This window comes from Hemicordylus capensis, chromosome 10 (genome assembly GCF_027244095.1).
Source record: "Hemicordylus capensis ecotype Gifberg chromosome 10, rHemCap1.1.pri, whole genome shotgun sequence".
Lineage (NCBI taxonomy): Eukaryota > Metazoa > Chordata > Lepidosauria > Squamata > Cordylidae > Hemicordylus > Hemicordylus capensis.
In genome coordinates this window covers 17,048,431-17,192,062 of record NC_069666.1, presented here as the reverse complement: position 1 = coordinate 17,192,062, position 143,632 = coordinate 17,048,431, and the positions used below count along the sequence as shown (strand labels likewise).

The 143,632-nt window shown below is 46.0% G+C and overlaps 3 protein-coding genes across 8 annotated transcripts; 1 reads left to right on the top strand and 2 right to left on the bottom strand.

Annotated features, from left to right (window-relative positions):
* Positions 1–67,729: 67,729 nt before the first annotated feature.
* ADPGK (ADP dependent glucokinase) lies at positions 67,730–91,829 on the top strand. Of its 4 annotated transcripts, none has more exons than XM_053272221.1 (8): positions 67,730–67,883; positions 70,684–71,032; positions 75,336–75,561; positions 77,687–77,749; positions 80,424–80,544; positions 84,242–84,438; positions 84,932–85,030; positions 85,917–91,829. In XM_053272221.1, the coding sequence occupies exons 2-8, from the start codon at positions 70,815–70,817 to the stop codon at positions 86,466–86,468; spliced, it is 1,476 nt and encodes a 491-aa protein (XP_053128196.1). In that variant the 5' UTR covers positions 67,730–67,883; positions 70,684–70,814; the 3' UTR covers positions 86,469–91,829. The 4 variants fall into 4 exon arrangements, with proteins under 4 accessions (XP_053128196.1, XP_053128199.1, XP_053128197.1 ...); XM_053272224.1 differs by lacking the exon at positions 67,730–67,883 and adding an exon at positions 67,966–68,163 and having other exon boundaries at positions 84,314–84,438; XM_053272222.1 differs by lacking the exon at positions 67,730–67,883 and adding an exon at positions 67,966–68,163 and having other exon boundaries at positions 85,920–91,829.
* On the bottom strand, positions 90,645–141,258 carry BBS4 (Bardet-Biedl syndrome 4). Of its 3 annotated transcripts, XM_053272217.1 has the most exons (16): positions 141,102–141,258; positions 135,477–135,528; positions 122,156–122,235; positions 117,803–117,866; positions 116,211–116,322; positions 114,422–114,494; positions 112,239–112,292; positions 110,575–110,702; positions 106,795–106,849; positions 104,883–104,951; positions 104,369–104,521; positions 103,080–103,251; positions 94,934–95,003; positions 93,972–94,113; positions 92,509–92,716; positions 90,645–91,369 (listed from the first exon to the last, which is right to left on the bottom strand). In XM_053272217.1, the coding sequence occupies exons 1-16, from the start codon at positions 141,120–141,122 to the stop codon at positions 91,221–91,223; spliced, it is 1,602 nt and encodes a 533-aa protein (XP_053128192.1). In that variant the 5' UTR covers positions 141,123–141,258; the 3' UTR covers positions 90,645–91,220. The 3 variants fall into 3 exon arrangements, with proteins under 3 accessions (XP_053128192.1, XP_053128193.1, XP_053128194.1); XM_053272218.1 differs by lacking the exon at positions 141,102–141,258 and having other exon boundaries at positions 122,161–122,235; positions 135,477–135,529; XM_053272219.1 differs by lacking the exons at positions 117,803–117,866; positions 122,156–122,235; positions 135,477–135,528; positions 141,102–141,258 and having other exon boundaries at positions 116,225–116,316.
* On the bottom strand, positions 99,671–101,863 carry LOC128334833 (uncharacterized). Its single transcript, XM_053272225.1, has 2 exons — positions 101,169–101,863; positions 99,671–100,406 (listed from the first exon to the last, which is right to left on the bottom strand). Exons 1-2 carry the CDS (start codon positions 101,736–101,738, stop codon positions 99,678–99,680), a joined length of 1,299 nt encoding a protein of 432 aa, XP_053128200.1. The 5' UTR covers positions 101,739–101,863; the 3' UTR covers positions 99,671–99,677.
* Positions 141,259–143,632: the final 2,374 nt, after the last annotated feature.

Below are 143,632 nucleotides of genomic sequence, written 5' to 3'. Positions count from 1 at the left end.
CTCCCTGGCTGTTGTTGTTATTCAATTTCTATACCGCCCTTCCAAAAATGGCTCAAGGCGGTTTACACAGAGAAATAATAAATAAATAAATAAATAAATAAATAAATAAGATGGATCCCTGTCCCCAAAGGGCTCACTTTTAAGATTCTTCTTAAGACACACCTGTTTCACCAGGTGCTTGCCCTTTAATAATTTTTTTTAAAAAAATTATTCTTGTTGGTATTTCTGTTGTTCACTGCCTAGAGTCCTTGGAGGAGTGGTATATAAGAAGTTTCAATCAATCAATCAATCAATCAAATAAATAAATAAATAAATAAATAAATAAATAACTTAAACGGGCCAAAGTAAAGGCATGGTGGTACTTAGGGAGAGTAAGTAATTCGTAATTAGCTGGGGATAAGATTTGTCTAGAATTTCCTACAACCACACTGTCCTTCTGAATCGCAATATCCCAAAGGTGCTGGCCAATTGATTATTTGGCCTTTAAAAAGCCCATGCAAGCCAAATCTGAAAACGGAAGGCCATAACACCGAAGTTTCTTCTGGCACCTTGAAGACTAACAGCTTGATAGTGGGTGCAGCTTTTGAGGAGCCCACTTCATCCGATGCATACTAATGCTAACTTCGTGCATCTGATCAAGTGGGCACCAAGCCACAAAAGCTTCTCCCACAGTCAAGCTGTCAGTCTTTAAGGTGCCATAGGACTTGTGTATGTGCCTCAAATGGGTTTCATTTCTGGTTGTGTCTTAGTATCCCAAGGGCTCGAGACACCCAGGACGGGCCTACCTGAGGGTCTCCAACTATTGAACTACAACTCCTGTCATCCCTGGCTATTGGCCACTGTGTCTACAGAACCTATCCAGTACTCAACTACCCTTTCCCATTTCCTTTTCTGCTTCCTCTCCCTCTTCATAATCAGCTGAGCTGCAAAAGAGGGAGGTGGGCACACGTGTGGCAGGCAGCACTGACGGAAGGTGAAAGGGTCAGGAGGAGAGAAGTGGCTCTTTGTCTAGTGCTCTGCAAGGAGCAGCTTGGTGGAGGGAAGGAAGGCAGCAGGGGTCATCTTGCAACCCCACTGGTTCCTCAGTAATTTGCCCCTTGAGGAAACTCATGGAAGGCCCACCCCCTGGGTCTATAGTCCTTTTATGTGCCTTTCTTAATATGTCAGTCAAACCAAATCAGACCTGCTCTAGGGAAATGACTTGACTAGCAAGCCAGAGGCTACCGGTTTGAATCCGCGCTGGTACGTTTCCAAGACTATGGGAAACACCTATAACAGGCAGCAGTGATATAGGAAGATCCTGAAGGGCATCATCTCATACGGCACCAGAAATGGCAATGGTAAACCTCTCATGTGTTCTACCAAAGACCACAGGGCTCTGTGGTCGCCAGGAGTCAACACCAACTCGATGGCACAGCTTTACCTCTTGCCTGGCTCTTTGCAGCTCTTCCTTCACCACGCTCCACCAGGGGCCACATATAAAGCTGCCTTATGCCAAGTCAGAACATTGGCCCATCTAGGCTTGTGAAAGCTGTTCTGAGCAATCTCAGCACTGCTACTGGTACTTCAGCCGGAGATACCAGAGACTCGATCTTGCATGTTGGGCTTGCAAAAAGCACAATTAAGAAACAACAACATGTGCTCGGCCAGTGAGGCGGGGTGACCTGAGGCGAAGTGCAAAATGCTGCCCTGTTGCATGCCCCCAAACCAATCCATACAGCAGGCAGGGAGGAGAAAATGTTGTTCTCAACCTCCTCTTCTTTCCTTGTTCTTCTTGCAAACTCTGTAAGGAGTCTAAGGAGAGATGCTCCTTGCAAAGTTTGCATGGGTCAGATCGGTCCCAAAGAATTACTTCAATGGAGACAGTGGCAGGCGTTTTGCCATCCTGCTGATGCCTCAATAATCTGCCACCTGAGGTGGCCGCCTCACCTTGCCTCATGCAAAAGCAACCCCTGCCCCTGAGATTTCTTTTATCCCAGGGGAGGGAAGCTTTTTGTCCATATTGTGCTGGTCTCTCATCTGCACAACATGCCTGAGAATGCTCACCGCGCAGGAGGCTATTAAGGGAGCACTGAAACGAGCAGCAACAGTGAGCTTCACAAGACCTGACATTTATGTGAGCAGGAGTGGCATCTGCACTGACATTCAATACGATGAGAATCATAACAGCCTATCGATCCTCCTGCTTCAGGGCCTGAGCTGCTTGCCAGCTGGGTTAAGGCAGAAATTTCCCCCTGTAGGATACAAGTCTACAATTAGGTACATTATTGGAGCTTTATGCCTTCCTCTGCCATTTCCGGCACTGGCGGCTTGCCAAGACAGAATTCTGGGCTGGGTGGAATGGGTCTACTCAGTTTTTATGTTCTAATTCAAAATTTATAACTCTGAAAAACTCTGCACACAGCAAATATCTTTGCTGTCCTTCTTGAGAGAACAGAACAATGAGGATTTAAATTTTCTCCCATGTTTTAAAGAATCTCCCACCTTGCATTTAGTAAACTAGCCCATTAGGGAGAAAGTTAGGCAAGAGCAAGCTTTCTACATGCACGAAGATTTTCTACAAGAAGGAAGTCTCCCCTCCAGTGCAGTCTGAAGTGGTACAAAAGAGGAAGAACACCGTGTGATTTTGCTGAAGGCTTGGGCATGAAGTGTTCTGTGCTTTGATGTATGTTGATGTGTCAACAACTACCTGAAAACCCTGACTCCCACACTGCGCATCTCTAACAGAGCTGCACCTAGGTAATTTTGGAGCCTGGACCTAAAGGCCTTTGGAGACCCCTCTGCTGCAAGTTAAGCATCATTCTAAACACGTAAGTCCTTGAGAGCACAAACCACACTACCCAGGACAGACTAAAGAGGATATGGGGGCCCCCAGGGGGTGTGGAGGCCCTGGACTTCGCCCCCAAAGTCCAGGGGTAAGAGCGTCTCTGATCTCTAATACTACATCTGTATTGTTAGATCCTGCAGACTGGGAGGAAACTGCTTTAGGGCAGATTGTTTTTCCTTAGCCATGGACAAAATTACGTGGCAGGTCCCTGTGCTAACACTGCTCCTCCTATGATGGTACAGACACATATGCTAGGACCGTAGCCATCTGCACTACCAGCTGGATGCAATGTCAATGCACAATCGTTGCCATTCGCAGGATCAGATGAGGCTGCATCTGAGATGAAAGGCTTCAGCACGAGGGTTTCCTCTTTCAGAACATTGGGGAGAAAACCTCTGAGGCTGTACTAAAGATGCTGCCTCAGCACACATCTCTGGAGCAAAATACAGGTTCAGTCAGCTTCCCATTATGAGGCCAAGCTGTTGGGAGTATTGCCAATTGGGAGTATTGGGAGTATTGGGAGTATTGCCAATTGGGAGTATTGGGAGTATTGCCTCATCCTCTGCACGGACCCTGCCTCACCCACTGTGTGACGCCTTCACCTCCAGCCCCAGCTCCCCTGCCTGCTCATTCGCCAACTCGCCACATCTACTTTATCCAGTGCTGCCAGGCCAGGTAGAGCCTTTGCTCGGCTTCCAAGTGTGATGATTTATTGATTTATACTGATTGATTTGATTGATTTATACTGATTGATTTGATTGATTTATACTGATTGATTTGATTGATTTGATTGATTTGATTTATACACAGCCCTTCCAAAAATGGCTCGGGGCCGTTGACATCAAAATTTTTAAAAAGAACAATTAAAATCAACACTAAACCAATTAAACAATTAAAATCATTTAAAAATTAAAATCATTAACATTAAAAATCAGTTAAAACCAACATTAAAAATTTAAAACCACAACTCTAATTAAAAGCCTGGGTGAATAAATGTGTCTCCAGTGCCTTTTTGAAAGTTGCCAGAGACAGGGAGGCTCTTATTTTAACAGGGAATGTATTCCAAAGTCCAGGGGCAGCAAGGGAGAAGGGCTGTCCACGGGTAGCCGCCAAATGAGTTGGAGGCAACCGCAAACGAACCTCCCCAGATGATCTTAACAGGCGGTGGGACTCATGGCGAAGAAGACATTTACTTCAAGGCCCAGGCCAGCGCCGATGGCAGACTGCAGCACATGTGCAGGCAAATGGGAGGTGGAGGCTGTGGCAGGCCAGAGAGTCAGCATGCCGCAGGGAGGACAGGCATCTCCATGTCTTCTGCCTCCAGGGTGTGTGTGGGGGGGGGGGACTGCCAAAGCCAGACTTTGCCTGGCACACCAGAAATCCTTGGGCCACTCCTGGGTTAACTGCATGCCTCCCTTCAAGCACAGTGCTCCTACGTGCAGGGAGGGCTCTCCCTCCCCACAACTACCACCACCCTGTCCTCCCTCTCAGCTTTCTGCTCTCTTCCAAGACATTGCTTTTCTTCCGACCACATCACAAAGAAGATATACAGCCGTGGTTTCCACGGACAGGCCAATCAATGTGGCTCATGCAAAACCATGCTTTCTGCTGCTAATAAATATTGATCCATTCCGTGCCGCACAATGCTGCAGTAAACAATGGTTTAAGCCTTGGCTACAGTTAGCATCCTCCATTGCCCTTGGCTCTGTAACTCTAGTCGATTTTGTCCCAGGAACTTGCACTTCCTAGATGGCTGACATTCGGCCATTGCACAGACAATGGCTACAAGTTGACATCCGAGGTTGACATCAGTGTTCTCTCTAACAGAGATTCCCAGATGTTGTTGACTACAACTCCCATAATCCCCAGCCAAAGGCCATTGCAGTGGGGGATGCTGGGAGTTGTAGTCATCAACGTCTGGGAATCCCTGATAGAGGGAACACTGGTTGACATCCAAGGTTTCAGGCAGGAATCTTTCTGTATCCTACCGGGATCTGCGAAACACTGAACCTGTATGTAAAGTAGATTGATAAAGCAGATCCATCAGTTATGGAGGCCAGCCAGTTTATTATTTTATTCATTATCATATTTATTTCATTTGTATGTCACCCAGTCCAAATGGCTCAAGGCAGTTCACAATTTAGGACAAGCCAAGCCTCTATTGGTTCCCTAGATCAGCTGGTCTGGCTGGGCTGGTGTGCAGATGTCTCCTCTTTATTCGTCATGCGGGTGCACAAGGAAGCTGCCTTCTACTGAGTCAGACAACCCATCTAAAGTCAGACTCTACTGTCTGCTCTGACCACCACCAGCAACAGAGCCTCTGTACTAGAGCAATGGAAACTAGTCCATATACTTGCTTCTTGTTCCCTCTCATGAATTGCTTCCTTGTCCATTTCCTACTTAGCGTGAACCATTGGTTGCCACAACATCTGAATTTGCAAATTAGGCCCTACAACCATAATAGGAAAACATAGTTGAAGACGTTCTTCTAGCACTGAGTTATGGCCCCGTTCCCAATCTTATTGGCATGACAGCACAACAAAGATTATGGGAGTTGCCCATAATTCATGACCCTGAGACCCTCTCTTCCAGGGCTGATAGAAGCTTCAGGAGGCAATTTTTGCTAGGACTGTGGCATGGGGGGAAAGGGTTAGCGCACCCACCCACCCACCATGGTCTCACTCTGGACTGCTTTGATTACAAAAGAAAAATGGTGGTGTGTGGCGGGGGAAAGACAGTAGCACAATGAATGACACTTTTGGGGTCACATGCAGTTTTGCATGTGGGACATATCCTGCCATTTCAAAAACAAATATACCAACTGCCAGGCTATCTTGAACCACTGATGAACTTTTGTAGGACAATGATATTTTTCTAGTCTTTGGGGTACCCAAAGGACAAGCACTGTCTTGGCTTTTAAACTAGTGGAAGCCAGAAGGTAGTAGTGTAAATAATTAAATAAATGTACAGAAAGCAGAATAGACCCTTCATCGTGGTGGGGAGTGGACAGAGGATCCCTGGGATGAGAAGAATTGAAAGGTTACAGGTGTGTCCCTATATTTGTCTGAGAAAGTTTAGAGACAGTAGCTGATATCCAGACTATGCTCCTATGGAGTTATTCTAAAGCAGAGGTCCCCAACCTTTTTAAAACAAGTGTAGCCACTTAATAGCGCAGCAGGGAAATGACTTGACTAGCAAGCCAGAGGTTGCCGGTTCGAATTCCCGCTGGTACTATATCGGGCAGCAGCAATATAGGAAGATGCTGAAAGGCATCCTCTCATATTGCGTGGGAGATGGCCATGGTAAACCCCTCCTGTTTTCTACCACAGACAACCACAGGGCTCTGTGGTTGCCAGGAGTTGACACCGACTCGACAGTTGAGGGGACAAGGAAGGGGTAAAGGGAATTTCAGGAGGGCAGGCAGATAAACTTTGCTCACAGCTTAGATGTCTGGAATTAGATTTCTAATTAGGATATTCTTGTCCTAAACCTCAATGGGAGTGAGCCCACTGAGAACTGCTTTGTTATATTTGTATATCATAATGATTTTTTGACTGATGATGAATAAAAGAACTCAGAGTATGTAAAAAGTGCATCTCTTTCAGGTTGCCACAGGGATCCATCTATAGGGTGGGGGTGGGAGCAGTCATCTGAGGCTTTCCCCCCTCCCCCCCAACATACCACCTATGCACTCAGATCCACGGCATGATTATTATTGCACTCTCTGGTATGCCGTATTAGTCTAGCAAGATTTGCATTAAGTAGGAACTTGCAGAAACAGCTGTTATTAATTAAAGGGTGGTTTCTGCGATGCTGAGAACACCATAAGCAATAAAACTACCCGGCTCATTTTCTGCTTTGGCCTGAGCTGGATTTTGTTACGTATGTAAAGAACTGAATGGAACCCAAGAAGATACGCTTACTGTCAATGCATCATAGAGACAGTTCAGATCTCCACTCTTGAGATAAATCTCTATCTTTCCCATCATAAATATTGAGCAATTCCCAAAACACCCAAATCCAGCCTTGCAATTGGTCCCCTGAGGTCCTTTGAGGTCAGTTAAAGACAGAAAGGACTTGCTGATCCACTTGAGCAACACTTTTAGGGCAAGGCAACAGGACTGTGGTATCTGAGTCCTCAGCAAAGGAAGCTGGAATCCCTGTTCAAGACCACACAGAGTGACTGCTTTGCTAAGCATCCATCAGAAATCAAGCAGCCATTAGGAATCTTTACATACTGAGGACTTTGGATCTAGGCCATGCGTCTGCTTCTCCTGGCAGCCCATTCTGGGACAATTTATGCAGGGAGATATTCCTAGGGGACTTTTTCGGTTCAGTTTGCAAGTTGTTTCTTGGGAAGGTTGCTAGCTGCGAGGAAGAAAAGATGCATTTCACACGAAGGTCTGACTGGGACTTGGCAGCTTGTCCTTATCAGTTGCTGAAGGATCTTCAGTCAAAGGCACAGATCTGACAAGGGGTATCTTGGCAATGTATCCATGCTTATATATCTGTATCCGAAAATCATTGTAACCTGTCTCCAGAGGCGACATGATTGATCTGACAATGAGAGGGCTGCTTCTAATTATTTGACCTTTGCCCGACTTTTAAGTTTGAAAGCTTTTTTATCAATATTATTATGACCTACACTTGATTAATTTGCAGAAGGCTTTACCATCTTTATTCACATTGGTACAAGTGAGGTTAAGATATGTTGGGTGAGTTCACATGATTCACTGGCAAGCTGGAGAGAACCTTTGGTTCCTGGGAAGTGTGTGGCCCTGGAGAGCATATCGTCCAAACCTGCCAACCACCAGTTCCCAAATCCTCCACCCAACTTCAAATCTTGGTTTATAGAAGTTGGGTGGAATTTGGTCAGGAACTGGCAGCTGTTGGGTTTCACACTCCCCAGGAACCAGAGCTTCCCTCTAACTTATATGCTGGTGGACTGTGTGAACTCACCCAGAGAAAGGCCAAGGCCACACACAATGGTTCACACAGTAGCTCAAATCAAAGTCAGTTTGATTTACACTAACCATTAGTGTAAATCATTAGCATGAGCCTATGAACCTATGTGAAGGCAGGAATCTAAGATTCGTCTTGAGACACAAACTGACATCAGCAGAGGCGTAACTAGGGAGAACGGCGCCCGGGGCAAGCACTGAAATGGCGCCCCCCCCCCCGCCGCCCCCCCAACATACTACATTATACTTAGGTTTTTCCTCACAAGCGCCCGCCGCCGCCGCCGCCAAGCCAGGCCACTGACTGGCCGCCAGGCGCCAGCAAAGCAATGGGGGGGGCGCAGGCGGCACGGAAGGGACCGCTCGTGGGGAAGGGGTCACTGACGCGCTCCCTTGACTGCTGCAGTGCTGCTGCACTGAGCAGGAAACATTTGTATTAACAAAAAATTAAAAAAAATTAAAAAATTTTTGGTCATGGCGGCGCCCCCCACGTGACCAGAAAAGATGGCGCCCGGGGCACGTGCCCCCCCTGCCCCCCCTATAGTTAAGCCTCTGGACATCAGTAATTTTGACATGGGTTCACGCAAGCATGCTAATGTCCATTACTGACTTTAAACCTTGAACAATTTAGTGAAACAGACCAGTGAATCTACAGCAGAAGTGGGTCTCCTTTAATCATTACGAGAAACACCTATATCGGGCAGCAGAGATATAGGAAGGTGCTGAAAGGCATCCTCTCATACTGCACAGGAGATGGCAATGGTAAACCCCTCCTGTATTCTACCAAAGACAACCACAGGGCTCTGTGGTCACCAGGAGTTGACACCAACTCAATGGCACAACTTTACCTTTAATCATTTATATCATCTTTTTAATGTCAAATGGCACGGCTAACTCCAATAAATGTTGGATGTCCTCCTGGAATGCTAATCCATATATGACAACACTGTCCATCCAAGAGATTTTTGGGATGCAGCATTTTCAGACAAAATATGCTAAAGACTTGGTTGCTTGCAGTCTTGTGTGTCTTTCCCTCTGATATCTCTGATATCTTGCATTCTTTAGCAGCAGCAAGAGCTATGGTGGCAACCAACTGGTTAGACCTAATCAAATTGTAGGATCAGTATGTTTAGATGTCTTTCAGGTCACTTAATAATGGAAAAGCCCACTAATCACAGAGGAAGGAAGGAAAGGGAGAGGTTAAAGCAGAAACATTCTACACTAGCTGGTATCCTTTTTGAGATAACATATATGAATCATCACAAGCTCCACCTGATCATTGTAACTCCCTGTTGACTTGTAAAAATGCCTTTATCTTTAGCTGGATTCATTTGCCTATGCCCTAGCCTAGACAATAGGAACATAGGAAGCTGCTGTAGAATGAGTCAGACCATTGGTCCACCTAGCTCAGCATTATCTATAAAGACTGGCAGCGGCTTCTCCAAGGTTGCAGGCAGGAATCTCTCTCAGCCCTATCTTGGAGATGCCATGGAGGGAACTTGAAAACTTCTGCTCTTCCCAGAGCAGCCCCATCCCCTGAGGGGAATATCTACAGTGCTCACATGTGGTCTCCCATTCAAATGCAACCAGGGCAGATCTTACTTAGCTAGGGGGACAAGTCATGCTGGCTACCACAAGACCTGCTCTCCTCTCAAAAGGTAGTTATGACCATGCCATAGGAACATAGGAAGCTGCCATATACTGAGTCAGACCATAGGTCCATCTAGCTCAGTTCTGTCTTCACAGACTGGCAGTCGCTTCTCCAAGGTTGCAGGCAGGAATCTCTCTCAGCCCTATCTTGGAGATGCTGCCAGGGAGGGAACTTGGAATCTAGATTCTCTTCCAAGAGTGGCTCCATCCCTTAAGGGGACTATCTTACAGTGCTCTGCTCACACATCTAGCCTCCCATTCAAATGCAAACCAGGGTGACCAGCTCTCCTTAATGCTTAATCTAGTAATTTTCCAGTGATTTGGATAGCATCATCATGTCAAGTCTATATTGTCCAAAAAACCCTCTAAAAATAAAGTTGTAAAACCATTCTATAGTCTCAGTGTAGCAGGTGTGTGAAAATGCTCAATTCAGAATGCATTCCTGTCATGTTGGTCCTTGCTCATGTACACGTGTTAAATACTACTGCAAATGTAGCTTTTTTTTTTTAAGGTGGGATATATATTTCAATTTTTTTAAACAACTCTTTCCCTTTCTCTATATTATAGGGATTCCCAACATTGGGACCCCAGATGTTGTTGGGCTACAACACCCATCATCGCCAGCCACAATAGCCAAATGCCATTTAACTGGCACGAGTTTGTAGAATCCACAGTAAAGAGTTGTGGTATGCAAGGACAAAACAGTGGAGTTGAATCAGGAATACTGAATTTAATGAGACAGATTGTTTACAGAGAGGCAAGTGCAGTCTGCCTTCTGTGCTCTTGCTGCTGGCTGGGTTTTTTTTAGCTCCACCTCTATTCCAGGACTGGACTAAAAGTAACTAAAGCCTCATTCAAAAGCTGGCCTGAATCAAGGAATGGATTCCAAAAGCACCACAAAGTTGACTTAGATTAACAATTTTTAAAAACAAGCTTTCCAAAGCCAATCCAGGCTGAATTCAGCATATGACAATGACATATTGTCATATCCAGGCAAGGGGTAAATATCATTTAAGCTTGACTCTGACATAACTGTCGCAGATTAGGTACCCTTGACTGGCACTGTAAACACATTTTCAGATCATTGCTGATCACGTGCAATTCCAAAAATCGTTTCCTCAGATCACACAATATTGTGAGCCAAGATTTCCTTTTGAGGTTTTTCACAAGAGTGACAGTAGCAACCAGCTAGAAAGACGCATCCAATCCTTCTGTTCTTGTCAAACCATTCCAGACCCAGACTTCCAGCTATAACCTGATTTTTTTTGCAATTTAGCCAAGGCTGAGAGTATGACTCCCTGAATAGCAGCAGGACCCCATCTGTGGCTTTCAGCACGTTCAAAAAGTAGTGGTTCGTCCAAATAAGCAAGGGGGGGCCCAAAGGAGATGTCCTTCCAAACAGCTCAGGTTGTTCCTCTCTTTCCTGTCCCACCTAAGACCAGCACTGCCTCCAGGTAGGCCCGGCTGCACCAAGACTGAGAAATCTGAAGTCTGCGTTGGCAGCAGGCCGAAAACGTCCTCTGTTTACATTACAGTGTCTGGTGTTGAGCCACTTGCTAATTCTTCCTTCAATGTAAATGTGCCTGTTTACAGGCTAGCAGAAACCATGGAGGCTTGACAGAAAGGGCTGTTACCCCAAATCTTCTCCAGAAGAGAGTGTGTGTGTTCACACACCAGCCAAACGTACCCCAAAGTCCCTTGGAGATCCTTGGAAGCACTCCGCACACAAATCAGGCTTTGTCTTCCGAATTCTAGCTTATCTCAATGTATTTCCAGGTTTTTAAAATGCTGGTTTTAAGTGGGTTTTTCTATTGGCCAGAGCAAATAGGGAAAGGCACTGACATAGAATCATTAACATGATAAGAGGGAAATCCTCCTTAGGAATGCAGATATATGCTTTCGAAATCTCTCTCACTCACCCCCCCCCAATTGGCTAGAAGGAAAACACAGAGGCATGCGATGTGAACCTGCACCAAAACAAAACCCAAGAGCAGAGGGGAGGGGCTGCTTCCCTCAATGCCACGAGTGTGATTCGAAGTGGCTTCACTCAACATTTACCCTGCAGCATGAAGCCATGTATGAATAACTCCCTGGGCAGCTTGGCTTGGGAGAGGACAATATCAATACCGCAGCTAACCCCAGCTGAGACCCCTCCCCCAGCCTGATAGAGGAGCAGCGGCATGCAGTCAGTGGGCAGAATAATGCAGAAGGTTTATTGAATCCACCCTACTTTGCCCCTGTGGTTGCCTTTTGTAGAATACAGGAGGGGTTTACCATGAGTGGTTAAAGCAGGGATGCACAAATTCGGCCCTCCTGCTGTGTTTTTGACTACAACTGCCCCCATCCCCAGCCACAGTGACTCACAGAGCAAGGGAAGGAATGATGAGCATCATTCTGCTGGAGGGCCAAAGTGGCAGCCTGGTGATGCGCCTGGGGGGACAAACGTTCATCAAATCAATGCCTACCATTCACTGAAGCTATTCCGACGATCGGTAGAAAGCAGGCTAAGGGAGCGCAGCTTGCTTTCTACCAATTGTGGGGACCACCAGGTGAGCCTGGTGCTTCCCAGGCAGCTAGCCCACCTAATTCACCCTCCCCTTAAATGATGTTAATGGATCAAGCGCCCTGTTAACCTCGTTTTATTGCTCGTGTGCCCACACAAGTACACCCCTGACTGGGAAGCTGCAAGCAGCTTCCCGGGCTCGGGGGTCCCCCTAGAATGCCCCATGCACTCATGTGGGGCATCTTGGGACTACTGGGAGCCAGGGGGGCCCCGATCCCCGCAGCTCCCACTGGCTCTGTGATGGAGCCAGTAGTTGTGTGGGCAGCTGATGTGGCCACCCAGGGCTCCGGGACTGATTGTCTGCGGGGATTGCGGGCTAAGCTCATCGAGGTGCTTCACAGTAATCGGGCGACGTGCCTCCCTGGGTGACTCCACCAGAGTTGTTGTGAGAATAAGCACATGGACACCACTCTGGGCTCCTTGAAGAAAAAACAACAACTCCCTTCAGCATTTTAGAAACTGCCTTCAGCCGGCTTCAGTTACTGCAGCCAGCGCTGCAATTCCTAGGATGGCTGGGATTAACCTGCTGAGATATTCCAAACAGATGTTTTCATTCAGACATCTCTTACATCTGTGAGCCTTTAGATGTTTTTGATTCAATTAGAGTGTTGTCTGTTAAATAGCTGTGCTGATACTGAGGGCTTCCTTCTGAAAGTAACAGCTGAGTCTCTTGTTTTAGGCAGCCAGCATTGTGCAATGGCTGTTTTGGGGTTTTTTATCCAGAGAATTTATACAAGGTTGCTTTGTGGTTAGTCAGAATTAGTCAGTTAGTCAGTTATGTGGGCCACCGAGAACTCAGAGCACAGGTAATGCAGGATGGTTTTGTTAGGTATAATTTGAGATCTATCTCATTAGAAGGTTCAGTTCTCATCTATGAGACAGATGACAAAAGATAATTTCTACAAGGATTCGAGTTGTTGCAAGTCTCAATGGAGGGCAGAAGATGTCTTTTATTTTTATTTTTTTAATTTAACTATGTATGCTCACATGAATCTGGAGTTTTTGTTGACCAGAGAACAATTTTTTTAATGGGGCAGCTCACAAATAAGGTTTATTATTAATTAATTAATATAACCCTAACGGTAAAGAGTGCTGTCAAGTTGATTCCGACTCCTGGCGCCCACAGAGCCCTGTGGTTTTCTTTGGTAGAATACAGTAGATACTCCTGCGCAGTGTGAGATGATGCCTTTCAGCATCTTCCAATATTGCTGCTGTATGATATAATACCAGCAGGGATTCGAACCAACAACCTTCTGCTTGTTAGTCCAGCATTTCCCCGCTGCACCACTTAAGGTGACTAATATAACCCTAACCAGCTGAAAATTAAACATCCCCCCCCCACCCCACCAAAAAGACATGATTTTGTGGCCTGATTTTGCACTTGTATCAAAATGGATCATGGGGATTGTTTTAAAATCTGTTTTCCCCCACCCCGATACTTGAATTGCTTGTTTATTATGTTTAACATAATAATATTTTTTTTAAACCTGGGGTAGCTTCCTGTTGCCGATATACTTGTCTAAATTGCTTGGCATGTGTTTCTTGGTTAGACCTTTGGCATGGTAATTTTTGTGTTTTTCTTTATTAGGAATGTGTACTTGCCACTTGTTAAGGATGCTCCTACCTATTTCACACACACACACACACAGACACACACACACACACACCGCCAAGCTCAAGACATGGGCAACTAGAAATTGTATGAGCCATGGGAAGCATGGTCGTTTCTTTATTCTCTCCGCACCTGGAACCGAAAAGGATTGAGAGTTCAGAGTTTCCAGTCTTTAAGGTAAATTAAAAGTCCAGCACCTCCAAAAACATGATTCTAAAAGAGGCATTATTCCTCAGGAGACAGGAAGAAATAGCTGTTAGATCAAATAGCTTTATCAGGTATGCAAACCTACCGAATCCACTCTGAAGGATTTCTCTTACCAAATGTCTCGCAATCCCCGGATGTTCTTGGACATCCCCTATTGAAGTGAGTCCAGGTCTCTGATCTTAACCCTCAGTGGATCCTCCAGGAGTAGTCAGCACCTCCAGAAAATCATTTCACACATTTTGAGTCCCATGCACCATAATGTTAAGATTTTACTATAACCAGGGTTAATTTGGGAGCAAAAGAGGGAGAATAAAGTTGAACTAACACAGATCTCTGTGTAGTAGGAGTGTGCATGGATATCCCATTGTTCGGCTGGTTCGAGTACCGGTTCTATCAAACCGACCACTGGTCTAGTTCAAATTCGAACCAGGGTAGAACCAGTTCCAACCAGTTCTGCCATAGGGATAATGGGGATTCAAACCAGCTCATTATTCCCCATGGGTAGCACCAAGGGACACCAAAATGGGTTGGGTGGTAGGGCACGATGGGTGCTATCTACATGCAAGCAATCAGGTGATTTTTAATGAATTTTTGAATTTTTTCTGGGTCAACAGGTCAACCCTAAGTTAGGGACACCAACCCACTTTAGTGTCCCTAGGAACTACCCATGATGAATAATGGGCTGGCTTGAGTCCCCATTGCCCCAATATATAGATCACTGCCTAGAGATGTATATCTCAGGTGCTATAAAAATATGATAAATAAATTATTCCCTATGGCAGAAACAGCATGCTGCCACACAAGTGAAACACATACACAGTACCAAAAAAAAGAGGGGGAAAAGGGAGTCTCCCAAGTCCCAACACAGATCATGGTGTTTGGCGGTGGGGGTGTGTGCGTGTCGGTGTGTATCTGCAGCATTAACGGGCAGGCTGTGACACGTTTAATTTTTGGTTGGCCAGCGTGAGCTTATAGTACTGTTGCAGCGGGTGGGGGTGACCATGAGTCACTCCCCATCCAGCTCAGGATAGCCCAGCAGGGGGAGGTTGGCCTTGAGGAAGGCCAGCTGCTTCACCAAGCCAACATCCAAGCGCAAGCAGTGGGGTGTCACCATGTCTCTGGTCATGGAGTACACCCTCTCGCTCTGCATGGTGGTTGGTGGGCATGAGAGGAGCCGTTCAGCAAACATCGCCAAGTCTGGCCAGACTTGGCAACGCACAGCCCAAAACTGGACCCGATCCGTCTCAGGGTCCTCCACCACCAGCTCCAGCAGGTACTGCAGAAAACTCTGCACGGCACTGCTGCAGGGCACAGTCGTCACTCCGTACCACTGGCACCAAGGCACCTCTGTTTGAACCGCAGGGTGGAACGCACTGACCTGTGCCCTGCAGTGGGTGCAGACAGCATATGTCGGCTCACCTTGGCAGTACTTAGAGTGGTCCCACATGGTGCTGCTGCTGGTCCTGGACCGTATGGGTGCTGGCGGTACTATTGGGCCTGCTGGTTGGCGGCCGCCACCACCGCCCTCTGCCTGGGGCCGAGAAGGCGCAGACTCAACAGGGAAGACTTCCTCCTGATCCTCCTCACTCTTGGCTTGGGCTGGGTCACACTGAAAGGGGCGATCAGTGGGGAGGAGGATGGAGAGAGGGGTCTGGCTGGGCTGCCCCACAGGCGGCTGTGGTGTGCTCATCTGGAAAGCAGAGCCTGGGCCTCTCTTGCTGCCCTTGCCCACACCCAACACCCCAACCAGCATTCTCACCCCTCCCTCTGCCTGCCACTCTGGACTGAGCTTCGGTTGGCACCCTCATGAAGGCCATCTTCCCCTTGGGGTTTTACATTAAAGCCTTAGCTCTACTCTAGTAGCCTAGCACCTGCCAACAAATCTGAATCCCTTCCCCCAAACAAGGCCCTATTTAAAAGGAAGTGAATGAGCGCAGTCATCAAAGTCATCTTCTCCTTTCAGCATCTTCGGAGGGAGTCCCAGGCAATCAGGCCAAGCATGCACTGGCACACAGAAACACAGCAGGCGTCCAGCAGTAAAATAATCCACAGGATTAAGGGTCCAACAACAGCAAGATAACCCACAAGAGTGGGGTGTGTGTGTGTTTCAGTGGAGAAGGGCTCCAGGCAGGGAAGGGCTCCAGAGATCTAGCAGCAGCAACAGAGCAAGGCAAGGCAACAGCAAGGCAGCAAGGCAAAGCAACCTCCTTCCTCCAGAAGCCAGAGGCAGAGTAAAGTCAGGCAGGCACTGCCTGGCTTTAAATACAGTTTGAAATTCCATCCTTTATGTTCCTCCTCCCTCATCCCTCCCCACTAGCCAATGGGGACAGAGTTGCCCTGACAACACAAAGATCTGAATGACAAGGAGCCAACCAGGATAAAGGAGATCGCCAGCCAATTGGAAGGCAGTGGCAGAAAAACAATAAGCAATGGAAAATGCCTGTAAACAAAGCAGGGAAAATGGTGGTCACCAGACTGTTCGAACCGTCGAACCGGTTTGATTCAAACTGGGTTCAGTTCGTTTCAAACTCAAACAGCCCCCTCTTTTGGGGGGCTGGGCCACTTCAAGTTCGAGCCAGTTGAACCAGCCCAGTAGATGAATGCCTGACAAGTAGCCAGCCTGCCGGCAGCATGGTTCTGAAGTGGGGCAGTGGAGAGAGAAGCAACCTGAGTTGCCTCCTTTGCAAAACCCCCGTCCACACACACCAGTCCATCCAAGTAAAAGCTCCATCTAGAAAAGTTGCATCTTCCGTCTCCTCCCTCCCCAGTTCATTCCATCCGAAGGGTTCCCATCCTGCCTTGTGTGTACGTGTGACCTTGATGTGATCTTCTAATCCCACCAAGCTTCCAGATTAACCATCTTTGTACACAGCGTCTTCCTGTCCCAGCACCCCTTCCACAACAAAGGCAACCCACACATGTAAGCCTTCTCCCATCTCCTGCCACACTCAGAGCACAGAGTGATTCAAATGCCTGTGACAGCCTGCTGGGATTTAGCTGTGTGTCCGTGCAGCCTCTTTCCCCATAGCCAGAGCAGCTGAAGTGGAGAAAGATGTGAGGCCCATCAAAGTTTCCACAGTTTGGGGGAGGCTGGCAGGCATGCCATTGTCTTATAAATTGTTTACCCAGCCTAAAAAGAATGTCAGCAGCACAGCGACTGGGACTCTTTCCTCAGATGCCCTCGTTAAATTTTTGTTTGACAGTCAAATAGGAAGCTCAGAATAAGCACAGATTAAGCATAGGGTTAAGAGATGTCACATACTCTCCAGAAGTTCATAGAAGATAAGGGGCATGCCTAGAACATCCCAGTGCTCATACCAAAGATCACTACACAAGCCATATTCCCTCTAACAGGGATTCCCAGATGCTGTCGACCACAACTCCCATAATACCCAAGCAAAAGCCACTGCAGCTGGGGATTCTGGGAGTTGTAGTCATACTTGGGGATCCCTGTTAGAGGGGACACTGTACACAAGCCCCACATCCTCCACAATCACACATGGTTGAAGGCATCTTCTGCACATTGTATTCCTGTAGATAGCAATTGTCCTATTCTCCACTGAGCTGAAAGCCAAAGAAGTGTTAGTTCTCTTGGGATCTTTCTAGTGTGTGTTATCCAATGCTTTCGTGCAAGTTCCAAGCACAATCTCACTCCCCAAACAAACACTGCTGCAAATTCCCTGGCACCATCTTACCCCCTGCGTAAACATGCCAAGCAGGGACCTCCTACAATTTTCACAGTGCCACCTGCTGGCCAGTTTCTGCATCCACCCTTTTTCATTCCTGCTCTTTTGGCAACTGGAGAAAGAGGGAGAAAGAGGGAGGGTTCCCCCCACAGAGCTGACTGGTAGATCATGTGGAGAGAGAGCATCATGGGAAACCTCAGCCACATCCATCCTCAGCACCTCTCCAGTTTGGAGTCTCCATGAACTCAAGGCAGCCTTAGGCACCAAGGCATGACAGGCAGCTAGTGCTTCAATGTAAAGCCCCAAGGGGAAGATGGCCTCCATGAGGGTCCCAACCAAGACTACAACTCCCAAATCCCCAGCCACAGCAGTCCAAAGCCAGGAATTATGGAGATTGTAGGCCAATATCTGCAGAACGACCAAAGTTCAGCAGCCCTGGTATAGTAGGTAGAGTGGCAGATTACAGCATCATGTGTAAGCGGAATCAGACAGCACTTGGGACTTGCCCAAAAACTTTTAACATTCTACAGTGTATTGCCACCAGGGGAGATCCTTGATTAAAGAGATATTTTTTAAAAAAAATTATGTAAACATTTGAGAAGACTTTTTGGAATTATATGCTAATTAATAGCGTGCGTTCATTGGCGCGTCTGATTCACCAAACCACCAGAGTATGAGCTTAGGTGTACATGATGTGAATATTATTTTAGGTATGATGAGACTGTATGTCCTGCCTGAAGACACGCTTTTAAGCTGGCTGGAGTGAAAATCACTGAGCATCCCAGAAGAGATTGTTGGCTTAAAAACTACTACACACCAAGGAAAAAACTCCAAACCATTAGAATACTAACAGCATCAATCCATTTTAAAAACAAGCAGCAGCAAAAATCAACAAGGCAGAAGATACAAACTTAAGAACCACTAAAACAATAGAAACAGCAGAACATTCATTTTAAAACTTTGCTAAATAGAAAAGTGTTTACCTACTACTCTCTGCATATCATTAATCAGAGGCAGTGTGGTGTAGTGGTTAAAGTGTTGAATTAAAGGTAAAGTTGTGCCGTCAAGTCGATTCCAACTCCTGGCAACCACAGAGCCCTGTGGTTTTCTTTGGTAGAATACAAGAGGGGTTGACCATTGCCATCTCCCACGCAATATGAAATGATGCCTTTCAGCATCTTTTCTATATTGCTGCTGCCTGATATTGGTGTTTTCCATAGTCTGGGAAACATACCAACAGGGATTTGAACCGGCAACCTCCGGCTTGCTAGTCAAGTCATTTCCCCACTGCGCCATTAGTGTTGAATTAGGATTGGTGAAACTCAAGTTCAAATTCCCATTCAGCCTAAAAACTCCAGTGAATTTCTGGGTCAGCCATCTCTCTCTCAGTCTACCAGAGTAGCTGTGAGGATAAACATTACCTTGTACTCTGGGCTCCTCAGAGGAAGAGTGAGATATAAATGTAAAAAATGAATGAATGGACAAAAAGTAATGAAAATGTCTTCCCAAACCATTTTTGGAAGAGTATTCCAAAGATGAGTACCCATGGTGAAAATCCATAATAGTCACCCATAGTGAAAATCCTCATCTCAGGATGCAGGAACAACTGGAGATGGACCCCAGAAGAAAGTCTTAAAGGCAGGGGCAGCTCAAGGTAGTGCTGTGCATGAGGGCAGTGGCGGCTGGTGGTTCCTGAACTGGAGAGCGGGGTGGGGGCACTAGGAAGGACAGAGGTGGAGTCAATTGTGGACAGTTCCAGAGGTGGAGCCAGGACTAGGAAGGTGCCTTAGCAAAAACTGACAAAGTGCAGATTGGGATCAAAATACAAACACACACACAAAAGCACACAAATCTCAATTGCTCATCAGCAGAGATACAGAGAAATACGGAAAACATCAATTGCTTTGTAGTGTAACTTGCTCCTGTAACCTAGAGGACATGATGGGAAGCAGAGATGCACCCTCTCTCTACTCCATGCCTGCTGATCAGCAGACACTCTTTGCCTGCCTTGGGTGCCCACCACATAGCCTGCATCATCCTAGCAAGCAGCAATATTTTTTTTTATATAGAGATCACTTCCTTAATCCTTGCCCAATGAACCATAACCTCCGGTGGACACATTAATGTTACAGATACTGGCTACAGTCTGGAGAAAAAATAGGTTAGCTCTCTGCATAGCAAATGGAGTCTTTAAATTATTTTCCTTCCAACAAAATACATTCCTTTTCTACATACACTACACCCACATGCAAAACCATTTCAGCAATTGTTTGAAATGCAGTTTGGACTCAGAAATCCATACATATGCCCTAAAAGAACTTTCTGGCTTATATACCAGTTTCAATCTAATTTGCTATTCCTTCCCATGCTTTATGGCATGTCATTTTGGGAATGGGTCATACTGCTTTGCATACAGATCAGAGCACAGAGCAAGGGAGAGAAAGCAGAGGTTACATTCCTCCCCTCCAAACGAACACAAAGAAGGAAGCTAGCAAAAGTTCAAACTTACCAACAGCCAGCCAGACAACCTGCTCTCTAACCAAAATGGTGATTGGATTCTTCTGAGTAATGTTTTATAGCTGCTTCCCTCATACACACAAGGAAATCTTAAGCAGATTTAATTAAAGGTTTGTTCAGCAACAACTCCATTTTCTCCTTCTCTTTCCCTCTAGACTCCTCCCCCACACTCTCTACAGGATTCCCCCTTGGAACAAATGTCCAAAGAAACAAAGTGCAAAAGATTACTGAATAGAATACAAGTAACTGAAAGAAAAAGACTTCCCCACCCTTTGGGCACTCTGATTGGCTGCCTGAGGAATTAATGAGCATGATCAGTGGAGAGCTGGTCTTGTGGTAGCAAGCATGACTTGTCCCCTTAGCTAAGCTGGGTCCACCCTGGTTGCATATGAATGGGAGACTAGAGCATTGTAAGATATTCCCCTTAAGGGATGGAGCCACTCTGAGAAGAACATCTGAGGTTCCAAGCTCCCTCCCAGGCAGCATCTCCAAGATGGGGCTGAGAGAGATTCCTGCCTGCAACCTTGGAGAAGCCGATCCCAGTCTGCGTAGACAATACTGAGCTAGATGGACATATGATCTGACTCAGTATATGGCAGCTTCCTATGTCCCTGTGATGTCTTCTGATTGGTGGTCAGGGTGTTTTCTCCACCCACCTTCTGAAAATAAAGGCAAGTTCCTGTCTCATTCATATTCTGATTTGATCAACTCTGTGTGTTCCTATTGGTGTTTACAAAATTCCGATGCCATCACCCTACGTATGCACTGGGGCCAGGCTGCAGGCACAGACAGGGAGGTGGGGAGGCTGACAGAGAAATGGCTACAGAAGACAGACAGGAGGTTAGGTGACTGACAAATATTTTCAGGTGAGCACTGCCCTCAGGTAAGAGCCACACCCGCCTAAGGTCCAAACATGGCCTTGCCCCATGTCCCTGGTGGGGGCACCACCACCCTTCTTGCAAACTTTGAAAGTGGCACAGAGGATGGAGAGGGGTTCACCGGTAGGCTCCTCTTCTTTCCACGTGCTTCTTGCAAGCTTTGTAAGGAATGTCAGGAGAGGCTCTCCTTGCCAAGTTCGTAAGAGTCATATTGCTCCCAAAGAGATGCTCCAATGGTGGTGGGCATCTTTCCGCCCTGCTGGCACCCCATGAAAAGGCCACCCCTGCTTAACCATCAGGCAGGTTTGTAGGGAAGAAGGCAATTCTTTAGGTAATCCTAGTTCCAAGCCATTTAGAGCTCTCAAAAGAAAAGGCATTTTCTGTTATTGAATCCAGACTGTAGATCTCCCACGCAGGGATGGTCTGCTCAATACCTGTATTACTATCCTTTAGGGTCCAGGCAGCATTAGTCCCAGCAGGCATTCTGGTAGTTAAATTTAATTTATTGCCGTGTGTGGTGTGTTTCATTGTGTTTTTCTGCTTCATATGGTCTATAGATAGTTTAAAGTCTCTGAAACGAGTTAATAGCTGTCCCCCTGCTCTGTTTTCTAATACTGTTTATATGCTGTTTGCTGCTTCCTTTAACAATGATTGATTTTATTTTATAAAATGTAAACAGCAGTCATTTGTCGCCCCAGTATGGGCATGGTTGATCCACTGGGTGGTTGATCCACTGGGCTAGGTGAGATGGCTGCCTCAGATGGCAGATGGGCAGACAAACTTCACACCTCCAGCCACCGTGCTAAACCTGACTCAGCAATGGTGCATGAGCCACCACCTTCCTGAGCCTACGCTTTCCTATCTCTGGATTTTGAAAAGTCAAGGGAAGAAGGACAATTTACTTTTCTGCTCCTTTCTCTTGATTTTTCAAAACTCAGAGGTGGGGAAAGGGAGGGAAAAGTTACTTGGACACCACCACTGGGAGGAAGGAAGAGATGGGATGGGGAAATTGGTGCAGAGGATACTTTGTGGGGCTGGGAACCAGCAGATCAGTGGAGAGGGAAATCAAGTTAGTGGCAGAGGGGGAAAGGGAAGTAAGGGTGTGCATGAACTGGTCACCACTGAATCAGTTTCCCTTGAACTGGGCCAGTTTGGCCACTTGATCATGCACCAAACTAGGGACAGTTTGGTCCATGAATGAACCAAACCAAGCTCAGTTCCGGCAGACCGGTTTAGCATCAACCGGGCAGCCGTGTGTGTGACAGTGAGAGAGGTGATTAAAGGGTCTTACCCGCTCAGTGTGGCTGCTGGCACTGCTGCTACTCCCTCGCCCCCAGAACAGCCCAAGTGTGTGCGATGCCTCTTCTAGTAAGCCACCCGCATGGTGGTAGTAGAGTTCAGGCCTCTGTGGATGTGCGGAGGCTGAAACTGTGCCACTCCCTCAGTTGGTGAGCAGCCGCAACACTGGCAGCCACACTGGGTGGGTAAGACCCTTTAACTTTCTCTCTCGCCACCTCCCAGCTGCCCCTTAGAGATTCCAAGGACCTCTATCCCTTTACTTATAAAGGGGAATCCTCACTGGATCCCCCTTTACAATTCTAGCTGCAGAACCGGTTCAGTCAAACAGACTGCAGAACCGGTTCAGTTAAACTGCAGAATTGGTTCGGTCAAACAGACTGGACCAGCCATTTGCCTTGGCCAAACCAATTTGGCAACACATTGTTTGATCCAAATTCAAACCGAATTGCAATTTTTGGTTTGGGCACACCTCTGATGTAAAGCAGCCAGGCCTGAATATGAGAAAATAAGGACATGGCAGAGACACTCATTGGAGTAAGCACTGTTGGCAAAAGACAAAAGGCAGACCTCACTGTAGAGGGATGAGGCAAACTTCAGGGAGGAGATGACCCCGGAGAGAGGAAAGATTAATCATTATTGGCAGCTAAGAATGTGCACAGCTAACAAAAGCCAATAGTACTTTTTATTACAGCCCAATTGTGGCAGAGCCAGCAACTTCAGCAGAGAATCATTAAACATATAGCAAGAATAAATCCCCTTTGAGCTGAATCATAATGGGAGTAGGGCGTGGGGGTGGGATGAGGAGACAATTCTCTTAAGCCAGTGACAGTACCTAATGAAAGAGGTCTCCCCCACCACAACCTCTGCAGCCCAAATGAAACAAAACAAGACTGCTCCAATTATTAAGAGGAGAGATTAGGTTTCCGCATGGAAAATATTTGCTCAGGCACAAGCTGCCCAATTCATTATTCGCTGCAATTAATTCTAAAGTTTTGTATTATAATTGGACAGAATAATGACATTTGCTGCCTAGACAAATATGGATTTTTGGATTCAGTTTGCCTACGATTCCGGTGTTGGGGAAGATGGTACAGGAAGAAAAGTTCATCTCGCAAGCCCTAGGTAGTTTTAGTGCTTCTATTGTCAACCAGTAATAGCTTGTGAGGTTACACATTTCCTGGCCGAGTATAATCGTGAAGGTAAAGCCAAGGACTCCTTATTTAAATGGGTCATTCTATAAACAGGTATGTCCAACTGACCACAGGCCATTTGTGCTGTTTTGAAATATGAGGCTCTTTAATCCAGGAGAGAAATGATTCCAGTATCGTTTGGGAGATATATGTCATATAGGCTATGTATGGATTTAACCTTTTCAGAGTGGCAGGATGATTGGATTGTGTATTGGGGTCCATAATACCTACCTATATCAGGCCACCTAATGGCACAGTGGGGAAATGACTTAACTAGCAAGACAGAGGTTGCTGGTTTTAATACCTGCTGGTATGTTTCCCAGACTATGGGAAACCCCTATATCGGGCAGCAGTGATACAGGAAAGATAATGAAAGTCATCATCTCAGACTGTGTGGGAGATGACAATGGTAAACCCCTCCTGTATTCTGCCAAAGACAACCACAGGGCTCTGTAGTCTCCAGGAGTTGACACCGACTCAAGTCGACAGCACACTTTACCTTTAACACCTATTAACACCTTGTGCACAACACAAACTCTGGTCAAACCAGAATATTTTGGTACACTTCAAGACTTATCTTGGAAAAACCCAGTTCCTTCTCCCACAAGGGAAATGCAAACCAGCTGCAAAATGTGTGCATAAAAAGTCCTATTCAGACATTATGTAACGTGTGTACACGGCCTAGGGATGCCCATGTCCGGTGGTATAGAAATATGACAAACAATGAATGTTCTACCAGTGTGCCACATGTCTGTACAAATGTAGATGTGTTTGTGTGGATGACTGTCCCTTTGTTTGTTTTAAAAGTGAACCTGGGTACATACTAGGACTGTGCAGAAATTCCATCTCACTTGATAGCGGGGATAGTTTTGAGGGACTGCATGCTGGGAATTGAGAGGAGGACCACCAGGGCAGCTCCCCTAAAGGAGTCCTCCTGACTCAGTGGGTCCTCTGTGGGGTGTTGTCCCACTCCCCTCTTCCCATTCCCAGCATCCAGCCCCTGAAAAACCACCATGTCAGAAAGATGTCAAGAATTCAGAACCGACCCAACAGTTTGGAGGGGCCATGTCTGGATCCCTGACAATTTCCCTGTCAGAACCAGTTAGATTGAATCGGAGCCAACATTTTTCACCATGTACCGGTACCCCCAAATATAGGATACAGATACAAAGTGTACTATTGTATGTGCACTGAACATCCAGTGTGAATAACTATATGGCCATGCAGATCTCTATGTGCATGATGGTAGAATGTACATGCATTGAACATATTGGGCCCGGGATACAGTTTGGGCCCGGGATACCTGAGGGACCGCCTGCTCTCAAGGATTGCTGCACGCTTGACGAGGTCATCTGAGGGGGCTCTGCTTCGGGTGCTGACAATGAGGGAGGCTCGGTTGTTGTGTACGCGGGACAGGGCCTTCTCTGTGGCTGCCCCCAGACTCTGGAATGCTTTCCCGGTGGCTATTCACTCCTCCATCACAGCTTTAGAAAGCATGTTAAATCCTGGCTTTTTACCCAGGCTTTTATATGATTATCTCTGCTGCTGCTCTTTGTATTTTGTACTGTTTTTATGCTTGTGTTTTAAATTTTTAATCCGATTTAAATTTTAAATTTTTAATCCGATTTGTTTAATTTTTCCCCACTTAATATTTTAATTATGTCTTTTTTACCATCTTGTGTTTAAATTTGTTGCTGTAAACCGCCTTGGGATTGCTTTAATAAAAGGTGTTACCTTAATATAACAATAAATAAATAAATAAATAAATAAATAAATAAATAAATAAATATTGTGTGAACAGAGCTTCTGTGTTGCAGGTACCTATTGACAGGTGGACTATCTTCAATCTTGCTTGGTCTGTTTTCTTTTTTACTATAATATCTGTGGGTTTCCTGGTGCATTTTAAACCTGCAAGCAAGAGAGCATAATCAGGATCTCTGAACAGTTAAGGCACATCTTCTGTGTTAAGTGGTCCTCATTAAAGAATGGCTTGCAAGATAATTACAAGTTTATCTTGTGAGGAGGAGAGCTGGTCTTGTGGTAAAGGTAAAGTGTGCTGTCGACTCCTGGCGACCACAGAGCTCTGTGGTTTTCTTTGGTAGACTATAGGAGGGGTTTACCATTGCCTCCTCCCACACAGCATGAGATGATGCCTTTCAGCATATCACTGGTGCCCGATATAGGTGTTTCCCATAGTCTGGGAAACATACCAGCGAGGATTCGAACTGGCAACCTCTGGCTTGCTAATCAAGTCATTTCCCCGCTGAGCCATTATGTGGCTTCCATGAATTGTCCCCTTTGCTAAGCAGGGTCTGCCCTGGATTGCATTTGAAAGGGAGACTATGGGGCTATTCTCACGATCGAAGAAAATCAGGCTAACCTCCGCTAGCCTGATTTTCTTCGATTGTGAGAACTACCGGGCTCGGCTGCGAGCCCGGTGGTTCTAGAGTGGGTAACCCACTCAAGAACCACTGCCCTAAAACCAGGTTTGCGTAGTGAGTGCTCCGCAAACCTGGTTTTGAAGATAATGAGTAGCCGTGGTGTGTCTTCACGCCACACCTACTTATGAGGAGACCCCCGGAGGGGAGGCGAAAAGCCGCCTCCCAGCTCCGGGGGTCTCGCCAGCATGCCCTGAGCACTCGCGCAGGACATGCTGGAGCTTGCGGGGGCCAATTGGCCCTCGCTCCCCCCAGCCCCCGCCGGCGCCATCACAGAGCTGGCAATTGTGTGGGTGGCTGATCCGGCTGCCCAGGGCTCCCTCTCCGCTTGTGTGCGGGGAGAGCGGGCTTAGCCTGCTCTCCCTGCTCACTGCCCCAAACCGGGTCTCACTGATTATGAGACCCGATCCTATATGTGTGAGCCCTGTAAGACAGTCCCCATCGGGGATGGGGTCGCTCTGGGAAGAGCATCTGCCTGCTTGCATTCAGAAAGTTCCCAGTTCCCTTCCTGGCAGCATCTCCAAGACAGGGCTGGGAGAGACTCCTGCCTGCAACCTTGGAGAAGTTACTGCCAGTCTGTGTAGACAATACTGAGCTAGATGGACCAATGGTCTGACTCAGCATATGGCAGGTTCCTATATTCCTATGATCCATGCAGTTCAGCATTTCTTGTCAGAATTCTAGCAGTATTCCATCAGCAGCATGCCAGTGGCTTCAAATGTCACCCATCTAGAGTATGTATTTGCCTAGGATATCATGAGAGCCAAATAGCAAGCTGTCTAAACCTATGAAGTCATTTTGCAGATTTTAAGTCATTATCTCTCTATACAAATCTGCTTTGGCCCCACTCACTCTCACTCGCTCACTAACATGAAACTCCCATATCCAACCAGAAAAGATGGAAACATGATGTTTTGCAAGCAGGTTCCAGACCTAACCCACATTACCAGAAAAATACACACACACACACACACACAAACCCCAAATGTCCCAGAAAACACAGGAAAAACTCTCCCATTTGAAAAGCATGGGAAATGATGCCTTCTGACAAACTTTTGCAGTTCTCTCAGGTACTTTTAAGAACAGGAAATCCAGACATTCACAGAATGATGAAGACACTCATTTAATCTTCTAGAATTTGTCTTTTTAGGTGTTCTTGACAGCAACACTAGTACATGCTCAAAACAAAGCAACTCTTCCTGCCATCAACTAGCATGGAGTGAAGGCAGAGTGCAGTGCACGGTCATTTCATGGTTCAGGAGGAATGTCTGCAAACTGCAAGCCCTTTATTGTAAAACTAGTCATAGTTAACGACTGCTAACTGGGAAAAGAGGAACCTATTGTTACTATTTAAAACATTCATACGTGGTTTTTCAAAAAAGGCTCTCAAAGCATTTTACATAGCAAAGGACATGAGGAAATGGTTTCCTGTCACAAAAGAGCTCACTATCTTCACATACGTGTGTGTGTGTGTGTGTGTGCGTGCGTGCACACACACAAGATACCAGCAACAGCCACTGAAAGGACACGTGGACACTTGTTCTCTCCTTGCGACATATGAGCGATCCATCATTTTCAAAGGTGTTCCTTTTGCCCTGGACCTTTCTTTCAGAATGAATGTTGATTGCATCATTGAAGGGAGGTTATTATTTAACTGCAAATAACTATGGGATAATGGAGTATTCTGAATTTCTGTATCCCAATGTCTTGTTTTCAAGATCAGTATTTTGTTTTCTGTCAAAGTTTGCTTTATGTTTATTAGAAAATGCCTGGACCTTTTAAAAAAAAAAGCCTGGACCTAAAAAATCTGGACCTAAGTCATTCAGGTATGTATCACCTCCTGCCCCTTGGAGATCCAGACTCCCTCACTGGCACTGAAACTCAGCCTGCATCTTCCATTGCTGCTGCTGCTCCTGGAATGATGAAAGGGAGGGGTGTCTTAAGGGAGGCCAGAGATCCAGATGGTGGGGGGAGGGAGTGACCTCTCCAATGTGAAGGGCAAACTCTGGTTGTCACTCAAGAGCTGTGTTCGTTACAAGGTCATGCCTGGTGCCACAAGCTTATGCAGAGATCAGCTCCTCTTCTTCCTGGAAGGGGTTTCCTCAATCTCTGGGTGTGGTTGGTTCCCGACAGCTTTCTTCCTGCAGCTGTCTTTCTAGGAATGAAAGTCAAGGAGCAGAGTGAAAAAATGGGACTAAACTAATGACAAGTTTACACGGTACAGCAACCAGTAACCAGTACAGCAACCAGCCTCAGAATTGATAATGAAGACATGGAAGTGATGGATAGCTTCTGCCTTTTAGGATGGACCATCAACAGTCAAGGATCCAGCAGTCAAGAAATACGCTGCAGGCTAGCACTTGGTAGGGTTGCAATGAAGGCCTTGGAAAGGAGATTTAGTTACCGTGACGTGTCTATACCTACAAAGATTAGAATCGTCTGGACAATGGTTTTCCCCGTGATGCTCTATGGATGCAAAAGCTGGACTTTGAAGAAGCAAGATAGGAAAAAAATATTGACACTTTTGAACTTTGGTGCTGGAGAAGACTTATGAGGATGCCATGGACAACTGCCTGAAACCTTGGAGAGCTGCTGCCAGTCAGAGTTTACTGAGCTAGCTGGACCAATGATCTGACTTGGTATAAGGCAGCTTCCTATGTTCCTAAGACAGGAAGAATGGCAATAAACAAACAGTTGGAATAGCAAGAGCAGCACCTTGTTTCCATGAGGAAAGCCAAGGGATTTACATCCCTGGATGGGGGAAAGCACCGGGACTGTGTCACTGCCCATCCCTGCACCTGGGCAACCATTATCCCCTGCCTTGCTTGCTCTCGCTCGCTCTCTCTGTTCCTGCGTTACCCTCATATTTTCTCTTCAAGTATGACAAGCAATTCAGGGAAATGGATTATATAAGCTCCTCCAGGCTGAGCCTCCATTTCCTCTGATTGCTGCACTCATCAGAGGTGAAAGAGGCAGTTCCAGGGTAAATCAATAAACAACCTTTAACGGGGACTTACAGCGAGACAGAAAAAGAAACATCCAGACAAAGGAGACTCTGTTTAGCACTCCTGAGTGAAGGCTGGTCAGAGGCAGCCTTTGCTGGGGCAGTTTCCCTTGGAGAAGAGGGAAAGGCTTGCTAGGGCGTTTTCCAGATTACCCACGGCAGCCATGGTGAAATGCTTCGGCTTGGCAGGATTGGATTGACAATGATCCCTGGAATCCACAACGGAAAATAGATCCACTTTTTTGCAATGGATATACAACGTTTTAGCACTCAATCGCCGTGGTGAAATCCAAAACAAGGCATGCAAAATGTGAATGGCACCCTGCTGACATCATAGGGCCAGAGGATGGGGCTGCAGCTCAGTGGTAAAGCACCTGCTTTGCATGCTGAAGGTCTCGGGTTCAAGCCCCGGCAGCATTGGCAGGTTGGGCTGAGAAAGATTCCTGCCTGAATCCCTGGAGAGCCGCAGCCACTCAGTGTAGAGCAGTGTTTCTCCACCGCCAATCCATGGACCCGTGCCGGTCCGTGAGGAGTTGAGTGCCAGTCCATGAGGAATTAACACACACACACACACACACCCAAAAAACCCAATTTCAAGCCAGTGGGGGCCGCTGCTGGTGGAAGTAAGGTTGCCAACAGTCCCAGAAAGTGCAGGACGCCCCACATTTTCAGGAGGAAATGTTTGTCCCATTCAGGACAACATTTCCCCCACATTTTGGTGGTGGGTAGGGTGGCAGCCCTTTGTATGTCCGTTGGAAAGATTTATAGAAATCTTTATTGTAGTCGTAGCAGTAGTAGCAGCAGCCGATCAAGGAAGTGGGCCCCTTATCTTACAATATTTCCCAGATGAAAATGATAACATTCCCACTGACCCTTTCCTCATACCATGTGTGCTTCTTACCCGGTTGCCAGTATCCCTCACCTTGGGTCCCAGATGATATAAGCGTTTCCAGCCTGGTGGGGGGCGTGGGGGGGTTCAGCTGTTGCTTGACTACAACTCCCATCATCCCCAGCCACAGAGATATTGGATGATGATGGGAGTTGTAGTCAAGCAACATCTGAGGACCCAAAGGTCAGAACACATCTCTCTAAAGGGTGTTCTCTGCTGTTTGGCTCCACACCAGTCTGTTTTGCACAAGCTTCTGGAGCAGATAAATTAAACTGGGGGTTCTCAAACTTGGATCCCCAGATGTTGTCGGACTACAGCTCCCATCATCCTCTGCCACCATTTATTTTGGCCATTGTGGCTGGGGATGATGGGAGCTGTAGTACAACATCTGGGGATCCAGGTTTCAGAACCCCTGCATAAAATAAACACACAAGTAAATGGTTGGTTTATTTATTTGGAAAATTCATACCCTGCTTTTTGGTTCTCTTGGGGTTTCCATTTTTGACAAGCTAGGACTGATTTCACAATAGATCTGGTTTTAGTTATAGAACAGCAGTAATCAGACACATTCAGCAATATTTACTAATTGGCTCTTAGGAGTGGTGGAGATGGAAATAAAGCTAATAATTCAAGATTTTGAGTGAATGCCCAAAAGTTCCTCAAAAAAAAACAAAAGAGAGAGAGAGAAAAAAAATAGGGACGGAAACTATTCAGGGATGAGTACCATAAGAAAGTGACCCTCCCTGGTAAATTAGGACAATTCAGATGTGTAGGTCCCATACATTCCCAGGCCCGTTCTCTGCTTTTTCCTAATACACATTTGTCCTTCAGTGGAGGGACTGAATCTTACATTTCTTCTTTTTGCTTCCTCCAGAACAATTACTGGTAGTTCTCGAATTTCATCTGCCATTGCTTCCAGGATATGAGGCTGCACTTGAGCAGTTACTGCTGTCTTGAATTTATTCAAGGTAACCAAATATTCTCTGAACTGCTAGTGACCTAACCCTTTATTCCTCTGTATTGTGATTTCACTAGTAATATGCTCACACGGTTTACCTTTTTTTAGGCAACTGAAGCAAAATTTACTTTGAGCTGCAGCGTATTTTGTGTGTGAATCTTTTATTAACTTTACTGCAAAATGTAACATTTCCAAACTCTAGAACAGAACTATTACATGAACCACTATAAATGCAACTCAGAGAATTGTCTGTTTACACCAAGATGGTATTGACATTAACAGTAATTAACAAAAGGTAATCAGGAGGGCCATAACCTTTAATCAATTAATCAGTGGGATTAATTGATGAAAACTTTTCAGCCTTTCATACTAAAAAGGCATCCTTAATTCATTGTGCAAAACATTTTTAAACAAGTGTTCTGGTAAAAATGAATCAGCCTGTTTTCCTTTCATGATTCCTACAACTGGACTAATTTTGGTCCAAATCAGGCAGTTCACAAGTTAGTCCACTTGCACCTCAAATGTTCATGCATCCAACAACTTGAATTGGAGTGGATGACATAATCACAAACAAACTATCCCTTGGAGGTGTCCCTACAACTGTACCAAATTTGCTCCAAATCAATTCCAAATTGTGCCTCAAACCAGCATTTTAAAACCTGGAAATACCTCGAGATAAGCTAGCATTCACAAGACAAAGCTTGATTTGTATGTGGAGTGGGTCCAAGGATGTCGAAGGGACTTCGGGGTAAGTTTGGCTGGTGTGTGAACGCACACACTCTCTTCCGAAGGAGACTGGGGATTCTGTCAAACCTCCAGGCAAAAAGGAGGTGCCTGCGAGGGGTTAGTCTGAAACTGGAGGTACTTAGGACCTCATTCCAGCTCTTGCATTTGCTGGGGCAAGTTGTTCACTGCAGCTTGTCAAGGTGGTGCAACTCTCAGCTATCCAGTCATAGGAACATAGGAAGCTGCCATATACTGAGTCAGACCATTGGTCCATCAAGCTCAGCATTGTCTCCATAGACTGGCAGCGGCTTCTCCAAGGTTGCAGGCAGGAATCTCTCTCAGCCCTATCTTGGAGATGCTGCCAGGGAGGGAACTTGGAACCTTCTGCTCTTCTTAGAGCGGCTTCATCCCCTGAGGGGAATATCTTACGGTGACTCTTCTAGTTAGTTAGTTGTTTATTTACGATCGTAGATCAAACATCAATAGACACAGAATATACACAGTAAAGAGAGAAAACAAAAATGAAAACAAAATCTAAAATGTTATCAAGTACATAAAATCAGGAACCTTTGACAGTAACCGATTGCTGTGCTCTAGCTTCTCTTAGTTTGGTCAATGTGTAACAGAATTTAGCAACCGCCAGGGATATTATTGGGTCCCTATCTTCTAATTGACTCTTCTAGTCTCCCATTCATATGCAACCAGGGTGGACCCTGCTTAGCTAAGGGGACAGGTCATACTTGTTACCACAGGACCAGCTCTCCTGTGGGTTCTTATGGAACCCAGATATTATGTTGTTGTGTGTTGCATGCTATATATGCTAGATGTCCGTGACAGTTGTACATTAGCTTGGATAGGGTAGTGAAGTAAAGCTTAAGGGGAGAACTAGGCCTCACTTGTAGCAATTGCGGGCAGGCTGGGCCTGTCCTAAAAAGGAAAAAAAGCATGGGAAATTCAAATCAAAGGGACCAATCCAGAGGACTGGGTGGGGATTTCTGGCTCAGCCACCAGCAGAAGCTCTGGCTTCTTGGTTATTCTCTCCCAAGAGGGCCCTGAGGAAGCAGTAGGGAGAGCTGTTGGGGAGCTGGGAAGGCTGCAGCCTGTGAGTAGTAAGTTCGGACAAAGTTGGTTAAATGTGTCAGGGAAGTTGTTGTTTTTTGCTGGGAATTGATTGCCTGGAATCTGCGTTGCCAGGTTAATGAAATCTCTCTCTTGCCATCTGTTCTGTGAAAATACAATTGCTTTTATTGCATACTTTTTCCTTTTAATCTGATAATAAATCCTTGTGGCGGAAGAGTGGGTTTTCCCACATGCAACTAAAGTGGACGGTGGCAGCCTACTGTGAATCCCTTACAGCAGGTCTGCTCAATTTAGCCCCCATCCAGCTGCTATTGGACTACAACTCCCATAATCCCCCCAGCCACCGTGGCCAGTAGCCAGGGATTATGGGAGTTGTAGGCCAATATGTGCAAGAGGGCCGAGATTGAGCAGCACTGCCCTACAGACATATTGGAAGCTGCTATATACTGAGTCAGAGACCCTTCTAGCTCAATATTGTCTACACAGATTGGCAGCAGTATCTCCAAGGTTTCAGGCAGGAATCTTTCTCAGCCACATCCCCTCCTCCTGGCTCTGGTAGGAATCATGACAGGTAGTGAAAGGACTGCCTGCTCCCACATGAACCCGCTTGCTAGCTGAACTTCTCATCAGAGGCCTTTTTCTCAGCAGCTACAATCTAGGAAATGTGCCTTAGTTTGCATGCACATGGTTTTAAATGCATATGCACTACAAGAAAGATGAATCCTTTCTTTACTCTTTTTAAAAACGTTTTAACCTTATTATATTTTCTTATACTGTATCTATTTTATTAACTATGTCAGCCCACCCTGAGCAGTCGTGCACTGAAGGGGTGGGTTGTAAATATATATATTTTAATAAATACATACGGTTGTGACTCTCCAACCGCAGGTTTCCCGATCACAGATTTGAGTATCTGCGACTGGGAAATTTTCATTGGTCTCGCCAACTGTGACCTGAGTATCCGCAGTTTGGCAATAATAATAAAAAAATCTCACGGTGTGTTTTTTGTAATTTCAGGGGTCCGGGGGTGATTCTTTCTGTTTGTCTGCCTTTTTCCGGCCCTTCCGTGATCGCGATTCCCCTAATCCCGTTTCCAGTGCTTTCCTGTTGCTTGTCTACTGCAGATTCTCCAACCACGAGGTTTTCCAGGGACGGAACCCTTGTGGTTGGCGAGGGACGACTGTACTCTGAAATGCTAGGGACTAGAAGAAAGAGTTGGATGCAGAAGAATGACAACTTGAGCAACACATATTAACACAATGTTAACAAGCCATTCCCCTAAAGCAGGGCTGCACATCTTTGACCCTCCTGCAGACGCTGGACCACAGCTCCCATAATTCCTGACCATTGGCCTCTGTGGCTGGAAATGATGGGAGTTGTAGTCCAAAAGCAGCTGGAGGGCCAAAGCTGTGCAGCCCTGCCCTAAAGGCAAAGGTGTTCTTCACTTCCCTCCCCCATCAGAGATGAGGCTGGTGGGGATGCAGGAAACCTGTCTTCCCTGGAGTTGTCCCCACTGTGCTGAACTCCTGAGATTCTCTTGGCAGGCACCCGCCCTGGCTACAGTTAGATGCAGGCTGAAAAGAGGTTTGTTTATGTGTGAGGTTTTAAATGTTTGTGGACTCTGAGCCTGTGATTATACACTTGTGAAAAGCAGCTTTTGCTTCTTCTTGTTGTTTGTCTCTGGCTTTACTATTGCAGCTTTTATTGACTTAATCTAATGGCATGTTGTAAACCACTTTGAATACCTATTGGGAAAGTAAAGCAGGATATATATTCTTAAAGGAATAAATAAAGCAGTGGAGATAAGATAGGAACAGCCAGACTGAATTATTCCTCCTTGATCCTACTGAAATTAAGTCTTGCAGAGTAACTCAGGAGTAACTAAGTCTGAATGTAAGCCTGTGATTTATTAGAGGCAACAGTTCAGAGCAGGGCCTGTTGCTATTAAATAGGGGCAGCTGTGGTTGATGTGCTCCATCCTGTTGAAATTAGGTCTTTCAGAATAACTCAGGAGTAACTTAGGTGTAACTATTGAGTAACTTAGATTGGATGTTAACTACCAGGAGAGCACAGAACAGGGCCTGTTGCTAGTAAATAGGGGCAGTTGTAGTGCATGTGCTCCATCCTGTTGAAATTAAGTCTCAGAATAACTCAGGAGTAACTTAGGTGTAACTATTGAGTAACTTAGATTGGATGTTAACTACCAGGAGAGCACAGAACAAGGCCTGTTGCTAGTAAATAGGGGCAGTTGTGGTGCATGTGCTCCATCCTGTTGAAGTCTTTCAGAGTAACTTAGGAGTAAGGCAGGAACAACTTAGGTGTAACTATTGAGTAATTTAGACTGGATGTCAACTAGTGATTTACCAGGAGCACAGAACAGGGCCTGTTGCTAATTAATAGGGGCAGTCAGAGTGCATGTACTCCAATTCTAAACATATGCTTTAACTTACCTGTCTGCAGTGCTAGAAGCAGATCATATTACACTGCACTTATCCAAAAAAATTATTTGCTGGTGCAACAAAATCTGGGCTGTAAGTTACTGTTGCTTCTTTGATGGTTCAAAGAACAAATATCCGCGGCAAGGAGTTTTGCTGCCAAAATGTCTGTGGAAGCAGAAAGCAGCCAAGCTTTCGGCAGGAAATTTTAGTCCTTCAACTCAATGGGTTGCATTGATCCTTGAGTGCAGAACAGCCCCACAGGATAAACAGTCTGTGTTTCAACAATTCCTTAATGAAGTATTTAGCCAACAGTCCACAAAAACTCTGAAAGAGTCTATCAGACTTTTGTCTGCTCCGAGCGGACCAAAGCCGTCTTCACGGGACTTTTAAAGCTACAGAGCATCTGGCTCTCGAGAAAGCATACAGTGAGAAGAAGGAAGGATTAAATCTCAAGGCCCTGAATAGCAGGCTTGTGTGCATGAAAAGCATGAATGTTGGACTGAATCAAAATGAGCTGCACATCTTGCTGTGGCCAAGCCAAGTTTATCTAGCATAGCTCTCTCTCTCAAGAAGCCTGGGAGTTGTAGTTTTGTCAAGGATTCAGGTACTTTTATGTTGGGACACATAGTGGTTGGTAGGGGCAATATACATGGAGGAAACAGTGCAGGAAGGATGGGTTAAGTCCCTTTCCTCTGGAACCATAGTTTCGATATTTATAGATCTATATAAACCATAGTTCCGATATATAAATTAATTTACTTACTTATCTACTTAACTATTGAGATTTAGATCCTGCTTTTCAACCAGGATTCCCAGAGCAAATTACAAAATCAATTAAAACACACTAAAATTAAAACACACTAAAATTTTCATGGCATATCTAATGGAGGGTGGCTGGTTGCCTGCAAATAGAATGGCTGCAGATTGACACAGTTCTTAGAAGGGATATATATATGGTATATTATTGGAATCCACAACGGCTTCCTAACCTGATGGGTCCTGCCTGAAACCTTGGAGAGCCACTGCCAGTCAGTGTAGACGTTCCTGAGCTAGGTGGTATAATGCAGCTTCCTACATTTCCAAAGTGGTTTACATAGAAAAATAAATAGGATAGTTCCCTGTCCCAAAAGGGCTCACAATATAAAAAGAAACATAAGATAAACACCAGCAACAGCCATTGGAGGGATGCTGTGTTGGGCTGAATAGGGACAGTTGGTCTCTTGCTGCTAAACAGGAGGAAATCACATTAAAATGTGTCTCTTTGCCCAGTAAGCAGGTTAGTAAACAAAAAACCCAACAACACATAAAACTGTTTTATAAGCAAAGGAAAGGAATAGAAAGGAATTACTAACAGCCAACCAAAATGTATTCACCAAACAAAATGTATTCACCAAACAAAAATGTATTCACCAAACAAAAATGTATTCATCAACAAACATTTCACTTCCCAGAAAGTGAAAGTGATCATACTACACAACCTGATACGGCTTCCTTTTCTGCTTGAGCACCTGGGCTAATCCAGACGAATCCCTACAACGTACCTGCTAAGTGTGCTTCCATATTTCCTGTGTTGTGACACAGCGGCAGTCCCTATGCTGTCAGTAGGGTGCCGTTCACATTTTGGAAGCCTTGTTTTGGATTTTATCGCTCCTCTCTGGGGCTGCCCTTGTATGTAGTCCAGAAACTACAGTTGGTTCAGAATTTGGCAGCCAGGTTGGTCTCTTGGTCATCTTGGAGAGACCATATAACTATCCTGTATTGAAGGAGCTATACTGGCTGCCGATATGTTTCCGGGCAAAATACAAGGTGTTGGTTATAACCTATAAAGCATGAACCCCATTGCCCACTGAGATAATCTGCAGGGGTCCGTCTACATTTGCCACTGGCTCAGACCACTCAGGGACGGGCCTTCTCCGCTGCTTCCCCGAAGCTTTGGAATGCGCTCCCTAGTGAAATAAGAACCTCCCCATCTCTGACAGCTTTTTAAAAGTCTTTAAAGACACATCTGTTCACCCAGGCTTTTCGTTAATATGGTTTTAATGATTTTAATGCTGTTTTAAAATATTGTTTTAAAATTTTAAATTGTCGTAATGTTTTAAGCTTTTTGTTTTTGTTTTAACTAATGTTTTCCTTTCTGTTTCTATTTTGTTGTAAACCGCCCAGAGACATACGTTTTGGGTGGCATAAAAATATGTCAAATAAATAAATATTTAATGCCATAACGTTGTATGTCTGTTGCAAAAAAGTGGCTGTATTTTCCGTTGTAGGTTCTGGGGATCGTTTTCAATTTGATCCTGCCAAGCTAAAGCAACAGTTCTAGCGGGTAATCTGGAAAGCGCTCTTTGTTGCAGCATGGTCTACCAATGGTACTGTTGTCTCAAGGCCCACCTGCTTGACCTAGGTTATTCAGCCTTGAAGGATGGCTCCATATAGGATGCTTTTCATAGAAGAGCTAATTTTTTTGCCAGCAACATCAGACACATTAGAGTCTGAAATGCAGGGAGAAGCACCTTGGTGATCCAGATCATGGAAGGTGGAAAGACGGATGCTGATTATTTTCTCATATATCTATTTTTCCTAAAGTGAGTGGCTTTCGAGATGGTGACAAACTGTAGGTTATTCACTTTTGCAGGGAGTTGTACATTATTCTGATGAACAGGGGCTTATTAGGAAGCAGACACAAAGGGAGTTTGCTGATTGGCTCTTGATGATGTCATACCATGAACAATAGTGAGAGGCCAAGATACACATCGCCTGCCCCCCATTTACTTTGCTCTCTCTTTCTATAGGAAGTAGTATGTGCATGTATATGTTCGCTAGTAATAGAAAGATAGATGGATGCGACATAAGAAATAAATAGAAATAAATTGCAATAAAACATACTGCATATTTCTTGTGGATAAAATTAAAACTGTTTAAATAGTATGTAGAAATAAAATCACAGTATAACATGCTGCATATTTATTGTAAAAAAAATTTTTTTAAGTTTGATTTTAAAGAAAACACAGTTGTCTTGCTCAGAATATTCTCTGGGTGCAGCTGGGTAAAAAGGTCTTTTTGGTCAAGCCCAGCCACAACCACAGAAAAGGCTCTCTTGGCCTGTCCACATGGGGCCAAGAGGTGTTCTGAGAGGCTCTAGAGGTAGCTCAGGATAGATTGCTCCTTCCCAGGAGGCTCATACAAAGCTTGACTGCCCCAACCTAGGAGGCCTGATTTTGGCCCTGAAGAGGGGTCTGCCTCTTGTGGAAGAGGTTCTGCGATGCAGAAAGGGAAGTTTGATTTCGGGCAGGGCTGCACAACTTCAGCCCTCCAGCTGTTGTTTACTACAGTTCCCATCAACTCTGACTACTGGCCATTGTGACTGTGGGAGCTGTAATCCAACAGCAGCTGGAGGGCTGAGAATAGGGTTGCCAACTGTCCCAATTTCTGCGGGGAAATGCTCGTCCTGTTCGAGACTCAATTTTTCCTGCTTTTTTACTTTGTAACTTTTCTTGTCATTCTTTTTTCCTTTTAATGCTGCCACTGCGCGGCGGCAGAGCAGGGACAGTGGCAAGATCTCCCACGTCCCAAACCATGTGAAGTCTGCTGGGGCTCACTGGCGACAGGCGCGCTGAGGCAGGAGGCGAGACTAGGAGAGAAGGCCGTGAAAGAGTCCCTTACCTGGACATGCCTTACTCCAAATGAAGCCGATCTGGCCGATTTCAGCCCTCTGCGTGCACACAAGTCCTGTTGCAGAGGACCTTGCATGAGTCCTCTGCAACATGTAAGAGTGCAAAGTCAATAGTCTCGCCCATTGCAGGTCCCCAGTGTCTGGGATTCAGCCTGTGTACCTGGAGGTTCTCTCTAGCCATCATGACTAATAGCCACTGAGGGATGCTGCCTCCTTCGTGAATGTGTCCAGCCCTCTTTCGAACCCATCCAAGTGAGTGGCCCTTGCTACATTTGGAGGCAGTGAGTTCCACAGGTGAACTGGTTTTCTTTTTGTGTATTCTGAACGGAGACAGGGCCTCAGTGCCAAATGGAACATAGAGGAATTTAAAAGCAAAGGAACTTTAGCATGTGATTGGTGGGGGGGGGACATGTGGGGAGCAGGGAGGCCTGGACAGGGATGACTCTCCCCTGATGCTTTGACACTTGGAGCTGCATCCCTGAGACAGAGAACAGATTCGAACCAGAGACAGCTTGGCCGTTAGCTGATCATGTGACCTCAGAATTCTGCCGCCATGATTCCCCTTGGAGACCGGCAGGGATGCTGCTGGAGGCCCACTTGGCAGCCATCTAGAGAAGCGGCAGCAACTTGGCTCCGTTGGCTGTCCTGGGCGATCAGATTGATCGCCAACTTCTGCTCGTAGCCCAGTCGGCTGTCAAGAAGATGGGTGGCTCTTGCTCCTGGGTCACCTGCAGGTAAGTCTCCGGCACGGAGGGACCAACGAACTCTAACGGCTGCCCGGGCTTGGCTTTGAAAGATGCCCTCCCCTTCTTTCAGCCTGTCTAGGCGGAGAAAGATGGAGCCCGGCCTGCTGTGTTCACACGTGCTGTTGTGCTCCCTGTGTGAACCTCAGTGACACCCAGATGTACACCATACAGATCTTTGAAGCGGAGGCGACCGGGTGGGTGATTTCCACGGCATTTCTTTAGCTTGCACGTCCTAGACCTGTGAAGCTGTAGCAACAGGGAGCTACTGGCTGGTCCCTGTGGGCCCACCTGGGGGTTTGTGAGGAGATTCTGCCCCCGGCCCAGCACCCCTATGTTTTTTTAATAAGGATCTTCTCTCACCTTTTCTTCTTTCATCTCCCCATAAGTCCCACTCAGAAGAGGAACCAAAGCGAGTTGCTTTCCCCCCCTACCCTTGACTGCTCTTAATACTTCTGGCTGTGGTGTGGCCAGCTGTCGGGATGGGGGTGGGAGTGTCCAGACATAGCCCAAACCCAGGAGTTGGGGCATACGTTGCCTCAGCAGCCAGGGGAGCCCTTCTTCCTCTAGGGTTGCCAACTGCCCCCACACTACACCGGATGTCCCGATTTCCTGCGGGGAAATGCTCGTCCCAGTTGGGACTCCATTTCTCCCACTTTTTGACCTCTAGAGAGAGATTTATTTTATTTTATTTTTTTAAAAAAAACCTTTTAAAGCTGCTGCTGAGCAGCGGCAAAGCAAGGCCACAGCGGTGAGAGCTCTGCCAGCCACTTCCCTAACGGTGTAGGGCTCGGGATGGGGCAGGGGCAGGGCTTACTGGGGCAGCATGGTGGTGGCAGGCTTGCCACTGCAGCCGCTTCAATTCACTGAAAAGCACTCACCGCCACTCACTGCAGGAGGGAAGGGAGGCGCCGGGAGGGAGGGCAGGCGAAAGGCTGCCTTCCTCAGCCCTGCCTGCCTCCCCACGAGGCAGAAGGGCCGATTTCAGGCTTCTGCACATGCTCACCCGCCACTTCAGGCCAAGGAGGGGACAGGGCAGCAGGAAGGTATGCGGCTGCCCCTATGGAGTCTTTACAAACCCAGCGTCAGTGGGGGGAAAGTGGAGAGTGTGGGGTAAATGCAACCTCCCCTGCCCTTAAAGTTGTCCCACCCCTGCCTTCAAACTGGCCCCTGCCGGTTCCGTGCACATACCTAACCGGGGGGGCCTCTGCGAATCCTGTCTGGATACCCTCTGTTCCAGGAGGAGGTGGGGAAAGGGCTGTGGCAGCAGGCAGGCAAGCCAGCAGGTTCATTGTGTAGCTGATAGATAGGACTAGGTCTTTCCTATCTAAAATATTAAGGTAAAGTGTGCCATCAAGTCGATTTCGACTCCTGGCACCCACAGAGCCCTGTGAATGAATGAATGAATGAATGAATGAATGAAAGTTTATTACGGTCACAGACCTGATAACAAAATTCAAGAAATTTCAAAATTTACAAAATTACAAACTGTTCAAATTACTAATACAGTCTTTACGGAGTTTCGATGCCACAAAACAGAACTTTGCCACAATATCTGAAATTACAGGTTTGAGAGCCCTGTGGTTTTCTTTGGTAGGAGGGGTTGACCATTGCCTCCTCCCGCGCAGTATGAGACTATGCCCTTCAGCAGCTTCCTATATTGCTGCTGCCTGATATAGTACCAGCAGGGATTAGAATGTAAAGGTAAAGTGTGCCGTCAAGTCGATTTCGACTCCTGGTGCCCACAGAGCCCCGTGGTAAAAATGTACTTCACCAATAAACCTATTTAGTTTACATTGTACAAAAAATCCCCATGCATGTTCTTTAAATAACTGCAACAACTAAACTCTGCACTCCACTCTGTAACTGGAGTGGGTAGCTTCCTTTTGGCACTTTGCTAAATAAACACAAACCCCAACAAGTCTTTCTTCCTCTGGTCCAGGTTTTCTGCCCCTAGGAGCTGGGCCTGCATTCCTCAGATCACAGGAATGCTTCCAGCTTAAGCTTTCCAGGCAGATTTTCAATTCCACCCTCCACCTGCACATGGACCAAGAGGCTGTCACTGTTTAATCCATGTGAAGCAGAAGCTTCTTTCCTCATACACATGGGAGGACCCATAGCTCAGGGGTGGAGCCATTGCTTGACATGCACAAGGTCTCCAGCTGAGTCTTAATCACTTTCTGTTCAAGGATCTTAGCTAGCTAGAAAAAGCCTCTGCCCAAGAGTAGGGCAAAGAGAGCCAGAGGGATGATGTGGTAGAAGGTAGCTGCACTTCTACCATGGCACTATCTTCTGGAGTGTATTTGGAGGGGGATGTCTTGCCAGGACTATGCGATGTCATCCTCTTCATTCCAAGCTTGTTTCCTTGGGTGGCCCACCTCCCTCACCATCCCAGGCTACATCCCAGCTGGTTAACCAAAGCAGGGTGGGGCATTTCTATCAGGGCTATGGGCCATCCACATTTCCCTATTCCTGCTTTATTTCCTCTCTTTCAGATCCTTCTGTCCTTTCTGACACTCAGGGAGAAAAACCAACAGCGGCAACCTCAGACCCTTCCCAGGGCATTGCATCCCCTCCAGTCCTCCAGGAAAAGAGCCAGAGGAGGAAACCTTACTGTCAGGACCCCGCCCAGGGCCTTCTATCGCCTTTGACACTCTGGGAGAAGAGCCAAAGCAGACAACCTCACTGCCAGGACACCACTCAGGTCCTTCCATCACCTCCAACACTCTTGGAGAAGGAAGAAAGGAGGACACCTCAGTGCCAGGACCCCACCCAGGACTTTCCATCTCCAGTCACAATCCGGCAGAAGAACCTAAGGAGGCAAACTCACTGCCAGGACCCTTCCCAGTTCCTTCCGTCTCCTCCAACACATTAGGCGAAGAAACAAAGGAGGAGGAAACACCACTTCCAGGACCCCCAACCAGCAGTGTTCCCTCTAAGAGGGGTTCCCACCCAGATGTTGTTGACTACAATTCCCATAATCCCCAAGCAAAAGCCATTGCAGCTGGCGATTCTGGGAGTTGTAGTCAAAAACATCTGGGAATCCCTGTTAGAGGGAACACTGCCAACCAGGGCCCATCTGACACTCTAGGAGGAGAACTAAAAAAGGAAAGTTCACTTCCAGGACCCTGCCCTGGGGCTTCAATCCCCTCACTACTCTGGTAGAAGAACCAGAAGAGGAGACCTCCGTGCCTGGACCCCACGCAAGACCTGCTGTCTGCTCCCAAACTCCAGCTGAAGAACCCAAGGAGGCAGCCTCAGGGCCCCACCCAGGGCTATTCCTCTCCACTGACACTCCAGGGGAAGAACCCAATGAAGCAACCTCTGCATCAGAGCCTTCTATTGCTGCCAGTTATATTCACCAAGAGGTGGAAATCCTCAGTGGAATTCAACTCAGATATGTCCAGCAACATAAATATCATGGCACCTCCTCACCCTTTTGCCTACACACCTGGCACAAAGATCAGCTGGAGCTTTAATACCCAGCCCTGGTGATGGACCACGCCATAGCACTGCCCTTTTGGCAAGACACCAGCAATCAGCCTGGTCAGGACATACTATGTGTGATCCTTTTTGCTCTCTTTTGTTGCTGAACTGAAGCTTTGCCACATCACCCAAACACCCTTTCAGTTAGAACCAACCACCAAGGCCCAGACACACAGACGATGTTCTAGCGGAGTAGAAGTCAGTAGTAGGAGTAGAAGTCAGCTGCCGAGGCGGGAAAAGGCATGTACATTCTCAGCACGCCCCCAAAGTTTCTGCTGGGTTAGACGTGGCTCTTTTGCTCCCTGATTCCTTCTCCTGAGTCCTGAAATGTCTGGTTTGCATCTGCCTCTAATGTCTAGGAAGGGAGGCCTGTGGGTGGATTGCCGGTGCTTGAAGTGTTTCTTCATTTTCAGTCTTTCAGGTGACCAGACTCTAATGGCCTTAATGAAAGCAGTTTCTCCCAGCGGACAGTGAAGGAAAGTGATGGTGGGTGAGGTAGGATGCCGGCCTTTACAGCTGATCTGCTGCTTCTTCTTCACCTCCTCCTGTCTTGAAGATGTTCCTGCAGGCCCTGCTGAATGTATCCGGCCCGCAGGGTCCCGTTCCCATCTTCCTCCTCCAGCTCTTCTCCAGCGTCTCTCTCCCCTCTCGCTCCTCCTCTGCCTCTTCTAGAGCCAGAGATCGGCAATCTCAAAGAGACTTTGCAGAGTTGAATGGAGTTGCAGTTCCATCCGCTGCCTGACTGTCAGTCTCACAAAGGCAGCACCCCATTTCCTCTACCTTTTCCATTCTAATTCTCATTTTACAATCTGAAAAAAACTGAACAGTCTAAAAACAGAGGCAGGGAAGCGATAGAGGAAGGAGCGGAAAGCTAAGGCAAGAGGCAAGCGGGGAAAGATGCATTTATTTCAGTGGCACCTCCTTAGGACCAGGAAGACCCGAGTTGGAATTCCCATTCAGACATAACCTCACTGGGTGACTTTGGGCCAGTCACCTCTCCCCAAACAGCTGCGTAGATGGAGAAGCCGACTGGTCAGGGTTCTGCCTTCTAGAAATGGCCTTTTCCCACATATTTTTGGTGACATCTGAAAAAAATTAAAATCCAGTTTTAATTGGGTAGGGTTAGGGTGAGCTTCTATTAATTTTATACTCTTCAGTGTTTTATCTGTTTTACTCTTCTGCTATTGTTGCCCTGAGCAGTATTGCATTGGAGGAGCAGGAAATAAATATTTTAAATAAATAATATTTAAGGAGCCCGTGTGGTGTAGTGGTTAGAGTGTTGGATATGGGGGGACCCGAGTTCAAATTCAATGAGACTGCGGAGACCAGAGTTCAAATCCCCATTCGGCCATGAACCTCACTGAGTTAATCTGAGCCAGTTACTTCTCTGATCTCTGAGCCTAACCTACCTCACTGGGTTGTTGTGAGGATAAACATAACCATGTACACATAGCCCTTGTCATTTGAGGAGGTTCTGTTGTCGCCTATAGGCGTGAAAATGGAAATAAAGAATAAAGAAACCTTACCCTATGGGAATCCGGGAGTTAGGTTCCTATACACAAAAAAGGGCTAAAAAAGAAAGGGGGCAGATATATCTTATGAGATGAGACCTTGCTCTCCAGCAATGCCCCCCCCCATTCCTATGCTTTTTTAACGGAAAATTATGTGTGTAAAGTTGGGGTAACCTGGTACCTGCTGCTGTTTCACCAATGCTCCTTTCCTTTTTTTATCAGTGTAGTTTTTGCTCTTGTCCACTGGTTTTTAAAGTACAGATTGCAGTCCTATATTGGGTAATGGAATATTAAAGATAAAGTGTGCTGTCGAGTCGGTATTGACTCCTGGCGACCACAGAGCCCTGTGGTTTTTCTTTGGTAGAATACAGGAGGGGTTGACCATGGCCATCTCCCACGCAGTATGAGATTATGCCTTTCAGCATCTTCCTATATCACTGCTGCCCAATATAGGTGTTTCCCATAGTCTGGGAAACAGACCAGCAGGGATTTGAACCAGGAACCCTCGGCTTGCTAATCAAGTCATTTCCCCGCTGCACCATGAGGTGACAGGCACTGGATATTAGGGGAGACATTTTTAAAGAAACATGGGAGTCATTTAATGTTGAGCGTGTAGTGTGGGCAGAGACATAGGACTGAAAGTGTGTTTCTTCGAAGATTGTTACATGTGTTATTATTTGGTGGTGGTTCTTGTTGTGGTGGTGGTCTTTTGATAGGAACATTCTCAAAGTGAGACAAACATAGACAACGAATAAGAAAATAATTTTCTGTCCGTGAAGGGCTCACACTCTAAAAGGAAACACACAGCAGACACCAACGAAAGCGGGGTGGCTCTATCATTATGCAGCCATGTGAAGAACATCGGCTACTGGGGGTCCTGCTCTTGTCTGCCCCAGCGTTCAACACCTGCCACATCTGCCATCCGCCACCTCTGCCTTGGCCCCCCCCACACACACACACCCTCCATCCCTTCTTCTCTCCCATCACTAGCAGCACTGCTAACCACTATAGTCACTGGAGCACTGCTAACCACTACGGCCAGCAAAAGGAATCAATCCACAGTGTGGGATAATGATGTCACTGCCTGGCGAAAGCACTGGGTGGTGTGAAGTCATGAGACCGCATTGCAGCCAGCTTGCTTGGCACTTGCTTCGTTTTGCTGGCCATGACAGCTGCAGCGGTTAGCAGGGCAGTGGTGGGTGAGTGGAGGGCTGCCGCAGGATATATCTCAGAACCACCTTGGTCAGCAGTTTGACTTGCAGAAGTAAACGCTGTGGGCTTTGGGAAATGCTCACATTAATGATAGCAGTGCTACTGTTCCTGATCAGCTCTTTTGGTCTTCTTCCAGAGGAGAGGAGAGCTGGTCTTGCGGCAGCGAGCATGACTTGTCCTCCTAGCTAAGCAAGGTCTGCCCTGGTTGCATTTGAATGAGAGACTAGAACTTTGAGCACTGGAAGATATTCCCTACAGGGGATGGAGCCGCTCTGGGAAGAGCAGAAGGTTCCAAGTTCCCTCCCAGGCAGCATCTCCAAGATAGGGCTGAGAGAGATTCCTGCCTGCAACCTTGGAGAAGCTACTGCTAGTCTGTGCAGACAATACTGAGCTAGATGGACCAAGAGTTTGACTCAGTATACGGCAGCTTCCTATCTTCCTATGAATGCAGCTGATCAGCTAAAGCAGGAGTTCTGCCATGGGGTCTCCAGGTGTAGATAGACTACATTTTGCAACATCCCTAGTCACAATGGGGATGTTGGGAGTTCTGGTCCACTGACATCTGGGGTCCCACCTTGGAGAATTCCTAAACAAATGCAAATGCTTTCCAGCTCACTGCAGAGGCGAACCAAGCTGTGCAGTGAATGCGCCCGAGGAGCATGTATTGCCTCATCCTTAATAAGATTTTATGAAAACACTTTTGAGAATAAATGAAGGGGGTTTGGGGTCACGGGGATGAGCAATTGCCTTCAAATGGGTCACAGGAAAAGAAGTTTGAAAGCCGCTGCGTCTGATCTCGGTAGCAAGAGAATCTGGGCATTGAGTTAAGCCAGACAGCTGGAGTGTCTCTCATCACTGAAACGACAGACTCATTTGTCTGACGAGGGGACCAAGCTGATGCACAGATCATGAGGAAGACAGAGCATGCTTCGTGGATTCCCTTGGGAGTCACACTGGAGAATTCCGGCATCTGGCCTGCCAGGGAGGCTTCTAAAGGTGCTGAGAGACAACCGCGGCTCGTGATTTCTGACAAGGGCAGCGCACATTCCTAGCTGTTGCTCAGCACATGCGCATGTTCATGCTGCCCCTCGCCTGCCCCACAGAGCACCCCCGGCTCCGGCCTCGCCTGCCCGGTCCCCGTTTGCTCCGTGCTTCCTCCCTCTCACGCAGCTCGTGTGGTGCCGTCGTCGTGGCCGGGCAGAAGAGGTTGGGCAGACTGCTGACGGCCGGGCCTGGCCCGCCTGGCCCTGCACAGCTATGCCCCTGAAGATACCAGGCCGCGATCTCTCGGCCCGCGATCTCAGCCCCTGCTCAGCCCTCAGCCCCCCCCCACGGCGGGAGGAGATGGGGCAGGCCGCGCGGGGAGCTGCAGGACTCAGCCGCCGCTCTCACCGCAGTCGCGTGGGGCTGCCCTGCTAGGGCTGCAGCACGGACACCGCCCCGGGACATTTGAAAGAGGATTTGGGGTCGCCTAGGAGGTGGGGCCTGACTCCCACCCAGACATCTGGAAGGAAGGGCACAACTGTGGAGAGCTGGCCTTTCCCACCCCGACCCCCTGATGTCTACACCCTGTCGTGATCCTTGAGTCAGTCTCCCCCACCCCTCATCTGAGATATGGACTGTGCCTGACCCCAATTCATCCAAGGAAGACCCAAGGGCGTAGCTATAATTGAGCAAAGGGGTTCAAAGAACCCCAGCTCCTGAGGGCCCTCCAGTTCCATCCCTCCCTCTTTTCTCCATTATCTCCCTCACTCGAAGGGGCCGCCAGAGAGAGGGGTGAACACGGGCCCCTTTTCCCCTAGCTACGCCCCTGGGTAGACCCCCCCCCGCAAGTCTGACCCTGAGACAGACTCCAAGGGATGCCGTAGAAGAAGCAGTAGACAAGGACCCCCTCACCCCAGGACTCAGGGGATCCTGTATTTCCAGAACCTCCCCTTTAACCCGAGGATGCCCCTTTGCCCTCTTCTTCCCCCTCTAATTGAGAAGAAGAGGCTGAAGCCGCACCAGCTCCAACTGCCCTCAGCTACACCGCAGCCAGCAACTGACTAATGAGGTGCAGGAACTTTAAGCCTCCCAGCATTCCAGGCCAGGGGCTGCGGCCGGTAGAGACGTGCACGGAACTGATCCGGCGCCCCCTTCCTGGAGCGCCGAACCAGTTCGGAGGGCGGGGTTGCTTTAAATGACGGGGAAGGCAGCCCCTGCCCCGCCGCTTCCCACCCCACCCCCTTTGGTGCTCTCCAAAAAAGTGGGTGCACTGGACTGCAGCATTCCTGCTTGCAGCCTGCCCCAGCGGTGTCGCTACACTCACGGCTGGCGGAAGAGAGATCAGGCAGGCTGGCGGGGTCCCGGTGCAGGTCTTGCCACACTTGACCGCCTGGCACATTCCGTCCTCCTCACTCTCTGCTCTGTGCTGGGCCATCCTGGTGGGGTGTGTGTGGGGCTGGGGGCCCATCAGCATGTGCGGGGCCTCCTTAATCTTTCATATCCTTAGAGCAGGGTTTCTCAAAGTGTGGGTCCCCAGATGTTATTGGACTTCAGCTCCCATAATCCCCAGCCCCAGTGGCCTTTGGTTGGGAATTATGGGAGTTGAAGTCTAATTACATCTGGGGACCCACAGGTTGAGAAGCCCTGCCTTAGAGAATCATACTGATTGAGGACATACAATGTAAACCGCGTGAATGAGGGTTTTTGGACGTGTCCAACCAGCTTGGACAAATAGTGCATTTCGAAAGAAATAAAAGTAAAAAGCACAACACATGCTTCACAGTTCTCACTCAGACCTTCTGGGTTGCAAACCAACTTGAGCATTGTGTGTGTGTGTGTGTGTGTTCATGTTCAAGAGGTTTTTTTGTAATTTTCATTTGTAAATAAAATTTTGTTTCTACTGTAACATTTTTGTGAGCTTCTGGAACTTTCTAGAGCTTGAAGATGAGCAGATATCGGATTTTAGTTTGTTGTACTTTGGCTGTAAATTGTCTTTCATACCATCTTTTGCTTGGAACAAGAAGACCTTCCAAGCAATCTAAGTAGGAAGGAGTCTGATTTAACAGCATAGTTGTATGACGTTTATGTTGTATTGAAATTGTTTCTTTCTATGTACATGCATTTCTTTTCCGTACATGCATCTCCATTCCTTTGTTTTATTTTTTCTTATTTTCGCAGGAAAACACTTGATTCCAGAATACAGCCCTTTAATTTGTTTCATCTGAAAGCTATTTGAGTTGCAGTGTGGTTGAACTGACATATTGGTAAAAGTATAAGCAGTACGGGTGCTGAAACATTCACATAGCTACCCAAATACAAGCTGAACGGTGCCTGGGAATGAGAAGGAGAGGAGAGCTGGTCTTGTGGTAGCAAGCATGACATCTGCTTGGCTAAGCAGGGTCCACCCTGGTTGCATATGAATGGGAAACTAGAAGTGTGAGCACTGCAAGAAATTCCCCTTAGGGGATGGAGCTGCTCTGGGAAGAGCAGACAGTGCCAAGTTTTGGCATCTCCAAGATAGGGCTGAGAGAGATTCCTGCCTGCAACCTTGGAGAAGCCGCTGCCAGTCTGTATAGACAATAATTACTGAGCTAGATGGACCAAGGGTCTGACTCAGGATATGGCAGCTTCCTATGTTCCTAAGGCTTGGCTTCACATCTGAAATTGCTCCAAGACTGTTGGAATTAAAGCATCTCTGAAGTGAGTGTGTTAAGCCTCATTTATGCCAAATTAGCAGAAATTAGAAATGAAGTGGGAGTTACAACAGAGCTGGGATAGGGTCTATTTTTGGAATAATTTGCATGTCTCTTTCCACCTTCTTACTCATGGTGTAATGCAGCTTTGGAGTTGCTATTTCTGGAGTAAGCATATGAGCAATTGACAGTCAAACCTGCCCCCTGTATTTACCACTCTCTTTAAATGCACAGCCTTATATCAGTTAGATTCTTAATTAATTTGTTTTTGATGTGTCAGTCAACCTCCCCTCCTCACTCGAGGGCATTTTTGGATTACAATACATAACCGGCTGTTCTGAAGGTGATATGAATCAATTGCCCAAGAGTGGGATTGGGTTTAATTAATCATGGCTGTCAAAGGAGCTCATTGATCCCTTGTTTAGAGGGCTGGGTGGAAGCAAGAGGTGGAGAAGTATTATTTCAAGGCGGGGCAGCAGCGGCAGCAGAGGTCAGTGGTGTGCCAGAGCTACATTTCAATGTTCTCGTTGACCCTGGAAACATGGAAGGACAGAAGGGAAGGATGAACTAACAAAAGCTAGGTGGTGTGTGTGTGTGTGTGTGTGTGTGTGTGTGTGTGTGTGTGTGATTTCTTTGTCTGAATAATCAATTCCCAAGCAACTGTATTCTGCGCAGTGGATGATAGCAGCTGCCGATAAACGAAATATCTTACCTGAAGGCTCTTTATATTTTCTTTATGTAGGAGAGGAAAGCTGGTCTTGTTGTAGCAAGCCTGACTTGTCCCCTTAGCTAAGCAGGGTCTGCCCTGGTTGCATTTGAATGAGAGACCACATGTGAGCACTGTAAGATATTCCCCTTAAGGGAATGGAGCCACTCTGGGAAAGAGCATCTAGGTTCCAAGTTCCCTCCCTGGTGGTATCTCCAAGATAGGGCTGAGAGAGATTCCTGCCTGCAGCCTTGGAGAAGCTGCTGCCAATCTGTGAAGACAATACTGAGCTAGATAGACCAGGGGCCTGACTCAGTATATGGCAGCTTCTTATGTCAGACATATTAGGCTTCTATACCTTGCATCTATGGGTGTCCATATAACTTTTTCTGGGGGTGGGGAAGTATAATGTACACATGCAACATACGTAAAAATAGAAATCAAAACACAACAGGTGGTATCCAACATTAAAACTGACTCAGTCCTGGGGAGGGGTAACTGCCCCCTTACACATGCATACCCTTGGATGCCCATCCCTGCATCCTGAAGTTGGGCAAGGAAGGGAGAAGCGTACAAGCCAGGATTGCCAGCTCTGACTGAAACTATTCCTGGACCAGTTGATTTCTATTTGGCAGTTCTTTTTCTCAACATCCCCCACCATATCAAGCCACTGAAATATCCAGGATTGCTCGATGCTGAATCCTGGCGTCTCCAAGCCAGTCGTGAAGGGCTGGCAGTCCGACATCAAGCAGAAATACCCAGAGATCTAGCCTACCTTGGACTGCTGAATCAAAATATGCTAGAAGGAATCCCAGGAACACTGGAGCACTCGGGACAATGGAAGGTGTCCTTGCATTAAACTCAGCTGCTTGCTGTATCTCACCATGACTCCCCCCTCTTGTCCCCTGCAAGTGTAGTCTGGCAGGAATCCAGCAGTAATTTTTTTTAAAAAAAAAAATAAAGAGTCTGTCATCTGAAAGGGTGGGGGAAGAGAGGGCTTGGCAGGCTCATTCAGAGATAGCAATGTGCCAGTGTTCCCAGCAGGGAAGTGAGAAGGTGCCTGGCCCAGCAGAGAGGGCACAGGAGAGGCAGGCCGCTAGCAAGCAATCTACGTGTACAAGGCAGCCAACCCACTGCTTCCTGCCCATGGGGTTCCCCGTAATCTCTCAAGGCAGACCTGCTGTTATACCGGCTCTCATCACTGGCACAGCAGGCACAATGCGATGGGCGTGGGAAGCAGTGGGAATATGCTAGCAGGGGGTTAATAGAAGGCTCGATGCCAAATTAGAGAAATAGAGGGGGGGGGACACCCATGCACGCACACACAACCTGTGTCAGTTGCCATAAGCTGTGTTTTTCCACAACCCAGAGAAATGAAATATTGCACCATATGGTATATGCAATCTGCATCCGGGAAGGGGAAGAGAACTAGACAATGGAAATGGGATGGGAAGGTTGGAGGAGGCGAGGCAATGCAACAGAATGTCAAAGGCATCCTTCTCGTTGTGGTTCTTAATGCTTTTTTGTCTACTGGTAGTGTCCCTTGCAAGGGACAACTGTCCAGATAGGGTGACCTGAGCACAATCTGCAACATCCCCTGTCCTCCCAGGTAGTGTTCCCTGTAAAATGGATTCCCAGATGTTGTGGACGTCAGTTCCCATCATCCCCAGCTGCAACAGGCTTTGGCTGAGGATTATGGGCATTGTAGTCAATAACAACGGGTACAGCAACCAGCCTCAGAATTGATAATGAAGACATTGAAGTGATGGATAGCTTCTGCCTTCTAGGATGGACCATCAACAGTAAAGGATCCAACAGTCAAGAAATACACCACTGACTAGCACTTGGTAGGGTTGCAATGAAGGCCTTGGAAAGGAGATTTAGATGCTGTAACATGTCTATACCTACAAAGATTAGAATTGTTCAGACAATGATCTTTCCTGTGACACTCTATGGATGCGAAAGCTGGATTTTGAAGAAGCAAGTTAGGAAAAGTATTGATGCTTTTGAACTTTGGTGCTGGAGAAGACTTTTGAGGAGACCATGGACAGCCAGGAAAACAAACCAATGGATCATAGAACAAATCAATCCAGAATTTTCACTCGAGGCACAAATGAACAGGCTCAAATACTTCGGATACATTATGCGAAGAGCCAGCTCCCTTGAGAAGTGCATAATGCTGGGGAAAGTTTAAGGAAAGAGAAGAAGAGGGCGACCAGCAGCAAGGTGGATGGACTCGATTACTGCAGCAATGAATGCACCACTGAGAGACCTAAAAGGCCAAGTTGAAGACAGATAATCCTGGAGAGAATCTGTCAGTGTAGTCGCTAAGAGTCAGTCAATAACAACTGGGAATCCCTGTTACAGTGAACACTGAACATAAGAACAGCCCTGATGGATCAGGCCCAAGGCCCATCTAGTCCAGCATCCTGTTTCACACAGTGAAACCAACATTAAATCACTGCTCCCACCAACATTAATTGCACCAACATTAAATCACAGCTCCCAGGGATCATCTGGAAAACTTGATTGCTCAGCGTTTGGCAACTTGATGCTGCGTGTGTGAGCTGACTCCAGTGAAAAGCAAGGTGGCTCCGGTGATCTGAAAGTTTTGTCATTGGCGTTTGATGGATGATGGCGCTTTCCCAAATGCAAACCATCCATTGATGAACATCTATGTGTAAACTGGCCCAGTGAATAGATTTCCAATGAAATTGACCATAGATTCAGGACAGAACAAATAAAGTTCTTCACACCATGCAGAATGAGTGGAATTTGCTGGCACAACTTGGGGAGATAGTCACTTGAGATATAGGAGACAGAGAGGAGATAGTCAGATCCATGGAGGAGGAGAGGTCTACCAATGGTTCTTCTTCTTCTTCATGATGGCTATATAGAACCTCCTTGTTGTGAGGCAGTGTGCCACTGAATACCTGTAGCTGAGGAGGGAAGGGTCATTTGGGGGAACAGCTTGTAGGGCTCAGTCCTTGCTTTTATACTTCCTGTTTAGCTATACAGGAAAATCTTGGCATCTGCAGGGTTTCTCTTCCAAGCTAGTGCCTCAGATACTGAAACCATGAATACTGAGTAATTGGGGCAATGGCTTAGGTTTAGGTTCCTAAGGGCAAAAAACTCACCAAAACAGCCAAAACACACAACAAAAAAGCACAATGAAGTGCCCTACCTGCCTACCATGCTCCACGGGTCCCTAGCAATCCTGCAGTGTATGCCATGAGTCAAATATCAGTCAAAAACTGGCCAGCTATTGTGGTCCCCCCCCCTTTTTTTGGTAAAACAAGCTACAAAAGGGCTCTTCTCCTCAAAATGGTGGCCAGAAATGACCTCTGAGGGCATTTCCAGCCACCCCCAACTCACAGATGTGCGGGTTTAACCCTCCCCTCCCCAGATTTTTCACCGCGTATACCGAGATGGGGTGTCCATTACCCAACTGTGGATACACGAATCTGTGGGTGCAGGATCCACGATTATCAAGGTTCTCCTGTAGGGGGAAGCTTATCAGGAGGCTGGGCTAGATGGAGTTTTGGTCTGAACAGAGGAAGCTGGCTTATAACCAAGTCAGACTATTGGTCCCATCTAGCTCTGTATTGTCTGAACTGACTGGAAGCAACTCTCCCTGGAGATGCCAGAAATTGAGCTGGGCCCTTCTGCATGGAAAGTCACATTCCCCTGACCATGCAGGACTATTCTTATGTTCCAAAGGACCACCTGCATGTTTGCATAGAACTGGAAGATGGGGTGATGTAGGAATATAAATTACAGTCATCCCTTTCCAACCGCTAGGGTTCTGTTCTGGCAAAACCTCGCTGTTGACAAATTCGTGGTTGGCAAGGCATTAAGGTCTATGGGAAACAGGGAGTTAGGGGGACCACGACCGCAAAAAGATCTAAAAATAAAGGGGAAAGTACCAAAATACCTTTGTTTTATCTTATTTTACTAGTCGTCCCACAATTTTTAAAGTTGCATTTCATTAATCATAATCTTATAGTCCAATTATAGTTATAAATTTGCAGCAATTTAGTTGTGCCTACTTCAAGATAATCTGGTTTATAATTATTTTAATGTAATTAATTTAATTTAATTAATGTAAGATGAAAGTTTGGGGCGGTATACAAATTTGATAGAGAAATAAATAAATAAATAAATAAATGCCACATGATCTTTTATTTCACTGTATCTGTACTATATCCTGTGCTGGTCTTTGACCGTACTAAAGAGGATTGATTGATTGATACCAAAATAATGCTAAAAAAAAAACCCGTTATATTGCCAAGAGTCACAAGAAGAATGAGCGGATCGAACCTCTGGAAATTGTTTGAGCTCCCTCCCACCCACGCAAAATCACTCAAAGGCATTTTAAATTGGCAAGAGACAGCAAGGGTCAGCAAGGGTCCCCAAAAGGAATGAGCAGATCGAACCCCCCTTCCAAAAAACAAAAATAGCTGAAACCCCTCACTAAATCACTAAATAAAATTTCGCCAACCGCGGTTACTCGGGTTGTGGTTGGCAAGGCCTGCACCATTTCCTATTCGCATATACTCAAAAACATGGTTGGTAAAACCGTGGTTGGCAAGGGATGACTGTACATATACTTGTGCGGAGTCATCTCGCTCAGTATTGCCTACTCTGAGGGGAAGCAGCTTCTCCAAGGTTTCAGGCTGGAGCCTTTCCCAGCCCTTCCTTGGAGATGCTGCCAGGGAGTGAACCTGGGACCTTCTGCATTCAAAACAGATGCTCTTCCACTGACTTATGGTCCCCTCTCCACCTTCAGCCTTGATATGATGGGGAGCCAACATTCCATTCTCCACCACATTAGCCTGAAGAGAAACAAATGCATGGTCCCCGCTTTTATATTTATGGTGATGGCCCCCGTCACCAACATAACATGCCCATTAAATAAAGAAGTCTCGTGAACAGGGACACCATTATTTCTTCTAGAACTTCTTGTGACTTCCAACCCTGTATTTTCTTTCCCCCTAGCATGCTCTGGAATTACTGAGCTTCATGGCACATCTTTCACTCCTATTTTCTGCCTATTATTGCCTGGTTTATGCTTCATATTGTTCCTAATCCATGAAATATGCTATGGCAATTAATCTGGTTGGAAAATGAAGGATTTGCCAGGCCATGAAAATGAGAAGGGAGCAAAAATGGAAAGGACAGAGCGCCCTCTGGTGCTTACCCAGCAAACTGCAGGCTGCTCATCATGCTTTATGAAGAAAACATGAAGTCTTCATGCTGGCATTTGGGAATCCATTTCCCCTCCATTACCCCAGCTCTTAAACATGAATGCTGCTGTACTTACCCAGTGCAGTGGTTTTGAAACTGCTAGGAATCCTGAGGCTGCACAGAAGCTTATTGGGGATTGGGGATAAGCTTGAAGGTGGATGGGCTGTAACTCAGTGGAAGCTCAACAGAGCACCACTGTTCTTGCATGCAGAAGGTCCCAGGTTCAATCCCTGGCATCTCCAGTTAGGGCTGGGAAAGATCCGTGCCAATTAGTACAGACAATACTGAACTAGATGAACCAATAGTCAGTGGGAGACAGCTTAGTGAGGTCATCCAGAGCAGGGATTCTCAGTGTTGGATCCCTAGATGTTATTGGACTTCAACTCCCACAATCCCCAGCCCCAGTGGCTTTTGGTTGGGGATTATGGGAGTTGAAGTCCAATAACATCTGGGGACCCAACATTGAGAATCCCTCAGCCAGAGCATCCAGAGCACCAGTTTTGCTCGCAAGAGGGTTCCAGATTCGATCCCTGGTATAATCTCCAGGTAGGGCTGGGAAAGGCCCATGTCTGAATCCCAGGGAATCTGTTGCCAGTCAGCATAGATAATGCTGAGCTAGTGGGCTGAGAGTCCAACTCAATATAAAGCAGCTTTAGATGTCCATCTGAAAGACAATTGGACACACCATTGCTGGCCTATCCCTGCAGTAGCACAGGAGAGTCATTGTCAGGTGAATTCTAAGACTCACCATTCACTTGGGGTGAAAGTGAAGCCCAGCAGGTCAGGCCAGCCCCCCACACCAACAGAGGGTTCTCCTTAACACAGGGGTTCTTATCCTTGGGTCCTCAGATGTTGTTGGATGGCAACTCCCATCAGCCACAATGGCTGAAGAAGATGGACACTGTAGTTCAACAACATCTGGAGACTGAAGATTAAGAACCCCTGCCTTAGGACAGTCCACAGAACCATCCACTACACTCATCTGATTATGCCGCAGACATTTAGGAGTTCCCGCGGCAGACACACCAACATGGAAAGGATGATCTGAGGGTGGCACATCTGAAATTTGCTCAGACACATTCTTTGCTTGCCACATTCTGAATCCCAGCCCTTCCTACTCCTAAACCTAATAATAATAATAATAATAATAATAATAATAATAATAATAATCTTTATTACGGTCATTGACCAGCACAGCTAAACCTAATTAAAAAACACATACCCATAAAATAACACAAAATTTACCATCAGAACCACCAATATCAATATAAATTATTATTGATTCAGAAACTTATTAAAAAAATAAATTTATTATTTATTGAGAAACTTGCCATATGAAAGACTGATTTGCAAGTTCCCATTTTTTGGTATATTTATATTGGTGGTTCCGATGGTAAGATTTGTGTTATTTTATGGATATGTACTTTTTATTAGGTGATATTTATTGTTAATATATTATTATTATTATTATTATTATTATTATTATTATTATTAACATTTTATCTCCTGCTCTTCCTCCAAGGAGCCCAGAGTGGTGTACTACATACTTAAGTTCCTCCTCACAACAACCCTGTGAAGTAGGTTAGGCTGAGAGAGAGAAGTGACTGGCCCAGAGTCACCCAGCTAGTATCATGGCTGAATGGGGATTTGAACCCAGGTCTCCCCGGTCCTAGTCGAGCACTCTAACCACTACACCACGTTGGCTCTTTTATATGGGTCATAAGAGTATATTTATTAAATATCCAGTTGTTTCATCCCATGTTCTTATGAGTATTAGATAATTTTACTATTTGTAGCTTTGATAGGTTTCAGCATTTTCCAGGGGTGTGTGTGTGTGTGTGTGTGTGTGTATAAAATTGTAGTTTTAAGGTTGTTTGATAGTGGTGGATTCTTCTGGGGAGTTGTAGTTCAACATCTGGGGGTACAAGTTTGAGAATCCCTGATTTAAGTGAAAATGAAAGTTCTCTCCAAAGTGTCATCCTCAAATGGCAAAGAGATATACACAAGTCTGGACCTGCAACAAAATGTCACAGTATGTCCCTGGCGTGCATCTCTTTCCTGAGCCTGTGGCTAAGCATGGTGAAAAAATGAAAGTTAGCAACAGGCAAGAGTCCCTGCTGTAATTTGGGATTAGTTTACATGCACCCCCTCCCCTGTTCCATGCATATATATATATATATATATATATATATATATATATATATATATATATATATATTTAAATTTTTTTTAGAACTAACATCTAATATTTTTAGATGTTCCGTGCATATTTTTTTAAAAATTGTAGTTTTAAGGTTGCTTGATAGTGGTGGGTTCTTTTGGTTGGTTTTGTGTTTTTGGTTGGACCCACCTAGGTCCTTTTCATTCCTTTGGAGCTACAACTCCCATCATTCTGAGCCACCATGTCAAAAAACAAATATGGCTGGGGCTGATGGGAGTTGTAGTCCACCAGCATCTGGGGACCCAAGTTTGAGAATCCCTGACATAAAATATTTATCTGTCTGGAAACACTCTGGGGCTATTCCCACGACCAGGAAAAATCAGGCTAGGGAAGAAAAAAATCAGGCTAGGGTAACCCGCTCAAGAACCCCTGCCCCAAAACCAGGTTTGTGGAGCAAGTGCTCCGCAAACCTGGGTTTTTTTAATCGTGAGTAGCCGCAGTGCAGCTTTGCACCATGCCTACTCACGAGTAGACCCCCGGAGGGGAGGCGAAGTCTCCCCAGTATGCCCTGCACGCTTGCACAGGGCATACTGGGGCTTCCGGGGGCCGCGCCCCCCCCAAGCTCCCCAGCCCCCACCGGCTCCGTCTCGGAGCCAGCAATCATGTGGTCTTAGCCCGCTCTTCCCGCTCACCACCCCAAACCAGGTCTCACAGATTGTGAGACCCAGTCCTGTGTGTGTCTGTGTGCAGAATAACATGGAGACCCTGCTGGAATCTTAGTGTGCAATCCATCAATACAAGCAATCTATCTTTCCTTCCAATCCCTCCTCCAACCCAACTTCTTTCGGAAGACCTTTGCTGGAGCACCATCATACACCTGCACCTATGGGTCTTACCTTTTCCACCAAATATTTTAATGAAGTAAAATAAATAAACCATGCACTAATAATAGCAGGAGTTTGCTTATGGCATCTTTGCCTCAAGTATCTTCAGGTTATGACTCCACTGGGGTTATGTCAGACTGTGGTCCATCCAGCATTTCAGCATTTCACTTTTGGCTTGCTCCAAAACTTCAATTCTGGATTCTGACTGCGAGTGTTAACTTACTTAATGAGCTAATTTAAAACAAGACACACACCTTGTCCTACGTTATCCCTGTCGGAGGAAGGGAAGGGCTGACGTGCATTTTGCACTTGTCAAGACTTGAAAGGGTTCTGTCATTAACATATTGCTGTATAATTAGGGAACGCAGCAGGAAGTGAAGGGGGGTTTCTCTGTAGATGACAGTACGTTTGTGGAAGTTGTCTTATGGATCCTCTCAGGTGACAAGTGAAAATGAATTTGTGGTTGAATAAAACAGCTTGGCACAATGCTGTGTACTTGGTATTATCTGCTCAGCAGAGGGCCAGAAACAGAACACCGGGGGGGTCCTACTTGCAATATGGGGATAGACAGTCTGATCTTTGAGCAGACATGTGAATTTGTATACCACACACTAGTAATCTTGATTCCCTCTTTCAGATTCATTTAGAGCTGTATTACACACAGAGAGAGAATTTTATATACTAGGAAGCAAGGGATAACGGGCACTCTCCCCCCAATATTTTCTGTTCCCCCATGCACCAGACTGGAGCTTCACAGCAAAATGTCAGACAATACAGTCATAGAGGCTGTTTTCATGCACCGCCTAACCTGGGCTAGGTACACACACACACACACACACACACACACGTCGATTAGGCTGCATGAGAGAACCACTGGGATTGGGCCCAATCTTGCTGGGAAAGGGCCGCCTAGCTGTTAGCTAAGGTTAAGGGAGTGAGTACTCCTGAATCCCTGGCTACCTGCTTGTGTGCGAGCACAGGCTGCTTCCTAGAGCCTAGAGCGCCCATCTCAAGTTGGGGGAATCTCCCAATGCAGCGTGTGTGTCATGCATTGCATTGTGGCCCTCACAAAAGTTGGGACAAGTCCCGGCCTCAGATCAATCTGCCCTGATCCACACCGCACAGATCAGGGCTGATCATGTGGGAGCACGCTCCACGCTCCCACCAGCAAAACAGTGATTGTCTGCGGGGAACCTGCCTTCCCATCTGCCCGGTAGGTCATGTGAATGACTCCATAGCCTAGTATGGTCCTACAGCTTGGATGAAGACCTTGCCTCAGAATCAAGAGCCCTCTTCAGACGTCATAACAAAATAGCTGGTATATGCTTACAAGGGTGAAAGCAGGCCGGATGTCCTGTCCGGCTTGTTCAGCCATGTCCCCCGGAATTTAGGGTAGTCCCCGGATTTTGGCTCCTCCACACGGCTGCTAAATTCCACGTGGATTTATACAGATTTCGAATGCGCTGTCCAGATTTTACTCTGGATCCGATCCCATGGGAGGATAGAGAAGGAGGGGAAAGTATACAAATCTGTCAAATAAAAAATAAAATGCAAATTATTTGATGCATAATTTGCATGATATGGTATGCAAATTCATCTTGCCATGATATGATGATATTGCATGATATGATATGCAAATTAGTCCACCCAGATTTGGGAAGCTTGAATATGGCAACCCTATAGTGTTTGTCTGAAGAGGTGACTGCAATATCCTTTATGGGGGGAGCTTACATGTTTGGGAGGCTTGTGCACAGTGTTCCCTCTAACGGAGATTCCCAGATGTTGTTGACTACAACTCCCATAATCCCCAACCAAAGGCCATTGTCAATTGTAAAATGGTCAAAGGCCATTTCATTGTAAACTACCCAAAGATGCAAGTTTTGTGCAGTATAGAAATATGTTAAATCAATCAATCAATCAATCAATCGTAGCAGAGGATGCTGGGAGTTGTAGTGAACAACATCTGGGAATCCCTGTTAGAGGGAACACTGCTTGTGCACTTGAGCCTCCCAGTCATGGAAGCTTTGCTCACCATGAATACAGTGTTCATGTCTTCAGATAAGCAGTGCTGTATCCATGAATGGCACAGTGAAGGGGTATGTGTGAGAGAGACAAGCAAGAGTGGGACTTGCAACCCACTTTCGTGCTTGTAAGCATGACGGGGATATTATTTTGTGATTTCTAGGGTATGATATATATGGATGGCCTTCTTGTCCTGGACCTTTGGTTGAAATGTCTATTCCTGTTCTCCCCTCTAGGACACAAGTGGGGACTGTGGCATGAGTCAGAGAAATAAAGAGAGAGGAACTGTGATTTGTGCTCTGCGGCATCTCTTTATTTCATTAGCAGCCGATTACAAAGTAATTAAAAATCACCCCAAACTGGGATCACAGCTAATAACCTCTGTGCAGAGTTTGTAAGCAATCTGCCTCTAATGTGACCCTTAGACAAAGCCATGCTAATAAATGAGTCCCTCAACTGTGACAATGCTCTTGCTTGCTGCTGTCTTAGAGGCATGTCTAATTATGATGTTTAGTGTCAAGGAAATGGACTCCCCAGGTTAAAATCTTATTGCAGTGGGCATTGTCTGCTTGTGGCAGATTTCCATTACACACACAGGGATAATTTTAGGGCAAACTACATGTTTTGTTAAGCACATGCTTTGAACTGACATGCTTGGTTTTTAAAAAAAATAAAAATAAAAATGTGGTTAATTTGAATCAGGACCTCTATAGTCACATTAACAGTCAAGAATTAATTGTTAGAACTGTTTAATATAGGCTGGAGTTAGACTCCACCCTTGAATGTTTCTGGTTCTCTTCAGTTTCTAGGCAGCACAACAATAAAGAAGCATGTTTGTTGGACTACAGTAAAAAGTGAGGGCATGCAGAATAGAGGCATGCTTCCAAACAAAGGTGCCTCTTTCTATGCTCAATGCAACCACATGGGTGGAGGGCAACCCAATTCAGAACTCGGGAAGGGGAGGTTCGATCTTTTCCTACACTCTGTTAATCGGCCAAAAATTACCAGTTGGCGGTGGGTAGGGTGGGGTGTAATTGCTTCAGGAGCAAATTGCCTCTCGGAAATCATTGTTTCAGAAGCAAACTACTTTTCAGCAGGAGCACAAGTGTGAATCTCCCCCTCCCCATCAGTCCCAGATCTGGATTCCCACCCCCAACACACCCATATTACTGGTTTTGACAAAAAAAAGAGAGGCCTTTCAGGTTGGAAGCACACCTCTGTAGCACAAGTTTGTAGCTTGGCTCTGAGGGAGAGATATTTCTTCTGGAATGTGGGACATTTTCTTTTTAATACAAGAACTCATCTCTGGAACATGGAAAACGGAGCTGTTAAGCTCCCAAGTTCCCAGATCACAGGACCACAGCAAACACCTGCTTCTTCTCACAAGCCTCAGAGGCCCGCCATTGGTTGTGGCTGCAGCAGGGGCGGAGCTTGCCACATCCCCACGCACCCCCTCTACAGGAATTAAATATATAGATTTTAAGATTGTGAGCCGCTTTGGGTGAACCAAACAGTGAACCATTGCCTTATGCCTTTTGCCATGTAAACCACTTTGAGCACTTTTCTTTGTTGAGAAGTATGTACATATTTTTAATAATAGTAATTTATTGTGGAACAAACTTGATCAGATGGAAAAGTCCTGCTCCTGACTGCTAGTCTCTGTAATTTGCCATTTGTATCTTGGGAAGAAAGCGGCTGACCAGAAAGTGTTTCTGTGAGAAACAGGCTCACATGTTTGAAACCATCTCCAGTAAATGTTAAATCCTAGATTTGTGCTGCATGTGCACTCCCAGTTTCCTGTGGTGTGAACCCAGGAACAAGCAAGAATGCCCAGGGGTGGATTAACGCATAGGCAATATAGGCATTTGCCTATGGCGGCAAATTTTGAGGGGTGGCAAATTTTGGGAGTGGTGTGCAAGTACAGGGCTTGGGTCAGGGGAAAGTTAAATCTTCCTTCTCTACCTTTTATAAACCACCACTGTGCACTGGGATGGTAGAAGGATGGTGGCGGTACGGCAGGGGTGGTGACGAGAGCTTCTCCCACAGGCATCATGCCTGCCTCCCAAATTTCAGGTTGGGCCATTTTCAGCCCATTTTGGGGCTCTCTGCGCATGGGGAAAAGACGCAACACCCCCGCCCCAAGCCCTTTATAAGTATAGCTGTTGAGCCCCTCAAGCCAGGGTGGCAAATCTTTGGTTGCCTACAGGCGGCAAAAAGCTTAATCCACCCCTGACAATGCCAGTCTGGCAACAATGCCAATATTTCCCAGGTTCACATGACCAGAAATCAGGAGTGCACATACTGTGCACATACTGTGTGGATCTAGAATTTAACATTTACAGGAGATCATTTAAGTTGTGTAAGTTGTATAGTCCTGGTCTTGACACCACAGATTTCTTCTTTAGAGACTACACTCCCTATCTTGGCTATTTCAGCAAAATTTACTGCTGCTTACACTAAAAAGGATTGTGAGCTTTATTAAGAGTTTCTCTGGGGCAATTTTCCTTCCCCAGAGTTATATCTCTTTGATTTCAGTTGCTGCAAAGAGAGGTTAATTTTAGAGGCAACCCAACATCTAATAAAAAATTTTTTAAAAACCAAACCAAAAAACAAGGACTATTCACAAATCTTGCTTCAGGTTTCTTTACAACCCTGAAGAACAAATACTAGAATCAAGCACTGAAAAAAACATACGCTGGCCTAGAAAGGAAGATTTTAAACACAAAATGGAGGCCAAGTTTTTAAAAATTAAACTAGGGACGTGTTTTTAAGCATTTTTCTTAACTACTTAAAAACATGTCCCTAGTTTAATTCAAAAAGCTTGACCCTCATTTTGTGCTTTAAATGGAGGCCAATGTGGGCAGAAACTGTTGGAGTTTATACTCATTTTTAAAAGCGCCAACCAAGGAAGCTATCCACTCCAGTTACAGAACAGAGTGCAGAATTTTGTTGCTGCAGTTATCTAAAGAACACACATGGAATTTGTTGTACAATCTTCTAAACTAAATAGACCCAGCCCTGTCTAAAGGCTACATAATGGATAGAAAAGACCTGTAGGTTGCTTAACAGTAACTTGAGTTCTTCTGGTGGTCATCTGTCCAGTCACACAGATGGGCTTCCACGCAGCGCGAGAAGCATCCGGAACCCTCACAAGCTAGTCTTTCTTTCAATCTTTCTGCTTAGTATAGGTACCTAGGCTCCACCCACATACACCTTGGTCACCTGACCCTCACCCCTCTCCTCAGCTCCAGAGTCCGCCAATCCAGGCTTTGCAGCGGGGCAGGCTGGGAGGATGTGTGACTGGACAGCTGGACACCAGAAGAACTCCAGTTACAGGTAAGCAACCTGCAGTTCTTCTAAGTGGTCTCTGTCCATCACACAGATGGGTGCATAGCAAGCTCTAGAACAGTGATTCTCAAAGTTGGGTCCCCAGATGTTATTGGACTTCAACTCCCATAATCCTCAACCAAAGGCCACTGGGGCTGGGGCTGGGGATTATGGGAGTTGAAGTCCAATAACAGCTGAGGACCCAAGACTGAGAATCCCTGCTCTAGAACCATGGAGGAGGGGCAGAGTCAGGGACATCGAGGTACTTCCCTGAACAGCTGGACAGTTGAAAAATGAGGCATATGTTAACAGAGATACAATTTTATTGAACCCAACACAGAAGAAGCAGCCAACAGATCAACATGTAACATCAAGACATATGGAAGTGGAACCATTAATCAAATACCGCCTGTAAGACTGACTTCCCAAAGGAAGCATCCCTGTGAGCTTTAACATCCAAGGCATGATGCTTTATGAACGACGAAGGCGATGCCTCAGTGGCTGCCTGGCAAATCGATTCTAGTGAAAGACCCCTGTCAAAAGCTGTAGACGTAGCTACCACCCCGGTAGAATGAGCACGTAGCTGACCTGGGGGAGGGGGTCCGCCCAGCCACTTGGTACGCTAATTTAATGGCCTGTACAATCCATGAAGAAAGAGATTGTGAGGGCGCTCTACCCTTATGGGGCTCTCCATAAGTTATAAACAAGGAAGTAGAGGCTCTGAAAGACTTCGTTCTATCTAGATAAAAGGCCAGAGCTCTCCTGACATCTAAAGTATGCCACCTTTGTTCTAATTCCGTGGAGAGATTGGAAAAGAACACAGGTAATGTAACAGGTTGAGACCTGTGAAAGGCTGACACAACCTTAGGGAGGAACGACATGTCTACCTGCAAAACAACCTTCTCCTTCTGAAACAAGAGGAATGGTGGATCACATCGTAAGGCCCTCAGTTCTCCCACCCTCCTGGCAGAGGTGACAGCGACAAGGAAGACCGTCTTAAGAGTCAGCAATCTGAAATCACATGTCGCCATTGGCTCGAAGGGTTTACCCATCAGCGCTGTGAGAACTTACTGCAAATCCCAGGGGGCACCGTCGAGGGTGCATCAGGGTGCAGATGAGTGAGACCTTTTAAGAATCTCTTAACCTCCTTCAAGATGAACAAGGAACAAGGAGGGACTCTGGTCTACACCCTCCCGTGAGGTGGAAATGGCCGCCAAATTGACCCTGACTGAGGACATAGAAAGTCCCGACTTCTTAACTCTAGCAGATACGCTAGGATCACAGGCAGTGTAGCATGAGTAGGGTCAGGTAACCCCTGTAGTGCTACAGATTTTGAAAAATGTTTCCACTTTGCTGCATACGATCTCAATGTCGACAGCTTTCTACTAGCCACCAAAACCTCTTTTAATTCTGAAGACCAGGAAGCTGTATTCTCCACGCCATTAGTCGCAGCTTCTGTATGTCGGGGTGAAGAATTTGACCATCTTGTAAGGACAACAGTGTTGAGCTGGGAGGCAGTCTTAAGAAGGAACCCCCCGAGAGGTGTAGAACCATGGGCGACGTGGATACCAAGGGGCTATCAGGATGCAATCTGCCTGTTCCAAGTCCAACTTCTGGAGAACTCACAGCAGAAGGGGAATCGGAGGGAACAGGTACAGAAACTTCCCTGACCATCGTCGCGAAGGCATCGCCTAGGGAACTGACCCAATTCCTGCTCTGGAGTGGAAGTGGAGACACTGACGATTGTCTTTGCTGGCAAAAACGTTGACTTTCGGAAATCCCCCAGCGTTTGAAGATGGTACGCAAAACGTCCGGGTCCATTTTCCATTTGTGAGACATGTGAGACATGTGATTGGAATGGCTCAAGAGTCTCTGCCATTTTTCATTCCTTTGACAAGGATGGCGGAAAGGACCATGTGATGTTCCAGGGCCCAATGCCAAAGATCGAGTGTTAGGACCAACAAGGCCTAACACGGTCCCTCCTTGTCTGTTTATATCTGTTTATATAGGCCTTGGTTGTAGTATTGTCCATTAGAATTTGTACATGTCACCCTTCCAACTCTGGCAGAAAACCCCTTAAGGCCTTGAATACAGCTAGGAGTTCTAAATAGTTTATATGATGGAAGGACTCCTCCTTGGACTAGTGTCCATTTAGGCAAAGGTCTCGCAGATGTGCCCCTCAGCCTTCTTCTGAAGCATCTGTAGTCACTTGTTCTTGGGGTGAAGACCTCTGGAAGGGAGTTGTCTGTTTCAAGGGCTGATTGCAGCTCACATCCATGACCTACAATTGGCTCATCATCCCCTCTGGGATAATTAAAAGGTCAGTCTGGTTGAGATTTGTCTGATAGTGTACCCATGTTGCTTACAGAGCTGCAGTACGAACCACTGATACTAGCACAGGTGGTGCTCAAAGTCCTGTGGCAGACGTTGAGCTACTGATGTGCACCTCTGGATGGACAGCTTATGCCACCGCATAAAGAGGTGGCACCATTTTGCAGAAGCCTTGAGCGTGCTGAGGGAGCCATCCTTCAAGAAAGCGCAATTGCTTTGAGCAGATTTCCCCACTGGTGACAGCACACCCTTGGGATCACCTATCCAGAATGTACTGGAGCAGTTGCCTTTCCAGTTCTGGGTGCTGAGCCTTGAGGCCACCAAAAAAAAAAGCTTTTCTGCCTAATAAAGCGGACTGAGATTGAAGGTAGGCCTTCTCTTTTCTCCAGAGGCACACATTTGCCTCATTCACCCCCAGTTCTCAGCCTGCTACACAGTTGTTGCTGTGTTCTGCTACATCCACAACTCTTAGTTTGTAGGCGGTAGTGTAGCTGACTCTTCTTGCTGCCATGAAGCTCCCTGCGGGGTTGGGTTGGGGAGGACAGAGAGATATGGAACCAGGCTCTCAGCTCAATCCAAGGGGCACCACCCGCCGCAAATCCAGAGCAGTGGCCTGGTCTACCCATTGACCACAAGACCAGGCCTTTGCAAACCGTAAGCCCTTTACTAGTGTATGTGTGGACACACACAGGAGGCCCATTGTTGACGGAGCAGTCGTTTTGTGTAGATTACACTGATAGAGAAATTAAATAGATATAATCAAATCTTTTATTACCGTGCTTAGAAAAGAGAAATAAAGAACAGTTTGACATTTGTGGGATTTCAACTTCAAACATTATTCATTTAATTAAATAATTATCATATATGGTAAGTTTGAATCATAGTAAATTTGAACCTGAGAAATGTCTTCTGCTTCTCTTGGGCATGATGCTTTTGAACTATTGATCTGGTTATTGAGTGTTAGAAATCTTTTGCAGACAAGAACAGTTAAAATCTGCAGACTATATTCAACGTTTCTTCTAAAAATGACACATTTTTTAAACCTTTCCCCCAGCATATTCTGGTGTAAAAAGTCATGCATTAGCTAATTTCAGTGGCAGGATTGTTCATGCAAAATCTGGTATCTGTAGGTAATCGAGAAGTATGACCGTATATACGTTGATACACTCAAGCACTATAAATCTGAAAATCAAACATTGCATGTGCCAGAACATTAACAGTACTTTACTTTCCCAAGGCCAAACAAATAAACAAATGGCATTCCTTATGAACTTGAAAAGGAGCACTACATTTTAATGCTAAACAAAGAACCGTTCCTTGAAACAAGGAGCAGATGGCAAGCCTACCCAAGCTTGAGAACCCCTGTGTATTAAGATTATAATAAGAGCAATGCTCATTTAAAAAAATGTTGGTTGTAATGCTGATCTCAACAGATTTTACTCCGCAGCTTTTTGTTAGTTATTTTATACTGTCATAAACTGACTGTATCAGCCAACTTGAAATCCTCTGTGGTTGAAAAGCAGGGTTTTTATTTTATTTTTTTAAAACAAACAGCAATCTTTTAAATAAGCAAATAATAAAATTCCCGGCCATTCTCCCTCGCTGCGCTTCCGTCCCAAGTCAAGGACATCAGATCAAACGGATTCAGGCGGCTGTTGCAAAGCACGTGAATCCCCCCCCCCCAAGGCACCTCCTCATGGTACAGTCCTGTCCCCCCCGCCCCTTTTTAGTTTATTCTCGTCCCATAGGTGGCGCTTCCTCCCCCTTCCGCCCGTCCCAAATAACCTTTGATAGGTTCCCCCCCCTCTCCTTTCAGTTGGTACATTCCCCTTGATTGGCAGTTAGGGTCTACTTGACGAGGCGACTTCACGTCGCCATCCTAATTCTGGAAAGGGCAGTACGCCAACGGGAGGCCGGCAGACGGTTGCCGCCCTGTCAAGAGGTCGGGACTGCGTGCGTGGAGGCAGCCCTGCGCTTTCTGTCAAGGTTGGCTCTGATTCTCCAATTGAGTTTACGGCAGCGTAGGGTGCGGCGCCGCGGGCGGTACGGAAATGGCGTAAGGGCGGCCATCCGTAGGACGTGGCTCGCCGGTTCCGGGGCAGGCAAGGGCGGGAGAGAAGACTTGGGGGGTGCGCGAGGTTTCGGACTGCTGAGCGGCCCACCCAGGGAGGGAGCGAACTCGTCTGCCCGCCGCCCTTGCTGTGGGCAAGTCAGGCGGACGCAGAAACCCTAAAGTGGCCGGTGCGGGGCCTCTTTCCCAGCGGAGGTAAAGCCCGCGCTTTTCCCCTCAGCGAGGGGGGTTTTTCCCGCTCGGCCGCGCATGCGCAGTTGGGTGTCCGTCCATCCTCCCCACGCTTCTTCCCCCTTTCACTTCTTCAACCGTTTTCAGACTTTCCTCTCCCGGCGCGTGGCTCTCCTTCTCTCTGTTATCCTCTCTCACCATCCTGACCTATTTGAATTGCTCTGCCCCCCCTCCTCCTCCCTTCCCCAAGGGTGGGTCCAGAAAGTGGTGGTGGTGGGGGGTGCATGGCATTGTGGGGGTCAAGCGCCCTCTCGAAAAGTGACTCCCCCCCCCCAGCAGTGTTCTCTCTCACGGGGATTCTCAGATGTTGACTGTACCCCTGATAAATGGGCAAAGAGGCACCTTTTACTGTGGTGGTTCTCCTTATTGAGCAGGGGGAGAGTAACTGGCCCCATCCACCCCCAGCACAGTACTTCTAGTGACTGTTGCTGGTGTGTGTCTTAAGTTTCTTTTTAGAATGTGAGCCCTTTGGGGACAGGGAGCCATCTTATTTGCTTGTTATTTCTCTTTGTAAACCGCCCTGAGCCATTTTTGGAAGGGCGGTATAGAAATCGAATTATGATGATGATGATGATGATGATTATTATTATTAACTCCCAGAATCCCCAGCTGCAATGGCTTTTGCTTGGGGATTCTGGGAGTTGTAGTCAACAACATCTGGGAATCCCTGCTAGAAGGAACACTGCACAGCATTTCTGTTTCAGAAATATAACCTAGGGGACACAGCTTGCCCAGCCATACATGCACATTGCTCTTTCTGTGCCGCCCCCCCCCCCCAGTTCTTTATCTGGTGCCCCCACTAGCACTGCCCTTCCCTGCCCCAACCCCACCCCAAACACACCGCTAATTGCCCTCCTGTCCTCTTTCAGCCCTCCTTTCCCCTCTATAAGGACAGATCTTTCTTCACTTAACAGGCACATAGGCCTTTCCTGTGCCTCAGCAGGCAAATGCTTTCCTGTGAAGTAATTGTTGTTGTTTTTTTGCGGAGGGGGGCCGTTCTCAAACTTGGGTCCCCAGATGTTGTTGCACTACAACTCCCATCACCCCCACGTACAACAGCCCATTGTATGATAACAGCCCATTCCATGATAATGGAAGTTGTAGTTGAACATCATATGGGGACCCAAGTTGGAGAACCATCTGAGTTTTATTGAGGTGGGGGCTAATACATTCTGATAGGTTGCTATTCTGGAACCAGTTAATTTTAGATCTCACTCAGGTTGAATCAGGAAGGCCCCACTCTGAATGCACGTGCACACTCACTGCGTTGATACTGCTGCCCAGAACAAAACTCATTCCTCACAAGGATGAAAAAAACTGCTCCCCACCTCTCACTTTTTAAAAACTTCTTTAGACTTTCTTAGTCCTGAGAGTGGCTCTTCGTCTTTCCCTCTTTCATTATGATGCATTTGTTTCTCCTTCTTTCCCCGTTCCTCCTCCTTTTTTCCTTTCCTCTCTTCCCCTGCTCCCGCGCTGCAACCTTGCTTTTGCCCTGCCTCCCACTCAGATCAAAGAAGCACCACCCCATCCCATTTCCTTGCTGCCACCTTTCTGATTAGTGTCTGAATGGGAGACGCACATGTGCCATCCCTGGGGATGGGGCTATAGCTCAGTGGTTGAATGTCTGCTTTATGTGCAGAAGTTCCCAGGTTCAATCCTTGGCATCTCCAGGTAGAGCTGGAAAAGACTCCTGCCTGAAACCTTTAATAGGAAGTTGCTTTATTTCGAGTCAGACCACTGATCCATTTAGCTCCGTATTGTCATGGACTGGCAGTGGCTTCTCCAAGATTGTAGGCAGGCGTCTATCTCAGCCCTGTCCTGGAGATGCTAGGGATTGAACCTGGGAACTTCTGCACACAAGCATGCAGGTGCTCTTCCTAGAGCAGCCCCATCTCCAAAGGGAAATATCTTACAGTGCTCACACATATAGGCTTCTATTCAAATGCAAACCAGGGTGGACCCTGCTTAGCAAAGGAGACAGTTCATGCTTTCTACCACAAGACCAGCTCCCCTCCCTGCCACTGCCAGAAGCTCAATGGACCAATGGTCTGACTCGGAATAAGGCAGCTCCCTACATACTCTAGCCTATCTTCCTGCATCGAGCAGGGGGCTGGACTAGATGGCTTCCAAAGCCCCATATAGCTCTTTGTTTATCCTTGAATAATTGGGGGCTCCTCAGGGGTCTCTGAGGTCTGGAGATTCCTTCCATCTCTATGGTTGCATTTCAATTTATGGAGGGAGATTTTTTAAAATAATTTTTTGGTTTTGTTGTAAAGCTATTGAACAAAACGTCAGACAACAGTACAACAGGGAAAAGGGGAAATTCTTGGGAAAGTATACGTTGTAAAAAGGAGGGGAAGGTGGACAGGTAAAAAATGAGGGAGGAGAAAAGAAAAAAATAAGGGACTAGGAAAATATGTTTTGTTAATTTGGAGTTATTCTATCTAGCATTGATGCGTACATATCTTTATTTCTTGGTTATAGACTATCATAACTATATTTGAAGATTTTGATGGTGGAAAAGACCCAACCCTCTGACCAGTCCTGAGAAAATCACCATATAAACACACACGAATGTGCACGGTGCATCCTCATCTCGGTTTCAGAACACCAGCATGTGGCACAAATCAGTATGCGTGGCCTTGCTGGCCTTAGCTACAGGCTACGTCTTTCTGCTAGACCCCGATCTGCCGGATTCAGTAGTGAAGTCTCTCTCAGGCTCCTTGCTGTATCTGTTGAGAGGGGATCTTGGGTCCCCAGAGAGCAGTATGGCAGCTGCCTGGGATGCACTTATCACACAACCAGCCAAGCAGTGGAACAGAGTTGCTGTTGGGTAAGTGAGTACATGACTTTGTTGTATTGATTACCAGTGCAACCTTTGGACCTGCAGAAACAGCCATTGTTGCTGTAGAATGATGTTTTCATAGAATTTCTTCGGTGACTGTGTTTTGTGGTGTGTTTTTAGATTATGTGCCCTCTTGGAACATGGAACCATTTTGGGAGTATTTTGTTATGTAACCACTTCGAGAACCTCTTGCTGAAAAGCAGTATATACATATTTTAAATAATAAGAGTAGACAACTTGTTCTTTGGAGAAGCATGTCTGCCTTTACTGGTCTTCTTATTGAGGAATCCCAGAGTTCTCTGGAGCACTGTTTAAAAATTACTGCTATAGAGAGAGTTTCAGTTTGACAGGTTGATGGCAGTGCGTAAAAATGAGACCTGGAAGTTGCATGTTGTAATCCAAGGTCTGAGGCTTTACTTTCTCTGTGGTGATGGGAAGATATATCTGGAGGCACTGTGTATTCATGTGTCCTAGGGTTGTGGATATTCAGAAAGATTCCAGGGCTGCTTGGTATGATTAGCTAATAGTATGACTTCTTGACCAAGTGAATATGGAGAGAGAAGCAAAGTTGTACAGTATACTTTTTTTCAAGATGAATCCTCACTCCATCCTCACTCCAATCCTCACTTCCATTACTAGAATGGAATGGAAGAAGTGGGTGGCAACTGTCTAGGACAAATCCCAGGGACTGCGTTGATGCAAATGGGGTGGCTTGGCTATCTTATAGGCGAAGAAAGATGCTTCTGGAGGCAAGGGCTGTGTGTATGGGGATTCCTAGGTTGTTTGTTCATTGACACTTACAGTGGGAAGACAGTGGAGGGACAGATGAGGACAAAGAGCTATCGAATGATGCTAGACAGAAGACATACAAGAAATGGAAATTAGCAAATATGCCAGAAACCTCCTGGAGAGTATTGGGGGAGGGTGTCTGTGTACCCCAAAGACTTCAGAACTGATCTGGGAGGAAATGTGCTCAATTAACACATGAGTATCAAAAGATAAACCAAGAATAAAGAAGAAAAAATAATAATAAATATTCTTCCTGCCCCTGCTATAGAAAATGGAAGACTAAATCAGTCATGATTTAGAGATGTGGGCAGGGAGGTGGAGTGGTTGTGGTCCATAAGAACATAATCTCCTCCCTCAGAAGAGGATTGTATCTGAGAGTATTATGGGTTGCCACGACCTCCTGCTCCGGGAGAGGGCCAATCAGAGAGCTTTTCCTCTCTCCAGGAGGGAGGGGCAGTCCCATCAACCTTCAGTCTTTCACCCTGTCTCGCTCCAGCAGGTGCCTCTTCGCTTTGCTCCGTGCATTTCTGCCTTATTGCTATTTCAGCCTGTTTTTTGAGGTTGGACTCAAAACCACGTTCCACCTCTGCAAGAAGGTAAGGGGCCTATTAAGATGGTCTGCCCATTAAGGTTATTGGATCCAGTAGGATTCCAAGAAGCCTTGGAAGGATTTAGTGTTGGCTCTGCCAGTAATCCTGCTGATGCTCTAGTGGAGTACTGGAACAGCAAACTCACCAGAGCAGTAGACATGATTGCTTCAAAATTGGCCCCTTGGTATATGGAAGAACTAAGGGGGCTGAAGTGGCAAGGTAGACAAATGGAGCGTGTGCAGAAATACTTGACTCTAATTTGACAGATTACGACATAGATAAAATCTAAAGGTCTATGCTCAGGTGATACGTGTGGCAAAAAAGTGATTTCCCCCTCTACCCATATTGCATCCACAGGCTCATGTCCAGCGGAGTTGTTCAGGGTTGTGAGAGGGAATTTGAAACTATCAATTACCCGCTGTTAAGTTTTTAATGAGTTCTTTATGGATAAAATCTCTTGTATTTAGGCCAGCTTAGACACAGACCCTACAATTACTGCAGTGTCTGATGAGGTGTCCAGCAACCACTCTTATGTGGTTAGGCTGGATCAGTTTCAGTTTGTGACTTCTGAGGATGTGGACAAGCTGTTTGGGACAGTGTGGCCTACCACCTATTCTCTTGATCCTTGTCTGACATAGCTTCTACTGTCTGCCGGGGGGCTGTTGTAGAAGGCCTGGTTTAGATTATAAATGCTTCTCTGAGGGAGAGCAGGATGCTTCCTTGCCTTAAAGAGGCAATCACTAGACCTCTTCAGAAGAAGCCAGCATTGGATCCCTTAGAGTTATATAGGCCTGTCTCCAACATTCAGTGGCTGGGCATAGTGTTCCCTCTAACAGGGATTCCTAGATGTTGTTGACTACAACTCTCAGAATCCCCAAGCAAAAGCCATTGCAGCTGGGGATTATGGGAGTTGTAGTCAACAACATCTGGGAATCCTTGTTAGAGGGAACACTTGTTGGGCAGGGTAATTGAAAGGGTGGTGGCCTCCTAGCTCCAGGCAGTCTTGGAGGAAACTGATTATCAGGGTTGGAAATTGCCTTGGTTGGCCTGATAGGATGACCTCCAATTAAGAATTGATAGAGGGAGTGTGTTGGTCCTTTTGGGTCTCTTGGCAGCTTTTAATACTGTTGACCATAGTATCCTTCTGGAGTGTCTGAGGGGGCTGAGAGTGTGAGGCACTTCTTTGCAGTGGCTCTGCTCTTACCTCTTGGGCAGATTCCAGATGGAGTCCCTTGGAGACTCTTGCTCTTCACAATCTGAGCATTTATATGGTGTCCTCTAGGGCTCCATATTGTCTCCAATGCATTTTAATATAAGGAGAGCCCTGCTGGATCAGGCCCAGGGCCTATCTAGTCCAGCATCCTGTTTCACACAGTGGCCCATCAGATGCCCCTGAGAAGCCCACAAGGCATGCCCTCTCTCTTGCTGTTGCTCCTCTGCAACTGGTATTGAAAGGCATCATGCCTCTGAGGCTGGAGGTGGCCCACAGCCACCAGACTAGTAGCCATTGATAGACCTGTCCTCCATGAATTTGTCTAAGCCCCTTTTAAAGCCATCCAAGCAAATGGCCATCACCACATCCAATGGCAAATAATTTCATAGATTAATTATGCGCTGTGTGAAAAAGTACTTCCTCTTGTCGGTTCTAAATTTCCCAACCTTCAGTATCATGGGATGATCCCTGATTCTAGTGCTGTGAGAGAGGGAGAAAAATTTCTCTGTCCATTTTCTCTACTCCATGCATCATTTTATACATTTTGATCATGTCTCCCCTTAGTCACATCTTTTCAAAACTAAAGAGTCCCAGATCCTGTAGCCTTTTAATATAACGAAGGTGCTCCAGGCCCCTGATTATCTTGGTTGCTCTCTTCTGCATCTTTTTCAGTTGTATAATATCCTAATATGGAGAGACCATATTACTCCTATACTAAAAGAGCTACATTGGCTACCAAAAAGTTTCTGAAATAAATTACAAGGTGTTGGTTATAAGCTATAAAGCCCTAAACAGCTTAAGACCTGAATATTTAAGAGAACTTCTTTGCCATGAGCCCCACCGCCCATTGAGATCATCTGGAGAGGTTCATCTGCAGTTGCCACTAGCTTGTCTGGTGGCTACCTAGGGATGGACCTTCTCTGTTACTGCCCCAAGACTCTGGAATGAGCTCTCCAGTGTAATAAGAGCCTCCCAATCTCTGACAACTTTTAAAAAATCTCTAAAGACTTATTTTTTCACCCAAGCTTTTTACTGGACTGTGGTTTTAAATTGTTCTAAGGTTTTTATTTTTAATCTGTTCTGTGCTGTTGTAAACTGCCCAGAGACAGCCATTTGAAAAATGAATAAATGAATGATTTGGCACCATTGAAATAAACGAGGCAAATTAGTAATGACTGGTTTACTCTGGATCCTGCCTAGTTTTTTATAATTGCAAGAATTAGTTCTAAGTGAGAGACATGTGTCTTATGCCTTTGTAAGTGGAATGATCCAACATTATGTATATTTTGTATATGCCTTTCCATAATATTCATTGTTAGTTGTATTATAAACCTAGTGGTTGTCTCAAACTTGCCACATCCTGAGCTAGATCTTATATAATGATAGTAGGGAGAAGAACTAGTTGGATACAGGTGGATTCAAAATTATTCTTAATACAAGCAGCTATTTGCATGTGTTTGAATACGTACAGGGTTGTAAAAACTCCTGGATTTTCAAGTACAGAATGTATGGTAAATCAATATATCAATACACATTATATCAGTGCACTAGGTCATTCAATAGAAGTGATATAATTCCATGGCATTTTCGGTCAAATTCTATACCATTTGTGTCAAGCTATTGTACAAGAAGTTGGGTTGCATTTTGTCTTGTAGAAATCTGCATGCTTAGCTTGGACGTTTTGTTCCTCTTTCTGCAGAGTCAATGCCTGTGTAGATGTGGTCCTTTCTGGTGTGAAGCTGTTGCAGGCTCTTGGTCTAGATGCTGGGGATGGGCAAGACCATTCAGTACTGCGTACCAAAACGGACTTGAAAGAAGCATTCATCCACTTTATGGGGAAGGGAGCCGCAGCAGAACGCTTCTTTAGTGATGCTGAGTCGTTCCACCAGATTGCACAGACTGCCTCAGAGTATCCTACAGCACAGGTACATTATCCATTTCAGAGTGGATTGCTCACTGACATGCAAGGTTCTTTTCACACCACAAACCACCATGGTGACCAAAACAAAGCACTTTATTGATTTTCTGTCCACACTGTTCCCTATAAAATACAAAATAAAGTGCTAGTGTATAAATATTTTTCATGGAAATTAGTCGTCGTCCCCCAATTGTACACACCTTCTAGAAGAGTACCTATGTTAATATGAAACAGCAAGCGAGCACACTTTTGTGGCATTTGAGACAAACAGCACATACTATATTTGTTTCCAGAGAGGTTAACACCGGGCTTCATATTCCCCTGCATAGTGCCCCCATCTCTGCAGAGAATAGTTGAACTATTAAAAGATAGATTTCATGGTTATTTGAACTCTAGATTTCTCTCCAAGCTTGGGAAATAAAAGTTGCAGTTCTGTATTCACTTACCTGTATGTCGCATTGAATTCAGTACAGCTTTCTTTGAGTAGATATGCATAGGAGTGCATTGTAAATACAGAGGGTTTAAATCTCCTAGAGTAAAAAAAAAAAAAAGATCCTGTGCAAATAACCACAGGATCTACTATTTAGTCATTTGCTTCTTGCTGTACAAGTGAACCCTGTTATCTGCTGGAGTTCTGTTCCATGGGGGACCTATGGATAACAGAACTGCGGATAATGGGGCATTGAAGTAAATGGGATTGGCGGGGTTAGGTTCCTGGAGGCTGGCAAAAAGGGCAAAAAAACACTGGGGAAGGAGGCAAATAAAGTGCCCTACTGTGCTCCACGGGTGTCCAGCTGTCCAGGAATGCCCTCCACCCAAGTCCCCAATCTCTCCCCCCCCGCCCACAAAAAATCATGGAAAAATGCTTTTTTTAAAAAATAGCCACAAAATGGCTACTTTTTAAATTAAAAAAAGTGGCAACTGGAAATGACTTCGGAGTGCATTTCCAGCCATCTAGGAACTCCGGATATGTGGGTTTTAACCCTTTTGTATCCATGGATAATGAAGTCGAGTGTCAATTAGACACCTGTGGATTCATGGAACTGTGAATAGCAGTACCTCATATAGCAAGAGTCACTTGCATTAGAAATAATGGCCAGACAGGCTCAAAGTAGTTTAGTTGGTATGAATTTCATCTGGTTTTGTTTGATACATGACCCTCAATCTGATAAAGACAGCAGTTGCCTTACAAAAGCATATGCCGCACAAACCAATTTGCAGTGTTTGTCTTATCCTCTGGATGAACTTATTTTTAGAAGCCCCCCTCCTCCATTTTTTCAGGTCTGTTTGGTTTACACTGTGGCATCTTAACAAGGTATGGCTGAATACATCAAACTGAAAGGATGAAACTGATGCCAGACCAGCAAGACAAGACTGGCCCTGCAAATATGGCATTGTAATTACTTAAAGTTGCAGACATCCACATGCAAATGGCTTTAAGAATGATTTTGCAAGAAAAAGACAAACCAGTCTTCCAAGAGCACTTAAATCCAATGTTTCTGAAACAGCCTTTTCTATTGATAAGTCTTCTAAAAATCCTATCTATGCAAGTTTGTGCAAAGGCAGAGAACAAGCAGAATGTCATCTCTATAGTATTAAAAAAAATTCTCAATCCTCTCAGCTGATGGCGTGTTTTGTTATACTTGTTTATCTTAATTTTGGACTTGACAGATAATTTTAAAGTGCTTCCATTTATTTAACTCCTGTTTACCTTTGCTTTGGAAGCTGGTTTTGTGTGAGCTGTGAGAACTAAGGTTCAGTTTTGGATTTGCTGTCATAGGGACTATATAGTTTCCACTTAAATTGGGAAATTTATTAGCAGATTGTAATTAGTGACATTGAATCTTCAAGAGGGAGCATAGTCTCTTGCTGAGAATCTTTGGCTATGAGTGTGGAATGTTTGCTTACCCAAGTTAGCTGTAAAAACGGTGTGAACTTGTTTGAGCAGGGACGGAGGGGGAGTGAATTTTCTCCAGCTTTGGCACACACTGTTAAATTGGAAATCCTTTTTCACAGTAAACATTATAGTTATGTTCTTAAATAGTCCAGCTATCAGGCCATTCAAAGGACTGTGATTTTTATACATATGTTGAAATTACAGATTTAATATACATACTTGTACTGTCTTATAGCTGTATGTGGGAGGCAATGCTGCTCTTATTGGACAGAAAATTGCAATGAATCCAGACCTGAAGGTAAGTGTGTCAAACAAGACTTCACTGAACTGCCTATTATTGAGCCCCATATTTTGTGTTCTTGTTAGTTGCCCTTTAACTGCCCCCCCAGTATAACATCCAGTCAGTCTCTCCCTGTACATATACAGACATAAAAGAGAACTTGAGTTTCTCCAGAAATGCATTCACTTCCTGTTAATATCATTCACCTCTCCTATGGTTCACACATTCACAGCTATACCTTAAGGCAGGGCTGTCAAACTCAATCGGGTGGTGGCCAGATTTGATCCCAGTGTACCTCCAGGAGCCACACACAGCCTCCTGCCTGCCTCGCACCACCTTCTGTCATCATCTTCCTCCTCCTTGTTTCTCTCACTCTTCCTTTCTTCCACCTTCCCTTGCCCTGCAACTTAAATTAGCTGAATTCACTGTTTTTTACATCTAGAATATGTTCAGGGGAAATAGAAATGATTTTCTGGTAGGTTTTTTTTGAAAAAGATTCTGAATATCATAATTCCCGATGACCTACAGATACCAAATTGTTGCTTACACAATCCTGCCACTGAAATTAGCTGAATGCACTAGTTTTTACACCAGAATATGCTCAGGGAAATATTTTGTGTTTTAGAAGCAACTCTGAACATATTTTAACTGTTATTGTTCTCAGTAGATTTTTTTTAACACTCAGATCAATTATTTCAAAACATCAAGAAAAGCAGAACCCCTCTTCCCCCTCCCTTACCCTCCACTATTTCTTTCTCTCACTCCCCCCTCCTCCCTTCCTTGCCCAGAGAAAAATCACCTTCTGACATCGTCTTCTTTCCTCCTCCTTCTTGATCTCTCCCTTTCAGTGCTTTCCATGCTACCAGCGGTGGGGGGCGGGGGGAGAAGGATGCTGGCTGGCCAGCAAACAGATGTGCAGCCTCTTTAATGGGGAGTTGCGGTTCAGGGGAAGCAACAACAGCTTGTCCTGGGGCTGCTGCCTTCACACGGGCTGATCAGGTGGGCTCAGTGGGCCTGATCTGTCTGTTTTGACACACCAGCTTTAAGGCATTCCTGTGCTGTGCCTTGCTGCTTTTATTGTATTTTTGCAGAGCAATGAGAGACAGGCAAAGTACTGAAGAATGAGTGAAATAAGTTAGCAGTACATCCAAGAGCAGTTGGATACATTTCCATAGCCACCAATTCTGTAGTTGGATACACTGTAGCCACTATTGCCTACCAAGATCTGTATCCAAAAGAGGAGCTCATGCTATGAAGTGTAACAAAAAGCAACCCTCTGACTTCAGGAAGGGAAAAGAGCGGCTGCACTATGGCAAAGGAATGTGCAAAACTGCCTTGAGAAAATAGTTCTATGTAGACATTGATTAATTGATTAAGTGCCATCAAGTCATTGATGACTCTTAGCGACCACACAGATAGATTCTCTTCAGGATGATCTGTCTTCAACTTGGCCTTTAAGATCTCTCAGTGGTGCATTCGTTGCTGTCGTAATTGAGTCCATCCACCTTGCTGCTGGTCGTCGTCGTCTTCTTTTTGTAAAGTAGACATACTTAGAACTAATTTCAAAGTAAAAAGAAATGAGAGGCAAATCTCAAATAACCTTTTAATAACTCATATGGAGAGGCGGGGGGAGGATGATTTCTTCTGTGTTGCTTCTTATATTATGTGTAGAGATGCATTCGGCACATTAGAAACTTGCACTTGGCATCTGGGAATCTGTCTGTAGTAACATTGTTTTGCCACATCGCATAACCCATTTGCATCCATGGACTAATTGTATTGGAAGGCATCTTGCTCATTCTATGTATTGGGTTTTTATATAACCTTTGTGTCAATTGCATTTTAGAGCAACATAAACAAAGGAGAGGCAAACATAAGGGGTGAATACAAACAAAACTAATTGTTTGGGCTACAGATTGTGATCTTCACTATTTTTTCAAGCAGTGGCCACTTTGGCAAAAAACCTTCCCAGTGAGAGCCATTTCCCGCCATGCTGACCTGTACGCAGTGCTACACTTTGCCTAGAGTTGAAGATCCCTCTAAGAGAAAGATACTCCTGATTACTGATTGAAAACTCTGAATTCAATTGCCTTGTTTCCCAATTTGTGGTGAAATGTTTCTTAGGAATAGCATTTGGAGTCTTTAACAGCCTGTTAATCATAGGTATTCTAACTGAAATGTAAAAAGAGGGCATTGTCCCAAAGCATAGTTTGAAGGCACATGGTGACTCTGGGCCAGTCACTTCTCTCTCAGCCTAACCTACTTCACAGGGTTGTTATGAGGAGTAACCTAAGTATGTAGAACACCGCTCTGGGCTCCTTGGAGGAAGAGCGGGATATAAAATGTAAAACATTTTTTGGGGGGGTGGGGGTGGGATGATACTGCCACCATGCCGAAACTAGGCTGGTCTAGGTCTGGTCTGTCTGTGCCTGGATGGGTGTCTACCCAGGAACCTCCTGTAAAGCCCCTTTGCATTCCTCTGTGGAAGAAAGGCAAGATATTCATGTAAGATATATACAATATCGCAACTGAAGTATGCTTTACCTGTGCTCCATCATGCATTTGTATAGCACACCAGGGCAGAAAAGTTAATAAACCGGAAGAAAAATAATACCAGTTCACTCCAACTGAAGTAGACAGAAATGCTAACTAAATGTTACCTATAAAATACTATTTATATCTTGGTTTGTAGGTTCTCCTGTGTGGCCCAATTGGTCCTAAACTCCAGGAGCTGCTTGATGAAAATGTAATTGTTCCTGCAGAATCAATGCAAGAATTTGATGAATTTCACCTTATTTTGGAATATCGAGCAGGTATGCTCCATTTGAAGATACGAATTGCTTATTGCAGTATTTAGTTACGTTGACTTAAGTATCAGCATTAGTAAGTTGTGCTGCTAGTGCAGCACAAGTGGTAGGCTGTTGGATGGAAATTTTCTGTTTAAATATCAGCTGGAGATTTACCCATTGGGTGCTCAGCAGTGTTCTCTAATTTTTTTTCATCTGTGGAATGAATTTTTTTTTTCTGGGCGGTGGTATCAAGTCAGTTTGCGTGCACATGCATTCAGAGTGGGATCTTCCCAATTCAACCTGAGTGGGATCTAAAATTAACTGAGGTGACATCCAAAAACGTGTGAGCATGCGCGCACGCCTTAGAAGGAACACTGGTGGTATGTAAAGTTCTTTGAGTACTTTAAAAATTGCTGTATTACTACAACATATGAGCAGTATTAGTTTGAAAGGGGGTGCTACATTAATTGCTTCATGTGCTGCTTTTGCTGTTCACTGCTTTGCAAAAGGTGTGTAAAGTTTTCTTTCTTTGCTGAATAACTGGCTGAAAACTCCATTCATTCATTCATTCATTCATGTATTTTACACATTTGTATACCACCCAAAACGCAAGTCTCTGGGCGGTTTACAACAAAACATTTAGCTATTAAGGTATTGTGTGGTGGTTATGAGCAAGTTTCATTGGCTTGTTAATTATAGAAAACTAGTAACTTTCAGCCCGTTAAATTAACGGGCGCTAGAAGCAGCAATGGGGGGGAGGCTCCCCTACGCGCCAGTTTCCAGGGCAACGGGGCTGCAACCCTCCCCCTGGCGACACCCCCAGTCTCCCCCCGTCCTCACCTCCTCTATCTCTCCGGCCATGTGTTGGAGCTGCTTCTCATCCTCCAGCAGCTCGTTCAGCTGGTGGAGGCTGAGTTCCTCCAGCCGCCTCGCGTCCACTGCCATGGCGGGTGGTGGGGGGGAAGGCGAGAGAAAGAGCCCGACGACACCCACAGCAGCAGCCTTTGGTGCCAGCTCTCTCCGCCTCCTCTCTCTTATATCTCTGCCGCTGCTGTTTTTTTTTTTCCTCCCCCGTTTCCCCCGCTGCCGCCTCTGCCCTCCCCGATCCTCGGTTCTCCTCCTTCACCGGCCCATGGCTGGTTTTGCGGCTGGGCTGGTCCCGCCGCCGCCGCCTCTGCCCTCCTCGATCCTTGGGTCTCCTCCTCCCCATGTCGTTTTTTAAGGCAGGGCTTCTTCCGCCGCTGCCGTCTCTTCCCTCCCCGTTCCCTTCTTCTCCTCCTCCCGGTTGCGAAGTTTGTTTTAATGGCAGGGCTCCTTCCGCCGCTGCCACCTCTTCCCTCCTGCTTCTTCTTCATCTGGTGCGCTGCTGCCGTCTCTTCCCTCCCCGTTCCCTTCTTCTCCTCCTCCCGGTTCCAAAGTTTGTTTTAATGGCAGGGCTCCTTCCGCCACTGCAGCCTCTTCCCTCCTGCTTCTTCTTCGTCTGGCCTGGCCCCAACATGGCCGCCCGTGTCTGGGCAGCCGTATCTTTCTCGGACGTTCTGGGCATGCACTCCGCTCCGCGCATGCCCAGAACGGCCGAGAAAGACACGGGCCGAAGAAAGACACGGGATAACGCTTTACCTTTTTATTATAGAGGATGATGGTTTGCTGGATTCATATTTTAAATAGATAATAAACTGGACAACAGCACCTGTTTGGAAGGCTACAAATACAACTAGCATACTTGGAGGTGTCTGTGTTCTTTGGAAGAGGGTTAGTTTACCAAAATATAACTGCTCCAACTGAAGATAGTGATGGCAGTGAAGTCCATGGCTGCACTGCATTGAGCATTTCTTGTAGCAATGTGAAATCCCTCCTTCACCCTTGCATTTTGAACTCTGGTACAGAAAGTACTAAGTTGCAAAATGTATAAAAGACAATTATGAATGGTTCATGTGCTTTTTAAATGGCCAAATCTCCTTGCAGTATAGTTGGAACCAGCAGCTAGAAAAAGGATCCATATTCAATGCAGGGAAATTCAGCTTTTTAAAAGTGCCTTAGCTGCTTATCGTCAGGATAACAGAATGCCAGAGTTGGAAGGGACTTTGTAGGCATCTTGCCCAACCCCCTGCTCCATGCAGGCATCTCCTATAGGCAACATGACCCTGACAGCTATAATCCTGAGAACCCACCACTGCACAAGACAGGACTGTTCCACTGTTGAACAACCCTTACAGTTAGGAAATTCTTCTTAATGCCTAGCCTGAATCTGTTTTCTTGCCATTTCAACCCATTGGTTCTAGTCCTGCCTTCATAAGCAATGGGAAACAAGTCCACTCCTGTGTGACTGATGACACTGCATCAGTATGTTGTCATTCAAAACTTGGGTACATTTTGAAGCCAAGTTGAGTGTGAACCTGTGAATGAGCTAGAGAAACTAGACCAGACAAGATGAACTTTTATGGAACATGCTACTGTATAAAAGAAAAGTTGACAATGGAACCAGTGCACCACACCCATTTTTAATCACCGTAATTTGGCTTACCACTTTTCATTTAGCATTGAGCAATTGTCTGATCCTCCCCAAACCTGCATTTCCTAAAAATAGAAGTTGAGGACAGATCTTAAACATTGGTGGTTTCCATTAAGACTTCCATAGTGAGGAGGTAAAAAAAGCTATGTGTTCTGTTGGTGTTGACATCAGTTATGTTTGTAAAATGGAAATCTGGTCTCTGATTCATTTTAGTTCTGTTAGATTTGGCAGTGAACTATGGGCTCCAGAGAAGAGCATTATAATGTTAGAAGCATTGTGTTGTGAAACACATTGTAAAGTTATCCTTTTTTGTAACTGTTGTATAGTTTCTTACAAGAGGAGAATTCTGAATCTTCTTGATAGACTAGTGCTAACTTGGGCAGCTGCATCTTCTCTTTCTAATAACCAAAGTGCAGCATTTGGGCTAATGTTGAATGCCATTGTGATGTGTTATTATAATGCTCAGATGTGTTAGCATTATAGTGCTGAGTGGTTTCACTATTTCTGAACTCTGTAACTGGGCAGAGGATCCTAATAGGACTATGTTGTTGCAAGTGTTCTGAATTGGAGCTTTAGATTGTCAGAAGTGGGTCTTTCTAAAGAGGGTACTTCCATGTAGTGCTGCTTACTGTCGTTGTCTTGAAAAGCGTTCTCTGATTACTTGCTCTTGAGATTTAATTTGGGAGTGGGGGAATTTAAATATATCAGAAGCAGAAAATCTGCCAGGGAGGCGGTTGGACCCTTTGATGATGAGGACATGAAAGGGATTATTAAGGAGGATAAGGAAATTGCAGAGAAGCTGAATGAGTTATCCAGCCTCGTAGGCAAGATGCCTCCAAATACGTGTTGCAGGTGAGCAATGGCAGGAGAGAGGGCATGTCCTCAGCTCTTGCCTGTGGGGGCTTCTCAGAGGCACCTGATGGGCCACTGTGTGAAACAGGATGCTGGATTAGATAGGCTTTGGGCCTGATCCAGCAGGGTTGCCCTTATGTCCTGAAGAGGTGCATGGTGTAGAAGGTGAGTAGAGTAGATACACAAAAGAATAACATTGAGAAGAACAGCTGGTCCTACTCAGTGCAGTTTTTCTACTGAGAACAATGTGATGTGGGGAGTGGTGGGGGGATGGGGACCTGTGTGCAGGCATTTCTGTAGGGAACTTGCATTGAATTTAAATTGTTGGGTTTTTTTGTGGGGGTGGGTTGTCTTCAGGTGAAGAGTGGGGGCAGCTGAGAGCCCCAAATGCCAACCGTTTCATCTTTTCCCATGATCTGTCTAATGGAGCCATGAACATGCTTGAAGTATTTGTGTCCAGCTTGGTGGAGTTTCAGCCAGACTTGGTGGTGCTCTCCGGTCTTCATATGATGGAGGGACAGACAAAGGAGATGCGTCAGAAGAGACTCTTGGAGGTAAGAGCCAGAACAATTTGTCTCCCCTGAAATATAGTTGCAATTTGTGCTGTGTGCAGCAGGCTTGGCGGCAACCCAGGCACTGCTCTGCCTTCATGGCTGACCCCCAACACTGTCTGCCCATGCACCCCATACACTGGTGTTGGATACATGCGGTCACAGGGGGTATTGCCAGCACTGGGTGGAGGGGATGCACAGCCCTTCAGTCCTGCTGGTGCCTCTTCCAGCCGACGAACAAAGCACTCTCAGCTGGGAGTAGGCAAGGGGCTGTGGGCGGGGGGAGAGGGAGAGAGCTCCACTCGTGCTATGCTGGATATGGGGTGTGATACTCCTTTCCCCCTGCAAGGAACACTCTCTTTAGTTCTATGATATTTGAGCCTTTGCCAACAAGATCTTTTACAAATCTGACTACTTCTGTCCATCATACAGAAAGTGTACTTCATACAGTTTTAAACTAGGTCTTCTTCTTTTTTTGTCTTGTCCTTGCTTTCAGGCTGTAGCTTCCATCTCCGACATTCCTAATGATGTTCCTGTACATCTGGAACTGGCTAGTATGACTGATCCAGCTCTCATGAGTGAGATAATTCATAAGGTAATCTTGCATTGTGTATTCTGTACCTCATATACTTCAATAATGGTACCTCTCTTTGATCCCTCTCCAAAATGAGAATCTGACAGCTCCTCTTGGGTGCAGCTGAATAGTGCGGGGATGCTAGGAACAAAGCACAGCTCACTTGTCCCATGTTGCATTTCACCATCTTGTGAAATCCATATGAGAGCATTACTTGGCCAGAGGGGTGTTTAGTATCCAAACAATGACACACACTGGTTTATAAGTTGGAGACAAGTTGCCTTTGTCAGAGTGCACCTTCAAATGGCATGTCCAGTTCTGAGGAAGCTGCAAGAGGCACAGTCTAAGGAGACTGCTGTAGTACCCAACATCTGGCTGCTCCTTCTGGATAGGGTTTTATTCCATCTTATCCCCACATCTAGTGTACTACTAGATTTTTCCACTCCTTTGGAGTTCCACACAAAAATAAACTAGTGTTGAAGCGCTTAAGAATTGTACTAATTGAAGATTCCAGAAGTTTCCTCTGAATATTCTGGTCAGATGTTTGCGTTTTGGCAGCGCTAAAGAGGAGGGTGTGTGTTTAGAACTTGTTCGTTGGCCCCTTAGTGGGAAAAGAGCTCCCTTCAGGTAAGAGCAGAAATTTAAACTAATCCTCTATTTGAGAGCAGAATAATCCGTGCAGTTTCTATGTTTTCCCCCATTCATGAGAGACAGGGCTTGACTTCATCTGGTATACGTACTGTTATCTACCAATCTACAGTTGGCATCCCAGCCTCCCCTTGAAGTGCCACAACTGGGAACCTGAAGAACCCATTACTTGTATGTTCTGATAGCTTTGCATGCACTGAATTCTGTATCTGTGTGTTAAACCTTAATTTTCTGAAATTGGGCCCCCTCTGTCTGTTAGCAGGTTTTCCCTCTTGTGAACTCCATTGGCTTAAATGAACAGGAGCTGCTCTTCCTCACTCAGGCAGCCTTTGGACCTCATGCTTCACTGGCATCCTGGAGCGGTGTCCCAGATGTGGGTGTTGTCAGTGACATCCTCTTCTGGATCTTGAAGGAACATGGAAGGACTTCAGAGATGCCATCAGAACTTACTCGAATCCATTTTCACACTTTGGCCTACCACCTCCTGGTGACAGTGGATGGATATTGGGCCAACCAGGTGGCAGCTGTTGCAGCTGGTGCAAGAGTGGCAGGGACACAAGCTTGTGCCACCAAATCAATTGATACTAGCAGAGTCTTCCTTAAAGCACCCTTAGAGTTTGCCACTTCCAAGATGGAGGGGGCCTCTAGGATATCCTTAAATCCTGGTGAGCCTGTGTCAGAATGGCACAGGGATGGCATCACATTCCACTACACTCCGGTCCTGGTGTGCAAAAATCCTCTGCAGACCGTTGGTCTTGGTGATGCAATTTCTGCTGAAGGACTTCTTTATTCAGAAATCTACCCTCATTAAAGTGTGGAAACGAGATACACTCCACAAAGCCCTGCAGGCATGGGCTGACTGTTAGTAGGTTAATAGAAGAGCCAAAGAATAAAAGTTGGGCACAGTCCAGCTGCAGGCTAGTGCCAATAATGGTGGGAGATGAATGTTAGGGGACAAAATATATCTATGGGGCCACCTCTTGCACAGAGTGGCAACTCAGACCAAAGCAGCTCCTTTTTCTTTTCAAGAAAACCAATCAAGGCAGATTAATCTTATTTACAGTGACTTAAAAGCTGGGCACTAGGAGGCATTTATGCCTAGCTGACTGTCATCCAGGGTATGCTGGTCCTTCACACAGTCTTGTTTTGGGAAAGCAAAAGTATAAGGCAGCTGTATTAGCATTTCTTCACATTCCTAACATGACAAGTCCAACTTTCTACTCAGTTTTTGGTGGTACGCTCAAAATATTTAATCTGGCTGCACCTCCTCAAGGAAGTAGCATCTCAAATCAACAGTAATAAACCCTGCTCTGCCCTAAAAATGAGAATGGACACATCACAAGTTGTCTTGTTGGGAAGAAAGAGAGTGTCTGCTGCCAGAAAGGGTGCTGAACCTTTCTCTTAGACCCGAGGTGACCAAAGTCACTATAAAAGTGTGTGTGTGTATTTTTATCATAAGTGTTTCTTTGGCTAGTATATGGTACCCTCCCTATTTTTACCCTCTCTGGTGTTTTTTATTGCTCCTGGCAGATTGTCTTTGCTTTTATTGGTTAGGAAGCTCTTAAATATCACATTGTTGATCATGCACTCTCTTGGTTTTTACTCCTTGGTAAATTGCTGTTTTGGTATCTGGTGCAATGACCTAGAAGGCATTCCTAGAAGTGAGTTCAGTTCCTTTGGCATTTGTCCCACAGAGTACCTAATGCACATTATGCTAAGGAGGAAGCATCAGTTATTCTGTAATGTATTGCACAAGCCCTGAGAACTCCTTTTGCTCCTAACAAATACCACCTTTCCAGCTAAGGGGAGATTAAGAACTGGCATACTTTTTAGTTTATGAGGTCACCCAGCATTCTCTCTCTGTGTGTGTGTGTGTGTGTGTGTGTGTGTGCACCCCTCCCTATAAACTTCACAATGCCTGGACCAATATGAACCAAATTGGGTACAATTGTAGGGACACTTCAATGGTGGGATTTGTGATGATGTCATCCACCCCAACTCAAGATGGCAGATGAGTTATTGTTTGAGGCGGAAGAGGGCTAACTTATGGACAGCCTAACCAATTTGAATCAAATTTGCTACAGCTGAAGGGACACATAGGGCTGGCTCAAGGGCATAGTTTGTAATGTCATTTACCCTGATTCAAGATGGCAGACGCGGGAACTGATTTGGACCAAATGTGGTACAGTTGTACCTCAAATGCATAGTTTGTAATGATGTCATCCATCCCAAATCAAGATGGTGGACACATGAACATTTGTGAACTGCCTAAACGATTTGGACCAAATTTAGTTCAGTTGTAGGAATAGTGAAAGGAAAGTAGGCAGATTAGTTCTTACCAGAACAACTTGTTTTATTTCTGGTATTGGCATAGGATTCTTACAGCCTCAGATCAAATGATAACGGGAAGTGCTTATCACTCAGGAAATTGTCTTGGGCTGTGGTGTGTGTGTGTATATATAGATATGACTGGGACTGGAAGTTCCCAGAGTGCCTGTAGATTACAATAGAAACAGGTCAGAGTATTTTTAATATTGATAGAGCTAAAAATGCTAGAATGACTTGAAACATTCCCCTTCTTAAAGGGTTTGTGATCTTATTTACACTCCATATTCCCCCCACTCCATTTACCTTGGGATCTGCTATCTAGCTGGATTGAGAGGCCTCAGGCTGGAGGCTATCCTGGGTAGAAAAGAGCCTGGTTTGGTACTATTTTTCTCCCACTGTGCTCTTTAGGAAGAGAAGACTATGACTTGACCATCTCTCCTACAAGCCTGGAAAATGCTTGCTGGGCCTAATAATATCACTAATAAATTTTGGTAACAAATAGCAGACCAAGAGCAGCTGCAAACATTTATGTATATAAAGAACCACTGCTGTGATTGGTGCTTCCAGTGTGTTTGATCAGCCTTCATCAAAGGAATATCCAAGTCTTTTTGCCCAACTGCAATATACAGTAGTTTTATTGAACTGGCTGATAAAGCACACGGATATTCCCTTGAAAAATCTCTATCCTTGGAATGTGTTTGGAACACTAATCCTAGCAGTTGTCCCATCTCAACATTTAATAAATGTTGATCTAACAAAACTGTTTAAACTACTCTTAGGAATATTAAGAATATTAACTACTCTTAGGAATATCAACTTGGCCATAAGCCAGTCCCAGTTTTAATGGCAACTTAGTGTGGCTACATAGTTTGAGGGTTTGTTTGTTTTTTTAACCAACCAATTTTTTAAATGACATTCCTCAGTAGGAAAGCATTTTGTGAAGCAGGATATTGAAACTGCCTGTTTACCTTGAAGCAAAGGCTTCACTTGAACACATGTGCCATACCTCAGTGTTCCTTAATTTGAAGTTGGCAGCTAAACTGGACCTTTTGCTTTTCCAAATGGTGTAGCTTCTTGCCTAAGCAGTCAACTGGCTACACCAGAATTCTTGAGGAGTTGCTGGCCTACAAATCTGATGTGGGATCACAGGCTTATCGCGTACTTGGGCTAAGTGTGTACACAGCAGCTGCTGTCTTGCTACCAGGCACTTGCCAAGTCATATGGTTTAGGGAATCACCTATAATATAAAGGCTACACCTGCTGTTTTCTCACAAAGAACAGTGGGGACAGAATGAAATTAATTTTCAGGAGCTAAAGAGCAGCAGCCTCAAAGCAATTCTCAGAGTTTATTTGCCTGCAAAGTGCTGATTTGCTTCTGATTCTACAATTTCAATGCAACCTATTTCTGGACAGTGAGAAACTTCTCAGTTAATGTATACAGTTGTAAAAATATTAGGATTCTGTCATGTTTGCACTATGTTTTGCATTTGGTGTACAATGTTTCTTTTTTGTAATTATTTGATATTCTACTTCATAGTTTCCGAATGTGGTCAGCTTCTAGGCAGGTAAAATTGATGATCACATCTGGAACACTCTTTTATTTATGGTAGGAGAAACGACTCCATTGTAAGTAGATTCATGAGCAGATACAGTTTCCTTAGCACTTAATTAGTTTAGGGTAGTGGTGCCAGTGAGGCAGTCATTGATTTAGAGCAGTTTCAGCCCTCCAGCTGTTGGGACTACAACTCCCATCATCCCTAACTACTGTGCTGGGGGTGATGGGAGTTATAGTCCAACAGAAGCTGGAGAGCCACAGTTGAGCATCTGATTAAGGGTAATTGCTCCCAAAGCAGAGAATCCAAAATGCTACATTCATCAGTTCTAGTCCTGATGTGTGAGAACAAAATGATGTGAAAGAATGTTTACTTTTGTATTTCAAATTATATTAAAACTATAAGTTAAAACACTTTTAAAACTTTACTTCAAACTAATACCACAGAGCATGGATTGATCCAGGTGTTGACACAAAAGTGGACAAGTTCTAAGTGTGTGACTATTTCCTACATCAGCTCACAGCTTGAATGATGCTCAGCCATGGTATGCTGACTGAGGCACCTCCTTTGACACTGATCCAGCTGCAGTCATTCATGCCTTGGCAACTTCAAGAATTAATTATGGCAATAGGCTGTATATGGGTCTGCTGGTGTGTGTTCAGGCTCAGTTCAATCTGCTAAATATTAAACCGTCTGGGCCCAGTGTATCTGCAGGAACATCTTGGAAATGAATCTTCTCGGTCCTTGAGATCAGAAGAAGCTTTGTTGCAGGTTTCTTCACTTTGAAAGATAAAATCTAATTCCCAGAACCAAGTCTCGCTCTGTGGTTGTCTGTTATGTTATGGCTTAATTCTAGGCATGCCACTTAAACCTATTTTCTTCTCTCAGCTATTCTAGTTTACATTTTCTTCCTGGGGCTACTAATTACACATTTTATTTGCTACCCAGACTTGTAGTATTTAATCATTTTCTACTGTTAATGCTTCCACAGTGAGCCCTTGAAAAGTGATAAATATGGTCAAACTAGATTTATACTGAGCAAGCCAGCTGTATCAGCATTAATCTTCAAGCTGACAAAGTAATTCAGTAAAAAATACCAAAATATATAGGTGTTTCAATCCATTTTATTACCTTATTGGTAAAATATATCTTTAGGGGGGGAAATCCCTATATGCAAAATAGCTTACTTCTATGTAGTAGTAAATTCCTCCCAGGAGGATACCTGCTGGTTAGTCACCTAGGCTGATCCTTCTAAGAGCCCATTACAGAGCCTGGGACTGACTGCAGCAAAGCAGCTGGATCCAGCCCGAGGCTGACAACCAATGGCTGGCTTGAGAAGAGTGAACAGCAGCACTGAACAGCTACCTTAAGGAAAGCCACCAGCAATTCACAGGGATAGGAAACTAGGTTTGTCGGGAGGTCACAGTGGGATGGTGGCTTTCTCCCCGAGGGGCTTTGAGGATTGCTGTAAAGAGCTGGTTGCTTCTACAGAAGATTGGTTCTAAGAGAAGACGTCCTCTTGCCTTGACTGACAAGGCAAATCTTTAATGTGCTGTTGCAGATAGTCTTCAGCCACTGGTTCCAAGCAGTGGAACTACATACCCTTTCTGAGTTGAGGGGGCCCTAATTGCCCATCTGCCTATGCTCCCAGCAGGGTGAGGGTTCTGCAGTGCTACAATGCTTCAAGACTCCTTATCTTGGCCTGTTGTTGGCTGACTGCTGTGCTGCATCTCTGTGGAAGATGTAGCTGCCTCGGGAGCAGGTTCGGAGTCGGGATCAGGCTCCAATGGCAGGGAGGGGGGCTTTGTCAGCTGAGTGGAAATTCCAGTACCTAGGAAAGGGAAAGCAAGTACAAATCCTGTAGTAATGCCCGGCTCCATTTCTCTCACTACAGAGAGACCGTTTCAGCCTCAGCTAGGACATGGGATAATGAAATGTCGTCTATTTCCTCCAGTGTTCCTGTACGGCTTCCTTTTCTGCAGTGGAAGGTGCTAAAATGCACTTTTTGCTAAAGTATGATCTATGGATGTACTTCACCTATTTTAATCAATGTACATGTTCAAACTTAGGGGCATTCTGCCCACTGTAGTTGGGTTCGTGATTCTGTATATTGCGGACTTCCTAACGTTAAGTAGAATTTGAACCATTTTATACTTCAAGGGTATAATCAGAACATGACTCAAAGAAGGAACTCTCTCTTTGGCTTTTAAAATCTGTTTTCCTTCTTTGGGTCTACATTTTCTCTTATCTTTTTGACTCCTTCTTTGAATAAACTTATCCTCTCCCTCTTTCTCCTGCCTCAAATCTTCTCCAGCCTCTGGATTTTTGCTCTCTTCCCTGTCATGAATAACATGGCTTTCCTCCAGTCAGTTTTCTTTTCATCCTATTTTTGCTGGGGTGTCTGCTAGCCCAGTTCTTTCACATCTTTATCTCCTCTATTCTTCTCCTATCCCTGTTTTACTAAAGGTCCAACAGGTTTTCCTTCAACCCCTGATGGAATTCAGGTTTCTTCTGGAAGCTGGCTTGTGATAATGAGGATCAGATATGTGCATACATTTCTGGACAAAATCAATTGCACAAGAGCTTGCACTTGTGCATTGGAGGCAGCCTAGTGGGGCTCTCTGGAGGGGGAGGAGCCACTGTGTTTCAAGTAACCTGTTCAACATGTCCCCTGGTCTATTGTGGATTTAAAGAGATACAGGACCTTTTAAAAATCGGACCACACTGTGAAACCACCCACCCCTGAACTTATACTAGATTCCTGAGAGGTTGCAACACTAGGCTCAACCAATTAGCTGAAGACTACAAAGAAACAGTCCACACTCCATGAAGCTACTGCTGTCAACGAATAAAACTTTAAGCTGCTACCCTATAGTGCCTAGCGATCTAAATCCACCTCTAGTTTCAGCTAAGGGAGAAGACCTGATTTTGCCTACTCAAAGTGTACATTGCATACATAGCTCAGCATACCTGGAAGAAGCTGGATGCTCTTCCCATATCCAGCTGCAGAAGACATGGCCTGTCCAAGGGCTTGGTTGGAGCCCAAAGGTTGGGAGTTGGGTGATTTGCTGGCCGCAGACCCTCGGTGCTTTGATTTTGAGCCTTTAACAGGTTTAGCCCAGATCGAGTTCTCTCCCAGTTGTAAGGCAACACCCAGTTTCTGGGCTACATCCACCATCTGCCCAGCAATGAGAGAAAAAATAAAACTTTGTCCAGTCCCTCCTTGATATCAGACCTCACACTCTACATGACAAAGTGGGGGAACGGAACCCAGGAAGAGATACATTAAGGACAGAAGCCTAATCTTGGTATTTGTGGTAGAAGAAGGGTGCAGAGGAGAGCTGGTCTTGTGGTAGCAAGCATGACTTGTCCCCTTAGTTAAGCAGGGGCTATCCTGGTTGCATATGAATGGGAGACCAGAAGTGTGAGCAAAACAGGTTGCTTACCTTTAACAGATGATCTGGTAGTGGTTCCATCATTCATAATAAGTGGGTTCTACGCCTGCGCAGATCGTCTTCGGGCTGAATTCATTAGCTCTTTGTGATGCTGGCAACCGCCAGGTTCACGTACCAACAGTTCCTCCTAGTGGTGGTTAGGCATCTCTTCAATCAGTTTCTTGATGGCCGACAGCTTGTCCACATGCTCCATGTTACATGACCGCATGTCACAGTGGCTTGCCATATACGCAGCGGGGACGGACGGGCGGGTTTTATGAATGATGGAACCACTACTAGATCATCTGTTACAGGTAAGCAACCTGTTTATCTGGATAGTGGTTCCATCATCCATAATAAGTGGGTGAATCTCATTTCCGGCATCGCAAGGAGCTAACGAATTCAGCCCGAAGACTATCTGTGCAGGCTATGGATGATGGAACCACTATCCAGATCTGTAAGATATTCCCCTTAAAAGATGGAGCCGCTCTGGGAAGAGCATCTAGGTCCCAAGTTCCTTCCCTGACAGCATCTCCAAGATAGGGCTGAGAGAGATTGCTGCCTGCAACCTTGGAGAAGCCACTGCCAGTCTGTGAAGACAATACTGAGTTAGATGGACCTATGGTCTGACTCAGTATATGGCAGCTTCCTATGTTCCTCCAGCTGCTGGACTACAACTCCCATCATCCACATTGCCCAGTAGTCAGGGATGATAGGAGCTGTAGTCCAACAACTCCTCGATGGCCCAAGTTATGTAGCAGAAGATGAAAGTACATGATTCAATCCATCTAAAGAGCTACAGCTGCTGCATAGGATAAAGACCCACGGGCCTGGATCCTCTGACTTGGCTACTTTTAATATGATCTGTTAAGCCTGCCTTACAGTAGAGGTGACTTTATCATTGCTGTGGGTCTCCACACTCTTTGCCGATCGGCTAGCAAACTGCTACCTAGCTGCAGAACTGCTTGGGGGCCTCATTAGTGACTTAAACCAACATACCTCGGGGTCAAATTCTAAGGTGCTGCTCTCCTTTGACTCATTGACCTTTGATTCCATTTCCTGGTACTGGTGAATAGCCCCCTTTTTCTCACCTTGATTATACAGCAGGATTGCATAGTTCAGATTCACCAGAGGGTTGCATCTGAAGCCCAGGAGAGATGGGAAAAGGGTAAACGGGATTAAGTAGAACATTGAGGTTCAAGTGCTCTATTTACATTTCTCACAATCCTGAGAAAACTAGCCATCACTTAGAGCAGTGGTTCCCAACCAGGGTTCCTCCAGCTGTTGCTGAACTACAACTCCCACCATCCTCAGCTACAATTAATAGTGTCTGGGGATGCTGGGAGTTGTAGTTCAGCAACATCTGGAGGAACCCTGGTTGGGAACCACTGACTTAGAGCATTCCCCAGCGTTCTGGCAACCAAGGATGCCCAGCCCCTGCTCTGAATAAGATGCTCTTTACTTTTAGAGGGTCTTGCGCTCTGCATGATTGACTGTGCTTGGAGTATCTCATCTAAGGGCAGATAATGTTGCTGAGCCTCTATAGTGGGAAGGACTGAATGGACCAATCACACTGGACACATGGCAAAATCATCCACCCCCAACAGAAGGCCAAATGGAAGGCAGCAAAGCCAGAACAGTTAATCACATGCAGATGGGAAATGGCTAGTAGAAAGGACTGTGTTCCTTCTTGCTCAGGACTACAGACTTCCAAGTTGTCTTTTCACTTACATAACTAAATGTGAAGGAATGGGAGGAAGGTATAGAATCTGTGGGCAACAGAGAAATAAAACTCTCTAAAACTGCCAGCTGTAAGGTCCAACCGTCTGTAAGGTCCAACTCTCTAAAACTGCCAGCTGTAAGGTCCAAGACAAAAATGCCCTGTGTGTCCTTCTGGCTGGTGCAGACAGAGCCCTCTTAACAAGGCTGCTCCTTGCCTCAAATAGTCCAAGATCACTTACGTGTCAAGAGCTGCTGCTTTCTGATAGGCTAGCTTGGCATTCTCAGCATCTTCAAGATTTGTCAAAGCAACTGTATCAAGAAAAAGAAAGATGGAACAGGTTCTGCTAGTAATGCACAAATTTTTTTCAGCTCAGGCTGTACTAAATTGACAGGAGGACTGGTTTTGTGGAAATCTGTGTCAGAACTGAAGGGCAACTTTATTTCTTTGTTGTTGTTGTTTTAAATGGAGATTGTATGAAAGGGAGACTTGGGACCATCTACACACAGCAGGTGGTCTAGCACAGAGCCCGTCCCACCCAAAGTGTTTCACATCGAGGGTGAGGGATACTTAAGATAAGCCAGGGTGTATTCTCGTATTGTAGGGAAGGGTAGGACGCCTAGAGGTAGCAGCTGGCCTTTCAGGGAATTCAGAACAGAACAGAAATTGGAACTGGGACCCACCCCACAGCTCATGCGGTTTCTCAACCACTGGTCCATGGACCGGTGCTGGCCCGTGAGGAGTTGAGTGCCGGTTCATGCTGGTCCACGAGGAACTAATCCCCCCCACAAAACAATTTTAAGCCAGTGGGGGCCGCCACTGCTGGGAGCTCTCCAGAGCTCATTTCTAGGCAGGCAGCCCTCGCTGCTGGGATAACGCTCATTTTGAGGAAGCTAAATGAGTGTTATCCCAGCAGCGAGGGCTGCCTGCCTAGAAATGAGCTCTGGAGAGCTCCCAGTGGCAGTGCCCACCCTGGCTTGAAATGGTTTGGGGGGGTGCCTGGGGGTGAGGGTTACCCCTTTACTAACTACTGGCCCAGGAAACTGTGCACGAAGACTGTACTGGTCCATGACTCCAAAAACATTGAGAAACACTGGTCTACACTGACCAGCAGCATGTTTCAGTCAGAGGTCTCTCTTCCACAGCCCCATCTGGAGAGGATGAGGATGAAGAAGAAAAATATGTATTCGACAAAAATACTCTCAAAACAGTGCCAGGGATTGAACTTGTGACCTTCTGCATGCAAAGTATTTGCTCTGCCACTGAGCTATGTCCCACCTGAAGAGCTCTTGGCAGTGGTAGGATTCGAAGCTATGCCTCTGAAGAGACGAGGTCCTAAATTCAGCACCACTTGGCTGCACTCACATATGCAATCAATAGCCAGAAGTGCTACATTTCTGCAGAGAGGAGAGCTGGTCTTGTGGTAGCAAGCATGACTTATCCCTTTAGCTAAACAGGGTCTTCCCTGAATGGAAGACTAGAAGTCTGAGCACTGTAAGATATCCCCTCAGGGGATGTTGCAGAAGGTTCCAAGTTCCCTCCCTGGCAGCATCACCAAGATAGGGCTGAGAGAGATCGGAGCATTGGTGTTCACTTACCGTGAAGGCTCCTTCTGGTTCTTGATGCCAGGGACATCTCTGGGTTATCCTTTCCCACCAGCTCCAAGCAGGACAGATACTGTGAAAAAACAAACAGAAAGTGCCCGCCCACTTGGGGCTGCAGAGGATAACCCCGCCCCAGTTCTCTGTTCGAGCGAGGTATTAGCAACACATAAACTGAACATGTAACCTGTTAAGACCAAAGACATCAAATAGAACTGTAACAGAGAGGTACCGTTTAGTAAGGAGAGACACGTGTTTATCCTGTCTAAGAGATAGGGACGAACCTTCCATCCGACGGGACCAGGCAGAGCGTACCACTGGGTGGGTCGAGATGTCCCTGGCATCAAGAACCAGAAGGAGCCTTCACGGTAAGTGAACACCAATGCTCCATTCTCAGTTCCTGATGCCAGGGACATCTCTGGGGATATACCCCAGCTTGTTCAACAGGGAGGGCAACCGCTTCTGCCTAGTCCCGTGGAAGGACCTGCTGAAGGATTCTCCTGCCGACGGCCGCCTGGACAGTGGCGTACGTCTCAATTTTATAGTGTTTTGTGAAGGTCGAGGGCGTAGACCATGTTGCCGCTCTGCATATATCCTGAACCGGTGCGTGCGCTGAGAAGGCTGCTGAGGTCGCTGCCGATCTAGTGGAATGTGCCGTGATTCCGGGAGGCGGGTCCTTGTGCATAGACTGATAAGCCAGTACTATACAGTCCTTAATCCATCGAGCGATGGTTCTTGCGGAAACGGCGGACCCCTTTCCCTTTTTTCGAACTTCCACGAACATGGTGTTGGTGTTGCGTAAGGAAGCTGTGCGCTTAATGTAGGCTTTCAAGCATCTACGCACATCCAGCTTGTGCCAGAGCTTTTCACGTGCATGCGTCGGATGAGGGCAGAAGGAAGGCAGAAAAACGTCCTGAGATTGGTGAAAAGTGGACGGCACCTTCGTGCGCACGAAAGGATCAGGGATGAGCCGTACCGCCTCCCTTTGGAACACACAGAACGCTCTATCGACCGAAAGAGACCTCAATTCCGACACACGGCGTGCTGACGTAATAGCCACCAGAAAGGCCAATTTCTTCGACAGTGTTTCTAGTGGAATGGATGATATCGGTTCAAACGGAGGATGCTGTAATGCGGAGAGGACCAGATGGAGGTCCCATGATGGGAACCTGTGTATTACTGGGGGAGATAGTAGGGTAGCTCCCCTCAGGAAACGTTGCAAGTGTGGGTACGAGGACAGATACTCTTGGGGTCTGCCTGAGATAAGGCCCAGCAATGACGCAGCCTGGCGTTTTAGAGTGTTGGGCTTGAGGCCCTTGTCTAACCCATCTTGAAGGAATTGTAGGATGTGTTTGATGGAAGCCGACCCTCGAGGGATGGAGTGCAGAGAAGACCATTTGAGGAACGCCCGCCAGGTTGTCTGGTATATCCGATTCGTGGAAGGCCTCCTGGATGCCAGGATCGTGTTCGTGACCGCCGTGGAGTATCCAAACTCCTTCAACAAGTTCCGTTCAGTTTCCAGGCGGTCAGCCTTAACCACGCCGGGTCGGGATGGTAAACCGGTCCTTGGGAAAGCAGGTCTTCTCTGACAGGTAGCTGCCATGGTTCCTCCTCTGCCATGAGAACGAGTTCCGGGAACCATGGCCTTCTGGGCCAGAAGGGGGCGATTAATATGACTCGGGCCCTCAAGAGGCGAATCCTCCTGAGGACCCTGGTCAGTAGCGGAGTCGGAGGGTATGCAAACAGGAGTCCCTCGGGCCACGGGCTGGCAAGGGCGTCCACTGATGCCGCTCCCTGAGAGGGGAACCTGGACATGAACTGGTGCACTTTGGAGTTTATCGGGGACGCAAACAAGTCCATGCAGGGAACGCCCATGCGGAGGGTTAGCAGGTGGAAGACCTCTGGGTGAAGACTCCATTCCCCGGGATGAATGTCCTCCCTGCTTAGCCAATCTGCCTTTGTGTTTAGCTCCCCTTTGAGGTGATGGGCTATTAGAGAACGCACATTGGCCTCCGCCCAGTGTAATAGTAGCATTGCCTCCAGGTGAAGGGAGTGGGATCGAGTGCCCCCCTGACGATTGACGTGTGCCTTCGCTGTCGTGTTGTCCGTTTTCACTAGGACGTGGCGATCCCGAATTGTTGTCTGGAAGGCGGCGAGTGCTAACCGGATGGCTCTCAGTTCTCTCCAATTGATACTGTGTGCTTTTTCCGCAGGATCCCAGCGACCCTGGGCCGAAAGATGAAGACAATGAGCTCCCCATCCCCGGTCGCTGGCATCCGTCGTAACCAAGACTCTTGGTGGATCGAGGAATTCTCTTCCTGCAAACAAGTTGAGCGGGCTCAACCACCACCTTAGAGCCTGGCGCACTTGCTTCGGTATCTGCAGGTACAGGAGCTTCTTCTTTGCGATGGAGTGCTGGTGAGGTAGGAGGAACCATTGCAGGGGTCGAAGATGGAGTCTCGCCCATGGGACGACGTCCAAGGTCGCAACCATGAGACCCAATAGCCTGGAGAGGGACATCAGCCGATTTCTTGATGACATCAGTGCCGACTTGACCTCCTTTGTGATGATTTCGAAGCGGTCCCAAGGTAGGTACAGGCGATCCTCTTCTGTGTTCATCACCACCCCGAGATGTTGCAGGTGGTGTGTTGGCTCCAGGTTGCTTTTGTGGTAGTTGATGAGGAATCCGTGAGTCTCCAATTCCCCGAGGGTGACCTGTAAGTCCCGCTGAGCCTCCTGGAGGGTGGGGGCTTTCAGGAGCAGATCGTCCAAATACGCAAACAGTCTGATACCCCTCACGCACAGGAGGGCGACCAAGGGTGCCAGCACTTTTGTAAAGATTCTGGGGGCCGCTGATAGGCCAAACGGTAAGGCTGTGTACTGGAAATGCTTGCCGGCGTATTTGAAGCGCAGGAGGTGTCTGCTGTCGTTGTGAATGGGCACATGTAGATACGCTTCTTTCAGATCGATGGAAGCCAAGAAGTCCATGTGCAACAGAGTTTCCGCTATTGATCTGAGAGTTTCCATCCTGAAGTGGTATTTTTTGACAAACTTGTTGAGAAATTTGAGATCCAGGACTGCTCTTTTTGTTCCGTCCTTCTTTGGGACGGTAAATAAGATAGAATAAACGCCCCCCCCTCCTGACAGGATGGGACGGGTTCTATTGCAGCAATTTCCAGAAGATGCTCGATGGCGAGCATCATGTCTGCGTGTTTGAGGGTGCAGCGAGATCGAGGTGTTGGAATGAACCTGGGGGGAGGAGGGGTGTTTAATTCTATCTTGTAGCCCTGCTGGATCACTGACAGGACCCAGGAGTCGTTGACTGAAGACTCCCAAGCGTGGGCGAATTCTGACAGGCGACCCCCCAACCTGATGACTTTGCAGTCATTGTTGCGGTTTTTGTTTAGGCTGCGAGCCCTGTTGTCTATAGCCGCCCGCACCCCTGTAAGGGAATCGCTGCCGACCCCATGTTCCCCTCTGCTGTCTGAAATCCCTGAACCGGCCTCTAAAAGGCCGGGAGGGCCGAAAGGGCTGAAAATTCTGAAACTGTTGGTAATTCTTTTTAAAAGGTTGGCGTTCCGCCTTCCTAGTTGTTGTGGGCATCGTTCTGCGCTTGTCCACTGACTCAACTAAAATATCCTTGAGGGCCTCCTCCCCAAACAACTTAGTGGCATCATAGGGCACAGCGGTCAGGTTGGCTCTTGAAGTATTATCCACTGCCCAATTTTTTAGCCAAAGGTGGCGCCTGCCGAGAACTGAGGCTGCAGCTACTCTAGCTGAGTATCTTACAGAATCTAGAGTGGCATCCGCCATAAAGGCTTGTGCCTTCTGAATTTTAACGAGCTGCTGTCTAAATCTGATGTTGTCAGCAGGTGGATCGTTTAAAAGGCCATCAATCCACAGTAGGGAGGCCCTAGCTGCCATGGATGCTGCAGCCGCCGCCCTTGTAGCATGCATTGAGTTTTCATGAGCTCTTTTAAATGCTGATTCAGCTTTTTTATCTGCTGGGTCTTTGAGTGTGACTTCTCCATCCCTAGGGACCAAGGAGTTTGACACCAGCTGAACTATCGGGGCATCTGTTGTAGGAGTCTTGAGCAATTCAGTCACCTCAGCCTGGAAAGCATAAAAGCGGTTAGAGATAGCTAAAGGCTTTCTGTTGGCTGCAGGTAACTTCCATTCTTGTTTGACTACATCTGTGAAAAGAGAGGGAAATGGCAATAAAATTTCTTTAGGGGTGGCCCTGGGGAACACCCAATCGCCCTTTTCATTAGATGGTTCTTGATTATTCGACTGCTGAAGGCCAATAGTCTTTAAAATCTTATTCATCAGTGGATTAAAATCATCAGCCACAAAGAGCCTTTGAGACACTGCAGATGTGTCGTTATCGTCTCCCCCTGACCACTCTGCCTCCTCTCTATCAGGATCCATGGGGTCCTGGGGCATAGGTTCTGTGGGGTCAGCGTCCTCCCCCCCAGGGAGCGGGCTCTTAGGCTCGTTACTCATAGGGGTTCTAATAGGCCTGGGATTTCGTGGGTTAGGGACCCCTGATCCCTGGTCTGACAACTCAGAGGAGTGTGCATCACTGCCCTTATCCACAGGTTTTTTAGGATTAAGGTGCTTAATCTTCTTTTTGGCCTTCCTGGGGGGAGAGGGGGAGCATTCGCTGGAGGAGTCTGACTCCGAGGGGGAGGGGTCCCGCTTCCTCCGTTTCTTAGACTTTCCCGCCTTACGGGGTGGCCTTATTTGATAAATGGTGTCCACAATCGCATTCTTGAACCAGGCTTGCCATTCTGGGGGTACCACTTTGGGAATAGAGATAGTAACGCCATGGCTGGGGCCCACATCTCCCCCGCCCCCTACCGATTCGCCTGGTACCTCAACCTGCTCCTGTTGCTGCAGGGAAGGCTTCGGAGGGGCCTGCTGCGATGACTTCAAAATGGCCGCCGGCTGCTTTCGCGCCTTTTCGAGTTCCGTCGCCATTTTATCCTCCTTCCCACTCTTACTGAGGCGAGCTTGCTGTGTCAAAAAGACTTCCGAGGGGCCACGAGGACTCGATATGGCGATGGCACCCTCCGCTGCCCTCCGGGCCGCTGAAGCACGTGTCTCGCGGCCCGAAGGCAGGAGACACGCCGCGTACCCGGGAGCGACCGGTGCGGGCGGCTCCAAGGCAGCCGTCACCGTCGCCGCAGCTAAACTAAGCAAACGGAGCTTCTTTAACTGCCCGATGTCTTTCCCTCGCTCCTCTGACCTTGCGTTTGATGCTGAGCAGCTGGGGAGTATAGAGATCTCCCGCCTGCAGGAATGCCCCGGTTCTGGAGAGCAGAGCGGCAAGCTCGGTCGCGTCGGAGCTGGGGCGTGAAAAGCCCTGGAAAGCCCCGGACCAAAACGGTCCTGATTGCAGCCTCTGGGCACCAAGACGATTCTTGCCCTAATAGGGCTGCCCATGAAATGAGGAGCTGAAGGAGGGGGAAGGGGGGAGGAGAGGTAAGGAGAAGACTAACAATTTTTTTTTTTTTGGTTAGGGAACACACACAACAAGGTAAAGAAGGAAAAAGCTGACAGAAAAGTACAGTTAAGAGGCAAAAGAGAGAGTCAAATTCGAGAAAGAGCAGGAGAGAAGAAAATCTGCTGCTGGAGCTGAAGCGAGGACAGAAAGAACTGGGGCGAGGTTATCCTCTGCAGCCCCAAGTGGGCGGGCACTTTCTGTTTGTTTTTTCACAGTATCTGTCCTGCTTGGAGCTGGTGGGAAAGGATAACCCAGAGATGTCCCTGGCATCAGGAACTGAGAATGCTGCCTGCAACCCTGGAGAAGCCACTGCCAGTCTGTGAAGACAATACTGAGCAAGATGGACCAAGGGTCTGACTCAGTATATGGCAGCTTCCTCCAGCTGCTGGACTACAACTCCCATCATCCACACTGCCCAGTAGTCAGGGATGATAGGAGCTGTAGTCCAACAACTCCTCGATGGCCCAAGTTATGTAGCAGAAGATGAAAGTACATGATTCAATCCATCTAAAGAGCTACAGCTGCTGCATAGGATAAAGACCCACGGGCCTGGATCCTCTGACTTGGCTGCTTTTAATATGATCAGTTAAGCCTGCTTTACAGTAGAGGTGACTTTATCATTGCTGTGGGTCTCCACACTCTTTGCCGATCGGCTAGCAAACTGCTATCTAGCTGCAGAACTGCTTGGGGGCCTCATTAGTGATTTAAACCAACATACCTCGGGGTCAAATTCTAAGGAGTCAAATTCTTTGACTCACTGACCTTTGATTCCATTTCCTGGTACTGGTGAATAGCCCCCTTTTTCTCACCTTGATTATACAGCAAGATTGCATAGTTCAGATTCACCAGAGGGTTGCATCTGAAGCCCAGGAGAGATGGGGAAAGGGTAAACGGGATCGGGCGGACCTATGGTCTGACTCAGTATATGGCAGCTTCCTATGTTCCTATTTGGGTCCTTGCTGGTTTTATTTCAAGCCAGTCTAGTTCAGCAGACAGAATGTCCAACGTTCAGTGTTGGACATGCACTTGGGAGAGCTGGGTACTACTTCCCACACAGGAATGCATGCAGCAGCCTCAGGCAACCTGCAGTCTTTTAGTTGAAATTCCCCAGTCTGTAAAATGGGAGCAACTGGACGTGATTATTAGGAGACCATTGCATGAAACCTTTGGGTCCGAATACGAGTCTGCTAAGAACCTCAGCAAAGGAGAGGCTGCTTCATGGTGATAATAAGATTTGTTTGTTGATAACTGGTCAAGGGTCTGAGGTGGGGGTGCTTTACCTGCCAACATCATATAGAGTTCTCCCAACTTTGGCTGGAGGTGGACAGCAGCACTGATGAAATGGAAGGCAGAGGCATGCTGCTGCATTGTCAGGTGGACTAGTCCCAGGTTGTAGAGGATCTTCCAGTCAAAGGGCGCAAGGTAGTTTGCCCGTTTGAGGCAGCTGATGGCCTGCAGAGGAAAAGAGCTCTCTTCAGCAAGAGAGAAGGCAAAGGCTTTCTGCAGCTGCTGCCTTAGGAAGAGATGCCAAGGTGCCATTTTGTCGTCCCTTTCAAATGATTGTCATCAGTGCCCCTCCTAAAGAAACTGCTGTCCAGCTTTCAGTCCTGGCTGAAGTTATTAGGAAGGCCATAATGAAATCTAACTGCTTTTTGATAAGATGGCAACCTAGTGAGCCATCTTTGCAATCAAAGATGGGGTATATATAGTTGTTCAACAACTACAAATATTTATATACCACTTTTCAACAAAAGTTTCCAAAGCGAGATAGATGGATAGATGGATAGATAGATAGATAGATAGATAGATAGATAGATAGATGGATCCCTGTCCCCAAAGGGCTCACAATCTAAAAAGAAATGTATGAGAGACACCAGCAAAAGTCACTGGAGACAGTGTGATGGAGTTTCTGTGCTGGGGGATGGACAGGGCCAGTTACTCTCCCCCTGCTAAATAAAGAGAATCACGTTAAAAAGGTGTCTCTTTGCTCAGTTGGCAAAGATATCAAGCTTCCGTCCTATTGCACGGGCAGCTGGAAGATTGTGGCAGGATGCGACATCTATATGCATCTATATTTTTGAGGGATGGGGGCGGGGGGAAGTGGCTGAGAATGCTGGCCCTCTGATAAGAAAGGTAGCCAGCAGCACAGATCCCCTCCCTGGAGCTTTCAGTTGTGCTGGGATCTGGAGACAAAGATCAAAGCAAGGCTGTCTTTACCGTTTCTCATCGTCTGCCATCACCAGCCCAAGCGAGTGCCTCCCTCAGGGCTGCCTTTGTCCGTCAGAAGCCGCAAGAGAGAGGCAGGGGTTTCTGTTCTTTGGGCTGAGCTTTGAAGATGGTGAACAGTGGGAGTCACTCCTGCAGTCCCTTGCCTTCTCTGAGTAAATGAAAGAAACCGCTGCCTCCCTCACAAGGCCTCGACACATGCCACTGGAGTCCAGGGGAGGGGAGGGCTGTGCGGCAAGCACAAATAGAAGCTGGCTAGTAAAGCCAACCATTATTTGTGGACCCCTGTGCTTGAGCCTATTCAAGAAGTATGGAAGGCAGGAAGGAGGAAAGGCACACCTACCGCCACATACTTCTTCTTGCCAAAGAAACACATTCCAATGTTGTTCCACAGAGGGGGGCTTTCGGGTACAGCGCAAGCCACCACCCGGTACTTGGTGAGAGCTACATCAAAATCGCCATGAGTCTGCATCATACTGCCAGCGGCTAAAATCGCCTACAAAACAAACAGAAATCCAGTTGTAGTTGCCCTTTCTAACAATGGAGGAAAGTGAAAATGGTACAAAGACGTTACATTTTTAGCATGAAGGAACTTTTTGGTGGGTGGGTGCATGGTGAGGTCACAAATGCATTCAAATGCTGGAGAGATTTCAAGTTTTGCTGGGTGATGATATTGGTGGCGCCAACTCCATCATTCCCGGACCTGATCAAGCTCATCTAGCCACTTCCTTGGGTTACCATTTAGTCACACAAATATTGGATTTTGTGACAGAAATACTGGATTTCCCAAAGGCTTAGGCTACCAATATTTTCCTGTTTCAACCCCCAATGCAATATATTTATATTCCCAAATATACCTTATAGTTGCTGGGATCATAGGTGAGTGCATTCCCAAGGTGTTCAAAGGCCTTCTGATAGACCCCAAGCTAAGACAACAAAAGCATCAGAAGAATCAACACCAAGTCTTAGACAAATGTTAACCTGCACATTGATAAAACATTAAAACAAGACATTGATTGCTGCATTTTGTTCCAGTCTCACCACACCCTAAAAGGGGCGTGTTGCTTCTTCCACTCCCAACTAGAGCGCTGCCTCCAAGAATCACAAGCAAGCAAGCAAGCAAAAATCACATTTCCAGACTTCTGGTGTTCATAAAACCATCCAGCAGACTGGGTGGCAACTGTTTGGCTGACCTGTCTGCACTTTGCTCTCTAGAGAAAACCCTCCAGAAACTACCACCACAAAGGCCTCCATACCTCAGAATTATAAGCCCTTAACCACCATGCCTTTGTGAGAAAGCTCCTCTGAGAGCCACGACTCACACTATTCCTGGGGCCACTACTGAGGCTTCTGGGAAATCACTCCAGCAAACATTTCATTGGAGGAATCCAATCCAGAGCCAAATGGATGTTAATATTCAATGCAATAGTGCTGCTTATCTACAGATATTATTAATCCTGAATCTGCAACCGTCATGGGCCAAGAACTTCCAAGCACTTGTTTTTCAAGGCTTACCTTGCATTTCCCTGGAAGCACGGCCACTAGTGCTGTAGAAATGTCTGCTTCCCCCGCTCTGCTTAATGTAGTTTTCTCTCTAGAACTCTTACACTTCTCTGATCTGAAGCTGCACAGTCCTCACAGAGATGGGGGCAAGTCTGGAACTGGGGGAGCTGCAATATAAACTCCACATCTTGCCAAGTGCTGAATCCAAACAGCTCAGAATTGGGCTCGTCCAGATCTTCCTGCCAGTTCCTCTCCAACTCCTCAAAAAAACTTACCCTTGGCAAGAGGGAAAGGGAAGCGGCCAAGACTGGAACGGGAGGGGGGGGTGTTTCAGGGAGGTTCTTTGTGTTTGGCCTTTCCAAGTTTTTTTCTGGCAGCTCAGAAAAACCTGAGTTGTCTCCAAGAATTCTCCCAGAGTGCTCAGAAACAAGGAGTGCCTTGTGGGGCCATTGGTCAGGTAGAGCAGTGCTGCCTGCAGGATGGCAGTTCATCAGATAAAGCTGCACAGTTCTCAATAACGCTGGGACAGGGCGGGGGGGAAGAGAGAAGCAAACGGAGCTCCAGGAAAGTAGCTGGGCCTCCTTTGCCGTGCACGCCCCCCCTCGTTAGGATGGAACTGCTCCTGTGATGGTGGGGGGAATCTGGATTGGGGCTCCAGTGCAGAGGGAAGGGAAATTTTAAGCCTTTGCCCCTGCATGGGTCCCCCAACTTAAAGTACCTGCTTGCCCCTAGAAGGTGCTGTTTGCTATGGAGGGGGCAACTTACAGGGACACCACAGCCTGTGGCCCCAATCTGAACTGATCTCTTTCCCGTGGCTGCGTTTTGTAGAGGAAGTAGCAGCAACATCAGGAGTTTCAATCACAGGATTCCCACCCCACGTTACAAGCCCTTGGCAGCAGCGGTGGCTGCTAATTTGGGAGAAGGGTGCTGTATGGGGTTTGTTTAAACACTTGTCTCCTTGGAAATGCCAGGTTCCCAACTGGTCAGAATCAGGATGTCAATTCTGGACTTTGCCAGCAATTGCATGGTTCTTTTCTACCGAGAAAACGCACAAAGCTATTGCTTTTTTATACTTGAGATAGCAGCAGGCTACAGAAGCTGATCAGACTTTCTGCTCCTCCTGTATCCAGTCCCAGTAGGGCAAAAATATAGAGCAGGGAAAGGAGCAAAATTCCAATTCCTCAAGAAAAGCCTTCAATCTACATACAGATGCCTGGTCGTGGCTGCAGTTCATGAAACAGTGAGCCAACTGACAATATTCTGTACCTGCAGGTAGAGTAAGCCCAGAGTTGTAAGGAGCTCTGTGTTTTCTGGGGAGAAGCTGAAATACAAAAGAAACCCTGGAGTTTTACACAGCTGAGTGCCAGCAATAACTCAAAAGAGCATCAGATGTTATGCACAGGAATAACTGGGCTTCACACAGAGACAGATAGTCCACGACAATTTGGTGCCTGAGATGGAAAAACCAAATGGCGATTAAAAATAATACTATACTCAATACTGGAAAACTTGCTGACCCTTAATGGACCCCCCCTCCATTTGCCACTTAGAGCAGTCTGCCTCCTCCCCGTTAATAGTAGCATCAGCTCTGATCTCGAAGACCGGGGGCGGGGAGGGGAATATATATATATATATATATATATATATACACACACACACACACACACACACACACACACACACACACACACCCTCCTTCAATATTATACACCTCCATATTTATATATATAAACCACTGAAAATATTTAATTGAAAAGTGGTAAATAAATAATAATGTCGATGAAGCCGCTGACTGTCCTTCAAAACATTTTTAATGAAATTTTGAGTTTTTTCTGGGGTCACACTCCACATTCAGCCTGGGAGAGCCCAGCAGTGGGAGGTTGGCCTTCAGAAAGACCATCTGCTCCACCAAGCCAGCATCAAAGCGTGAGCTACGGGTGCCCTCTCCCTCTGGACACTAGTTGGGGGGCAGGAGAGGAGCTGTCTGGCAATGGTTGACAATCCAGCCGGACTTGGTGATGCATTGCCCAGAACTGGACAAGATCCGCCTGAGGGTCCACCGCCACTGGCTCCTGCGGGTACTGGAGAACATTCTGCTCAACAGCAGTGCAGGGTGTGGTCAGCACCTCCCGTACCCCTAGCAGGGCACCAAGGCCACAGGGTGCAAGTGCCGGCTGCATTGACACTGCCAGGGACACCACGCTGCTGGGCGTTGGACTGTGCACTAGAAGTAGGCACTCCAGTACCTTCCTCCTGGTTCAGAGCCAGTCTCCTCTCCTCTGCCTGCCTTACCTCTTGAACCAGGTGGGCCCTCCATCTAGGCAGCTTGCCAGGAGCAACGGCATTGCCCTTCATGGGTGGGTCACAGGCAGGCCAAAAAAATGCTCTGCCAATTGATCCAACCTGGTGCTGAGCCGATCCACAACTCCAGGCCTCCACCGACCTGCCGGGGCATGTGCTTCCCCAGTGGTCAGGGTGGTCTGGAGCTCGCCCATCGTCTTCTCCAAGAGAAGAGCAGCAGGCTCAGTGCTGCTGCCTTGGAAAACAAGCTGCTCGTCGTGAGGAGGAATGGCTCGAGTGCCAAGGCCAGCTCGGAAATGAGCTTCCAGTCCCTGGTGGACAGCTCGCACACTCCCAAGCGACAGTTCCTCGCCAGGGCGTGATGGCCACCTCCTGCTCCTGCAGACACTGGAGCAAGAGAAAGGTGTAGGGATGTGCACGGAACCACGGCGAGGCGGTTTGAAGCCGGCAGGGGTGCCTCTTTAAGGGCGAGGGAGGGTGCACTCACCCCTCCCGCCGCTTCCCCCCGCCAGCGCTGGTATTTTTAGTATCCCTTCGGGGCAGCAGCATACCTCCCTGCCGCCCTATTGCGCTCCTTTTCCGGACATTACCAGACGTTGCCAACGCGCCTGTGCGCATTGGCACGAGTGCGCGAGCATGCATGACGTGCACACACCCGAGCTGGCATGTGCAGGCGCGTCGGCAACTTCCGATAATGTCCGGGAAAGGAGCGCAACAGGGTGGCAGGAAGGTATGCTGCTGCCCCGAAGGGATACTAAAAATACCAGCGCTGGCGTGGGGAAAGCGGCGGGAGGGGTGAGTGCACCCTCCCATGCTGGCTTCGAACTTTTGAGCTGGTGCCGCATTCAGACTGGTTTGGAGGCCTGTAAAACGGTCTCCAAACCGGTCCATGCACATCCCTAGAAAGGTGGAGTTGCACTGCATCTCAGCATCCCTGGGGATGATGTGTCCAGGTAGGCTGAGCTCACGCTGCCTCTCCCTGAACATCCGTCTGCCCTTCTCACTGCAGTGGAAATAGGTTGCAATTTTATGGCACTTGTCCACAAGAGCAGCCATGGCGGCAGCAGGCCCTGGGGGAAGGGCAAACCCTGATGCTCCCTGACCTCCATGATGCCAAGTGCCTCCGTCACGACCAGGTGCAGAGTGTGCGCCAGACAGCGTGTGGACACAAACTGCAGCTGGTGTGCCACCCTCTGCATGTTGGCATCATTGTCGGTGACCAGGAAGCCCCTGCGGAGGTCTGGCCACCCGGACGGACATTCCTCACCTGATACCTGATGACCGCCAACAGCTCATCCGCTGGGTGGTCTGTGTCCAGCAGCTCCACATGCAGCAGAGCCCAACGGGGCTTTGCTGCCTGGGATGTGCCGGCCATGCCAACAGCAGCAGATGTTGTCCCCTCTTGCTCCTGGCCCCACCAGTGCACAGTGAGGGACAGTGTGGGGGGAGGTCAGCAGGCCTGCTGGCGGGGAGGCAGGCAGCAGATCAGGGTCCAGAGAGATGTGGCGGGTGGGGGGGGCAGGGGGTCCACAGCAGCAGCAAGCGAGTCCGAGGCACAGAGCAGCAGCGGCAATCAAAAGCCAGCAGCAGCACAGCCAGAGCTCTTCCTCGAAAGACAGTGGAAGAGTAAAGCCCGGATGGCACTGCCTTGCTTTCAATACATTTTGAAACGCCCTCCTTTTTGCTCCCACCTCCCCGCTAGCCAATGGGTTCAGATTTGCCTTGACAACACTCCACTTTGAATGAATGACAACAAGCCAACCAGGAGAAAGGAGGTTGCTAGCCAATCCGAAGACAGTGGCAGAAAATCAAGAGCAAGGGCAGGAGTTTTGTAAACATGTTACACAAAATGGAGGCCACGACCTTCAAACCGGGTTTGATTTGGTTCAAACTAAGACTGGCCTCCTTTTTTCAGGGGCCGGTCTGTTCTGAACTTGAACCAGTCGAACTGGGCTGGTTCGAGTCTAACCCGGTTCAAATCGAACCAGTTTTGCACACCCCTATTTCTCACCAGCCATTTCACAGCTTTTTGTTTCTGAAGGGAAAGGATGTTGAAAAGGAACTGGAACTAAGCACCTGTGCACACCCCTTCCTCTGCCCCCACCCAAACACACCCAGAAAACAGGAAAAAATAAAATGACACAAGGCCAGAGTTACAGCAGGAATTCTGGTCTTTGCTGCCAACTTTGTTTTTTCACCAGGCTCAGGTAATGCATGCACACCAGGGATATACTGCAACATTTTGCTGGGGATCCATACTTGCATCTCTTTATACTTAATCAGTTGTAGCACCAATTCATCAAGAGCTCCCTCCCTCCATCAGAGGCATTGCCAATACATGCAAAATAAGCAACTTTGTTTTGCTTCCAGCTCATTGTGAGAGCTTCGGCGATAAAAGCCCCCAGAGCTCGATCAGCTCTGGGGATGGCTATGCAGACGGCAGCATCAGCATTTGGAAATGGTATGAAGAAGCAGTGCCCTGGGCTACCCTGGCAACATGGTAATTTTGGCCTATTGCCTCTGAACTGAACACGTGCAATGGATACTGTATGGAAGGGCCCTTGGGAGCAATTCCATGCATAAAGCAATTCCTCTAGCTGATTCAGCACTCCCAAAATGCACCTAAGATGACTGGGTAAGAGAGAGTTTTCTCAACACTTTCCAACCCAATGCAACGAGTCCAGTTGCTGGGAACAAGGCATCTTCCTGTCTCGTCAACAGAGCAAGGGAAAGAGGGGGTCTTACTCCACTGCCTTCTTGTAGACTTCAATGGCCTTGTCAATATCCCCCTCCAACAGGTGGATTTTCCCCAGCATCATGTACGTCAGATCATGGCGGTTGAGCTGCAAGGCGGTGTTCAGTTGATCTTTTGCCTGTGCAGAAAGTACATATAATTAAATGAAATTGGCAACAATATCAAATCAAGCCAACCTGAGTGAGTGAGTGCATTTGCTGAAGGAATAAGGGGAAAGGAAGCCTATAGCCTCAGGTGTATTTCTCTAGCCTGCGGACTGATGGAGTTATGTTTTCATTTTTAAAAGGTCTAGCCTTCAAAGTCACAGAGTTAAGTTTAAAACTACAAAGACAGTGGATTTTAAAAGGTCTGTCCCTCTTCCTTCCTAGAATGCCCCAGCCTGGCTGGGCAGTGGGCTCTGCATTGTTTCAGAGCAGCATCTGCTTGGTCTCTCTCTTATGTCTTCCTGGGGCATTTCCCCATGTTACAAGTCCTGGAAGCACGGCGGTGCCAGATTTTGGCTGCTCTGTGGAGACTAGTGAGATGGGATGTAACCAAGACTTTCACAGCTTATCTCTGCAAAATGCTTATCCCAGCACTGAGCCACGAGGGCTGCTGAACTGCAAAAAAGCACAGAACGGCTCCCGCTGGGCACATCGTTAATCCCCGCCAATGAGAGTCATCGATTGCAATGGCCTCTTTTCCTCTTCAAGGACCAGCCAGTGGGACAGGAATGAAATGCTGTCGGGTGTGGGGGGGTTCAGCATTTTAAAGGCAGGAGAGATGCTGACAAAGGAAAAGGAGTTATGCAGCACACAGGATATTCATTACTAAAAAGTGAAAATGCCAGCACACACTGTAGGCATCATTATCTTTTATAGGTTTGTGTGACTCAGTGCAAGGGCTGCACATGGTGTGTGGCGGAGGTGACAAGCAGGATGCTTCTCACCAGGGGCACATTAAGACAATAGCAAGCCCGTCCTTCAAAAGCAAAGATCACCTCATACAAATGTGTGCACCTCCCAAATCAGAGAGACCAGAGGATCTTGAGAGGATCCAGCTGGAACATCCTCTTATTAATGCATCCACAAGGGAAAGCAAGTTCTGACAGGAGGGCTACATCCCTAGAAAAGTCAACAATAGTTTCACGGATATTTTCCACAGTGATTGGCTTCACCACCCATTAAAAAAAACCACTTTAAATCCAGGGGAGCAAGTCATGAGTTCTCAAGAGGTACTGAGATTGGGAGGTTTAGCAAGACTGAGAGCCAGGGTGGTGACGTGACTGGAGTATCGGACCAGGAGGTGGGAGATGAATTCTAGATCATCTTCTTATAAGCCATGGCTAAAACAAGTGAACATAAGAGCCCTATTGGGACCCTGCCAGCCATCAACAAATCATCTATGTTCACAAAAGCCTTCCACTTATCAAACAGTATTCATGTACAAGGGCACACGTGTACAGGTACAGACACCGTGAAAGTTGCTGTATACAAGACAACAATGTGAAGAGCATTTTCTCTGAGACTGGTATCATTTGGGTAGCACACACTGGATTGGAAGAGGAGCCCATGAACTCTAGCAACTCCAGCATGCTGGTCTGATGGAGCCCTTGAGGATATCCCAGCCTCCACCACAACCACTTGGATTGCCTGCCCAAGAATTCCCATGTTACCTTGTTGAAATGTTTCAGGTACATGTAGCAAACCCCCAAGTTGTGGCAGATCTCCTGGTTGGGAAAAGGAAAGAGGACATTTGTTAATCACATGCAATGCACGAGGGAATGAGAACCTGTCATCCCTCTGTATGCGAGGAGACTGAGAACCACAGCAGAACAAGACTGAGAACCACAACAGCAACATCCTCAAAAACCAGGGATTACACAAGCTATGGGGTGTGGTGGTGGTGGTGGGGCGGGGGTCTGTTTTCTCAGACTGACACTAGATTATTTCCACCCAGCAGAAAACAACAGTGGCTCAGTTCAGAAGCAATTCAGAGCCAGGCCTGGGCCTTGCACAACATACCCTAGCCTCGAGTCATTATTATTATTATTTATTTACACAGTTAGACAGGTGTTATTGACTGGTTTGTTTTATCCAGACATCGAGTCCTGCCCAAGGACCTGGGATGGCTGGATTTTATTATCAATGTTGTTGATGTTATTATAGATATCGTTGCAGAATATAGGCTGTTCCCAGTAAAGCTGCTTTTTGTAATTGACTGATGGTGATTTCTGTGACCCCTATGGTGTTGAGGTGCTCTTCAAGGTCTTTTGGAACTGCACCCAGGGCACCAATTACCACTGGGATTATTCTGGTCTTTTTCTGCCACAGCCTTTCAATTTCAATTTGTAGATCTTTGTATTTTGTGATTCTTTCTATTTCTTTTTCTTCTATTCTGCTATCCCCTGGTATTGCTATGTCGATTATTTTGACTTGTTTTTCTTTCTTCTCAACTACAGTTATATCTGGTGTATTGTGTGGCAGATGTTTGTCTGTTTGTAGTCGGAAGTCCCATAATATATTTGCATCCAGAGCCAGGCCTGGGCCTTGCACAACATACCCTAGCCTCGGGTTGTTGTTGTTACTGTTGTTGTTAATTCGATTTCTATGCCGCCCTTCCAAAAATGGCTCAGGGTGGTTTACACAGAGAAACAAATAAATAAGATGGATCCCTGTGCCCAAAGGGCTCACAATCTAAAAGAAACATCAGATAGACACCAGCAACGGTCACTGGAGGTACTGTGCAGGGGGTGGATAGGGCCAGTTACTCTCCCCCTGCTAAATAAAGAGAATCACCATGGTAAAAGGTGCCTCTTTGCCAAGTTAGCAGGGGTCTGTTGTTGCAATCCAATTCAACACATAACATTCATAGAACAGGCTGGTTTCTGTCTGGAAGGATCTGAATTCTGTATTTCAGATCAATAGAAAGATTTAGCAACACTGAATGAAAAGGTTCTAATTATACAAATATGCAATGTGCTGTCCTTTTTGCTGCTAGTGACAATTATTCACTAATATCCTCTATGTAAGGTAACAAGGATGATCCACAGAAATTGGATTTATAAAACTGACCAAAATCCTACTGTGGAGCAAAAGATTTATTCTTTTTTTCTTTTCTTGTGGTGATCTTTGGAAGCCAACTGTTTATACATCTAAAAGAAAAGTCTCTTTTGTGACTACTCCTTGGCAGATATGCCTTTCAATCCCTATAGTAGTGACTAATCCATCTTGGTACAAAATATTTTGCCTATGCTGATGAATTGTGGAGGGATTACCACTCAGCAAATGGCATTTGGTCCAACAGAGAGTACATAGCCATGTTTTGTTTTCTTGCTGAATATTAAGCAGGCAACCATCTGTGCGCACATCTGGCAGAAACACCTCCACTGTCTTGTTATACCTAGGGAGAGTGATGAACTTCCCTTCTTGTTCATCTAGAAGCAGGTTTGTGTCTCAAAAGCAGACAAACCATAGATCAACCTAATAACTGATACACACAGCCCTACACGCAAGCAGCCACAGCTTGTCCTTGGGCACACATATTCCTCCGATTGCAATGGAAAATATTTCTCTAGAGCCAGACCATACACAGATCCAGCCAGCAACAATTTCTGCAACAACATCAGCACTTTCCCCAGTTGCCACAAGCACAGGAACCATGGAGACGGCATCTGTACCAAAGCCAGACTCATGATTCATATTAATGGTGTTCTGCAGGAGCCGCATCCCAAGGACTGACTGGGCCCCTCAAAGGGAAAAGGGGCTGCGCAGAACTGGCCCTAGGTCAGCCCTCAGTTGGTCTGTCTGATTCTAGTCAACTAGTATTCACTAGCAGGAATAAAGACCTCATACATACCCAGTCCTTCTGGTTGAGTTTGGCGGCGTCATTGTACACTTCAATGGCTGCTTTGTGTTTCCCCAGAAGAAACCTGCAAGGAAAGTTCAGGTCATTTTCCTCAGCCTTTACTCCCCAGCCATCGCTGGGCAATCAATCGTTAGCCAAGAAACTCTACTGGGAAGTAGTGAGCTGTGGAATCAAACAGAACTGCCAATGCCTTCCCCAAGACATGGCCACTGAATATACTGAGGAGTTCCAGCTTGTCTCAACACTTGCTCTTTGCTGACCAAACAGGCCTGCTTGGAGGAACAGGCAGTCATCCCTCGCTCTTGCCTACTTGACCCACGGCCAGAGACATACGGCCCGGAAAAACCCTCTCAAGAAAAGATGCACCTATTGTTCTAATAGCTGCAGATCCACCCTCTGGCAACAACGATTTAGCATTTATATACTGCTTTCTAAGCCTCAAAGTTGTTTTGGTCATGGACCGTAAATAAACTATCTATCTAAGCCTCAAAGTATTTAACATAAGAGTACATTATCAGGTTGTATTCCATACAACAGCTCTGAAAGGTTGTGTCAGTATTATCTACATATTGCAGAGAGGAGGCTGAGGTCAAGAGAGAGCAATTTGCTCACTGTTTGAGTTCATGTAGAGGAGCGATTCAAACCAGAGATTCCCCGATTCGTAGCTTAGGCCCTTAGCATTTCTAACATAGCCAGTATAGCGCACTGGCTATTAACCCAGATTATGAGGGTGAAACTGTGATTCTCAGTTGAAGAGTTGCCTGGAAAGAAAGAAAGAAAGAAAGAAAGAAAGAAAGAAAGAAAGAAAGAAAGAAAGAAAGAAAGAAAGAAAGAAAGAAAGAAAGAAAGAACTCTGTGGCAGGAGCAGCCAGAGTTGCAACCTACATCCGTGAGGGAGGGGGTTACTCCTCCATCAAGTCGCTTCCTGTGAGGAGTGGGGATAGAGGCCACAGCTCAGTAGTAGAGCATCTACCTTGCATGGAGAAGGTTCCAGATTCCCACCCTGGAAGCACCTCCAAGTAGGGCTGGGAAAGGCTCCTGCCTGAAACCTTGGAGAGCCACTAAACCTTGGAGAATCAGCATAGACCAGGGATTCTCAACATTGGATCCCCAGATGTTATCGGACTTCAACTCCCATAATCTCCAGCCTCAGCGGCCTTTGGTTGGGGATTATGGGAGTTGAAGTCCAATAACATCTGGGGGCCCAATGTTGAGAATTCCTGGTATAGACAGTACTGATCTAGATGGACCAATGGCCTGACAGATTCCTATGACTATCCACACAGTCCTCATATTATACTGTAACTAAGCTCAAGTACATAGGCATGAAATGAGCACATCTTTCCCAGTTCATCCTTGCCTCTGTGAGCATCTGTGTGCATTTTAGGTTGTGAGCCAGATAACATGGACCAGCTTTCTAACTTCTAGTGCCATGGATATGAATGGTGCTATATATAATATTAATATATTATTATTAAAGACTATCTTCCATAAGTTATACCATACCATACCTTAAAAAAAACAAAAAACTGGGCAAGCATTCAATGGCTGTGGATGAGCCAATGGAGATATTCATAACAAATACCAACTAATTTTTCACACCTGCTTTTAAAATTTAGATCAGAGAGGCTAAAAAAATACATAGGCTCTTGGAATGTGAAGAGTGCAGACAGAGAGGAAGTATGAGGAAGGAGCTAGACTATGCAAATATTGTGGCTAATGAGGCAGCCTTCAGGACCCCCATGACACCTCAAACCTGAAGGATAAAATGGGCACTCACAGTGATCGGGCTACCTGCTTGAGGTTGTCCGTGCTCCGAGGACTGAGGATAGCACAACTCTGGAAAAGCTCAAGTGATTCTTGAATCTTCCCTTCCAAGCGAAATATCAGAGCTGAAAAGCAACATTGCCAGAGCATGTTAATTGGGGGATCTTCCAAGGAAGTTGCACTTTGTCTGGAACACAGAGGACCCAAGAGTGGCATGGGAGGACAGGGACCCAACTCCCTTAAGCACTCCAGCTGAGCCACCCCAAGGGCTTTTGAGGGAGCAGGCCAGGACAGGGCAGGGCAGGGCAGGGCTGACAACAGCACCCCTGACGTCTCATTCATGAGTGAGCCACCGATAGGCTTGCAGCTGAGATCTATGCTGACATCTGTGCTTTTGGAGTGAAGAATATATATATTAAATATATAACAAATGGGGCCAAGTAGAACGTGTTGCCCAACTGGCACGATGGAGGATACTGGCCCGTGTGCCGTACTGGCTCAAGCCAAGTCAGCTCAGCACACTGCATTGAAGGTTTTGACTGTGCTATTTGTGCTCAGCAGCAACACATGATGCTACTGGCCTGGAGAAGGAAAGAAGCAAAACATAAAGAAGCGTTTTTTCTTTTCTTTTCAAGGTATGTCTGTGTTGAGGGGGCAATGTGCCCTCTTTTTTCTTGGGATGTGCATGGAACCGGTGGGGGGCGGCTCCAGGGTGGAGGAGGAATACCTTTAAGGGCGAGGGAGGGTGCTTTTACACCTCCCACTACGTTCCACCCACCGGCGCTGCACGTTAGAAGGGTCAGATGGGGCGGCAGCGTACCTCCCTGCTGCCCCATTGGACCAGAAGCGACCAGAAGTACCTGCTGCGTGTGTGCACAAGTGAGCATGACGTGCGCATGCGTGTCGGGTACTTCCGGTCACTTCCGGTCTGATGAGGCAACGGGGCAGCAGGGAGGTACGCTGCCGCCCCACCAGACCCTTGGTTGGGGGTGGCTGGAAATGACCTCTGAGGTTATTTCAATTCACCATTTTGAGTTCAGCAGAGATTGGGAGCCATTTCATGGCTCGTTTTTTTAAAAAAAAACAGCCCCAAAAAATCCCTCGGTTTTTGGTTGATTTTTTTCTCTTGGGGGCACTGCTGGAACGTGGTGGACCAGCAGAACATGGTAGGGCACTTTATTTGGCTTTTTAAAAGCCCATTTCTCTGTCCTTTGGAACCTAGCCTCCCAAATTCCCACTGTTCCAATGCTTCGGTATTTGTGGTTCCAGTATCTGCGGCACTATCCAAGAATGGAACCCTTGCAAATGCTGAGGTTTTCCTGTACTAACCTTTTTGATTTATATAAGCAATCACAAATTGGTCACTTTTAATACTTAGGGCTGTTGTTTTTTAAACTATCAGTGTATTTCAAGTCTTATTGGTTGACTCTGGGCCCATCACTTATTTCTCAACCTATCCAACATCACTGGGTTGTGGTGATGATAAATACACTCATGTGCACTGCTCTGGGTTCCCTGGAGGTGGAGGAAGATCAGGATATAAACGCCAATTAATAAAAATAATGTCAGAAGGATGTCAGCATGATAGGGTACTTTTAGCCTTACCTTGAACATAGATGGCATATTCACACATTCCTTGGCTTTCCTGAAGCTGCTCTTTTATAGAAGTCTGAGCCACAAAAGCAAAGAGGAAATATTTTAATAAAAAGAGTTTCTGTTTTGGACTGGGTGTAGAATGTAATTAACTGCCCAACAATTGTGTCTTTTAAATGTGATGATCCTGCCCCAATATTAAGCTAGCATTTACTAAAAAGGTACATATTATAGCAATAAGCATTCCTTGTCCTTTATTTGAAGCAAAAAAAAGTTACTTGAAATCATTACTTCTCATGCTGGTAATCCATCTCTCTAGAGTCTCTTAAAGTTAAATTACCAAGAGCAGAGATAAAAGCCATCCCCACTAGCATTTTTAACATTAAAGCAACAGTCTCTGAATATGCAACACTATAGCAAGTGGAATTCCTGCCATTCAAGTGGAATAGGTAGCAGTTACTGTGGAATATGTGGCTGTTATTCACCTTCTGAAAAATGAAGCACATATCTGAATACTCTTAGAGGAGCACACTCTCTTTGCATTGCACCAATAATAAATTATACTTATAAAAGAACTATACAGTGACTTTAAAAAAACTCTTGTCTTCAGTTCAGAGAGGAAGTGCATCTCTAGTACCACTCAGGAAGACACTAATTCCGCCCCCCTATTTTTGATGTGAATTCGGTTCGTCCCTGGGTCCGCCTTTAGCCAATCAAACAGACTCAGTGGGAATCTCTTTTGAGGTTTTTATTGCACTGCATTTGCAAGGTATTTAAGGGCTAATGGCTCCACATTGAATACAAATAGGTTACAGCTTGAGGTGTTCTTTTATACAATCAACAAAATGGATGCTGAAGCTCCCAGCCCAATACACATAGCAAGCCGATGACCTAACCCTTTCAAATGCGCATGCGTAATTTTTATGTGTCATGTAATTAAAATTTAGATCAAACCAGCTTCTAGAACCCAGATGGCTCCCTATTATGTGTGATGCAACATTTGCCTTGTCATGCTCTTAATATACACATTTTCTAGGGTCTGTTATTGTATTCATGTAGATTTCTCTCCTTCCTATCCTAAGAGCAGTATAGCATAGCAAGCATAGCAGCCAAGAGGGTGAGCCATGAATCAGTTTAAATCTAATCTCTGCCACGAATGCACAAGGTGAGTTCAGGCAAGGCGCTCCCTCTCAGTCTCAAGCCCACCCCAATCTGGGCATAGTGATACCAATACTCACCTTGCAGGGCTGATGGAAGGATAGCATCAAGGTAACACACATGAAACACTTTGAATACTCAAACCCACTATACAAATACTGGCTGATATGATGTCCAGCCCATCCTGGCGTAGCCCCAACACTGTTTTGAAGCAGCAGTTGAAGAAGGTGCATTTCCTGAGGTTTTGTAACAACAGGGAAACCTGCAAAACCTCAGTGTCCACAACCCCTGCTTCAAAATATCACTGAGGCTGCCTCTGAAGTTTGCAGCGGTCCCAGGATAGACCATTTTGGAAGTAGTAGACTGTGCATCGTATCAACCATATTCTTATTAGGTTACACTGTGTCTAATTCAACCTCACCATCACCCTGTAGGTATATTAGGGTATGTACTATTTCTCAGATCTTTCACGTTGTTTTGCAGTATATTAGGAACTTCAGGGCCCAGGATCAGCCAAATCATGTTTATTTATCTATATATTTAATTCTCCTGGGTGTGCCTTGCAATGTGCGTCTCGGCGCCAAGCTGATTGGCTGGGCGGCAGAGGCGCCTGATAGGCTGAGGTGGAGGCAAGGCGGCAGCGGGCCCGGCGGTGGAAGCAGCACTTGGCCTGGCCGCGGTGGGGGCACTTGGCCCCACAACCTGGGCCCAGCACGGGCAGGCCAGAGACTGGGGCAGAAGGTGGGGGGGGGAGAGGTAACCACCGGCCCCAAAGAGCGCACAGATGCTCTGTGTGGGGTCGGGAGCAGCCAAATCATGTTTGTTTATTTATTATTACATCTCTAGACTGCCTAAACACTTGTTTTCCACGTGGTGTACAAACTAAACAACAATCATAGAAATCAGATTTTTTTAAAAAAACAACAACTTTAAGAGAGAATTCAATAATTAAACAATTACAGTCAAATGCCTGGATAAATCAATGTCAAGGTTCTCCTGAAGGCAGACAAGGCAACATTCTAAATTGGAACAGTTTATTTGAAGTCAAGTAATTAGACAGGGCAACACTAGCCCTGTTCGGACATTCAGTTGATAATGTCCAAACACGGTTCTGACCAGCTTTGGTGCTGTCAGCATGTTCAAACATTTTTCATTTGAACATCCGAACATGGTTAATGAGTGGTCTGTAGAACTGGACACCTAATGTAGTGGAAGAAGGTTCTTGCCCCAAACTGCTCACACTCCTTCCTACCTCTAGATCAGTGTTTCTCAAACTTTTTGGAGTCAAGGACCGCTAAATTCTTCGTGCAGAGTTTCAAGGACCGCTACATTCTTCATGCGCAGTTTCCCGGACCAGCAGTTAGTAAAGGGGTTTCAAGTCTGTCTATCTGTCTGTCTGTCTGTCTATCTATCAGACTTCTATACTGCCCAAAACTTGCATCTCTGGGCAGTTTAGAATGAAAATAATATAAGCATTAAAATAATTAAATTTGGAATCTTTTGCAAACATTGAATATTAGGGGTTCTTAACCTTGGGTCCCTCAGTTAAACTCCCATAACCCCCAACAACAATGGCATTTGGCCATTATGACTCGGGATTATGGGAGTAGAAGTCCACCAACGTCTGGGTACCCAAGGTTGAGAACCCCTGAATCTAAAAGCCTGGGTGAACAAATTTGTCTCCAGTATGTCTGGAGTGGAGGTGCTTGTGATTACTCAATGGAGAGGGGATGCTGGGCCATTGGAAAAATTCAAAAGCTACATGGGGCCAATGAAAACAACATACAAGCAAGCCCCACTGATGCAAGAGGGAAACAGTGTTCCCTCTCAAGGCGCCTCGACCACAACAGGCAGCTGGGTTTCAATCAACCAACCTTTGGCTGCAAACAATGAGCATGCAAGAACCAGCAGCCCTTCAAGTGGCGCCCACTGCCATACTTTTTCCTCCATGCCCCCGCATCGCATACAGTTTGAAGCTGTAAAGATAGGGAATAAGATAGCTATAGGAAGATCTCAGCAGCACGTGGAGGCAAGGCACAAGAAGGGTCCCATGCCTCCGTGATACTCTTCCTCTTCCGTGCCATGTGCAAAATTGAGGAAGTGAGTGCCTTGATTTCAGGGGGGGGGGGTTTGACTCCCAGTCAGGGACCGGCACTCAACCCTTCGGGGACCGGCAGCGGTCCAGGGACCGGTGGTTGAGAAACACTGCTCTAGATCACTTCATTACTGGAAATTACAAAAGCAGCTCAACACAGTCTGGGAGGGAACTCCACCTGCCCACTGCTGAAGAAAAGGGCATTGTCTGAAAGGACACTATCCCCCTGAAAGCATCTCTGCACATTTTTATGGATGGAGGGTGGGGCGGGGGGGACAGAAGCTGCAGATTTAGTCAGAAGCTGCAGAATGAGTAAGTAAAAGTACTGTCTGGCTGCAACAGCAGACAAAGCAGGATAAACGGGGTAGAGATGTGGAGTTCCAAAAGACACCTGGATAATTTTTTTTAACTTTCTAACCTCTGTTCAGATGACTGAAAGAAACAAAAGGAAAACTAGGAAGAAAAGTACTTCTTACATTAATTAGATACTTTTAACATTTCTTAGTATTAATTACATAATATGTAATTAAGGCTTAATTGAGGAGCAAATTATATGCGATATCAGACCTTTTTTGGGGGGGATATCAGAGCTCTATTGTGTGTGTTTTTCCCCTTCAGAAGTGAGCCCCTCCCCTACTGTCATGGCTCAGGAACTTGGCACCTTCTCAAGTGTGGATATCTACCTCCCTCTCTAATTTGCTCTAACCATAGTTGGCTGTTACACCTAAATCAGATTTGGCACCAACCAGGAGAGTCTCCAAAAATGGTTCACAAACCCACGTCAAGCTCTGGTTTCAAGTCACATAGAAAAAGCTAATCAGGTTAGCGTGAACTATCCTTAGGTCCAACTGAGTCACAAGGGCAAACTACTGTATAACTGTAACAAACTAGAGAAGAGAGGGGGCAATGTGTACAAGAGAGTGCAGGAGCAAAAGGAAAGGAATCCATGGCATGTTCCTCAATTCCAAACTCCAGTTTAGAAATGTGAATTTACAACATTGGTCCCCAAAACTGTGAATTATCAGCAAAGCAAGGACCTGCTTTTTTCCTCCCTGAAGCAAGCTTTTAAAGATGCAAAATGGGACACAGCTGAGGTGCCGTCACACTCCTACCTTACACGAATCGTAGTCCTTGTGGATGTAGTGCAGATGGATCAGCCAGTTATTTTTCTCCAGAAGGGGCAGTTCTGGCACTGTGCATAATGTTGGTAGAAACAAATGAAGCTAGTCAATGATTCCCCTCATCCCTGTACTGCAAAGTCCAGAGAGAACAAACTGCACATAAGCTACACCTTGAATCAAGCCTGCTGCATTATTAATTATTATTATTATCTACATTTTATATCCCGCTCTTCCTCCGAGGAGCCCAGAGCAGTGTACTACATACTTAGGCTTCTCCTCATAACAACCCTGTGAGGCAGGTGAGGCTGAGAGATAAGTGACTGGCCCAGAGTCACCCAGCAAGTATCATGGAATGGGAATTTGAACTCGGGTCTCCCCGGTCCTAGTCCAGCACTCTAACCACTACACCATGCTGGCTCTCTCCAATGCAGCAGAAGGTAGGAAGCACCGGCGGCAGCAATGGGAAGGCAAATAATAAAATCATAACACAGGACACTAAAGAACAGTTTAAAGAGCTGATTGTTGTGGAGCCCTGAATGCTGGGGACCAAAATGAGCAATGCCCTGCTCTGCTTGTGAACTTCCCTGGGGTACTTTACTGAGCATCACCAGATAGACCTTTGGATTGAGCCAGCAAGGCAAGTTTTATCCCATTATTGCATAATTTACTGGGGGGGGAAAGGCAGTTCTAAGCCTTAAGGAAGCATCAAGGCATCACATAATCAAGAACAACAGCCTGCCCCTGCAATAAATCTTGCTATGGGCATTCCCACCCACCCCACCCCCGACCACGCTGGATTTAAAGTTCTAAAAATGTGCCACTGTCCATATTCCCAGGACACAAGGTGTGCTGCCTCACATTTATTTTTGCAGCTAAAATGAGGATAACCCAACAGGTAACCATAGCAACCAATAGGAAGGGGTAATGTTTGTAAACCGACATTACAACAGGGAAGCACTGCAGAATACAAAGGCAGAAGACTGCTGAAGCGAGAGCACGGAGAAGCACTGCAGCCACCCTATGCAACAGGATCCCAGCTGCCAACCAGCAGCAGATATGTGGGCAGAGTCTTAATTGCTTCAGCACAGGGAGGTGTTTGCCAGAGGAAGCCACTTGAAGGAGGATAACATACGGTACACAAAAGGGAGACCTCCACGCACCATTCCTCTAGGTCTAGTGCACACTTGCAACATGCCCCCTCCCAACATCCCTAGAATCGCTTGTTCATCTTGGAAAAGTGGGCGATTGATTGGAGTCTGTTAGCTTCCTTTAATTTCCTTTTGTTTAAACTTCAAACATTTCTGGCTCCTCGGTTTGCAGTTCAAGCCAGACCTAACAAGTATGGCATTTTGTATCTAAATTACTAATTAGTACACAAAATGCGATAATTTTTTTATTGTTACACAAACACAGCGATAAATGTATTTTAGGCACTGTTTTCTGTCCCTGGGATTTCATGTCAAAAGGAGGAGAGCTGGTCTTATGGTAGCAAGCATGACTTGTCTCCTTAGCTAAGCAAGGTCTGCCCTGGTTGCATATGAATGGGAGACTATAAGTGTGAGCACTGTAAGATATTCGCCTTAAAAGATGGAGCCGCTCTGGGAAGAGCATCTAGGTTCCAGGTTCTCTCCCTGGCAGCATCTCCAAGATAGGGCTGAGAGAGATTCCTTCCTGCAACCTTGGAGAAGCCGCTGCCAGTCTGAAGACAATACTGAGCTAGAATGGTCTATATATACTCAGTATATGGTCGCTTCCTATGTTCCATGTCAGTTCTTCCATGCATTCTGGGGACCAGAGGCCTACCTCGTTGATTCACATATTTCCTAGGGCCTGTAAGTCCTATCGGTGCATTGGCTCCACTGCCCCTGGAATCTCTGTGCCCTCAACTGTTATGGTGCTTGTCCTGCCCTTCTGCTGGCAACCCTTCTGCTGCCATCCAACATCCTGTTGACTCATGCCTATGCATGGGAAATGCCAGCAGGAACCAAAGATCTCTGGGACTTGTAGTTCTTGAGAGAGCATGCAACACAGGGAGACACACTTTTCTGTCTCTCAAACTACAAGTCTTCCTGTACAAGCACAAACACTCTCTTTCCGCATGAGACAATGGCCTATTTGCTCCCTATTCTGAACTTTGCTAGTTTTATACTGCTGATGGGCTCCAGCAAATCTTGCAAGGTCTGCATAAACACCTTCAAGAGTAATCTACAGTTTTCTTCATGGTGATGGTCCTGCAGCCCCACCACCACTCAGCAAACCACTCCCACCCCCAACCCCACACAGTCCAGCAAATGAATGGATTGTGACAGCAAATGTCACAGTGAACTACTGCTTTCCTACTTCCTCTACCGAGGAAAGCTGTTCCGAATGCAACTTTTTTTGTTTTCATTGTCTTTGGGGCTGTAGGGAAATAAATGTGTGATTTTTTTCCATTTTTCAGAATGATTATAATTAATCTTTTAAAAAGAGAAAAGCAGAGGATATATCCGTAATAAATGCGTAAATACATTACAGTAGCAGAACAGCAAAAGGTCGGGTATTTGGCACAAAATCAGATATGGGTGTGGATTTTGCATCTGGCCAACTGCCATACAAGGAGAGGCAAAGGATTAGAACATATGCATGAGCCTTAGGAGACCCTCGGCATTCTCTTAGCAGCCCAGTGCTTTAAAATTTCTTCGCCCAGTGGGCTCTCAAACTTGGATCCCCAGATGTGGTTGGACTTCAACTCCCATAACCCCCAGACCCCAGCCACAATGAACAATTGTGGCTGGGGATGACGGGAGTTGACATCCAACAGTATCTGGGGATCCAAGTTTGAGAACCTCTGCCTTAGCCACTAAGGCACTTTTCACCCATGATCCCAAAGGATCCCCCAAGCCACGGCAGATTATATGAAGGATTTGTTTAAAAACCTTTAAAGAGCAACAAAAATATTAACAATGATCCACAGAGATCCATCATCACAGAAACCAAGAATAATCACAAGTGCTATATCCAGAAGCATTTTACTTTGGTGCACACAATCAGCACAAATATATGCTGATCTCTGCTTGCATGCACATGCAGCAGAAAGCTTCAAAGTCTCTCTGCTTCCCAAGCTGCAGGCATTGTCTCATTGCTTAATGCTTCTTTCCCCTTTGCTCACTTTTACAAACAGCCAGTGGAATCAACGTTAAATCAAACAATAAACCTGAATGGCTCACAGTTATTTACAGTCAGCTGGGTTTCATAAAACCCATCATACACAATTCTGATGCTTGCAACAAAGCTATAATTCATCTCACTATCTTGTATTAATAGTCCCCATACACAGGGAAGAAAAAATTGGATTGAAACGGAAAAAAATAATTATAAAAAAGAGCAATTTTAAGCAAAGAGCCTATTCTTGACTCTACATCTCCCCCTACTGGAAAACAGAGCTATAAGGCATGCTTTTTTGCTCCCTTGTTTCCAGGTTATTTCCAGAAATTCAAATGAAAAATGGGAAACAAGGTTACATTTCTGTTGCTATTATATGATTTGCCTAACAACAAAAGTGAGATGTAAAAATGGAATTCCACCATTATAAGCTCTAAGCATTCATTTATGCTGTTTAGAGGGAGGGAAGCATGTGCAGAGGCAACCAGAACAAACTCCCCATCTTCTGCACTGGCAGGCAAGGAAATACAATGAAGCACATAGCCAGGAAGAGTTGCAACCTGACAATCTCTCCTCCATTCAGGCTGAGGGCCAAGAAAGTGTCTCTGCATTGTCATCAGTCTGAATGGCAGAGAGAGGCAAGCAGAGCTATTGCACCTGTTGAATTTCTGCCTAGACACAATAGTAGGTGATGTTTTCGGAGACTCATCCCTCCCAGGCCTAATGACAAGCTGAAAGACATAGGCAAGGTGTCTTTTTAAACTTCTTGTACACCGCCCAGAGCCTTTGGATGAGGTGGTTCATAAATGCAATTAATTAATTAATTAATTAATTAATTAATTAGTGCACGGAGCCTACTTTGCAACACCAGTATAATGTGCTATACAAAGTCTTTATCTTCTGCATCATGTAAGCAGTAAATTTGCCATTTTCACAATTTTTAGTATACGAGTGAAAATCGTAAGCACCTGAACTCTCTTCTTAAACTGAAGGTTTTTTTAAAAAAAAATATTAATGGGTTAACTAAGAGCAAATTACAAGATTACTTTGGATCAGGTTGTTGCCAATACTAGATCATTTCGTTATAGGTTGGCCCTAGTCCTCAAAAGGTCTAAAATAAATATTTTAGTCTTTTTACATTTTATTTCAGAAATTACATAATTACAAATCCATGCATTAGTAACAAATCAACACCTACAATCTCTTCACAGTCATAATTCACAAATTTTTGCATGTAATTAAAATACTTCTTACAATATGCAAAAAAAACCCCCACCACTGCATATTCTATTGGATTGTCCTTTGCAGGGCTATTACACTGTACCCCGAACTGAACACAAAGATTAATTTTCCCTCCAAACCCTGAGATTTGATCTCTACCCTTCTCTATAATCAATGATACATGCCAGTTTTAACATCCTTAAATGTTAAACGTTAAGTTCCTGCTTTGCATTGCCTACAACAGTAGTGATTATTTCCTCCCAGGTATTCATTTACTGCATTTATATACTGCCAAGTAAGATCTCTAGGCGGTTTACTAGGCAAACAGAGCACATATCATTTCAATGTATTCCTTATTACCTAAATCTTCCGTATAAAGCTGCATTACTTTGTAAGTCCTTAAGGCAGCACATAACTCTTTGCTGTTTGTGTTTTAAGTGGCATTTCCACATTAAAGTTTGCTACACAGCAAATGCCTCAAAACAGTTTTGCTACCAAGCCGGCAGGTGACTGAGTTTGGATGGAACTAGAAGATGTGGAGAACATGAGAGGCTGTTTCCAGAAGCAGCAGCTCAGAGTCTCTTCCATCTCCTTTGCTGGTTACATCTGTTAAAGGGAAACCTTTAAGAGCTGCTGCAGTGTCACTGCACTGAGTGTTCTGGTTCAAGCAGACTTTATTGGCTGCTGCTCACAGTGATGGGGAAACTCTCAATGTTATGGAATCACATCATGTGTTTTCCTTTAATAGATGTACTGGAGAGATGATGAGTTGTTGGTTTTGGTAGCAACAACACGTTCTCCATATCATCTGCTTCCTTCCTGTGGGGGTCAGAATGAGAACCATAGAAAGAGGGCGGATTTGATTTAAGTCAAATTGATTTAAATCATGACTGAAATCACTAGTCAGGAAGATTCTATTTTATTTTTTATTATTATTATCAAGTCAAGTCAAGTTTTATTTACGGTCCTAGACCAAACAATCCATGCATGCAAACAGCAAAACAATTTATAGAAAACTCTATAGGTTCTCATTATACATCTTAAAAGCAATATAACAAAATTTGGCTACGGAGTTAAAATTTAAAACATTTTCATCAGAAAGTAAGAATTTAACAAGTTGTTCAGCAGATCGATCTGTCTGTTTACAGACCAGAGGTAAAATTAAGTGCTCCCTTGGTTGCCTATTATTATTATTATTATTATTTAGATTTCTATACCACCCTTCCAAAAATGGCTCAGGGCGGTTTACACAGAGAAATAACAAATAATTAAGATGGATTCCTGTCCCCAAAGGGCTCACAATCCAAAAAGAAACATAAGACAGACACCAACAACAGTCACTGGGAGTACTGTGCTGGCGGTGGATAGGGCCAGTTACTCTCCCCCTGCTAAATAAAGAGAATCAGCACGTTAAAAGGTGCCTCTTTGCCGAGTTAGCAGGGGTTAATCACCACATTCTAATAAAATTGCATTCTTCTTGTCCGATATAACCTCGATACATACTCAGCACTACTCGGAGACTGCTGTGGGTTTCATTTTTAGAAAGTAGGTGTACACTTTACATTATAAAGCAATTATTTATTCTGAATTTTAAAAGATTAATTTTCATCAAAAAATGGGAGAATGATTTGGTAATTTTATGTCTCTCAGGTTGAGGCAGTGGCCAAGAGGGCTTTCTATCAGCTTAGGCTGATACGCCAGCTACATCCATTTCTGGAGATAACAGAGCCAGCATGGTGTAGTGGTTAGAGTGCTGGACTAGGACCGGGGAGACCCGAGTTCAAATCTCCACTCAGCCATGAAACTAGCTGGGCGACTTTGGGCCAGTCACTTCTCTCTCAGCCCAACCTACTTCACAGAGTTGTTGTGAAAGAGGAAACTCAAGTATGTAGTACACCGCTCTGGGCTCCTTGGAGGAAGAGCGAGATATAAATGTAATAATAATAATAATAATAATAATTAAAAAAAATGACCTTGAAACCGTTGTACATATGCTTGTAACATCCAGACTTGACTACTGCAATGCACTCTATATTAGGATGGCTTTGCCTACATAGTCCAGAAACTGCAGTTGGTACAGAATGCAGCAGCCAGGTTGGTCTCTGGGGTTATCTGAAGAGAAATGGGTTATTACACCCATTTTAAAAGAACTACACTGGCTGCCAATAAGTTTCCAGGTAAAATACAAAGTGCTGGTTATTACTTATAAAACCTGGAACAGCTTGGGTCCAAGATATTTAAGAGAACTACTTCTTCATGAACCCCACCACCAATTAAGATCATCTGGGGAGCTCCGGTTGCAGTTGTCACCAGCTCATTCGGTGGCAACTCAAAACCGGGCCTTTTCTAGGGTTGCTCCAGGACTTTGGAACGTGCTTCCTAACAAAATTAGAGCCTCCTCTTCTCTGGATGTTTTTTAAAAGGACCTGAAAACATACCTGTTTAGTCAGGATTTTAGTTTAGAGTTTTAAAGTTTAAAGTTTTAGAGTTTTCAATTGTATTTTAAACTGTTTTAATTGTTGTGTCTTTAGATTGTGAACTGCCCAGGGACTTGCATATGGGGTGGTATTAAAATGTGTTAAACTAACAAACAAATATTTAAAATTGGTCAGTGATCTTAACTATTTTTCAAACAGGGGCCACTTTGACAAAAACAAAACAAAAAACTTTCAATGTAAGAGCCTTTCCCCACTGTGCCGACTTCTGCACAATGCTGTGCTTTTCTAAGTACTAAATACAAAAGTGCTGTATGGTACTCAGTACCCAAGAGCCTCTCAAGAGAGTTTTATGGGGAAATTCCCAGCACTCTGTGCAAGACTTCCAAGATGGTGCACGGATTCAAGAGGGCTCAGTTTCCCTTAAAGGAGCTCCCCACCCATGCTAGGCAAAGCACAGCACTGCGTGGTGGGAATGGCTGCCTCTGCATGATGCCAGGGGGACTGTGCAGAGTATTCAGCTGAAGCTTCAGCACAGGCTCAATAAACGATGAGACAAAGAGCTGCACTCAGGGTTGAAGACTCCCTGGCTAAGGTAGTGATCTTAACTATTAACAATGAAGAACACCGATTTAGATAGTTTTTGAGGATTCGAGCAGCAGCATATTACTAGATTGCATAAATGTCAACCAGAGCCTCCCTTTAAGCCTCCCTTTGCTGTTGGGACTTGGCATGTGTAAATCTCACAGGGCATAAAGTTTTGGGAGGAATTGGTAAAGCAACTGTAGAAAGGACTAGTAGACTAAGAAAAGTAGGACAATAGGAGATATTCTGCATGAATATTCCTCTTTTCTATCATCTATCCGCTTTGTGTTCATCCAGCAGGAAATTCAGATTACGGCAGTCAGGCAGAAGAAGAAGACCATATTCCACGATTCTTTTGCTTTTCAGCAAAAGAGAAGCCAAATGATTAATTCTATTTAGAGTTCTGATACTTTGCAATCAAAGAGCTATGACAAATCTGGCCAAAAGCCTCATCACCAGAAGAGATGAGTCAGAAGGTATTTCTTCCATAAACCTAATCAAGCATGGCTTGATCAACAAGAAAAAACCTGCTGCTGCAAATAAGATTTTCCTACCAAAAAGGAAATAAATTGCAGTCATGTTCCATAAGACCGGTAGAACACGCTGAGAGGAAAATGCCTTCTCCAGTACAGTATTATCAGCTACTACAAAATGATTGAAATGGAACACTTGGGGAGAGGAAATTGGGAGCTAGTCATTTTTAATTCAAAACCTGGAAAGCATTTTAGGAATACCCGATTCATTTAAAATAGAGCAGCAAAATTAAGCAGCTGATGTTAAGCCCATGCTGCTTCAATGAGCAGGGCTCCCTTTATTTTAACACTGTTTGGTTGGGGTGGGGAGTGGGGAAGAGACAACATATTTGCCATAACAGCATTAAGGTTAGCATTATCAGGTTGGGTGCATTCCAAAACATGAGATTTCTGAGGTGGGGCCTGTCTAGGTTGCAAAGCTGCCACCCCTTGAAAAATTAAAGAGAAAAAATTCTAATACCAGAGTGGTACCTAGACAGAGCTGAAGACGCAACTCTATGAGGATGTTCTCACGCACAGGCAAAACTGGGCTAATGAAGCCAAGCTTGGTCTTCTCCACGCATGAGAACTGCTGGGATCATGCCCAATCCTGGTGGTGCCTCAGTGGCAAACCCGCCACCCTCTTAAGCCGGGTTGTTGTTGTTGTTGTTATTATACATTTATATCCCGCTCTTCCTCCAAGGAGCCCAGAGTACTCCATACTTGAGTTTCTCTTTCACAACAACCCTGTGAAGTAGGTTAGGCTGAGAGTGAAGTGACTGGCCCAGAGTCACCCAGCTAGTTTCATGGCTGAATGGGGATTTGAACTCGGGTCTTCCCGGGAGCTAGCACTCCCTTAGTGCTACTAAGATTGACTTGATTGTCTGCCAGCTCCGGCTGCTTGCAGCCGGTGTCAGGGGAATCCCCATAATGAACCAGGCACTTGCGGTGCATTGTGGGAGTTCTGGGGGGGGCAGGGTGACACATCCAGGCACCCCGACCCTCTGAGCTGCCAGAGAAGACATCTGCACGTCTGGGCGCGTGATCTCCATGCCCAGACCAGCAAAAATCACAGTCTGCAGGGAGGTAAGCTTTTCAAGGCTTCCTCCCCACTCTCCCTCAAGCCCTTTCTCACAGATTGTGAAAAAGGGCTCAATGGGTTTTCAAAAAGAGGCTGGATGGCCATCTCTCAGGGATGCTGTAGCACTTTCCTACACTGACAGGAACTGAGCTAGAAGAATTCTAAGGTCCCTTTCAACCAGAGGAGTAGCGAGGTTATTTTAGAAGTTGGACCTAATAGGCTTATGGGGTCCTCCTCACTCACTGGTAATTTCAACCCATTGGTTCTATTCCTGCCCTCAGAAGCAACAGAAAACAAGTCTGTTCCTTCTTCTGTACACACACACGGCTTCCTAACCCCTACGCCAAATTTTTGTTGCATCACACCAATGAATTCAAAAATTAAAAAATGAATAAAAAAATTAAAACACATGCCCCTTGCTTCACAGTTCTCACGCAGACCTTCTGGATAACACAGTTCATTTGTTTTTAAAAATAACAATAACACAGTTCATTTGTTTTTTAAAAACCTGTTTGTTTTATTTGGATGTTAATAGTTAAGTTCCACTTTCACTAGGTGTGAAATATGCTATAGAGGTAACTTTCTGGCAGCTTTACTGCAGCAGGGGGGAAATTCAATAAAATCACAGGATTGACTAATTTCTTTGAAATAAAAAAGTCCTGCCATCCTGTCTGTCATCCTGTCTGTCATCTGTGCCCAATTTTAAAGCCTATGCCCAGCCATTCCAGGAGATCTAAAATTGGGGGCAGAAAATTGGGTTCTTTATCTTTTTCTATGAAGGCAAAGGGCAGCTTTCTCCACATGGGGGTGGAAGATGGTTGAGGGGGAAGGCTTCAGTTCCAGAGGTTTTTGTAATTTTCTGCCATAAAACAAGCCACTTGAATAATTTTTTGAAGTTTTTTTAAATTGAAAAAAATCAACAGATGAACCAATCTGCTTCAAAATAAATACAGAGTCCTGCCATCTTGTCTTACACCTGTGCCCAATTTCAAAGCCGTATGCCAAGCCATTCCTTGAGATCTAAAAGGCTGGGCATAAAAGTGGGGTGCTTTACTCTTTTTTATGAAGGCAAAGGGCAGATTCCTTTAGATGGGGTGAACTGATGGTCCAGTGAGGTGGGGGGTGGGGATTCAGTTCCAGGAGTTTGGGTAATGTTGTGCCTTGAAACAAGCTGGTTACAGGATATTTTTTAATAAAAACCTAAACGTATAATGAATTCAAAAATTCATTAAAAATCACTAAATTGGCCAATCCACTTCAAATCCAATACACCAAGGTTGTCAACCTGCCCTATATATGTGCCCATTTTCAAAGCCCTATGCCAAACCATTCTGGAAATATACAAAGGGGGGAGACAGCAGCAGGGCAGCGTGTGTACACTGGGCAACACAGGCCTCAATGCCACCAGCTCTGCTGCTGGAGAGCTTCCCAGGGAGGCAAGGAGGCACAGTGCTCTGCCTCCAGAAGCCCTGCCTACCCATCAAACAAGCTGACGGTCGGGTGGGGGGAGGAGCAGTAGCCTGCCTGCAGGCCCTGGCAAAGCTGCCCTGGGCTGCCAAGGCAGTGTGCCAGGGAAGACTCTCCAGTGCAGGAAGGAGACGCCTGGCACTGGCAGGGCCCTCCAGGACAGTGGGGCACACAGACTTTTGCCTCAAGGGCTGTGGAGAATGATGCCTCTGATTTCAACCCTACAATTATATCAAGGCCAGGAAAAGGAAGGGGGGAAATTAAGGACATGTTTCCTGCCTAAGTTTTCAAGAAGAATTTTTCAAGCAGAAAAAGAATACAAATTTTTTTTCAGACTGAAGCATTTTTGAAAGTAGTCTTTTAAAATAATACTGTGAAAGCCAATTACGCTGCTACACAGATCTAAGATTCAAGTGTTGTCGATGATGGCATTGCTATCATATTGCTCTAGATGACATAGCCCTCCAACATTTATGAAAATAGGAGCATTCTTGTAACACCCCAGTTCCACTACCGAGGACCACTGCCTCTCCTGCAGCTTCTGAGCACTGCCATTTCTCACACAGCTACACATACTGTTATATCAAGCTGTACTGATAGCGACAGTTGTACCCACTGGAAGACCATTGTATTGCGAGGAGTGGAAAGCTCTAGTGTTTGTCTCAGAAGTTCATCCGTGGGTCAATTTTAACAAGCTCTGCTTCTTATCAGAGGCTGCAGCTTCTTATCAGAGTTGCCATAAAAAGCTTCACACAACAAATAGTAGCTCATCAAGCACCTGCTTTTTGCTCATTATAGACACGTAAGGCAAGAAACCTGGATTATATAACTTGCTTATGTATATAGGAAGGTGCTGAGAGGCATCATCTCATACTGCATGGGAGGAGGAAATGGTAAACCCCTCCTGTATTCTACCAAAGAAAACCACAGGGCTCTGTGGGCACCAGGAGTCAAAATCAACTTGATGGCACACTTTACCTTTATAAAAAGATAGCTTTCTTAGAATGCTGGCTGGATGTCACTGTGGACCAGCGTACAGATGCCGTGGACCCCCGCTGGTCTTGTGGTAGCAAACATGACTTGTCCCCTTAGCTAAGCAGGGTCCACCCTGGCTGCCTATGAATGGGAGACTTGATGTGTGAGCACCATACGATATTCCCCTTAGGGGATGGAGCCACTCTGGGAGAAGGTTCCAAGTTACCTCCCTGGGTTCTCCAAGATAGGGCTGCAAGAGACTCCTGCCTGCAACCTTGGAGAAGCTGCTGCCAGTCTGGGAAGACAATACTGAGCTAGATAGACCAATGGTCTGACTCGGTATATGGTAGCTTCCTATGTTCCTATGGAGCATGTCCCCTACGGCAAAAGGATCGCTGGTAATTTTGGCTTAGAGCAGGCCTGTTCAACTTAGCCCCCACCCCACTCTACAACTCCCATAATGCCCAGCCACAGCGGCCAATAGCCAGGGATTATGGGCATTGTAGGCCAACATCTGCAGGAGGGCTGAAGTTGAGCAGCAGCCCTGGCTTAGAGGGACATAAGAAGCCTTATATCTTTTTGTCTTGCTTTGATTAAAATACCATCTATTTTATCTTCTGCCTGTGTGTTTCTCCATCTTGGCACCACATAGGGACCAGTATTCCAGGAGAGATTCCCAGATGTCTCCCATAATCCCCAGCTGCAATGGCACTTGCTTGGGGATCCTAGGAGTTGTAGTGCACAACATCTGGGAATCTCTCTTAGAGGGAACACTGGTAGGAACCATGCCTGACACAACATGAGCCAGCACACAACCCAGGAGAGAGCACAAAATCTACACACAGCCGAGCATGCTAGCAAGTGTGAGCCAAGCCACATTTTTCAATGAAAGAATAATGGAGAGAATACAAAATCAGGGAGTTGGCTGCATGTACTTCTCCATCCAAATACATATTTACACATATTTTTTAGAAAATATGTGTAAATTGAAATATGTGTAAATAGGCATCATCCTCAGTCCTTGAAATATATCCTAAGAAGCAGCTCTCAATCCTGGGTTAATCTTTTGTGGGGCATGCCCAACACCAGACATTGTGCAGCTTCTATGGCAAGCAGAAATTGCCTCAAAGCAACTAAACACATAAAAGTTTTACAGAAGTTGGTTTCTTTTACATTTTAGACCATAAATTCCTACCATAAGCACACACAGGTGGGAGGGCTAGTAACATTTGCAATTTTGCTTGCAGGATTTCCAAAGCATATTGGCCACCACAATTCCCACTGCTCCATTTAGGCTGTACAAATTTGCAAAAGCAAATTTCTATTCTATTAGCTTTAAATTATTTAGGAGTGAGGATGCTTATTTTTAACTCTGAATTTCTTTTGGAATACTCACACAGGAATTTCAGGAAAGAAAGTTTAGCTCTGCTTTTCTTTGCCCATTTAAAAAGGTGAGGGAACTGTACCCCAAGTGAGGTGCTGTGCTTTGGATGAAGCAGGCTCTCTTCACCTTTGTTCAGATGATAAACCAGTGAAGGTGTGAAGCAGTCATCATGCTCTGAATCCGGCTGCATGCCTCTGCCAACCCATCTCAGTGTGGGTTGCACTACAAGAGTTCTGAATGATGCTTAGCACCTCCTTTAATCACGTGGGTGATGGAAAATACAGCACACTCCTCAAAATGTGTGGTTAATGCAAAGTTTTGAAGGGAATACAAGGCCTTTACTCTACATACAAGAAGTATAGAAGCAGAGGGAGCTTGCCACAATGACTCAGGTGCTGGGAATGGAGAGGGCAGGGGATAGTTGGATTGGTCCTGATGGCTTCAAAAGCTATCCTGCAGCTGCATTAAGGACAACTTTGTCTAAGAGTTATACATAGATTCTAGAACAAACCTTTTCTTGAGCGAGGTTTTGGAGGTTCTGTAACTGCTGGGAAGGAGGTAATCTAAAATCATAATAAAAGAAAGTGGTTACAGTATGTCAGAATTAGTTAATTCAAAAGTGTCACCCCTACACCCATTACTAACAGAAAGCCAGAGATGAAATACAAAGAGTCTGCACTTGACCAGATACTAAAAATGTTTGTCTAAAGCTTAGTTCAGATAAACACACATTCCCATTAAAAATAAGAAACAGATTCTCTAGCAGAAAAAAGCCACCTCAAGTCAGTTGATTGCATTACATCTATTATAAGCAACAATATTAATTAATCCAAATAACTTAGAACTGGATTATTGTTAGTGATGACATTGGTACAATGTCTAGGGCTTTTAGTATGCAATAGTTGTCACCTGGCCTGGCTGCTGAAGTTATGGCTTGAGGCAGAACCTGCATAAGAAAAAGCTGGACACATTTCAACTTTTCTGATGGGGACTGCAAGATACATCACCACTGGGGCTTTCCCCCATCCCATTTGGCAAATACAGCTACCTAGGCCAGCTTTGCTTCCCACTAAAACTGGGAGACTGGGGAAAGTGTGAGTGCCAAGGGACTTCTTTATAACTTTGCTTTGCAAGCAAAGTTAGTTCGACTCTTCTGCAAATCCCTCTTTGAGATCAGCTTAAAACATACCATAATCAGCTTAAAACATACCATAATCAGCTTTACCCTCAGGCAATTCAGCTTATCTGAACTCCTCAACAGACAATAGATCGCTAAAGCCCAGCATGAAAAAAGGACAGTCTCAAACTTGGTTCCCAAAAGCTCAGTCTTCAGGACATTAAAAACCTGAGGAAATGACTTGCCTAGCAAGTCAGAGGTTGCCGGTTCGAATCCCTACTGCTATGTTTCTCAGATTATGAGAAACACCTATATCGGGCAGCAGCAATATAGGAAGATGCTGAAAGGCATCATCTCATACTGTGTGGGAGATGGCAATGGTAAACCCCTCCTGTATTCTACCAAAGAAAACCACAGGGCTCTGTGGGCACCAGGAGTCAGCACCTATTCAACGGCACACTTTACCTTACAGGAGATAGGTTGATACAGAACCTTCCCAGACAACTCCATCCAGAATTCACCCATCTTCATGCTGTTCTGTTCCTGATGATTGAGGTTGTCTAGCTCTTGCTAACCCGACCATCCACCCCATGGCAAACCCAGATAGAGTGCATCTTTTGCGGATGAGTCCCAGAGATTTTCAAGCTGAAGATTTCCGAACTAAAAATCACCATCTGAAATCACTCTATTTTGGTGCTCCTCAGTTTCTTGCCAGCAAAGAATCTAGCCACCTGCAGCTTCCCCTCGCCAGGAGAATCTCCCATCTCACCTCTCCAACATAAGGCAAAGCTGCTAGACAGGTAGATATAGCCCTTCCCTGTAACTGCTCATTTTAGACTTCCTTCCTTCTTCTTCTTCCAATTCCCTTTTCTATCTTACTAGTAAAGCAGGACCCCAGGGAACTCCCAGGAGCCTATGACGCACACATTGGTGGTCAGTGGTGTGGATGCACTTGGGCTTATCGGCCACTGTGTAAAGCAAAAAGCCATACAAGAGCTGGTTCAACTGCATTGCATGAATGTATTTTGCCTATCCCTTCCTTCTCAAAGTAAGCTTTTCTCCGATTCATTGTCCCCTGTGTCAAGTAACCCTCTGCATGTCTCAGAACCATCCCAATGTACAGGTGAAACTTGGAAAATTAGAATATCGTGCAAAAGTCAATTAATTTCAGTAATGCAACTTAAAAGGTGAAACTGATATATGAGGCAGACGCATTACATGCAAAGCGAGATAAGTCAAGCCTTAATTTGTTATAATTGTGATGATCATGGCGTACAGCTCATGAAAACCCCAAATCCACAATCTCAGAAAATTAGGATATTACATGGAACCAAGAAGACAAGGATTGAAGAATAGAACAATATCGGACCTCTGAAAAGTATAAGCATGCATATGTATTCAGTACTTGGTTTGGGCCCCTTTTGCAGCAATTACTGCCTCAATGCAACGTGGCATGGATGCTATCAGCCTGTGGCACTGATGAGGTATTATGGAAGACCAGGATGCTTCATTAGCGGCCTTCAGCAATTCTGCATTGTTTGGTCTCATGTCTCTCATCCTTCTCTTGGCAATGCCCCATAGATTCTCTATGGGGTCAGGTCAGGTGAGTTTGCTGGCCAGTCAAGCACAGTACACTGTATACTTTTCAGAGGTCCGATATTGTTCTTTTCTTCAATCCTTGTCTTCTTGGTTCCATGTAATATTCTAATTTTCTGAGATTGTGGATTTGGGGTTTTCATGAGCTGTACACCATGATCATCACAATTATAACAAATTAAGGCTTGACTTATCTCGCTTTGCATGTAATGCGTCTGTCTCATATATCAGTTTCACCTTTTAATTTGCATTACTGAAATTAATGGACTTTTGCACGATATTCTAATTTTCCAAGTTTCACCTGTAGCACTGCCACATTGGCTAGTTTAAGACTATGGAGACTTGCTAAGAGTTGTGTCTTTTAAAACTCTATGGTTATTTCACTGAGTGTTATTGAATACTCTGCTTTTCAAAGTTGTGTTATATGCAAGAGTCTATTGAAATTCCTCATGTTAACAATTTGTTTTGCTAGTATTACAATCAGGGTACCTGTTACATTGATTCCCCAAATGAAAATGTATATTTTGATTGTTAGTCAATCAATGTCCATGAGAAGCTTGCAGTCTCCCCTTTGTATTGCTCCCATGTTCATGCCCAGGTTAGCACTTACTGTAAAGTTCCTGCAGCGTACACGTGTTGCCCTACGTGTCATAACACAGTAGATGTCTGTGACATTAATACAGAGTCACAGCAAACATTTTCAGATTTCCATGGCAGCTGATTAGGAGATGGAGAAAGTATATTCTCAGAAACAATACACTGTGGTTTCAGTTACCGGAAAATGCAACATCACAAACATGGAAGTGTTGAACATTTGCTACATGAAAGCCAAACATCTTCCTTCAAGGAAACAATTGCACACTTGTTATACCACAAAAGGTCTCCAAAAGACCCTTTGAAACATGAGAGGAAGTCATAGCAGTAAACAGACCTATTCTGGCAATAAAGATCCTTAAATTATGTCTCATGCACTGTAACTAACAAATTTAAAACAGATATAACTACCTAGTGCTAACAGTAAACCTTATTAAATTATCTGGGGAATGGCCACAGGACTGGCAAAGGTCTTGGGTTCTGGGAGGATGGCAATAATGGTGATTTTATTTTTGTTCTAATCAGATAAGACATCTTCTTCTTACTTCTAAGGTGATGAACACATAATCTGATTAAGATGACAGCAGAGGGTGAAGAAGGTGGGTTGGCAGAATCAGATGCCACAGAAGTGCAGGAGGGAAAGCTTTATGTTAAGATATCAAGATTTTAGAATCACTGCTTTTAAACACTACTTTCTGCAACAGGTAGCAGAGAATCCTTGAGAACAAGGACACAGATAACCTAAAACTGCTTAAGTTTTAAGAAGTGTGTCTTTTCCTCAGTTTAATCAATATCCTGGCCCACAAATCGAGCAAAGTTGAATCAAGATGTCACTTTGATGAAAAATCCAGTGTAACAATCAACCACAGCAAAGATGTCTTGACTTTCCCATTGTACAACCAAATATAGTCAAAGAGAACTAAGCAACCTATTGGCTTGCATCTCATAATCTTACCGCCAATGTGTCATGCTGAGCTGAAACCACTGTTAAAAGAGCTATTAAAGATACTGGAATGTGTCCATAAAGAACCCAGATTCCAGCTGAACTCAGCTGTGATTACCAAAAGATTTCATATCCTTTGAAGAGAAGTAGTGAAAAATATATATTTAAAAATCTGAGATCACAAGAAGCTTCCTCAAGGTAGACAAGACTTTTTAATTCAGGAAATCTGCTCTCAATATTTTCCCCTTTCTGCAGCCTGTGGTTTACCAGCATCAAGACTATCAGAAGCAAGCTACTAAGGAAGCATGAGTCTCTTATTCACACAGACTTTATAATTAACGACTTTGCCTCTGCTGTCCCTTATGCCTAAAACTATCTCCTAGAACAGCTGCTTGATGCTACCTCTCTTATTTCCTTCAAGTCCTCCTTTACACAATACAATGCAAAAAGTAAAGGTTGTCTGAAATGTGCCATACAGACTCCCTTAACTTTCACATTGCTCATGGGAATACAGCAACAATTCAACCACTTTAAGAATGTGTCCAATTGAAGGAGCTGCTAAAATGGTGTACTCTACGTTTTAGAAGCAGTCTTGTGGCACATTAAAGATTTATTGCGGCGTAAGCTTAGATGCATCTGATGAATGTGTCTTAAAAGGGGGAGACTTAGAATCATATCCCAGCTCAGCTATAAAACTTATGAGGTGGCCATGGCCCAGTCACTTTCTCTCTGCCTCAGTTCCACCAGCCACTCCAACTGTGCAATATGGAGATAATAAAGCAAAGTGTGCTGTCGAGTCAGTTTCGCCCACAGAGCCCTGTGATTATCTTTGGTAGAATAGAGGAAGGGTTTACCATTGCCTTCTCCCGCGCAGTATGAGATGATGCCTTTCAGCATCTTCCTGTATCACTGCTGCCCAAAATAGTATCAGCGGGGATTCAAACCGGCAACCTCCTGCTTGTTAGTCAAGCATTTCCCCACTGCACCACTTAAAGTGGTCTATGGAGATAATACTGAGCTACATTACACAGTTGTAAAGATTACAAGGTCATGTACACGAGTGTCATCAACCCAATTTCTTAGGTCCCCGCCCCCACTCTTGCTCCAAAATTCTAGGGTAGCACTTTGAATACTCTAAAATGACTACTATTGTGTAGTGGCTAAAACAGGGCTTGACAAATCCCAGGCTCCAGGATTATATTGTGATGACTTTGGTTATAAGCAATTAAACTACAGAACAGTAAAATCCATAACAAATAAATTAAAACACCAACACACAATAAAAAAAATTAAGTCAGCATGAGCAGCATTAAAAATACCCCCCAAAAAAAAGAAAAAAAAAAGAACGCAGCATCCCCCTAGGGTCAGGACATCTGGGGAAACAAGAAAGGCTGATACACAGACTGTGTTCCCTGTAAGGATTTCCAGGTGTTGTTGACTCCAACTCCCAGCATCCCCAGCTGCAATGGCCTTGGCTGGGGATTATGGGAGTTGGAGTCAGCAAGATTTGGAAATTCCTGTTGGAGGGAACACCGGGGGTGGGGGGCACTTTTCTGGGGTAGCGCTTGTCCACCCATACCCCGCTTCCACGGGAGCCACCCTTGCATGTTGCAGCAGGGCGGGGGGCGCAAGCCAGGCAAGCAGGCAGCACTCCACCGCCTCGAGCCCCACCAGACAGAGAGGGATTGGAAACCTGGTTTTAGCACCCAACGGGGTGAGAGTGGGTAGAGGAATCCTGCTCCGCCTCGGCCTCCTCCTCCTCCTCCGAAGCCTAGCGAGGAGATCCAGAAATAGGACGAGGGATACTTAAGCTAAGCAGGGCAGGGCAGGGCAGCCCACACCCACTTCGCCACCCAGGAGACGAGGCCGAAGCCTCCCTCTCTCACCGGCTGGTCTTTCACCCCCATCGCGCCTCCTCAGCTCGTCCTCGTCGCCGCCGCCGCCAGCCCCGACAACTTGCCCGTTGCCACGGTGACCAGAGGACTCGGAAGAGATCCTCGCTCGCTGGGCCAGAGACCCGGATGTCTCGTTGCCATGGCGACCACGCCCGCAGGGAGAGAGGAAGTCCCGGCCGCCGCAAGGCCTGTTGGGAGCGAGGCGGGGAGGGCGGCGGCCCTGAAGTGTGCAGGAGTGGCTTTCTGTTGCTTCTTCCGCCTTGGGCGAAAGGGAATCCCTCGTTTAGCGCGCGCTCTCTCGCTCTCCCCACCCACCCCCGCTTCCCAGTTGAGCTTACCCAGTGAAGCCTGCTGTACAGAGGCCGAGGATAGACAGGATCGCACTACTTTAGACGCGGGGGTGGGGAGGCGAGCCACAGCGTGGTGTAATTCTCTGGTGGTGTTTTTCAGTGCTTAGCACAGCAAACAACGCTAGACTGAGACGTTTCCCCCTTTGCTGAGCAGGGTCTACACGTGAGCACTGGAAGATATTTCCCGTAGGGCAGGCCTGCGCAATTTAGCCCTCCATCCCAGCAGTTTTTGGGCAACTCACATAAGAGCAACCAGTAGCCAGGGGTTATGGGAGTTGTAGGCCAACATCTGCAGGGCTGAAATTGAGCAGCCCTGGTTTAGGGGATGGGGTTGCTCTAGCAAGAGCATCTAGGTTCCAAGTTCCCTCCCTAGATCTCCAAGATAGGGCTGGGAGAGACTCCAGAGTCCTGCCTTGGAGAAGCCTCTGCTAGCCTGTGCATACAATATTGAGCTAGATGGACCAATGGTTTGACTCAGTAGATGGCAGCTTCCTATGTTCCTCTGGGACAGAGCAGGAAATGAATTTTATGCTTAATGGTAGCCTTTGTTTTAACATGCTTTTAATTTTTGTGTTTTATTTTACTATTTCATTGTCTGGGAAATGAGCCACCACCAGAACAATTGCTATGGGGCAGCAGCTATAGAAATGAAGTTAGTATTAAATCAAATAAGCTGAAGGGTACAGCCCATTCTGCCACCAAATTCTGCTGGATGTGTTTATGTTTGACTATGGTGCACTAGCAGGTGTTACACTATGCATCTGCTGACTGGGCAGAGGCACCTTTTGCAGTGGTGAGTCTCGTGTTTAGCAGGAAGAGTGCAACCGTTCCCAGCACAGTTGCTGCTGGGATCGACAGTATGTTTCTTTTTAGATTGGGGGGGACAGGGAGCCATCTTTAGTTTTCTATATAAACTGCATTAAGAACTTTTGTTGAAAAGTGGTATATAAACAGTAGTAGTGTGCCACACACCTGGGAAGTGCAGCTGCAGGCTGAGACTGGTGACAGATAGAGATTCCAGGCTAGAATCTCTGCACTGCTGGTTGAGGGCCAGGAATGGGCCCACGGCTTGGGGTAGTGCTCCAGTTCCACCCCATCCCAAGGATAGCACTGCTGGCAGACAGGAGGTTTTGATGGGGGGGGGTGTCTTTCCTAGCCCTAGTTGGAGATGCTGCCAGGGATTGAACCTGGGACCTTCTGCATACAAAGCAGATGCTCTGCCACTGAACTCCCACACAAAATCTCTTGAATCAGAGTAGGTACAGACTTAGCACAGATTACACTGTGATAACTGTATTTACTCTTTGAAGTGTTGCCAAACTATTAGCATGCAAATTTGATATATTTTAAAATCAGTCTAAAGATTTATTTAATTCTGTTCCCTACCTGACAAGGCCATGTGTTTCCATTAGTAGTAGAGAAGGAACAGAGTGGCCACATTTCTCTTTCCTAGAACAGGGACAACTAAATGTGGGTGTTCTGCACTTTGGACAGCCACTTAATGGCACACTGGGGAAATGGCTTGACTGCCAAGCCAGAGGTTGCTGGTTCAAATCCCTGCTGGTATGTTAGTGATATAGGAAGGAGGCCATGGGAAACCCTTCCTGTAGTCTACCAAAGACAACCACAGGGCTCTGTGGTCACCAGGAGTTGACACCGACTTAGCACACTTTACCTTTACCTGCGCTTTGAGACTCCAACATGCCAAGTCCCCCCGGCTTTTTAGCTTTGCTTAACCTGCTGAAGAGTTCTGGAGTACTAGTGCACAAATCTTAAGCAGTGTGTTTTTACAAACACCTGGAGTTTGCTTTTCACACAAATATTAACCAAAATTCTCATTTTTCATGAACTACTACAAGTTTTAATAAAATTACAGATTTGTTGAACTCCACATCTGCAATTTTACTAAAGCTTATATGGTTTTCCAGAGACCTTTTAATGCAAATATTTCATCACTGGTTTGGATCAGTTCCATGTACAGCTACAGAGGGAATGTTTTCAAATAGGACCATGCTGCTCTTCCAACAAAACATGCAACAGAATTACACCTACATTCAAATTCCAGAACTGAAGGTGTTAAATAATGACCTAGAGGGAACCATTGAGCCTCAGCTGTTAGTGATCTTTATGCTCAAGAAGGACAACAGAAACAGAAGAAAAGGCACTGTTTCT

What these genes read in the sequence shown, in the direction of transcription:
- ADPGK (XM_053272221.1), top strand. Translation starts at nt 70,815, where the DNA reads ATGTGGCACAAATCAGTATGCGTGGCCTTGCTGGCCTTAGCTACAGGC. An exon ending in TGGAACAGAGTTGCTGTTGG is followed by an intron (nt 71,033 to 75,335) that starts GTAAGTGAGTAC and finishes CTCTTTCTGCAG; the next exon opens with AGTCAATGCCTGTGTAGATG. An exon ending in CAGAGTATCCTACAGCACAG is followed by an intron (nt 75,562 to 77,686) that starts GTACATTATCCA and finishes ACTGTCTTATAG; the next exon opens with CTGTATGTGGGAGGCAATGC.
- LOC128334833 (XM_053272225.1), bottom strand. Translation starts at nt 101,738, where the DNA reads ATGGGCAGCCCTATTAGGGCAAGAATCGTCTTGGTGCCCAGAGGCTGC. An exon ending in AGCAACAGGAGCAGGTTGAG is followed by an intron (nt 100,407 to 101,168) that starts GTACCAGGCGAA and finishes TATGCTTTCCAG; the next exon opens with GCTGAGGTGACTGAATTGCT.
- BBS4 (XM_053272217.1), bottom strand. Translation starts at nt 141,122, where the DNA reads ATGGGGGTGAAAGACCAGCCG. An exon ending in TGGGGGTGAAAGACCAGCCG is followed by an intron (nt 135,529 to 141,101) that starts GTGAGAGAGGGA and finishes TTATGATTTTAG; the next exon opens with ATTACCTCCTTCCCAGCAGT. An exon ending in AACTCAACCAGAAGGACTGG is followed by an intron (nt 112,293 to 114,421) that starts GTATGTATGAGG and finishes TTTCCCAACCAG; the next exon opens with GAGATCTGCCACAACTTGGG.